This window comes from Nicotiana tomentosiformis, chromosome 4 (genome assembly GCF_000390325.3).
Source record: "Nicotiana tomentosiformis chromosome 4, ASM39032v3, whole genome shotgun sequence".
In the NCBI taxonomy this organism is placed as follows: Eukaryota; Viridiplantae; Streptophyta; class Magnoliopsida; order Solanales; family Solanaceae; genus Nicotiana; species Nicotiana tomentosiformis.
In genome coordinates, this window is record NC_090815.1 from 131,211,837 (window position 1) to 131,346,524 (window position 134,688).

The 134,688-nt window shown below is 39.4% G+C and overlaps 1 protein-coding gene and 2 long non-coding RNA genes across 6 annotated transcripts; 1 reads left to right on the plus strand and 2 right to left on the minus strand.

Annotated features, from left to right (window-relative positions):
* Positions 1–20,032: 20,032 nt before the first annotated feature.
* LOC138909124 (uncharacterized) lies at positions 20,033–36,446 on the plus strand. 3 transcript variants are annotated; one of them, XR_011415663.1, is made up of 4 exons: positions 20,033–20,152; positions 20,347–20,607; positions 34,850–34,962; positions 35,599–36,446. It is a non-coding gene; the product is annotated as an uncharacterized lncRNA (long non-coding RNA). The 3 variants fall into 3 exon arrangements; XR_011415665.1 differs by having other exon boundaries at positions 20,347–20,588; XR_011415664.1 differs by lacking the exon at positions 34,850–34,962.
* A 19,102-nt stretch (positions 36,447–55,548) lies between these two features.
* Positions 55,549–61,797, minus strand: LOC138909125 (uncharacterized). Of its 2 annotated transcripts, none has more exons than XR_011415667.1 (2): positions 60,991–61,797; positions 55,549–55,922 (listed from the first exon to the last, which is right to left on the minus strand). It is a non-coding gene; the product is annotated as an uncharacterized lncRNA (long non-coding RNA). The 2 variants fall into 2 exon arrangements; XR_011415666.1 differs by having other exon boundaries at positions 55,549–58,911.
* A 5,018-nt stretch (positions 61,798–66,815) lies between these two features.
* LOC117278306 (uncharacterized) lies at positions 66,816–68,327 on the minus strand. The gene is made up of 2 exons (XM_033657744.2): positions 67,943–68,327; positions 66,816–67,234 (listed from the first exon to the last, which is right to left on the minus strand). The coding sequence occupies exons 1-2, from the start codon at positions 68,325–68,327 to the stop codon at positions 66,816–66,818; spliced, it is 804 nt and encodes a 267-aa protein (XP_033513635.2).
* Between the last annotated feature and the right edge of the window lie 66,361 nt (positions 68,328–134,688).

Below are 134,688 nucleotides of genomic sequence, written 5' to 3' on the forward strand. Positions count from 1 at the left end.
CGTAGTAAGTATCAATGTCGAACCCTCGTCACTACTTTTTCGAGGTTAGACTAGATACTTACTGAGTACATGTTGTTTATGTACTCACACTACACTTCTGCACTAATTGTGCAGGATCTGAGACAAGTGCATCTAGCATATCATTCCGGCGCCTACACTGTATTTATATTTCTGTCTATCTGGCAATACCCGCAGTCTCTCTCTGTATTTATATTTCTGTCTATCTTATTCCAGATAGTAGCTTAGGTGATTTTATATAATTTACTAGTTGCTCATAAACTTATGACACCGGGTTGTGGTAACATTCTAGTAGACACTTTATGGTTTTGAGTATTAAATTCACGGAATTTACTCTTTCGTTAGTTTGTGCGTTACTTTACTATAATTATCTACTAATTATTTTCTTAATAAATAAAAAAAACCAACTACTTTGAAACTATTAAAAAAATAAATACATGATTAGTTCACCGTTGACTTGCCTAGAGGCGATGTTGGATGCCATCACGGACTACAGGGGAGATTGGGTCGTGACATTTTCTATCACTATAACATTGATCAACTGTTTCTTTACGGATACCTGAGTATCAAATAGTGTTCATTTAGCTCATGCAAACTCAACAAATTCTACATATATCAAGGTAATTAAACAAATATTTTATCTCAAAATGCTGAAGTATCTTCCAATCGGGGGCATGTTCAATTGTAGTTTTTATGTACGCAGTTGAAAAATTCAGCCTTTGCCTTCCTACTTTCATAGCCAAAAGCATCCCTAAAAGAATTTGTATTATACTGTATTAAAATCCCAATAAATCTAGCTTTTTGCACTAAAATTCTTGTTCTTTTGAAGAAGCGAAAATTTCTTTAATTCAATTTGATGGAACAAGCTCAATAGCAATCACGAGTTACTTATGTAGTGTTTTGCATCTCTCCTTGAAGAACTGTGGAGTACTTCATCTGATCGCACGTGAAGCTTAGCGTTGCAACGCCACATAGATAACTCAAAGAATGTGCAAGTAAGAAATAAATATAAATAATGTTGAAATGGCACAACATCTCAAAATGGATAAAGACAAAGATCAGAAAAACTTGTTAGACACCTCAAACATTAGGTCCTCTATTTTAGAATAGCACAAATTGGTTGCTATCATTCTGGCCAATAAGCAAATATCTCTAGTTACCTTAGGAGTCACTCTTGGATTACCTGTAACTAGAAGCACACAGTTGACAGACATATGAGGAATAGTTACGAAATCCACGTTCCACATATTAAAAATTACATCTCATTTGCTTTCTTCCACCCCTTCAAAATAATGTAATCATTTCATTTTTTTCATCGGCTTTTAACTAAGGTAAGTGGAAGCATTTTTGACATGAGAGGAGTCATACCATCAGGGTCACTACCCATCAAAGAGGAGAATTGAATAAGGGGTGCATTATAAGGCACTCGTTTATCAATCCCTATGTTTTCAGCGCTGTATCAATACGACGCAGGAACTTTGGTATACCCTTCCGAATTGTTTCATGGAAATATCTCATTACAGCTCTCATGTCATCTCATGGAGGGAGTTCTTTGGATCTCATCAATGCGGAAAAACAGCTTGAATTTGCACAATAAGTAAGCAGCAGATAGTTATGAATAAAAAACATGGCTTCATCTCGTCAATAAATCACGATCCACAGAATGTGATACATTTTTTAGTTCGAATAATGCTATTATATATTTCAGTTGAGAAGAAAACAAGTATAGTACTACTCCGTCTTCCGATTTTAGGGTAGTCATGTAGCTAACTCCCATGTTTTCAGGATAAAATACAATTCGAATGAACGAAGAGGTAAAGATTAAATGGTTGTGTTGTTGCAAGAAGAAATTAAGCACGCCAGTTCATATTTATCAATCTATGTGGAGGCTGAAACACAGTTAGATTCTGCATAGAAGGATGTAATAGAAGAGCTGATCTTTACTCAACCACCAGAAAAGCAAGAAATACCTACATTACTGTAGTAACAATATATATATGTTACTATAAGTATATTTTTCTTCATGTAAAGTATTTTCTGCCATATCAAACACACATCTTAGATTGCTAGCTATTAATTGTGAAATGAAAGGTAAAAGACTAAAACGAATTGGACGAAGAGATGAATAGCCTATCAATCCCCCTATTATTGAGGGAAATGGTTCGAAGCCAATTTGTAGAGAGGAGAATTCTAATCGGAAACTTGAGCAACCGATGCTCATTTTCACCTTGCATTTTGTTTTAAATCATGAGTTATATTGTAACAAATAGGCAAACTCCTCACTTATATTAATAAGAAATTGGAACTCAATTACATATTCAGATAATAAAATCAACACTCAAACTGTTGAATTATAACGAGAAATACTGAAATACAAAAGTAACCAAGGATAGAACTAAGGTGGAAATGAGAAATCAAAATCACAATTTAACAAACTTCAGCCTAAAAATGCTCTACGCCCTCCCCGTATTTATAACTAATTTTCTGCCCCAAACAACATTATTTTGCATTTGCTCTGTGGCATGCCTCGTGGCATCATAATCATCTTAGTCCAATTGACCATGTCACAACATTTAGGGAATAGTTTATTGTAAGTCAGTAAGCTTGTTCAAGGCAGTTAATCCGGCTGTTAATCTTAATTCTAAAGAGATAATAACAAAGATAATGATTTCTTGTTGATTTGTGTCGTTGGTGGTCCAAGCAAATCCCTACCAGCACCAGCAGCCATTTGTCTTTTATCCAAACCAAAAACAATAATAATGTCACGACCCCATTTTTTCCTCTATAGGATGTCGTGATGGCACATAGTCTTTAACACTAGGTAAGTCTACAAATTTGCAGAATCAATGAATAATGAACTAAACTCCAATCTCAACTCATGATATATAAATATAAAACTGTCATTCAATAATTACAACTCCCAAAACCCTTTGGAAACAAGTCACAAGCTTCTAATAGGAATATTAAGTGTCTCTATACATCAAGTCTAAAGAGAATCAGGAAAATAACATAATAAGGATAGAGGGGGATTCCAAGGTCTGCGGACACTGGCAAAAATACCTTAAAATCTTCACGTGCGGTCCAACTCACTGGTATCTGGTCTGGTGGGAAGAACCTGAATCTGCACAAAAAGATGTGTAGAGTGTAGTATGAGTACGTCACAACGGTACCTAGTAAGTGTCAAGCCTAACCTCTATAGAGAAGTGACGAGGTCAGGTCAGGGCCCTACTGGTTTAAAAGAAAAGTAAGGCAGAAAATACAATAATAATTTGAAATGACTGAGAATTTAAACAATAAGAAGTTTCAGAAAATATCATCTCAATAAATAGAGGTACACAGCAGGGGCACTTCCGAGGTACCGCTTCGTAGTCCCAATGTAAAGATGTAGTACATGGGGATTTCTCGAGAAACCGCCTCGTAGTCCCAAAGTAAATATGCAGTACATGGGGATCTTCCGGGTAAACGCCTCGTAGTCCCAAAGGTAAATTTGCAGTACATTGGGATCTCCCGAGTACACGTCTCGTAGTCCCAAAGTAAATATGCAGTACATGGGGATCTCCAGAGTAAATATCTCGTAGTCCCAAAGTAAATATGTAGTACAGGTAATCGAAGAAAAACATAAATTTTGAGCAAGAATCTTACAGTTAAAGATTTAATTCAAATAAAAGAAAACAGGTAATTCAACTAAGCAAGTTGCACAAATTGCAAGTAAGAGTTAAGGTATATAGACATGTGATGCTAGACTAAACATGATCACTATATATGCTAAGGCAACTCAGTTAATGTATTTTAAAAGAAGACAACTTAGTTAATGTATTTTAAAAGAAGACAACTTAGTTAATGTATTTTTTAAACGATGACAAATCAGCAAGAACCGAATTTTCCATAATCAACCCATGTACGCGCTCGTCACCTCGCGTACACGACACTCACATATTATAAATTATTACAACAGTACCAAAACCTAAGCCGCATTCCCCCCTCCCCCCCTCCCCCCACAAAGTTAGACAAGTCACTTATTTCAAATCTCGCCCAATCAGTCAAGTAGTATGTCTTTCCCTCGACTTTCCAACTCTGATAAGCCCGAATCTATCCAAAACAATTTCATACTATAAATATAACTACAAGAAACTAATTTAAATAATGAAACTACGACTTTAGCAAAGAATAGAAAATTCGGCCCAAAAAGTTGACCCGGGCCCACGTCTCAGAATCGGGTAAACGTCACAAAATACGAACACGCATTCAATATCGAGTTCACCCATATCAAAAATACCAAAATCCGACACCAAGTCGCCTCTCAAATCCCCAAATTACACTTTTCAAATCTCTAGCCTCAACTCCCACATTCCACCTTAAACACACACAATCTAGGTAGGGAAACAAGATTATTTATAAAAATAAGCACAAGGGACTTACCTCAAGAAATCCCTCGAAAATGCTCTAAAAAATCGTCAAACCAGAGCTCAAAATGTCCAAAAATGAAGAATGAAATAAACCCTCAGAATAGCCACTTTTTTGCCTAGCAAAATTGCTTCTGCGAGCCCACAGCCGCATTTGCGGCTCCGCACCTACGTAATTTCCATCGCAGATGCGGTTCTAACTTAATCTAGGCACGTCCACATCTGCGAACCCAAACGTGCTTCTGCGCCCCCGCTCCTGCGGTCCAAGTCCGCTTTTGCGACTAACATGCCTCCCGGGCCTTTTCGCTTCTGCGCTCATTCCTCCGCAGAAGCGACTCCGCTCTTGCGGTCTTCACGTTGCGCGACCACTGGCCAAGCCCTCCAGCTCCGCATGTGCGCCCAATTGCTCGCTTCTGCGGGCTCGCACCTGCGATCAATCTTGCGTAGGTGCGATTACACAAGAACCAGTCGAGCACCAGAAAATCTTCTTAGTCCAAAAATGATCCGTTAACCATTCGAAACTCATCAGAGGCCTCCGGGACCTCAACCAAATATACCAACCAATCCTAAAATATCACAAGAACTTAGTCGAGCCTTTAAATTACATCAAACAACTCTAAAAACATGTCAATTCAAGCCTAATGACCTTCAAAGTTTCAAACTTCTACATCTGATGCCGAAAACCATCAAATCAAGTCCGATTGACCTCAGGTTTTGCACACAAGTCATAATTGACATTACAAACCTATTCCAACTTTCGAAATCGGAATCCGACCCCTATATCAAAAAGTCCACTCCCTGTCAAACTTCTCAAAAATCATCCCATTTTCTAACTTTCGCCAATTTACGCTAAAATGACCTACAGACCTCCAATTCAACATTCGAACACGCTCCTAAGACCAAAATCACAATATAGAGCTATTGAAACCGTAAAAACTCCATTCTGGAATCAACTTCACACACTTCGAACTACGGTCAATTCATATGACTTAAACCTCCATTTTAGGGATTATGTGTCCCATTTCACTCCGAAACCAAAGACAAATCCTCCCGGCAAGTCACAAAACATAAAAATGAAAATAGAGGAAGCAATATTAAATATAGATCGGGCCAAAAAAATAAATATTTGGGGATAAATCAATTTTTCAGAATTTTTTTTACTTTTTTCGGAATAAGTGTTAATTTTATATTTTATTAAAAAAATTCGAAATAAATATTTTTTCCGGAATTTTTTTCATTTTTTTTGAATAAGTGTTGATTTTTTATTTTAATAAAAATTTCCGAAATAAATAATTTTTCCGGAATTGTTTTACTTTTTTCGGAATAATTGTTGATTTGTATTTTAATAAAAAATTTCGAAAAATTATTTTTTCAGAAAAAATAATTTTTTCATGCTGGATTGCTTAGGTGGATGTCCATGTAAGCAAATCTAACTCAGTTGGACTACCATGTCACCTTTAATGGCAAGACTAACGGTTTAAGGGCATTTGTGGTCCAAAATATAGATGACAGAGATATTTTTGGTACCAAAAACAAACAGAGGGAATTTTTGAGCTACATTAAATAGTTCAAGGGCATTTTTGGCCATTTTTCGTATTTATAAATATAGTCGCGCGAATATATGAAATACAAAATTAAATAGCTGCAATCCCTATTTTTTAGGCGGATTACCTTAGTGTATATATAAATACAGACGCGTGAATACATGAAATACAGAATTAAACTGATGTAATCCCTATTTTATTACCTCACTATATTTATAAATACAGTCGCTTTAATACATGAAATACAATATAGTAGCAATAAAATTGTAGTTACGATAAGTAAATATAAATATTATAATTATATCACGTTAATATCTGCTTAACTATAGTGATTTCTGAAAAATTCTCTTATTGAAATAACGGTATCGGCTAAAATATTTGGAATAATTTTTAAGTGTACACTGTAAATGTCCCGACAATATATTTGGCAATTTTCATTCAATTTGGATCCCATATAGTGTATGTTTGGGCTGGCCTGTGCTTAGCATGGGGCGGCCCGTCTGGCAGTAGCTATAAATTGATTGCAGATTGGGAATGTCATATACGAAGAGGTGAGTCGAGCGTGGAGTCGGGTCTGGTAAAATTTCTGGCTTCTTTGCCTAACATCAGTGCTCTTCTTTGCCTATCTTTGTTTCGAGGAAGAGTGCCGTGCGTTATGGCTTTCCGTTTGGTAGGGTGAGTTGATTTCAGTCTAATTTTGTTGATAATCTTTGATTTATCATAGTGCTCGTTTGATTTTTGTATAATGTTTTACTATATTTTGGTTTGGATAGAAGACAAATGGTTGCTGGTGCTGGTAGGGATGTGCTTGGAGCACCAACGACACAAATCAGGTTTAAAAGTTTTTCTTTAGATGGCAGAATTTTACCCCTCTTTTTTTAATTTTGGTATTAAATTTGATTTTGATTTGTTAGGGGATACTGCCAGCAAACCTCCTCCGTTCCTGATTACATAGTTCGTCGTAGTGGTAAATTGATCATCCAACTTGTTTAATTCTCCCTTCAAATTTCTGTTATTTATTATTATCATTATTCAACTCAGTCATTTCTGGTCCTTGCAGCTAAACTTTTTGTCACCGGGGCAGTATTAGCTGTTACCGTCATTTATCTCGTGTATGTAACTCACTTTTTACTTTTATCCTAGAAAACTCCTCTTTTTGCTTGGTGATCAGTTCTGTTTGTTTTTTAATAATCAACAATGAATATTGTACTTTGAAATCAAATGGTACACCCCTATACTAATGGATTTCCACACAAATATTAGCTTGAATACATAATATTTTCTTTACTAGGGTGTTAAAATATGAGGTATATCCCTTCCCAAATACAAATTCAAATCAATATATATATATATATATATATATATATATATATATATATATATATATATAAGGGTTTTGCTAACCTACTATGTGGCTGTGGCAGGTTAGCATTGTGTACATAATCGGTTTCTCAAAAATACGCCTAATAAGTGTATTGCAATTTTCAATAGTGTAATAGAGAAGGTCTTTTGGTAATCTCAAAAAAATTAAATCCAAAGTCTGGTTCTCACCCTCATTCCCTTCCCCGCTGTACCTACTATTGGTTCCTGACACACTTATTTTTCTTGTTAATGTATTCTCATGGTCCTCTCTTTTGAGGTTAGTCCATTTGCAGGAATTTATTCACTCCTGTTACTTATGAAAAAAATTTATTCTTTCCTGTTACGCTAATTTCTGAATTTATTTTTGGCAGGTTAAACCCTAAGCTGAATGAAGCCAGGGAACGGTATGTTGTACCTTCTTGGCTGTTTATTTTTGCTTTTTTTTTTGGGGGCGTAAACTGTCTGTTTTGCGCTCTAATTGATGGTAGTACATTTTAATGCATTCTGCTGGTCAACAAGTAGTTCTTCGCTTGCTTACTGTGGTGGTATCTTGTAGATTCTTTTTTGTTTTTTACTTTATTACCTTAGATTATTAAATGTGATATAAGATATTAGGTTATCAATCTTAGTGCCTCGTAAGCATATGGCTTCGGGTCCAAAATCGATGGTGCTACACTAAGCTTGACATAAGCTGCCTCTACTGATATCTGCATTGCTTGAGTAACCTTCACGAGCATCTTCATGTCAAACTTATATTATTGAAATTCCTATCTTTCATCATCTAGATCTACCTTTCTCTTCTTAAAATTTCTAAATTGTCTTTTCTCACCTCTCATAGATTGTCAGTCTCCATATACCATTCTTGGCCTTGACCTGAGCTTGCTTATATCTTGGCTTGGCTCGACACCTTTATCGCCCTAACATGCTTACTCTTCTAATTATCTTCCTCTGCGCACATCGAGGATTCTTTTTTTTTTTTCCTTCCTTTTGGATTGGGTAAAAAGCCATTTTATTGCACCTAGTGTAAAGTGAATGCTATGGAGTCTGCATTTCAACAAAACAAAAGCCAGCTACATTGCTGCACATATAAGGACTTAAGGAAATCCAAGATGCTGTCTGTATCTCTTTCACCAAAATGCTAATGGAGAATACATTTTATATACAAATTCTATTTTGGTTATCGTCTATGATTTGTTTCCTTCCCTATAACCCACCAAATGCGAGCGGGAACAGATCTCCACAGCTCCCAATTCTCTTTCCTGTAGGTTCGTCTGAGTCAAACGGCACCTTTGTCAACAAACATGTAAAATATTTAACTTGTAAAGTTCCCTACTTCCCCATAAAGTTTTCCACGACTATTCTTGTTCCCATGAGGTCTTCCTGTCTGCATATAAATCTTTTTAACTGCTTTAACTGAAAACACATCACGTCTGCTCTGTTTCCACATTATTTTACCCTCTGCGTGTCTCCAAGTAGAACAAGAATCAATTAGCTGAAGTAGAGAGCAAAATTTTCATCCACCTCCCAATCAGTTATATCTCAACATCATTTCCAATCCGTCCATTGTCCAGTACTCAGCCACTGTAGCCCTTTTGTTTGTTGCATAATTAAGTTCTCTTTTCTCTATTTCCTCGCCATTGACAATTTCTACTTAGCTTATCAAGCCTCCTCTCCACCTGTAGCGCATCTGTCGCACCACTAACAAGCAGAAGCCTACCACCCAATGATAAGCTGAGAACTATTGGCCTTCCATTTTAACAACCTTTCCTTGCATTTTCCATGAATCCAGTCCTTATCATATCTGCTTTATGATTAGTCCCAACAGGCATTCCCTAAAACTGCAGCTCATGATGCCAACCAGCTCTTGGATGTTTTCCACCTCATTTACCGGGTATATTGAAGACCATAAACCAGCTCGAATAACACTACTCTTCCTTGGCACCACCAAGGAGGAGAGAGTCATCTGCTTACAAAACATTAGAGATAGGCACTTTGCCCTTTAGAATTAACAGAACGATCCCTTATCTAGGTTTCAATGGGTTCTAGATTTCCTTTGGGTATCCTTGGTGGGAGTTTTGTTGAAAGAACAAGAAAAAGCTGTATCTTTCAAGTGGAAGAGAGAGAGCCCTTGCTTTCTTGGAATTTAGAGTTTATGCTTAAAGGAACAGATCTTGTAGAGAATTTGCTGTGGTGCGAGGAGTTTTTGGTTTGGTATTGACTTGAGTTTGCGGCTTGTTATTGATCAAGAAACCCTGCAATTTGTTACTATTTGCTGTGCTTAAGATGTGCATTATGTTACATCTTAATGTCTTATGTTGTCTTAAAATTGGATATTATGTCTTGACATCTAGACATGTTTTCTAAGTCCCTTTTTTCAGGCAAAGTGTTTAATTATTATCGAACTACTCTAGTTTCATTAATTTAATTCACTTTGTTATTTGCCACATCAGGGACCGTGTTCTTCACTTGGAATGGGAAGCTGCAAAGAAAGAGATGAACAGTTAAAGTGTGTAGTTGTGCACTTATTTATGAGGATGTAGCGTTGATCCTTGTAAAAATACATTTCCTAGATGTAGAAAGATACTTAATTCTGTGATCTTGTATCAGATCCCTGGGACATGATGTATGTTTTCTCTCTCTTGGGAATTGGTTCTCTAAAGAAGCGTCTGCAGTAAATGCTAATCTCCGTATACAATTTTCTAGTAAGCCATAGTTTAGAGATACCACAAGCCATTAAAAACTTACCGGGCGTCTGGTGTTGATTAGTGTTTAGGGTGTGGTCGAAGATCAGGCTTGACTGAGACTTCATTGATGGCGCATTTCGTTTTGGGTGGTGTTTCAGTAAAATTATGACTGAATTTATCATCTCTTTCCTCAAACGAAGGTTTCCCCTTAGCTATTCTTTCCTAAGTTTAACCTTTCATCAGTACGTTTAGTCCTTATAAATTACCTAAATTGTATGTCAACTGCACCTGAAAGGGATACGCCCGAGTCAGGGCTAGTGACATGAGTGAAGTCCTAACATGGTAGCCAAACTAGAAGGTGTGGCTGGATCACCTCCTTTTCAAGGAGAGCTAATGCTTGTTGGAAGTTTACTCTTTCCCTATCTTTTGTTATCGATCGAACCCTCTCGTTTACACTAAACTATACTAACTTATCATGATTATGTAATTTTGTTAGGTGAAAATATGTGGTATTAATTAACCATGATTAAGTGTGATGCGTGTATTTCTAAGGTGAAAAAAAGGTCTATTTACTAACACAAGACGTGCAATCTTTACCTCATTCCGCAAATATATTAGAATCGCCATTTAGAACATTTCTAATTGTTCCATTTGAGCTCTTCCACATATATTCCAAGTTAAACTCCGTCACACATGCCTTATATGCAAACGTATTAAACTCCGTCACACATGCCTTATATGCAAAAGTAGCACTTACATAATAGATATCGGGTGTGTTTGGTACGAAGGAAAATATTTTTGGAAAATATTTTTTAATTTTCTCATGTTTGGTTGACTTAAATGTTTTGGAAAGTATTTTTCTTATGAACTCATTTTTCTCCAATTGGAGGAAAATATTTTCTTTATCAAGAGAAGGGAAAACATTTTACAAAACTCCTTCTCAACCTTCCCCACCCCACACGGCCACACCCACCCACCTAACCCCAACCCATGCTTACCCACCCCACCCCTCTCTCCAAAAAGGCTTTTTTTTTTGTCGAGTTTTTTTTTCCGTTACCACCCACCTACTACCCCAAAAAATTATTTTTTGTTACACTTTTTTTTTTTTTTTTTTTTGTAATTTCAAATTTATGTTTTTTGTTTTCCTGCACCACCCACCCCCACTGCCCCCACCCTACTTTTTTTTTTTGTAATTTTAAATTTCTGTTTTTTCGTTTTTCTGCACACATCCCCCTGCCCCGGAAAAAAAATATTTTTTTTTATATATTTTCAATTTTAGTTTTTTCATCTTTCGGTTTACGGGTTCAAAATTTTACAAATTCCAAAGTTATGAGTTCAAAGGTTTATGTGTTTGGAAGTTTACGGGTTTAGAAATTATAAAATTTACGGGTTCGAAATTTTGCGGTTTCGAAAGTTTACGAAATTTGTAAATTCGGAAGGTTGTTGGTTCGAAAGTTTATGGCTTCATGTTTATTGTATCTAATTTATTTATGAATACTCTTGAGAAGTTATTTTCCTTAATTTGCGTACCAAACACCGAAAAATGAATAAGATTACTACTTGTTTTCCAAGAAAATATTTTCTTGGAAAACATTTTCCTTTATACCAAACACACCCATCACCCATCATACTTACAGATTTTATGTATGTTATAAGTAACTGATTAACACAAATAATACGAGCAACGCTTGAAAGAATGATGCATCCAGTTGGATGCCAAAATAAGCAGATGCGGCATGTCAACAATAGAGAAAAGTAAGAAAATACCTAGAGAAAATTAAGAAAATATCATTACAGTACGTTTTTGTTGAACGCAAATCAAGTGATGAATCAAATGGGTACCAAACAATTCGTTTGGTTTCTGGTTAGAGTTATAGAAGGATTAGTAATGTAGGAATTAATTATGCAAGGTTTTATATGCATAGTTTAATTACGAAGAATTAGTCATGTAAGGATTAGTAATGCATGAATTAGCCATTGATGGATTGTAATGTAGAGATTATTTTTTGATTAATATTTACTTTATTTTTATTATAAATGTATAATTTAAATTAAATATAAGGGTTTTTTGGTCAAAATTTGTTTCTAAATGATGAAGAGATAAAAAAAAATAACTTTGATTGTTCAATCCATGTATTAATACATGTATTAGTTGTTCCACATTCTACCTTGCATTAATAATACATAAATTTGTTGTATAATTTATCCATGCATTACTTATACTCCAAATGAAAAAACCAACCAAGCATAACATTAATTATGCTTACTCTTGTACAAAGTAACTAAAAGCTACCAAACATGATATTAGTTATGTTGCTCTTTTAACACATGAATAACGTATCATGTAAACAACTACCAATTATAGACGAATAGATTGAACCTAAATTCCGCAACAAGTATATAGACAAATGAACCTAAATAGTCGTTCATCAACTGCTTAAATTTAAAATAGCCGACAAATATATAATTAGAATATAATTTATTTATACTGGCTAGAAAAATTAGTAAATATAGTGGCGTTCGGGTTGGTCTGTGCTCAGCATGGGCCGGCCCGTCGGAGGGTGAGTTGGTTTTAACCTAATTTGTTGATAACTTTATTGATTGATCGGACGACCTGTTGAATTTTGTCCATTTTTTTGTTTTTTCATGGTTTGGGAATTGGGTAGAAGATAACTGGCTGCTGGTCGGGATTTGCTCGGAGCACCAAGAACACAAATTAGGTATGAGGGTAGAGTCGATAGAATCAGGGGCATAGGATTTATAAATAATATTCCGTCGATTTTTTTTTTAAATACTCCGGATGTATAAATAATAATTAATATTAAAATATTAGGTATAAATATAAAAAATGACGCCGTTTTCTATTACATTAATTTATTCACCTGCGTACACCACTGGATAAATTTTTTATTATTATTACTCTATTACATTAATTTATTCATCTGCGTACACCACTGGATAAATTTTTTATTATTATTACTCCCTCTGTTTCAATTTATATGCGGAAAGAATGCCGTATAATGTTTTTACAATATCTCGTGTCTTAACAGGAGATACTGCCAGCAAGTTTCTTCCACCCGAGGAGGCTATTTTCATGTTGAAGGTAAATTTCTCAACGTACTGTCTTATTTTCGCTTCAAATTTCAACTCTCAAAATCTCTTTTCTCTGATCCTTACATGCAGTTCAAGCTTTCTATAACGGGATAGCCTTCGATGGGATTCCCTACTTGTTATGGTGAAAACCTCAACCTTAGATGGATTTTGTTTAAAAGATAAATAAACGTGAAAAGCAAAATACATGTGTCTATTAAAGTTGTTTTGTCACTGCTAGAAGTTGCTGAGAACCAAATGAGAACTTCTTGATAAAATGTTTTCGTCGCCACAACCATTCTCTTAAAAAGGTTCATTAATGTTATAAGCTTATGAAGAAAATATTTCTATGCATGTTTTATATCAATCACTTAAAGAGCTTCTCTCTTTAGTATAAAGTTTTTGAAACTGGTTCTATTGCTTCCTAAATGTGACACGGTTTCGTGCCATGGATTCTAGAATCTAGACGTATTTCTTGCCTGCTTTTCCATGTTTTGTGAGTAGGTCTTTTTTTAATATGAATTTAGTATTTATCCTACTCGTATTGAATTCAATTTGAAACTCCTTAATTATCATGTTTAATCATATTAAAGTATCAACTTTATAGCAAAAAATACCATACCATATAAGCTGGTGAAGCAGGTATTTATACATGATGCAAACGAATGAATTAGCATGAAAGATATAGTTAGGCGTTGTTAAAAATAACTTATACCATATACATAAAATTAATATGCTACATTATGGATTAAACAATACGTAGCATGATATCAAAAACAATAATTTCACAAAAACGGGAAGTAGCAAACTTCGCCTTTAAAGTTACAACTTTTGTCTGAAGTTGGGAAGTCACAACATATGACTAAAGTGCATCCATTTTTGCTTGCACTTCAGACGCACATCTTAAGTGTATGTGCAAAGAATTAGCTGCATTTTAATTATATGCATTGAAATGATTGAAATATTTTTGACATATAAACACTTTTGATGTTTATCAAATACATAAATAAATAAATGCTTATAAGTTTATCCAAATATCCTGGTACCAAAATGAGTTTTATCCTAAGAACAAATAAGTTTACAAGTTGACTAATTTTTAATCAAAGATTTAGTGGGACTTGATTATACTTGAACACTTTGACTCATCAACCGTCACTTACTTTTGAGTTTGGACCCCCTTTTTACACTAGTTGCTACTCCTATTTTTATGTATTTGTGATTTGATCACTTAAGGTATTAATGGAGACGTATTTTGACCCCAGAAGAATATTCCTAAAGCACACAAATTTGTGCTTTGTTATAAGAAAAAAATTAAATTATGGTGTTCTTCCTCTATGATCTTCTCAAATGCTTAATGACATATTCAATGACATATTTCTATGCTTAATGACATGTTCAATGACATATTTTTCTTCACTTTTCATGCATATATAAAGGCCTTATAATAGATAGGAAAATACACACAATTGAAGAAGAAGAAAATCTCTTCCTTCTCTCTATCTCCATTTCTTGTTCATGTTTTACTAAATTATTTTTATTTCATAACAACATTTCTTATTCATGTTTTACTAAACTATTTTTATTTCATAACATGTTATCAGTACGATGCTATAATTTTTCATTTGTATCATTATCTCCAAAGGCATAAGATAACATATTTTATGGTAGACTAGGAAAAGCCAACAACTTAGAATTAATTTGGTTGAGGCAATAAAAACCTCTACATTTCGTATGCCACGTTAATCAGTATGCTTCTATGTTGTCCAGGGAGTATTATTTTTAATTATACCATGTATTTTAAATTTAAATTATCTATCATAAATTTAGAAAGAGGAAACTGATAATAGTAGTTACAATTATTTCTGCCAGCATGAGTCACGACTGCCAAGAAGCAAAGATGAATCTATTGCTTTCCATTGAGCAGCGCCACTAAGAGAATCGAGCTTTAACACTCGAGTTTCATTGTTCTCCGTAATAATGTCTACTAAGAAAACGTCTGGGAGTATCAGAAAAATAAGCCATGAAAAGAAAAAACTGATTGGTGGTATAATTTTGGTAAGACCCTTGATCTATTTTGAGTAGTTCTTTAATATTACTTTTTCAATGATGAAATGAGTTGCACCAAATCTAACTAAAGGTAAGTCCGTTTTATATGTTCACGGTATATCAAAATAGAGGAGTAATATTTTTACAGAAGAGTCTAATATACTTTGGCATATTATATTATTAATTGAGGGTAAGACAATAAATTAAGTCGATCTCACAGCACCACGAGGGTAAGACATTGGGTTCAAATCCTCGTGCACCATGATAATAAGATTTTGGGTTAAAGTCCCAATGCCTTATGGATTAACATGTTTTTAGAAGGGTAAGACATTGTGTTCGAGTCCTAATGCACCATATTGATGATATAATGACGACTAATGCAAAAAATAATGTGCTTTAGATAAAAATCTCGTCCCACTAAATATGCTCCATTCCCTAAAGTGAATATGATAGCACGGCATAATAAATCTAAATGAAGACAAGTGGTTGACCAGTGAACGTGGACGTTCTAAAGATCAAAATAATAATAGTTATCACTATGGTAATTATAAAAAAGGAGAACAAGACAATGTTTACCATCAAATTGGTATGAAAAAAAAATAAAGCACATTGTATGATTATACTCCATTCTTTGAAGAGAATGTGACTTGTGATAAACATTAAGAATGCATACTCATTCCTGAAAGTGAATGTGAAAATATATATGTGATAAAGATTACGCATAATAATGTACTTGTGCATAGTTGGATAAATACTACAACTCACCTCTAAGGGAGGTTTGAGACAAAAAAAAGATAATAAATATATCATTGGTCGCATACATATGGCATGACAATATATATATATATATATATATATATATATATATATATATATATATATATATATATATATATATTGTCATGCCTTATAAAAGTTATTAAAAGTAAAATTAAAGCAAGAAATTATTTTGCTTATGATGATTTTGAACATGACAGTTATTATGATATGATTCTCTTTGTGAAGGAGACATTAATTATATGGATGGTGTGACAAAAGATCTTGTAGTACAAAAGCAGTTAAGAGCTCTGAAAGAACTAATTTGTTACTACCCGGATGAATAAAATTATTCATGACATTGATATTGTAGTAAGTCTCAAAAGAAATATTTTGATTTACAAATATATTAGCCAAAGTGGTTGGCATATTGAGACTATAAATGAAAAGAAGATTGAATATCTTTATATTACTATAATCATACCGGGTAAATATGAAAGGTTACCTGACTTTTCTTCTATTTGTACTACACAAGTATAAGCATGATGATACAATCACAAGCCACGAGTAACTAGAGGTTTACAGAAAATAAATATTAGTTGGCATGACCGGTTGACCATCTCGGTTCAATTATGATGCGAAAAATTAATTGAGAATTACATTGGCATATATTGAAGAAATATAAGATTCTTCAAGAATTCTCTTGTGCTGCTTATTCTCATGATATACCAGTTAAGGTTGGGATTGAATCCCTTGATTTTTGGAACGAATAAAATGTGATAAATATATGGGCCCAGTCACCTTCCATGTGGACCGTTTACTATTATATGATTTTAATAGATGCATTTATTCTATGGTCACATGTGTATTTGTTATCAACTTGCAGTTTGGCTTTTGCAAGATTGATTGCTCAAATTATTAGAGCGCAATTCCAAAATATAAATTATGATGATTTATCTTGAGAATATTGGTTTAAATCCAAGTTAGTTTAGCAGAAATTGTATGCCTCCAATTATATCTAAACCATTGGTTATGAGAACAAAACTGCCAAAATAAAATTTGGTATGTGATGTATTATTTAATATACAACAGCACTTGTACGCATCTAGCCAAGTTATGATAAGTTCTCCCTATCACAATCGGTTCAGGGTCAGGAACCAAATAATTTTCATCTAGAAATATGAATGTGCTATATGATTTAATTGTTCCACCACAATGCACAAAGATGGATCCCCAAATAAGGCTAGGGATATGTGTTGGTGATCCCAATAATAGGGAGAGAAAATGGTCTGCTGAAAAAGTAATGCATGTAATGAATTATTATGAGTACATCTAGATCCTCATATGAGAAAATGTGAACTTGAAGTTCAAGTGATAATTCATTTACAAAATATTACCAGGCGTATTTGCTGATCCAAAGCTAAATGTCATATTCAATTGCTAATGCTCCAAATAAAATAAAGTTCATAATGAATAGATTCTATGGCATGCATGAAGCATAATAGACTAATCGGTTCCAAAAATAAAACTCCTTGAAAAAGGAGAGGAGAAAATGTTCAAGATGGCCATAATAAGGAGGCAAGTGCTCTATAAGAGCACCACGACATAACACTTCATAATACCTCATGAGAGAGGCTCAAGTACCTAAAAATAATAAGATAAAGAGATCTCAATAAGTTATATCTTTATTGGGTAATAGTAGAACTGATATAAAATGATCGTCGACGATATTGTTAATATAATGTAGCGCTCAATATTATTAATATTGACGAGGATCTTGAGCTCAAATCTGTCATGAAATTTGGACAGATAAATGATTGGCAAAATGAAAAATACGCAATGAAAATTAATTTCACCTGAAAAATATGAAGTTGGAGGGATAGTCCTAACACCTAGAAGTATAAAGCTAGCAGAGGTATAAATGTGTTCTTGTGCGAAAAAAATAAAAGGTCAAGTCGATAGATATAAAGACGACTTGTGTCACAAGAAGATTTGTAAATATCCTGGCATTGATTATATAGAGACATGTTCTCCTATGGTGGATGTCGTCATTTCAGGTTTTAATCTGGCAATACAAAAAAAAAATGTGATATGCGTATAATGAAAATTATTGAAGGTATTAAATTGTTTTGAAGCATATTAAGGTTTCCAAGAAATTTATTAAATAAAGATTCAAAAATTCTTATACGAATTGAAACAATCAAGGCGCATGTGGTATAATCGCCTGAGTGAGTACATGTTGAAAGAATGGTACAAAATGATTCAATTTGTCCTTGTGTCCTTATAAAAATATATGAATCTAAATTTGTTATAATCGCCATATATGTTGATGTTATTTAAATATCATTGGAACTCCTAGGAAGCTTCATAAAACAGTAGACTATTTAAAGAAAAATTTTGAAATGAAAGATCTTGGAAAGACAAAATTTTGTCTTGGTCTACAAATTGAGTATATGAAAGATGGAATTTTTGTCCATCAATCAGCATACACTAAAAAGATTTTAAAGCGATTCTATATGAATAAAGAACATCCATTGAGTACCCCCGATGGTTGTGAGATCACTCGATATAAATAAATATCCATTCGACTTCATGAAAATAATGAAGAGTTTCTTGGTCCCGAAGTACCATATCTTAGTGCAATTGGTGCACTAATGTATCTTTCTAACATTACAAGGTCTGCCATAACTTTTTCAGTTAATGTCTTAACAAGTTATAACTCTGCTCCTACAAGGAGACATTGGAATGGAATCAAACACATATTACGGTATTTAAAAGGGACTACCGATATAAGATTATTTTATGACAATGATTGCAGTCCCGATCTTGTTGATTATGCCGATGCTGGGTATTTATCTGACCCACACAAGACTCGATCTCAAACAGGATATGTGTTTACATATAGAGACACTGTCATATCTTGGCGATCGACTAAGAAATCAATCGTGACTACTTCATCTAATCATGTTGAGATAATTGCTATTCATGAAGCAAGTCGAGAATGTGTATGGTTGAGGTCTATAATACACCTTATTTGAGACAAATGTGGTTTGAAGTGTGACAAACCACACACAATTTTGTATGAAGACAATGCAGCATGCATAGCACACTTGAATGGAGGATTCATAAAAGGGGATAGGACAAAGCACATTTCACCAAAGTTATTTTTCACACATGATCTTCAAAAGAATGGTGATATCAACGTACAACAAATTCGTTCAAGTGATAATATGGCTGATTTGTTCACCAAATCTCTACCGACGTCAACCTTCAAGAATCTAGTGTACAAGATTGGGATGCGAAGGCTCAAGGATGTGAATTGATCCTCTCATCAGGGAGAGTTAATACGTGTTGTACTCTTTTTTCCTTACAAGGTTTTGTCCCACTGGTTTTCCTTACAAGATTTTTAATAAGGCAACCAAAAGGCGTATTTCTAAACACGTGTACTCTTTTTCTTTCACTAGGATTTCTTTCCCATAGGCTTTTTTTCTAATAAGGTTTTAACGAGGCACATTATCTATGGACATCCAAGGGGGAGTGTTATAAGAAAAATCAAATTATGGTGGATGTCTACTCTTCCTCCATGATCTTCTCAAATATTTAATGACATATTCAATGATATATTTCTATGCTTAATGACATATTCAATGACATATTTTTCTTCACTTTTCATGCCTATATAAAGGTCTTGTAATAGATAGGAAAATACACACAATTGAAGAATAAGAAAATTTCTTCCTTCTCTCTATCTCCATTTCTTGTTCATGTTTTACTAAATTGCTTTTATTTCATAACAACATTTCTTGTTCATGTTTTACTAAATTGCTTTTATTTCATAACAACATTTCTTGTTCATGTTTTATTAAACTGCTTTTATTTCATAACATGCTTGATGTTTTCCTAACTTATTTATCTGCGTAATTTTCTTTATCTCCTAATATTAATGTTTTACTACTACCAGTAGTGAAGATGGGGGTGAATTTTATAGTTAGTTCACTGCCTACGGTCAAAGTAATAGTATCGGAATGTAGAAATCCCGGAGTGAAACCCTTTGTTACGACCAAGGGCAATTCGGAAATAGTTTTGTTTCTCAAGGGTTTTTTCATATTTCGTTTATCAGACCTTTCACGTCTCTTTTTGTTAAAATTCACTTTTCCTTTTACACTCCACTCTCAAGGATCTCTCTTCTCACTCTCCATATATAGATTCCATCGCCATGTCATAGAGGTTTCTCTTGAAAATTGCTAATGTTGGTTTGATCTTTAGCTGTTATTTTGTTCCAATATTAATCTTTTTTCGTTGATCTTTGGTATTAATTTGAACTTTGTTTTATCGTTTCTATCGGGGGAATTTTTCTTGCGAGGTTGATGGTTATATCTGATTTAATTTTTTTTTCTATTACATGTTTCTTTACCTAATTTTGTACCTGCATGTCGACTACAGGAGATGAGGAGAAGAAATATAAGGAAGAGGCCAAATGAAGTGAAACACAACCATCCATTTGCAGGATTACATCAAAGAATGTCATTTTCCAGTGCATACCTTCAAATATTTTTCTGTGGGGTAGGTGATCGTGGGCGTGGCCAAACCTACACCACTATATAGTAGCAAGGAGTGGTCGATGCAGTTTTATCCGATGAAGTCGGGATCAATTTTCACAGGGAGTTAATTTGGTTTGGAGTCGGGTATTTAACTAATCTAGATGTGCGTGTTGTTTTTAATTGCACTTCCAAATATTATTGTGATTGATTCTATTCTAATTTTTATACTATTGTATGCCAAGTGTAAGCTAAGTACAATATTTTTGGTGAAAGTTTTCAAGTGTTAAAAGGCACTAAGGTAGTGACTTCCGCCTAGGTGAGTATCTAATGGGTGTCAAGAATTTAGGACAAGCTTGTTACGATTTGGGTCGTGATATAACAATCACACATAAGTGCTCACTCTATATCTCTCGGTAGTTTGAGTGACTTTGCCTGATTTGTCTTTCTCAAGCCCAAATGAGTGTTCGTACAATCCAAATTAAATTGGCTCAAGTCGGGTATTACTATCTCTAGGTTTAACCCTTTAATCGGGGCTATCAATCTCTTGAGTTCACCCCAATTCCTTGTAAGCCTATTTTTTCTAGACTTAGTCTCTCTTTCTCAAGAAGAGCCTAAGTCATAAAGGCATGAATCAGTGTTTGCAATCACTAATTCTACAATTTTAGCATGAATTAGGCTAAATATCACTAACCCATAAATAATTAAGCCCTAAAATTCAAGACCCATTAAATACCCACACTAAGATTGGGTCACCACCCTAGCTATGGGGTCTAGCTACTCATGAATACAACAGAAATCAAAGGTAAAGGTGAAATATAAGCCATAATATTAAAGTACAAGATGAAAATCTAAAGTTTGAAGGTAAATCTATTATAAAATTGCCCAAAGGGGGAAAATCAGCCATTCACGTGCTCTGCTCTATAAACTCGACCTAAAATTGTCAAAAAGATCTATTTAAACACAGCTGAAATTTTCGGACAAAAATGCCCATGCGGAGGATTCGCGGACGCGTAATTCTGACTGCATCCGCGCTAGAGCTTTCACGGCCGCATAATAATAAGCGCGGTCTGCGTTTCTTCAATACTGGGCTTGGGTTGGACTAGGTTTCGCGGACAGCATAAATACATTCGCGTCCGCGTTAGCTTCAATCGCGGCCGCGTATTATGTTCGCGATCGCGTTCTTCAGTTAGGTTTCACTTGCCAAGTTTCTGAACCTTTTATCACGCTCCCGGCGGAATTTCCACCGCGTCCGCATCTGGTAACTCCGCGACCGCGTAATGTAGACGCGGACCGCATTCTTTGTTTGAGCCAAGATTTCAAGGCCTCTGAACCTCGATTCTTGCTATCAGCGTAATTTCCCTCGCGGCCGCACTTTTGTAGCGCGGTCAGCGGTGGTGTTTTCTTTGGATTACAGCTTCTCTAAACCTGTATCTCGCCTACCGTGGAATATTATCTGCCTCAGCGGTGAACCCTACGCGGCCGTGCTTTTCCATCGCTGTCCGCGGTTCAGTTTCAACCTTTGGCTTGTGCAAGTTTGACTCCTTCATGAGCTTATTTTGGCTTTTTTGCCTCATTTTGACCAAACCCTGCAAGTAAGCACATTATGTTAGTTTTCGGGACTACCTTTTAGCATTTTTTACCCAAAACCTAAGCAAAAGAGAGCAAATAATAGGCTAAAATCCCTAGTTGTCAACTCCCCCAAACTTAAGCTTTTGCTTGTCCTCAAGCAAATAAGGTAATTCCCACTTCCGTAAGAAAAAGAAAGGAAAATCTCAGCTGTCCTAAGGTGACTTCATCAAACATCAATTGGAACTAACTATTACCCTCAACACAAATGCATTATCAACAACATTATGCTACGAAGTTTTGAGTTTCATAGGTCAAATGTGACACAAGAGCATCAAGAGTTGACTCAATTCATCAAGGAACCTCACTCTCACGTAGGTCATTGTGGATCCCAGGCTCCTTCTCCTCTACTCTCCATGAGCTCATCTCACCTTATAGAATGTGACACTCAAAACCGGGATTGTAAAGAAGTGTGCTCATCACTCTCAAAAGAATGCCACAAGTCCGGCTCTAAGTACCATAGGCTTGCCTCTCATGTAAATCACCACTAATGTAAGCTCACTCAACTTGAAATCCTATAGGGCTTTAGCGGGATGTAATGAAGGCTTTTTGGATCCAGGTCGGACCTAATGAACTACGATGATATCATCTTTCCTTAAGCACTCCATTTTCTCAATTCGGCTCATGCTTTCTTGACTCTTTGAGTCATTTTCTTCTTCCTTGGGGGAACTAGAGAGACACTTTGTCACTCTTTCTTCTCTATGACGATCATTTTTCTCCTTTTCTCATCATTCTAAGCCTTTCAACATTGTTTTCTTGAATCCTTTCAACCTTTGCTTTTCTTTTGACATATTTTTTTTAACATCATTTTTATATCCTTTTTCTTTGCCTTTCTTTTTCATCAATTCCTTTTGTTCTTTGCATCATTCATCACTTTGAAATTCCTCGTCTCTCCCCCAAACTTATGTTTTTGACAATTGTTCATCATGAATGCTAAGGAAAGATTGGGTGCCAAGAGAGAGTCATTATAGAACGGATGAAGACTTGTAATGTGGTTATTGAATGAAAAAGGCTTAGGCTCAAAGTGGTTGACTAAGGACATCATAGTGGTAGGCTATGGAAGTTTTCAAATTCACATGGAACCAAGGAGATCCTATAATCACTTCTCAAGTTGAGCTACACTTAGAATTTTGCCTAGAAAAATATTACGGGCAAGTTCTAGACTTGTTGGCACGGGACTTGGACTTGCAATGCAATACCTCACCTCTCAAACTACTGGATTGTTAAAGAGAATAGAGTCGAGGGCCCACAACAACCTTAGCTAAGATTGAATATCACAGATGGCTAACAAAAACCACTTGATGATAGTTTTAGTCAACTCAAGAGTTTAAAGGTCATAACTAGAGCTAATCTCTTCAACCAACCTGTCTTTAACCATGAGGTCGAAGGTAGATGTGTTGGTACCAAGTGAAGCCTGCTTGAGACACTTTTATTCATTACTACTATATATCAAAACATAAAGAAAAACAGACTCAATCCCTTAAGAAGGTTGTCACGCCATCCATCGTTGGGAAGAGCCACCCGGTTCACATAAATTCCACCTTTGGAAAGAACCGTGGCATTAAGAAAACCAAAGGCTTATTGATCACGAAAAATTGTAAAAACAAAGCTACAAATTCAAAAAGAAACTACTAAATGAAATAAGAAGCTAAGCTATTAAGGATAATTACAAAAAGAAGTTATAAAGTAAAATACGGAAAGTAAACTGAATGGGGATGAATATACACATGGAATGGTAATTTTATATACATACCAAAAATGAAAAGTACGAAAATGAAAGTACGATAAGTAGAGAATAAAGAAAAATAGTATCAAAGTTATTACAGACCAATCATCAAAATCATCATATCAAAATAAGGCCACCCCCTCCCCCCCCCAAAATAAAAATCCTCAATGCTAAAAGCAAAAATAGAATAGGGGAGGGATAGAGAGTAAAGAGGCCTCTGTCCGCATGTGGTCACTAGTGCGGTCCTGTGGCTGGCCAGACTCATCACCTCCCTTGGGGTCATCCAGATCAATCTCCAAGTCCTCTGTCTGGGGTATCACCACTCTCCTCACCGGCTCTCTGTTAGCCTCCTGCTCTGGTACCTGTGCTGGCTGAGCTGTCTGTGCTGCAGGGGCAGTCTCTCCCATAAGGAGATCTAGAGGAATATCGTCGGCGGAAGTGAGCTTCACCACCTCCTTATTCAACTCTTCTTGACACTTCTTTACTTTCCTCACCTATTTACCCAGCTCTTTGATTACCTTTTCATGCGCACCTAGAGACTCCAGAATCTTATTTTGGTTTTCAAGAATACTCTTCAATGATTCCTCCATTGATGGAGGCATCTGGAGCTGTGCTGGAACTGCCTGAGCTGCTACTGCACTGGATAAGGCAGATAGCTTTGATGTAGCTATCTGCATCCAGTTGTTGATGCCGGCCAAAGTCTAATTTACCCTCAGTGCAGTCTGAGGGTAAGCTGATGAAGAAGGCACTGATGGTGGGATAAAAGTGGATGGCCCGGAGGATGGATGTGGCATGGCAGCAGATGACCCCTCGGTTGTGGAAGGCATGGACCCAGTGGCCACTACCCCTGGCTCTTCAGACTGGCCAGTGGAGGTGGTGGCTTTGCCCTTGGACTTGGGGTTGTCTGGACCCTGAAGGTTGTACCAGGAGAAGGGCCTTTTTGGCTTCACCTTTGTATCAAAGTGTCTCCCCTCAACCCACTAGTCCTCTAGGTACATAGTGATGAAATTGGGGTAAGGGTAAGACCATTCTTCCTTCCCGGTTTCCTTGGATATGTTCTGGGCCATGAGGTTCCCCACATTTATTGGGTACCCTGCCATGATGGACGCTATGAGGATCGCTCGGGAAAGTGGAATGTCGTTGTCATGCTGGCATGGATCAAGGCGGCTGCAGACGAAGGTGCACCACCCTTTTGCTTCAAAGCTAAAGAGTGTTTTTGGCAATTGAGACTCCCGGTGTAAGCCAGGGCGGTGTTGTCCCTGGTATGGCTATCACCTCTGCTAACCATGGACGGGTTGCTTCATGTAATTCCAACTTCTGTATGTATAGAGCAACGTCTACATCATCAAACTCGGCATATGTATTCAAAGTTTTGCCATCGAACCGGATCTTCTTGTTTCATACCTTAGTCACATGGGTTCCCTTTTTGATGTGGGCAACATTGGCATAAAGTTCCTTGACTAGGTACTCATTTGCTTCCGGCAACTTGCTAGTGAAGAATTTCCATCCCATTCTTTCATCAAATTGTCTCTTCACATTCGGGTTGTGAGGGAGAAGGTCTCTTTCTATGAAATGACGCTCAAGGGTGAACGTCCTTTGTGGCCACCATTCCCGAAATTTGTGGTAGGTCTTCTCACTCACAAACCGATCTTGCCACACTGCCGGCTTCCTTGATCTACTCAACCCCCCCTTATGTGTATCACCTCCTCTCCCGTCATCCAGAACCTCTTTTTCATCATCAATATCAATAGGAGTAGCTTTTGAGGCTGGAGTTGCAGCAGGTGGGGGAGGAGGTGCTGAAGTCTCACTATCTTCTTCTAAGCTATAATCTGGCTCAGATGCGGAGGTGGGTTGATCGATGAGACGGAAAGGTTGAGATTGCACCTCGGGTTGTTGTTCAGATTCTCCCTCGGAAATCTCCCAAGAAGGGAGGTATTCACTAATGTCCGAGGAGTCAGCCTGAGGTCTCACTAGGGGTGCCTTTTTGCCAATAGTTTTCTGAGGTGCTAAGGATGCAATCTACTTCCATTTGCCTCGGTCGCGGGAGGATTCTCCCCTCCCTTTGGATTTGTCGGGACCACCACGAGATCGCACCATTATCTGCACATACATTTAGTGAAAGATCATTAGTATTGTGGTTTAATGAATTGGCAGATGATAGGATATGAAATGATCAAAGTGTTTCTCAAAACAGGGTTCCGCTGACAACGTAAAAAAGGCGCGGCCGCGGAAGGGTCAGCGCGGTCCACGAAAGAGTTGGGATCAGACTACCAACTCTCTGAACATTGGATTCCGCTGACAGCGAAAAAAAGGGCGCGATCGCGGAAAGGTCAGCGACGTCCGTGTAAAAATGAGCGCGGCCGCGAATGAGTTGGGATCAGACTACTAGCTCTTTGAACATTGGTTTTCGCTGACAGCATAATGTGGGCCGCGGCCGCGAAAGATCAAACGCGGACAACATAAAACTGGACGCGACCGCGGAAGCAATTTCCAAACTCTCTGCAACTCATGAGCGCGAACCGCGAATTTTTGGACGCGGCCGCGTAAGTTCAAAGGCGGACCGCAAAAAAATCACCGCGTCCGCAAACATGCAACCGTACTCAGCTTCTCACAAATTAGAGAACGCGGACCGCGTAAAAATGGACCGCGGTCCGCGAAGTTCAAACAACACTGGCTCTGGCACATTTGAAACCTAGGGCTTTCACTAAGTGCAAAAATTAATGCAATGAACATGCATAGTTATAACCCTATCCCCTATTAGGCATGGAAAACAATTACCCACATGGATATATAAGCATCAATTAAGCATGATTTTGAGATTGTGGCATGTATTAAACCCTAACCAAAAAGAAAAATTAAAAGTAGAAGAAAAGAAAATCAAAAGATGAAATTAATGTAAAGATTTGAGCATACCAGATGTGGATTTGTAGTAGGAAACAACATAAAACTGGACGCGGCCGTGGAAGCAAGCGGTCCGCATAATTCCACCGCATCCGCGCTTTTTACCTTTCGAAGAACCTTTTCAGAAATAGGTCCGCTGAGAGCGGAATAACTGGCGCGGCAGCGTAATATCAACGCGGACCGCGAAATTATGAACGCGGACGCGAATACAACTTCAGAGAGTTGATATTCTGGACTTTTCAAATCTGCGTCCGCTGACAATATACGCCCCTGCGAAAAGCTCTCGCTGACCTCAAAATTTTGAGCGGGGTCCGCGTAATTCCCCACTTTTAGGCAAAATTTTCCAGCAACAATCCTGTAATGCATAAACAATTCCTACACAAAGCTCATAACCAGTTAGTTCAAAATAAAGCCTGATATAAGAAGGAAATCAAAGAAGAAAGAAAAACACATGGGTTGCCTCCCAAGAAGCGCCTGATTTAACGTCGCGACACGACGCATGTTACCAACATCATTGGAAATTGATCAAGGCTACCACATGGTTGTCATCAAACTTGTCGAGGTAATGCTTCACTCGGTGCCCATTAACTCTGAAGATTTCAACATTTTTGTTTTTCAAGTGAAGAGCACCAAACGGAGTCACGTGCACCACCTCAAAGGAGCCACTCCATTTTGACTTGAGTTTTCCCGGAAACAGTCGTAGCCGAGAGTTGAATAAAAGAACCAACTCATCCTCCTTGAATTCTTTGTTCCGGGCATATTTGTCTTGTAAGTACTTCATCTTGTCCTTATACAAGGATGAGCTGGAATAAGCATGAAATCGGAATTCATCAAGTTCATTGAGTTGCTCTACCCGGAAGTTGGCTGCTATATCCCATTCAAGGTTTAACTTCTTGAGCGTCCACATGGCCTTGTGCTCTAACTCAACCGGAAGATGGCATACTTTCCCAAATACCAACCAGTATGGAGACATACCAATTGGAGTCTTGTACGCAGTTCTATAAGCCCACAAAGCATCGTCAAGTTTCTTTGACAAATCCGTCTGGTTTGCATTGACAATTTTTGATAATATGCTCTTTATCTCCCTGTTGGAGACCTCAACTTGTCCACTAGCCTGGGAATGATAAGGGGTTGACACCTTATGATTGACACCATACTTGGAAAGCAAAGTGTCGAAAGCCTTATTACATAAATGAGAACCCCCATCACTGATGATTGTCCGAGGGGTGCCAAACCGTGTGAAGATATTTTTCTTTAGGAACGCCACCACACTCCGTGCCTCATTGTTGGGCAAAGCTACAGCTTCAACCCACCTGGAAACATAATCAACAACAACCAGAATATAAGTGTTACCATAGGAACTCACAAATGGACCCATGAAGTCTATCCCCCACACGTCAAAAAATTCGATCTCAAGAATAGCGGTGAGAGACATTTCATCACACCTCTTAACAAGCTCACTTGCATCTTTATATATGGTAGGCCAATAAAATCCACAGCTAAGAACCTTTGAAGCAGTTCTCGCCCTACCATGATGACCACCGTAGGGCGAGGAATGACAAGCATCAAGAATATTCATTTGCTTCTCTTCCGGGACACATCTCCGGATCACACCATCATTGCAAATCTTGAAAAGATAGGGCTCGTCCCAATAATAATCCAAGTTGTCCTGTTTGAGTTTCTTCCTTTGGTTAGAAGAGAGCTCACTCTGGACAATGCTGGTCACAAGAAAGTTAGCCACATCGGCGAACCAAGGCATACAATTCAAAGACACGGAGAAGAGTTGTTCATCCGGGAACGAATCATTGATTTCGAGGCCATTGTGGTGCCCTTCCTCCTCTTCTAAGCGGGACAGGTGGTCCGCCACTTGATTATCACTTCCTTTTTTATCAATGATTTCAAGGTCAAACTCTTGAAGTAGAAGAACCCATCTCATCAACCTAGCCTCCGAGTCCTTCTTGGTCATCAAGTAACGGAGTGCCGCATGATCGGTGTGCACAATCACTTTGGCACCCATGAGATATGGCCTGAACTTTTTCATGGAGAAGACAATGGCTAATAACTCTTTCTCGGTCACCGTATAATTGACTTAGGCGTCATTCATCATTTTGCTTGCATAATAGACCGGATGAAATATCTTGTTGACTTTTGCCCCAAAACTGCTCCTACCGCAACGTCACTAGCATCACACATGAGTTCAAATGGTAAGTTCCAATTGGGTGCAAGCAGCTTGCACAAGGGGTTCACCATTTTTGAGAAATCCTTAATGAACCTTCGGTAGAACCCTGCATGCCCAAGAAAGCTCCTAACTCCCTTGATGGAAGTAGGAGGAGGGAGAATTGAAATAACTTCAAACTTTGCTTTGTCCACTTCAATACCGTCCTTTGAGATCTTATGGCCGAGGACAATGCCCTCCTCAACCATAAAGTGGCATTTTCCCCAATTAAGCACTAGGTTGGTCTCTTCACATCGGGCCAACACTTTGTCAAGATTATCCAAGTATTGTTCAAATGAGTCCCCCACAACACTAAAATCATCCATGAACACTTCGAGGATGTCCTCCACCATATCCGTAAATATTGCTATCATACACCGTTGAAAGGTAGCTGGTGCATTACACAAACCAAACGACATCTGTGAGAATGCAAATGTGCCATACAGACATGTGAAGGTGGTTTTCTCTTGGTCCTCTGGTGCAATGAGAATCTTGTTGTATCCTGAGTACCCATCCAAAAAGCAATAGTAGGCACGCCCTGCAAGTCTGTCCAACATTTGATCAAGAAAGGGTAATGGAAAGTGGTCGTTGTGGGTCACTTTGTTCAGCTTTCTGTAGTCCATACATACCCTTCATCCGGTGACAGTACGAGTGGGGATCAACTCATTTTTCTTATTTGTGATCACAGTCATACCCACCTTCTTCGACACATATTGTACCGGTGAAATCCATGAGCTATCCGAAATAGGGTACACAACCCCTGCATCAAGCCACTTGACAATTTCCTTCTTGACGACCTCTTGCATAGCCTCATTCAACCTCCTTTGATGTTCCACGGGGGGTTTGGCATCATCCTCTAGTATAATTTTGTGCATGTAAAAGGCGGGGCTTATACCTCGAATGTCAGCCAAAGTCCATCCAATTGCCTTTTTCCTTCTTTGAAGCACTGCAAGGGTGAAGTCTACATGCATGTTAGTTAGGCAAGCATAAAGAATAACAGGTAATGTGGAAGAAGGGCCTAAGAATTCATACCTGAGGTGTGAAGGCAAAGGTTTCAACTCCAATGTTGGTGGCTCCTCAATTGAGGGCTTTGTTGGTGGAGTCTTTCAGTTTTCCAAGTCCAATGAAAGTTTACGGGGCCCATATGAATAGGATCCCATTCCTTGCAACGCATTTTCACATTCAACCAAGCCTTCCTTTTCATCATCCTTATGGTTTAGCAACACAGCTTCCAAAGGGTCTTCCACATTGATCATGGCACTCGTGTCATCAACTATCACCTCCGCCACAAGAACCACACAAGAGCAAACTTCATTCCTATTTGATTTTCTCATTGATTTGCACACGTGGAATACAACTTTTTCATCGCCCACTCAGAAGGTGAGCTCCCCTGCTTCCACATCCACCAATGCCTTCCCTGTTGCTAGGAAAGGTCTCCCTAATATTATAAGCACCTCAGAGTTGACTTCGCAGTTGAGAATCACAAAATCAACAGGCAAAATAAACTTGTCGACCCGGACTAGAACATCATCAATAATACCAAGCGGCTTTTTCATTGTTCGATCCACCATTTTTTGTCGTCGGTTATTTCATATAATACTATATTGTGCCGCGTGAGTTGTGAAATGGCTTGATAAATTTCTTATGTGTTGAGGTTCCGCGTAGCGATGGTGTTATGTGAGCAGGATGGCTCTCGAGATTCAGATCATATATCGCACCTTAGTTGTGCTTGAGTTTTGTAGCGTATGGCATTGTCGGTCCTTCCAGGGATGGTGTTATGCACTTAGCGTGCTTGTGTCTGATATTCAGATGTTTTGTAGTAATGAGCATTTTAGCTCGGTAAGTATTTCCTTATAGATTCTTTTTGTGCGGATCGGGTGGCACGCCGCCACGGGTATGTTGTTTGGATCGGGTTGCATGCCGCAACAGTGTGATGTTGAGTATAGTCCCCTATATTCTATTTGGTTTGTTTTGTGTCCCATTTTCTGAGGAAGGTTCATGACACCTTTTCAGTTGTCTAATTAGTTACGCGGGTTGAGTAGTTCTTTCCAGAGTTCATTTTTCCTTATGTATCACATTCGAGTTTGGAGCATGTTGGCGCATTGTTGGCGTCATACGAGACCTTGGTCAGGGTTTGAGGCGGCATATTTCCTGCGTAGTTTATACTGGGTGAGACGAGACTATTGGACCTGAAATCAGTGAATCAGAATTATATAAAGTATATTAAAGAATAAACATCGCTATTCAGCTTAAAATGAGATAATGGTCCTTGTCAGAAGGAGAAACTCAGTAAACTATTGACTCGGCAGTTGGTTATGAATTTCTACACATTTATTCCATTGTGGAACCATTGCGAGAGTTGGAACATGACTTATATCTATCATGAGATGTGTTGCGGACACCAGATTCGTGGAATCTCGATTATTGTTATCGAGTATGTTATTATGGGCATGTGAATGGTGCGGTGCATGGTTTAAATTCAACCAAGGTATGCAATCATGTATTGGTGCATCGTGTAGTGATTGATACAGTGTTCATAAGTTGGAAACGAGCATGGCGGAAAATTCTGGATGTTAGAATTTGGCTCTAAGGCTTATTTTCCAAAATAAAGGGGAGAATCTTCAGATTGGCTCAAGCTAATGTGCTCGACTGGGTGTGGTAACACGGGTAGGTGCACGAGGTGTTAAACAATGATTTTGTGCAACTCAGGAACAATCCTTAGCACGTTCGAGGACGAACATATATTTAAGTGGGAGAGAATGTAATTACTCAACCGGTCATTTTAACTTTTAGAACTACGTTCCCTAAAATAAAACTCCCAGAATGTGCTTTTATTGATTTATGACTTGCGGGGATGATTGGTTCGAAATTTGGAAGTGTTCGCGTTGAAATCGGAACACTTGGTTCCTTAAGTTAGCCTTAAAAGGCCAAGTTTGACTTCGGTCAACATTATGTGCAAATGATACCGGAATAGAATTTTGATGATTCCAACAACTCCGTATGGTAATTTTGGACTTAGGATCGTGATCGGAATTTTATTTGGAAGTCTGTAGTGAAATTAGGCTTGAAATGGCTAAAATAGGAATTTTAAGCTTGGAAGTTTGACCGGGGAGTTGACTTTTGATATCGGGGTCGGAATCCAGTTCTGAAAATTTTCATAGCTCCGTTATGTCATTTATGACTTGTGTGCAAAATTTGAGATCAATCGGACTTGATTTGATAGGTTTCGACACTGAATGTAGAAGTTGGAAATTCTAAGTTTCATTAAGCTTGAATTGGAGCATGATTCGTGATTTTAGCGTCGTTTTAGATGATTTGAGGTTTCCAATAAGTTCGTATGATGTTTTAGGACTTGTTGGTTTATTTGGTTGAGGTCCCGAGCGCCTCGGGTGAGTTTCAGATGGTTAATAGATCAAAAGTTGGACTTAAAAGGGTGCTGCAATTTTTCCCTCTTCTGTTGAACATTCTGGGCTGTGATCGAGCCCAGATATCGAGCTCAAATATCGAGCCCAAATATCGAGCCGAGGTATCGAGCCCAGGGTTGACGAGGCTCAGGCTCGAACTGTGTATCGAAGGTCAAGCTCGAGGGCCATGATCGAAGGTCCAGTTCGAGGGCCATGATCGAAGGCAAGGCTCGAGACCCAAGATCGAGGGTCACAATTGAAGGCTCAGGCTTGATGCCATGATTGAGGCCATGATCGAAGGACCAGGCTCGATGCCATAATCGAAGCCATGACCGAGATCCAGGTTCGAGCCTGTGATCGAAGCCATGATCGAGTCCTAGGCTCGATGGCCATGATCGAAGCCACGATCGAGGCCTAGTTCGAGGCCCAATTCTGAAGGCTGCCTGGGCAATTTTATAAAAAGAAGGTATTCGTCCCATTCGCCATTTTTTAACAAATTGGAGCTTGAACAGAGGCGATTTTGGATAGATTTTCAAGTAAAGACATTGGGATTCGAGCCAATCAAAGTTGGATAATCAAGAAAAAGGCCTACTAGTGGATTAAATTGGAGCAAGACGAGGTAAGTCTCTTGTCTAATCTTGTGAGGGGGGAAATTACCTCATAGGTGATTAAATTGAATAATTATTGCTAATTGTGGGGGCTACGTACGCACAAGGTCACGAGAGTCCGTGCGTAGCTACTATTAATGCTAAAGTCCGGGTAGTTTAGGACTCAAAAGCATGAATTACTTGTGTAAATGGTAGTCTTTACTTAATTAAATTATTTGATATATTTATATATATGTTGTGAATTGTTAGATAAAAATATTAAAAGATGGAAAACTCATATGCTTAAATTTCTGTTTAAATTGATTAATTGTTAAGAGAAATTGTTCTTCCTCCTGAATTTATCTTATAATAAATATACTCTCATTTCGGAGGTACATAAGAAAATGTCCTCCTTTCTTGTGGAGCGGGCCGAACGCCTCGGCAGGATAGATGCATCTATGGATCGTGTCGCACGTCCCTCGGCAGTGTACACAATACTCTGGATCGGGCCGAACAACCTCGGCAGAAATCGTGCTTAATAATAACAATTACACGATACTTGAATAGTTTATTGCAGCTTGCGAAGCTAATTGATAAATTGGAAATCTTTGGAATTTAAAGAATTATTATTCCTGCTTTTCAAGGAATTATTGTTATTCCTGTAAATGAGACTAATTGATAAATTGGAAATTTATTGGAATTGAAGAAATTTAATTAATATATGGAGAATTATTCCATTTGAAGGAATTTAATTATTTCTGCTGGTTAAATAAATTATTGTAAATTCTGTGAATCATGCTGATTTAGATATTCTAGTTTTATTTTAATTTTTATTATTGACCCATAGTGAGTGTCAAAGTCGGCCATCTCGTCTCTACCACTTCGAGATTAGGCTTGATACTTACTGGGTACACGTTGTTTACGTACTCATACTACACTTGCTGCACATTTTATTGTGCAAGCACATATATCTCTAGTATCCTTGTGGGCGGAGAGGTGTGGCTAAAATGCGGGGACTTAGGTGAGTTACATTTTATATTACGATCCGCAGCCAACAGAGTCTCCTTCAGAGTTATTTATATTTTTCTGTCTAATTTATATTCTTGACAGATGCTGTATTTTATTTTTAATTCTTTAGTAAATGTTCATGCACTTGTGACAACAGGTTTTGGGAACGGTTACGAATTGTTTGGAAATTTAGTTGCTAAAATTATTTATCATTTACTCTATGAGTTATATCCTTACTGTTTCATTAAAGAAAGTTTGATTTCAAAAATACTAAATGTGTAATTAAGTGAAGTTTGTACTGTTGGCTTGCCTGACAGTGGTGTCCGGCGCCATCACGACCTTTAGATGAGATTAGGTCGTGACACAATCAATGTTGTATTTTTACTTGGTGCCAATGCTTTGAGCTATTTAACTTTTTCATTAATTATAAAAATGATGTTCAAAGGTTTTATAATTTATAAACAGTTTCTCATGCTACTTGCGTTTCCTTAGATTTAGACCAGATACTTTTATCCGTGAGTAACAGTTATTTCCAGGTGCATCATTTATACCTGCACTCCATTTGCTAAAATATCATGTTGTTTTCACGTAACCATTAAGTGATGTAATTTAAACGCAAGGTTGGTAAGTGTATTCTTCCAGAAAGACAATGTGTTGCATTTGCTTGCCCTTTTGGGAATGGAGTAAGGGGGGAGAGCAAAACTGAAAATGAAGATGACGAAAAGGTGAGGGTTATATCCACCATTTCATTGTGTCCATACTTGGCCATTCCTTTACATTAAAAGTTGGGACATGCAAGGAATAGCTTTCAGCCTTGTGGAAATCTTGTTTTTCCTTAGAGTTAAGTGTTAGGCTATCTGCTGTCATGAACTTTTGTTGGTGAGTTGCCTTTTTTTTTGGTTGGTATTTTCTCATTCTTTAGATATGACCCATTGTAGATGCTTTTGGTATGTGCAAGATCAAATATTTTAAGGGAAGTTGTGAAGCTCTTCGCAAATGCTGGATTAATTTGCATTACAAAGTCTGCGTGCAATATAATAATACTATCGAGGCGAGTATTGTGTATTTTCGCTCAAAGAGTATTTAACTGCTGCTTTGCTTAAAGGAATTACTTTATAATGTAAAATATAACAATTTTTTTTTTCTAGATGGATATAAATTACAACTTAGTACAAATCTAGCACTACTGTGAGGTAAATGGAAAAAAGCAACTTAATAGGAAGCCAATCTCATCTGCTAACAATGAGATGAGAAGGAAAAATAAAGGAGAAATGTGCTAAAAGGGCATAATTCCATCCAGTGAAAAACGATTCCAGTTGTAGATAAATGCAAAGAGAGAGGAGAGTCTTGTTCACACACTAATTAAAAATAGAAGGAGATGGTTATGGGGTTGATGATGGATATAATATTTATTTTTGAAAGAAAATGTGGATGCCTAGATGCAAGACCTCATGTGTATATATATTGCTTGACATGATATTGAACTGGCATTATGGGTATAATAGTTTCTTTGATATTTGGATAGTTTCCTGTTGGATTTCACATGCATATGGGTAATGATATCCAATTTGCGAACTGATGCATCGAGGGTGTTTGACAATATGCTTAGATTAACTGTTTTTAATAACTTTTTATCTTTTTACGTCTGTTCTACAGCATACTGATCTGTTATTCAGCAACTTGACAGGTGCTTTGGTGTTGTAAATTGAGTCATGAAATATTGAATTGTGCTCTGTTTATAGTATACAATGTCAAAAATCAAGACGGGAACAAGATCATCGGCGAACCAATCTTGGACTATATCACGAAGGCCAGCTGTAGTCTGTGCAATTTGGAAACTTTTCTATTTGCATCTCTAAGGACCGATCTACTTTTTCTGGCTGTTTCATTTTCACTCTCTTGGTTGTGTTGCCTATTCTATTGGAAGATTAGTTGGGATTACTACAAGGATGAGCCACAACTTAATTGAGTTAACTGAAAGTGATAGACTATGTCTACTATCTGAAGTAAGTGATACCCTCACCAATCTTAGATGCAATACAGTGACTGTTGAAGTGTGGAACTACAACACCCGAGTCGAAACTATATATATCGCAAGTTACTGGCGAGGAAAATGGAGTTACAATTGCTGACCTAGAAAGTTTTCTGTGATCAACAACTTTTATGCAATGCTCTTAGAGGTAAGTATAAAATCAAGAGATGCTATGATATTGGTATATCATGTGACCACTCTGTTTACCCGAAAAATGGGATAACGTTAAATTTGTGTATGGTTGTAAGGATATGTGTTACAATTTGATATAAATCGTATTGAGAAATAGAAATATGTGTATTCTTGACTATGAGAATGAGAATAGTGAGCAAAAAGAATGAATAAGATAAAGTAAAACAAGTACAAGGGGATATCTTTCAATATGAGAAGTGATCTTTTAGTTACAGTGTATGAGTTGTTGTATGCTTACAAGGATTCCTCATTTTATAGTAGAGGGATCCTACTTTATTTATAATAAAACAAAACATATAGTGGAGGTCCCATGATGAATTGTCTCTTTCTCGATTCCCGTCAAAATTCTCTCCCTTAGTGTGGTTGTAACGACTCTTGTCTGCAAGCTCGATACTGGCTCGAACTCGTTATTGGGTCGAGCCCTCGACTTTGGCTTGAGTTCGACCTTCGGGGTGGGTGTAGCGCATTTCTGACCATCTTCGTGTTACCCTGTGGGTCGATTTGGTTATGGGCTCGATAATAGTATCGAGCCGAATCCTCGATCAGCCTTCGGACTCGAGGCTCGTTTGTACTGTCTTCGGAACTCATCCCAAAATCTCACTCCGGTTGCTTACCATTCGAACTCGATCGAACGTAGGAAGGCCGAAATCTATATCTACCGTATACAGATAGTTCCCTCGTTTTTCAGGAAGGATGTGGTGAGAATCTATATGATTTTCGACGGTTCGATCTGGTTATAAGCTTTTTTCACAGGGCTCGATTATGACGTATGTGATAGCTGTCCCATCGATTTAGTCCTTCAAGGTATTTAATGCCTGTCAGACGGTGGTCGGCCACATCTGATATTGAACCGCCACGATGCGAGCCTATAAATAACCCTTCCATCTAACATTTACCACTTTTACGTCTTCACTCTTCCACATTTTCTTACCCTCTCTCTCTATTTTTTCGCTTGCAGAGCCATCTACACCAGCGTTTGGTGTCATCAACTTTTCATCATCCTTTGCCTTTCTTTCTCTCATATCAATGGTCAAAACTTCGAAAACTGTACCTTAGAAGGAGAAAGCTTCTTCTTCACGGCCGTCCGGCGACAAGGCGTTGGTAGAGCCGCCTACCTATGAGTATGTTCCCGGCCCGTATACTCTGAAGATCGATTTTAAGGTTGAGAATCCTTCATCTGTTCTGGGTCGATGTGAGAATGTGTCGATGTACATGTGCTCGATAACGGAGGGTCATCTCGAGGTTGTGAGGAAAGACTGCAAGGGGTTTTTTTTAAGTGTTTGCACTTACCCCTTCACGTTGGGTCCCGTCGACCCGATGATCATTGATTTTTGCAAAAGATATCAGGTCACCCTTGGTCAAATTCATCCCTCTCTATGGCGTATAGTAACCTTACTTCGCTTCTTCTCCAACAAGGCCGGGGGCCTGGATTTTTCCCTGAATCACCTCATACGATTGTATCGACCTCAAATATTTCGAGGAATAATCAGGCTTCATCGTTGGGCATCGAAGGCTTTGATGTCGAGCATCGACGAAGACAAGGATCGGGGTTGGATGGGCCGTTATATCCGGGTGAGGACCCGTGACCTCATTCCGGAAGAGAAAATGTCGTTCCCCGAGGAATGGAATTTCGACCGTAAGTGGTTTTCATAAGACGTTGCTTTTCGTATCTTTTTTCGATTTTATCTGTTGTCTTTCTCCGATATACAACTGCCTTTTAGATCCCACAAGCGGTACCCGACCTCGAGGATTGGGTTCGGAAGTTAGCCTCGACTTCCTCTTATGCCGAACGCGCTTGGCGTGATTTGGCAAAAGGTAGATGGGAGGCCAAGAATCATGGTAATGGTTACTTCTCGTATTCTTCGAAATATTTTTTATGCTCCATTCGTTACCGATTTCCTTTCATGCAGGTGTAATCAAGGATGCCGTTTTGAGGCCTTCGAGTGGTGAAGAAGGAACCAAGTCCCCGGTCCCGGAACCGAGGAAAGATAAGCAGCAAAAAGTTATCTCTTGGTCAGAGGACCCCAAGCCCAAAACTCGAAGGGTGAGGAGGAAGGCAATCTCTCTTTCGTTGGACTCGGTCCAACGACTGAGAGAAGAAAAAGAAGAAGAAGAAAAAGATGATGCCTCGGCTTTGGTGATCCGATCTACGAAAGCTATCGCCAGATCTTCTGAGCCGATGGCGGCTGTACCGGTCGGGGTCGGTTCCGATACCCCAAGTCTCGATCAGAGCATCCCGAGCGATTCGCTTGGGACTATGACAGTGGGTCATTTGCCTTCTCTTCCAGCCTTTTCTGAAGAGGCGTTAATGAAGACCCCCGATATGGGCGAAGGCTCTAGTGTAGGGGACCCTTTTTGGGATTGCTTTACTGGAGTCGATGATGCCTCCGACATTGGTGACACTTCTCTTCTCCTAGAAGAGGCCCAACGTTTCATTTCTCGGGTAATGATTTTACTATACTTGGTTTCTTCGTTCTTTTCCAAACTTGACTTGTGTTTTTTCCCTACTGTGTAGGCCATTAGTAGGTTTTGAGTCGACCTCAGCCAGTGTGAGGTCGAGCTTCAGAAGGTCTGGGGGGAGAGAGATGCCCTGCGGCTTCTTTGCAGCCAAAAGGACGAGGCTATAAAGGACCTCCAAGCAGGTTTGGCTAAGGCTCGTGAAGAAGAGGGCGAACTAGATAAGCAGGTGAGCCTCGTTCTATTAGAGTATGGGTTTGACTCAACTGTGGAAGTTAACCCTTCATTATCTCAGCTGCAGCAAAAGGTTGAAACGATCGGGTTATTTCGGGAAGAATTCGATCAAATCAAGGCTGAATGTAATCGGTGGAAGGAGACTATCGACCGCCTGGCTTCGGAAAAAGAAACCATCTTGGCCAAATTATTATCGGCCGATGTTCAGCTTCGAAGCGTCAAGAAAAAGGGTTCGGCTCAGGATAAGAGGATCGAGGATCTTGAAACACGGCTTGCTGAGGCCAAGGCGGAGGTTGAGTATCGGGCTGATGCCGAGGCTGCTCAGATAGAGGCACGAGAGGTGGCGGATACTGCCAACACTCGAGCACATTGGGTTGCCGAACGTGCTAAGTGTCGTTCTCAGAGGGAGACCCTCGAGGAGATACACGCTCGAGGATTCGACCTTGCTGAAGAGATAAAAAAGGCTAAAGAGCTCAAAGCTGAAGCTGAAGCCTTGGCTTCTGATGGCGATGATGATGATGATGATGGTAGCAAGAGCGGATCCGAGAACGAGCCCGATAGAGAAGAGACCGCTCCTTAGGATGACCAGGAAGCTTAGTCCTTAACTTTTACGTTTGTAATCAACCATGTAGACAATTTTGTACATAGACAACTTTGCTGACTTGCTTCTGTTTTGTGAAGACTTTATACATGCCTTATGAATGTTTTCACAAAGATTTAAACAACTTAATCAAATTTTGGACTTCGTAGCCTCTATAATCGAGCGAGTGTTTATTCAAATTTGAAGTGATGTAGCCCTTAGGCTTATTAGTCGAGTCAATGATTCGAACTCGAAGTAATGTAGTCCGTTGGCATAATGGCCGAGTGAGTGCTTGCTCGAACTCGAAATAAAGTAGCCCGTGGGCTTAGTAGTCTAGTGAATGATTCGAACTCTAAGTAATGTAGCCCGTAGGCATAATGGTCGAGTGAGTGCTTGCTCGAACTAGAAATAAAGTAGCCTGTGGGCTTAGTAATCGAGTTAATGATTCGAACTCGAAGTAATGTAGCCCGTAGGCATAATGGTCGAGTGAGTGCTTGCTCGGACTCGAAATAAAGTAGCATGTGGGTTTAATAATCGAGTGAATGATTCGAACTCGGGATAAAGTGGCCCGTAGGCGTAATGGTCGAGTGAGTGCTTGCTCGAACTCGAAATAAAGTAACCCGTAGGCTTAGTAGTCGAGTGAATGATTTGAACTCGAAGTAATGTAGCCTATAGGCGTAATGGTCGAGTGAGTGCTTGCTCGAACTCGAAATAAAGTAGCCTGTAGGCTTAGTAGTCGAGTGAATGATTCGAACTCAAGATAAAGTGGCCCGTGGGCGTAATTGTCGAGTGAGTGCTTGCTCGAACTCGAAATAAAGTAGCCCGTAGGCTTAGTAGTCGATTGAATGATTCGAACTCGAGATAAAGTGGCACGTAGGCGTAATGGTCGAGTGAGTGCTTGCTCGAACTCGAAATGAAAGTAGCCTGTAGGCTTAGTAGTCGAGTGAATGATTCGAACTCGAAATAATGTAGCTTGTAGGCGTAATGGTCGAGTGAGTTCTTGCTCAAACTCGGAAGAAAGTAGCCTGTAGGCTTAGTAGTCGAGTGAATGATTCGAACTCGAAGTAATGTAGCTTGTAGGCGTAATGGTCGAGTGAGTGCTTGCTCGAACTCGAAATAAAGTAGCCTGTAGGCTTAGTGGTCGAATTTATCTTAACTCTGTATGTGTAATAAATCTCCAAATAGAGGAATGTTTCTTGGATATAAGATGTCGGTAAGAAGTCACTATACATGTGTTCATGTTTCACCCCTGGGTTCGGGCCAGCTACATGAGCATGGTTCATTTTGACCATTTGGCTCTTACAACCTTTTCTATTGGAACCCCGTTGTTGCGAAATAACTTTCTTGCATCAGAACTTGATATATTTGAGGGCTAATGCCTCCCCCCCAGTATTCGAGGTCGATTGTAAAGAGGCCTCGGATACTGTTGTAAGTACAGCACGATCTTTGGTTGCCTCGTTAAAAACCTCGCCGAAAAACCCATTTGGGATAAAACCAGTCTAAGGGAAAAAGAGTGCAACGCATGCTTTCAGATCTATGGCGAAGGATCCATCTTAGCTCCTGCTCGGACTTCTGCAGGGGTCAGTTTTGAAATGTAAATGAATATGGAAGGGTCGTACCTTAGAAGTAGTATCGTTTTAGATGTGAAACATTCCAATTGCTTGATAGTTGTTTGCCGTTTATAATGCCGAGCTTGTATGATCCCTTTCCGACGTTCTCGAGAACCTGATATGGTCCTTCCCAGTTCGGTCCTAGTTTTCCTTCGTTCGGATTTCAGGTATTCAGGGTGACTTTCCTTAGCACTAAGTCCCCGGGCTTAAAATGGCAGAGCTTGGTTCTTCGATTATAGTATCTTTCGATTCGTTGCTTCTGGGCGGCCAATTGAACGAGAGCAGCTTCTCGTTTTTCGTCCGATAATTCGAGGCTAGTATTCATAGCCTCGTTATTTGATTCTTCTATCGTGTATCAAAATCTGGCACTGGGTTCGCCGACTTCGACTGGTATAAATGCTTCTGAACCATATACTAAGGAGAACGGGGTTGCCCCTGTACTAGATTTTGACGTTGTTCGATATGCCTAAAGGACTTCGGGTAGGATTTCTTTCCACTTTCCTTTAGAGTCGTTCAGCCTCTTCTTTAGGTTTTGAATGATAGTTTTGTTCGTTGATTTGGCATGTCCGTTCCCACTGGAGTGGTACGGTGTTGATAATATCCTTCTTATTTTGTGATCTTCGAAGAATTTCGTCACTTTGCTGCCAACGAATTGTTTTCCATTGTCACATACTATTTCGGCGGGTATCCCGAATCGGCATACGATATGATCCCAGATAAAGTCTATATTTTCTCTCTCTCTTATTTTCTCGAATGCCTGCGCTTCAACCCATTTAGAGAAATAGTTAGTCATAAATAAAATGAATTTGGCTTTACCTGGGGTCGATGGCAGAGGGCCGACGATAGCCATTCCACATTTCATGAACGGCCATGAGGATAGGACTGAGTGAAGTTGCTCCCCGGGTTGATGGATCATTGGCGCAAACCTTTAACATTTGTCACATTTTCGAACAAATTCCTTCGCATCTTTTCCTATATCAATCCAATAATACCCTGCTCTGATTATTTTTTGGACTAATGGATCGGCGCCGAAGTGATTCCCACAAGTGCCCTCGTGCACTTCGCATAGGATGTAATCGGTATCTCCCGGACCCAAGCATACTGCCAATGGTCCATCGAATGTCCTTCGGTATAGCGTTCCATCTGAAGCCAACGTGAATCGAGCAGCTTTAGTCCGTAGGACCCTTGAATCTTTAGGGTCCGATGGGAGCTTTCCGCTCTTTAAGTATTCAATATACTTATTTATCCAATCCCAGGTTAAGCTTGTAGAATTTATCTCGGCGTGACCTTCTTCGATCATGGATCTTGAGAGTTGAACGATAGTCCCCGAGCTCAAGTCACCTTCCTCGACCGACGATCCCAAATTCGCAAGTGCATCAGTCTCACTGTTTTGCTCTCGTGGAACATGCTGTAAAGTCTATTGTTTGAAATGGTGCAAAGTGACATATAGTTTGTCCAAATACCGTTGCATTCTATCTTCTCGAACTTCGAAGGTTTTGTTTACTTGGCTTACCACCAGCAAGGAGTCACAATTGGCTTCAATGACTTCTGCTCCCAAGTTTTTAGCTAGCTCGAGACCTGCAATCATGGCCTCATACTCGGCCTCGTTGTTAGTCAACCTGGTAGTTTTAATAGATTGCCTAATAGTGTTACCCGTGGGTGGCTTTAAAACTATGCCTAGCCCGGACCCCTTCACGTTCGAAGCTCCGTCCGTAAAAATGGTCCATACCCCCGATGACGTACCCGATTTCAACAGGAGTTCTTTTTCGACTTCGGGTACGAGGGTTGGCGTGAAATCGGCCACGAAGTCTGCTAAAATTTAAGACTTGATGGTTGTACGGGGTTGATACTAGATATCATATCCACTAAGTTCGACGGCCTATTTAGCTAATCGGCCTCATAGTTCGGGCTTGTGCAAAATATTACGAAGCGGGTAAGTGGTTAATACGCATACGGGGTGACATTGAAAGTACGATCTTAACTTTCTAGAGGCGCTTATCAGTGCAAGTGCCAGTTTTTCTAGGTGCAGATATCTAGTTTCAGCTTCTCCTAAGGTCCGACTCATATAATAAATGGGAAATTGCGTACCTTGTTCTTCCCGAACTAGGACACCGCTTACTGCAATTTTCGATACTGCCAAGTACAAGCAGAGTTTTTCATCTGTTTTTGCAGTGTGAAGTAGCGGTGGGCTCGATAGATATTGTTTCAGTTCCTCTAATGCATGTTGTCATTCCGGGGTCCAAGCGAAATCGTTCTTTTTTTAAGTAGAGAGAAAAATTTATGACTTCGATCTGATGATCTCGAAATGAATCGGCCTAAGGCTGCAATCCGCAATGTTAGCCTTTGTACAGCTTTCACGCTGTCCACGATGGTGATGTCTTCGATGGCCTTGATTTTATCAGGGTTAATCTTGATTCCCCAATTTGACACCATGAAGCCGAGGAACTTGCCCGAACCGACCCCGAAAGCACATTTTTCGGGATTGAGCTTCATGTTGTATTTCCTCAAAATCTCGAACGTTTCCTGCAAATGGGTCAAATGTTCCTCTACGCGCAGGGACTTAACTAGCATGTCATCAATATAAACTTCCATTGATTTACCTATTTGTTCTTCGAACATTTTATTCACTAGGCGTTGGTAAGTAGCCCCTGCATTTTTTAGCCCGAAGGGCATTACATTATAACAATATGTTCCATATTTGGTGACAAATAAAGTTTTTTCCTGGTCTTCTGGGATCATCTGGATTTGATTATACCCGGAGTAGGCATCGAGAAAAGTGAGGATCTCGTGGCCAACCGTGGCATCGATCATGCGATCGATGTTGGGCAGTGGAAACGAATCTTTGGGGCATGCTTTGTTCAAATCCTTATAGTCCATACACATTCTAAGTTTGTTCCCTTTTTTAGGCACTACAACTACATTGGCTAGCCATTCGGGATATTTCACCTCCCGAATGGATCCTATCTTGAGGATTTTGGTTACCTCGTCCTTTATGAATGCGTGCTTTACCTCAGACTAGGGTCTTCTCTTTTGCTTTACCGATCTGAACCTAGGGTCCAAGCTTAGCCGATGCGTCGTTATGTCCGATGGGATCCCTTTTATATCTAAATGGGACCAGGCAAAGCAATTAATGTTATCGATAAGAAATTGAATAAGTTTCTTCCTGAGTTCGGGGTTCAACCCCGTTCCCAGGTATACCTTCCGTTCGGACCAGTGTTCGATTAGTATGACTTGCTCCAGTTCCTCAATCATTGATTTGGTGGCGTCGGAGTCATCAGGAATCACGAAGGATCGAGGGATCCTTTGGTCATCATCTTCTTCGATCTTCCGGTTATCTGGTTGGGTCAAAGCCGATGTCTGTGATTGCTATTTGGTATCTCGTCCCCCTTCTGACCCCGATCCCTATACTCGCGAAGGCGAGGATATTGGTTTCGCTTCCTCGACAGCGAACATTTCTCTTGCGGCTGGTTGTTCTCCGTATACTGTTTTGATTCCACTCGATGTTGGGAATTTGAGGACCTGGTGTAGGGTCGAAGGTACAACTCTTATGTTGTGGATCCATGGCCTTCCGAAAAGGGCGTTGTATCTCATGTCGCCTTCGATTACGTGAAACTTCATTTCCCGGATGGTTCCGGCCATGTTTATTGGTAGAATTATCTCGCCTTTGGTGGTTTCATATTCCATATTGAATCCGTTTAGAACCAAGGTTGTGGGTACGATCTGATCCTGCAGGCTGAGCTGTTCTACGACCCTCAATCTGATGATGTTGGTCGAGCTACCTAGATCAATCAACACACGCTTAATTTTAGTTTTATTCATGAGTACGGATATTACCAGTGCGTCGTTATGAGGTTGTATGACTCCTTCTTCATCTTCATCACTGAAGGACAATGTTTCCGTGGGTGTGTAATCTTGAGTTCGAGATCGCTTTTCTCTCACAATCGACGTCTTAGTGCGCTTAAGCACTGGTACCTGAGGGGTATCGGCGCCACCGATGATCATGTGAATGATGTGTTGTGGTTCTTCTTGTTCGATGTGCTTGCTTAAATCCCTGTTTTTAAAATGGTTTTTCGCCCTACCGCTCAAAAATTCTCGAAGGTGCCCTTTGTTGAATAATCGGGCTACTTCCTCTCTTAGTTGCCTGCAATCTTCCGTTCTGTGGTCATGGGTGCCATGATATTTGCACATTTGATTGGGATTCCTCTGGGCAGGATCGGTCTGCATGGGTCGAGGCCATTTGGTGTCTTTGATGCGTCCGATAGCCGATACGATAGTGGATGCATCAATGCTGAAGTTATACTCCGATAATCGAGGTGCTTCCTTAGATCCGGCAGGCATATCGTACCTACTTCTTTTCATCAGCCCCCGGGACCCTTGACCTTGATCATTTCTTTGGTCATTTTGCATAAGGTTATGTCTTGATCCGCTGATTCTGTGGCTTCTGTTGTACGGTTGGTATCGATCCCCGATCGGGCCTTATTCTCGATTAGTATCCCTTCGAACAGCAAGTTCAGACCCCAATTGATCATCTTAGACCCTAATTTTTGATTGATACCGATTGTGCACGTCGGCCCACGTGATGGTTGGGTATTCGATCAGGTTATGCTTTAATCGCCGTGAAGCCGTCGAACTTCGTTCGTTCAAAACTTGAATGAAAGCCTGAATAATCCAATCATCTGTGACTGGTGGTAAGTCCATTCGTTCCATTTGAAAACGAGATACGAACTCCCTCAGCATCTCGTTATCCTTTTGCCTTACCTTAAAGAGGTCTGATTTCCTTGTTACGACTTTTATGGCGCCGGCATGTGCTTTCACAAAAGAATCTGCTAACATGGCGATGGAATTTGGTGGTAGGTTGTGATACCAAATCATTGCCCCTTTCGAGAGGGTCTCTCCGAATTTTTTTAATAACACAGATTCGATTTCATCGTCTTCTAAATCATTGACCTTGATGGCGCATGTGTAAGAAGTGATGTGCTCTTTGGGATCGGTCGTTCTATTATATTTGGGAATTTCGGGCATACGAAATATTTTGGGGATTGGTTTTGGGGCTGCGCTCGAGGGAAAAGGTTTTTGCATGAATTTTTTCGAATCCAACCCCTTTATCATTGGTGGAACTCCTGAGATATGATCAACCCTAGAGTTATAGGTTTCTACTTTCTTATCGTTGGCTTCGACTCGCTTTGTGAGTTCCTCGAGCAATTTAGCAATTTCGAGAGTAGTCCCCGATTCTTGCTCATTTGACTTCACTATGGCTAGCTCCGTTCTGTGGGTGATTTCTTGAGGCGGATTGGGCTCCGGCCTGCTTTGTAACTGGGTTTGGCTCTGCAACTGAGCTATTGCTGCATGTTGGGCTTGCAATATTTCGAAAATTCCACACAAGCTAACGTCGTTTTCCTCGACGTTGTGGGTATCTCGAGCCGCAGACCGAGTTCCATCATGGATGCTATTCTCAGGTTCAACATGTAGGTTCGCCTCAATGGCTATATGCGAATTGATGTCTATTGGCGCTCCGATTCGAGCTCCAATGGCGTTTACAAGTGGTCTTTCAATACCGGGTGTCAAGTAGTTATTTTCATCTTGAAGACCGACCTCGTTGTCGATTGGTGAAGCCATTGATTGATGGTTAGTCGCAGCTAATCCGAAATTTAAGTTATTTTTATAGACAAGCGCAAAACACAATGTCATGTTTTTTTTAAGATTCGTATCAAATAACCATTGTTATCCTTAGCCCCACGGTGGGCGCCAAACTGTTTACCCGAAAAATGGGATAACGTTAAATTTGTGTATGGTTCTAAGGATATACGTTACAATTTGATATAAATCGTATTGAGAAATAGAAATATGTGTATTCTTGACTATGAAAATGAGGATAGTGAGTAAATAAAATGAATAAGATAAAGTAAAACAAGCACAGGGGGATATCTTTCAATATGAGAAGTGATCTTTTAGTTACAGTGTATGAGATGCATGTATGCTTACAAGGATTCCTTCTTTTATAGTAGAGGGGTCCTACTTTATTTATAATAAAACAAAACATATAGTGGAGGTCCCATGATGAATTGTCTCTTCCTCGATTCCCGTCAAGATTCTCTCCCTTAGTGTGGTTGTAACGGCTCTTGTCTGCGAGCTCGATACTGGCTCGAACTCGTTATTGGGTCGAGCCCTCGGCTTTGGCTTGAGTTCGACCTTCGGGGTAGGTGTAGCGCATTTCCGACTATCCTCATGTTACCCTGCGGGTCGATTTGGTTATGGGCTCGATAATAGTATCGAGTCGAATCCTCGATCAGCCTTCGGACTCGAGGCTCGTTTGTACTGTCTTCGGAACTCATCCTGAAATCTCACTCTGGTTGCTTGCCATTCGAACTCGATCGAACGTAGGAAGGCCGAAATCTATTTCAACCGTATACATACTCACACCGAGAGAAGGCTTAGTAACAGCTGAATATCCTAATTGATTCCAAAACATGTAAAATAATATTATATTTTTTATATATCAATAGCTGTTTTGCAGGTAAAGGTAGTCCCTATTGCAGCTTGATTTTGATATTTTATCATGTGTATACATGTTTTGTTGACTTCTATACTCATGGGTGTCACATACCTGGGTGGAATACTCAGGCCGTTATTGTTGACTTCTCAATCCAAAAAGATACTTGTGATTCCATTTTGAAGGAACTCCATTCCAATTGCAGGAAGTTGGAGTCAAACTGCATAAAAGTACGTGAAAATTGCATAATATTCCAGAATTGATGTCACAAGTACACGAGCTTCTAGAATAATATAAATAAAGGTCTGAATAAAATAAAGCTGTCTGAAAATAAACACACAACTAAAGTAAAGTAGACGGAGACTTCAGAACTGCGAACGCCGTGCAGTTATACCTCAAGTCTCCTCTGGTAGCTGAAATTCGAGCAAGTCTATGGTACGCCGCTGGGACCAACTCTGAAATCTGCACAAGAAGTGCATAATGTAGTATCAGTACAACCGACCCCATGTACTGGTAAGTGTTGAGCCTAACCTCGACGAAGTAGTGACGAGGCTAAGGCAGGTAACTTACATTAACTTGTACGCAACAATAATAATAACAACAATAATAGAAATAATTCATGTGATTCATTTTAACAGTTGAAACCAACTCAACAGTCATAACCAATTATTATTTCCACCAATTTCTGTTACAGTGTGCAAACCATTCCCATAATATATTCACATTACATCCTCCAATATATTTATTTTAGTCAAGTATATATAAATTTTTAAATAAGTCTGTTGCAGCGTGCAACTCGATCCCCCAATATGGACTTTTAAACAAGTCTGTTGTGGCGTGTAACCCGATCCCCCAATATGGACTTTTAATAAGTCTGTTGCGGCGTGCAACCCGATCCCCCAATATATTCATTTCAATTAATTCTGTTGCGGCGTGTAACCCGCTCCTCCAATATATTCATTTCAATCAATTTTGTTGCGGCGTGCAAACCGCTCTCCAATATATTCATTTACCAATTCTTATAGAAGACATTGCCCAATAAATACAATAATTAATATAAAATTATAAGACAACAAGCATACAATAATTATGATTTAATCATGAAACAAACAATGATAAATAATAATTTATTATGAAAATCAAGAAGAAAATAGGCAGTTTAATATTTAATATGCTAAATGTCAAGTAGCAAATAATGCACATAAATCAAATAAGCATGTAGCAATTATTACAGGAATTCAAGAATTAATATTTGGCAAAGAATAGGAGAGAAATAATTATTATAACAATTCATTCGTGTATTAAAATAAATTTAGAATTTTCAAATAATTATGCAAACAATTAATTTGACGACGTATAGACACTCGTCACCTCGCCTATACGTCGTTTACATGCATTTCACATAATAAATAATTTAAGGGTTCTACTCTCTCAAGTCAAGGTTAACCACGACACTTACCTCACTTTGCAATTTCAATAAATTACTCGACCCCATCTTCTCCTTTTAAATTTGTCTCCAAAAGTTTCAAATCTATTCACAAACAATTCGATATACTCAATATAAATTGTAGGAATTAATTCCATATGAATTTACTAATTTTTCAGATAAAATTCGAAATTCACTTTAAAAATTGATAGTGGGGCCCACGTCACAAATCTTAGAGAAATTTACGAAATCCGAACACTCATTCCGAGACGAGTCCAACCATACAAAAATTATCAAATTCTGATGTCAAATGGACCTTAATCTTAAATTTTTGTTTTTGGAAGATTTTATAAAAATCTGATTTTTCTCCCAAAATTTCACGAATTCATGATATAAATGAGTATGGAATCATGAAATATAATCAATATAGACACTTACCCCAATGTTTTCCCGTGAAAATCGCCCAAGAATCGCCTTACCCAAATTCAAAAATGGAAAAGGGTTGAAAATGGGATGAATCCAATTTTCCAGAACTTAAGTTCTGTTTCTGGAATTTTTACCCTTCGCGAACGCGGTCAGAGCCTCGTGTTCGCGAAGCACAAATTTGGGCTGTCTAATTTTACTCTTCGCGAACGCGAAGGCTATCTCGCGAACGCGAAGCTTGCCTGGCTTGGCCTTCGTGAACGCGAGATGCCCTTCGCGAACGCGAAGGCAAATTACCTGGCCAGCCTCTATCCCTTCGCGAAATCGAGGCTTCGATCGCGAACGCGAAGCTTTGCACCTCAACCCTTCGCGAACGCGTTCTATTTGTCGCGAACGCGAAGCACAAAACGTGCCCGTCCAATTTACTCTTCGCGTTCACGAGAGTACCTTCGCGAACACGAAGAAGAACATACCAGAAGCCTAAAGTCTGTAGAAAACCAGATTTTCTAAGTCTGAAATCAACCCGTAGCCTATCCGAAGATCACCCGAGCCCTCAGGGCTCCAAACCAAACATGCACCCAAGTCCTAAAATATCATACGAACTTGCTCGCGCGATCAAATCGCCAAAATAACACCTAGAACCACGAATCGGACACCAAGTCAAAGGAAAATTTCAAGAAAACTTCAAAACTTATATTTTCACAACCGGACGTCCGAATCACGTCAAATCAACTCTGTTTCTCACCAAATTCGACAGACAAGTCATAAATATTATATTGGACCTATATCGGGCTCTGAAACTAAAATACGGACCCGGTGTCAATAAATCCAATATCAGTAAATTCTTAAAAATCATTAAGCTTTCAAACTTTTAATTTTTTATCAAAATTCCATATCTCGGGCAGGGACCTCTGAATTCGATTACGGGCACAGCCCAAGTCCCAAATCACGATACGGACCTACCGGAACTATCAAAATACTGATCCGAGTCCGTTTGCTCAAAATGTTAACCAAAGTCAACTCAATTGAGTTCTAAAGCTCTATTTCATATTTTAATCCATTTTTCATACAAAAACTTTTTGAAACATTTTACGGACTTCGCACGTAAGTAGAGGAATGATAAATAGTGCTTTTAGAGGTATTAGAACACAGAATTAATTATTAAATTTAAATATGAGACTTTGGGTCATTACATTCTCCACCTCTAAAACAAACGTCCGTCCTCGAACGGAGTTAGAAAAAGCACCTGAGCTGGAGAAAAGGTGTGGATATTTACTTTGTATGTCCGACTCGGACTCCCAGGTAGATGCCTCTACCGGCTGACCTCTCCATTGCACCCGAACTGAAGGATAACTCTTAGACCTCAACTGCCGGACCTACCGGGCTAGAATAGCCACCGGCTCCTCCTTGTAAATCAAATCTTTGTCCAATTGGACTGAGCTGAAATCTAACACATGGGATAGATCACCATGATATTTCTGGAGCATAGACATATGGAACACCAGATGAACCACTGATAAACTAGGTGGTAATGCAAGCCTGTAGGCTACTTCACCCACCCTTTCAAGAATTTCAAAGGGTCTGATATGCCTAGGGCTCAACTTGCCCTTCTTCCCGAACCTCATTACACCTTTCATAGGTGAAACCCAGAGCAATATTCTTTCTCCAACCATGAATGCAATATCACAAACTTCACGGTCGGCATAACACTTTTGCCTATACTGAGCTGTGCGAAGTCGATCCTGAATAATCTTGACCTTATCCAAGGCATCCTGTACCAAATCGGAACCCAACAACCGAGCCTCTCCCGGTTCAAACCAGCCAACTGGCGAACGGCATCGCCTTCCGTATAATGCCTCATATGGAGCCATCTGAATGCTCGACTGATAGCTATTATTATAAGCAAACTCCGCAAGTGGCAAGAACTGATCCCAAGAACCTCCAAAGTCTATAACACAAGCGCGAAACATATCTTCCAATATCTGAATGGTGCGCTCTGACTGTCCGTCTGTCTGTGGATGAAATGATGTACTCAACTCAACCCGCGTGCCTAACTCACGCTTTATAGCCCTCCAGAAGTGTGAGGTAAACGGCGTGCCTCGATCTGAAATAATAGACATGGGCACACCGTGAAGGCGGACAATCTCACGAATGTAAATTTCAGCTAACCTCTCTGAAGAATAGGTAACTGTTATATGGATGAAATGTGCTGACTTGGTCAACCTGTCCACAATGACCCAAACTGCGTCAAATTTTTTCTGAGTCCGTGGAAGTCCAACAACAAAATCCATAGTGATACGCTCTTATTTCCACTCAGAAATTTCTAAATTCTGAAGCAAACCACTAGGTCTCTGATGCTCGTACTTAACTTGCTGACAATTCAGACACCGTGCTACATATGCAACTATATCCTTTTTTATTCTCCTCCACCAATAATTTTGCCACAAATCTTGATACATTTTGGCGGTACCTTGATGAATAGAATACCTAGAACTGTGTGCCTCTTCAAGAATTAATTCACGAAGCCCGTCAACATTAGGCACACAAATACGACCCTGCATTCTCAGAACTCCATCTTTCCCTACAATAACATGTTTGGCATCACTGTGCCGCACTGTTTCCTTAAGGACAAGTAAATGAGGATCATCATATTGCCGCTCTCTGATGCGCTCATATAAAGAAGACCGAGCGACTGTGCAAGCTAGAACCCGACTGGGTTCTGAAATATCTAACCTCACGAACTGATTAGCCAAAGTCTGAACATCTGTAGCTAATGGCTTCTTACCAACCGAAATATGTGCAAGACTACCCATACTCACACCCTTTCTACTCAAAGCATCGTCCACTACATTGACCTTTTCGGGGTGATACAAAATGATGATATCGTAGTCTTTCAACAATTCCAACCATCTTCTCTGCCTCAAATTAAGATCTTTTTGTTTGAACAGATACTAAAGGCTATGATGATCAGTAAATACCTCACACGAGACACCGTAGAGATAATGCCTCCAAATCTTCAGCGCATGAACAATAGCTGCCAATTCTAAGTCATGAACAGGATAATTCTTCTCGTGAACTTTCAATTGCCGCGACGTATATGCAATCACCCTGCCATCTTGCATTAATACTACACCAAGCCCAATGTGAGATGTGTCACAATATACTGTATACGATCCTGAACCTGTGGGTAATACCAACACTGGCGCCGTAGTCAAAGCGGTCTTGAGCTTTTGAAAGCTAGACTCACACTCGTCTGACCATCTGAATGGAACACCTTTCTGGGTCAATCTAGTCAATGGGCTTGCTATAGATGAAAACTCTTCCACGAACCGACGATAATAAACTGCTAAACCCAGAAAATTCTGGATCTAAGTAACTGAAGTAGGTCTAGGCCAATTTTGAACAGCCTCAATCTTCTTAGGATCCACCTTTATGCCTTTTGTCAATATAATATGCCCCAAAAAGGCAATCAAGATATCATCAATGAATACAACCACAAAAGAATCCAAATAGGGCTTGAACACCCGATTCATCATATCCATAAATGCTGCTGGGTAGAGAAGCTATTTCCAATAAACTCTCAGCTCCTTCCCTCCAAGAACTTCCCACCTTGCTCTTGGGGTGACTCGAACTCACAACCTCTTGGTTGAAAGTGAAGGATGCTTACCACTAGAGCAACTCACTCTTGTAAGGTGCTTAGCCAATAGTTCCTTATACCAAAAGCAGAGACAATATGTGGTTAGCCAGTATGATTTAAGGTGTGTGAATTTTTTTCCAAATTATATTGGCATTGATCATAGTTCTCTAATTTCATCAATTGCAGGTTACAAACAAGCATTGTTGGAAAGCAAATGTAAAATCATATCATTTATTTTATTAAGAAGATCATTTTTCATAGTTCAAATAGTACTGCAACTTATAGAAGATGAACAAGAAAGGAATGCATAAATGTCACAATTAGTTATTTTAAATATAAAGATTAAAAGATTCTGTTTCATTAGTAAAAGGGTTGATAAAATTAGGCGACTTTCAATTTTGTTATTGTTAATAGTTCTTTCTCTCCATTCCAATTCTCATTAAACGCTACCCGGATCTTTTTTTTGCCAGCATGTATAAGAAATGTTTTCCCAGGTGATTCCAACTATCAAAGTATAAGACGAACTCCTTACTAAGAAAAATTGCACGATACCCTATGTATCATTTATTTTTTTAACTTTTTGGTTCTTGTAGTATCTCTCTTTTCTTTGAGATGCTGCAGCTTTTTCCTACTTTGGCCTTAACACTGTATTTTTCCTTTCTAATTTTCTACAAATACTTACTTGGTGGTAATATATTGTACAACACGCTACACTTCTCTATTTACAGTGAACTCATTTTAATGAAATATTTGCTTGGCTATATCATGTAATTGACAGGCTCTAATATATTCGTCAGAGTTTAAAAAATAAAAAAGGGGGGGGGGGGGGGAGCTCAAGAGAGCATAAGCAACTAAGATGATTAATCTTCAGAGTGGATGCATCGATATGCAATAAGTTTCTTTCATGGAAGATAAAAAATGCACCTTTTTGCAATCACTTAATGTTTCAAATGTGGATATTTAGTAATCTTTTTATATCTTGTGAATCTTTGTTCCTCAATAAACGTATTGACTTGACAATGTTGCTCATTTTTCCTCTAATCCCGTTAAATGCTTGATATCCTCATGTAGAAGGGATTAGAGCTTTTTGGCCTTGAACCTTTCTTTCAGTCTTATAGCAGTAAGTATGTAATTTAAAACCAGGTGAAAAAAAAGGAGGATGTCTATTAGTTAAAAACTTAGAAAGAGTAGTGGGTATATAAAGAACAAACAGTTCTCCACAAGGCAATCTCTTAGTTAATACTTATATGTTTTACTTAGAAGTAGGGCAAATGTATGTGTGAGTCAAAACAGAGTTTTACACGTATTCAACAAAAAAAATATAACTATGAAGCTTAAAGCATAGTGTTTACATAGCTTATTTTATTATGTGCATTTGGCATAAAAATTATGTTGCAGAGCTATAAAAGTGCAAAGAGCTAAATTCAAATCTCACACTTGCACACAAATAAACATCTAGATTGAGGAGGGATTCTTATTTAAAGCTCTGTCATCATTGATAAGTTTTCGGTTGTGGTCCTCATAGACATTAAAAGATGTCAAAAACTGAGGGACAATGTTTTATCTTGGTTATTTTCTGTGTTTCCCCTATGTTCTCTTTCTCCCTCCTCTTTATGTGGTACCCTTCTTAATTAACACTCAACCTTCATTGCTTAAAATGTGCCGTCATTTTCTGATGTTTTCTCTTCTACATGTTAGAGTTTCAATTCCGCTAGCAAAGGAAGGAAGAAGAGAAAATTGCTAATGGTATCGGGTTCTATTCATGTCTACTTTACCATGCCCTTTTTGCGGATCAGATCTCGTTGTTCACACAAGTACTAAAAGCATAATATTTGTTATTTTAATAAACTGGTTTCTAGGGAGTGAGTGGTGAGGAAAGAGGACTGCGAACAAGAGTTAGCAGTTTGATTTGCTAATTATGGGAGTTGGGGTCTTGAAAAACTTTTGGAGAACTGGGAGCTATCTGATTATTATTATTTTATTTTTTTTGGTATTGTTGGAATGGAAGAATAAGTTGTCCCAAGTTGAAAAACTTAGTTAATCAGTTGAAGAAAATATTCACCTGCCAAACATACATTATTACATGTGTGTTAACTTCTTTTTCCAGCCTCAATGGAATCTCAAAAGTCCTTTTTGTGCTTCTACTTTGTCTCTCGAGTTTTTCAAACAAGCATTTACATCTTTTGGTGTTTGAAGCCTGCTTTGAAATTTTGCAAGTTGCTCCATCAGAGTTTTGGTGTTTGAATCCTGCTTTGAAATTTTACAGGTTGCTCCATCAGAGAAAAAATTCAATTGTTATCTCCATCACATATATTACAGAGTTCAATTAGAAGATAAAAACAGCTTGCATAACTTTAGGAGATATATTTAGATTCCAAACTCTCAATTTTGTAATTAATACTGAAGTGAGGGTACATAAAGTACCTTTAATTTGTATATGTTGTTACTATTCGATCTGTCACGACCTCAATTTTCCTCCGTAGGATGTCATGACGGCACCTAGTCTCAAAGATTAGGTAAGCCTAACAAACATGTGGAAATAATTGAAATATCAAATAAGCTCTTAAATACTCTGCAACTATATAAAATAAACTCCGCTGCTCAACATATACAATTTTTCCAAAACTTGGTGATATCGAGTCACAAGATATACAACGGTATCATAGTCATCCCTATACAACCGTATCTAATAAAAAGAGGAAAAACATAGAAATAGATAGAAAGTGACTCTGCGGCATGCGGACACCGACAGGTGTACCTTGAAGACTCCAAGTACGAACATAGCTTACTGATGCCTCGATTGGTAGGAGGTACCTGGATCTATACAAAAGATGTGCAGAAGCGTAGCATGAGTATACCACAACGGTACCCAATAAGTGTCAAGCCTAACATCGGTAGAGTAGTAATGAGGTCATGAGGCCAAAGCCTTACTGGAATAAATAAGAATCAGGACTAATAATTTAACGGTGCAATAATAATAATAATAATAATAATAATAATAATGGAAACGAAACGAGTAAGGAATATGCCAAATTAACTACACAGAATCAAGGTAAATAATGCATCACGGAAGAAAATAAGAAATGTAAGTCAAGGAAACAAAACAACCAAACACAAGTGAAGTAATTGAGAAGTACCAACAATAGTCATTATCGAGGTATCACCTCGTAGTCTCAAATCACAAGAATAATTCTTAACCTTTCGTTATATCACCGCGGGAGCTTTGCATTTAATTTTGAAAATTATTTTTCCCGAAATAGCATCCCACGTTTTAGCCCACTTTATCACACCGCATGACTTCTAGTAATTTCCCTACTGGCCACGCATATCAATCCCACCTTATCTCACCACATGAATTTCAACCCCAAAATCTTATATCACTACATGCGTATCAATATTACAACGTAACACAAATCGCACCTCAAGTGCCTAATATCACAACTTGCCAAAAAAATCAACAATAATAGTGTTTTCACAATAGAGAGTCCATGGCTCAACCACAATGTACACAAGAGTCTCAACAATAACAACCGAAAGTGAATGACTCAACATAATAGTATTTCACCACTTAACACTTTGCCTCAATGTGAATCACGACCCTTATAACTCAATACCAATTTCAACAATAAGATATTCCAAGAATGACAAGTTCAAGTAAAGAGTTCAACGGTTAAATAATGAATACAAAATAAAGGAAACAAGAACTTCAATTAAACATGTAGAGCAATTTGCAAGTAAGAGATAAGACAAGTAGAACATGTGAAAATAAGATAACTCAATTAAGGCATGAAAGGAATCGACATAGCTAAAATCGGTAATTTTCACGTTTATCCTATGTACACACTCATCACCTTGCGTACACGGCTTTCACACATCAGAGTTATCACAAACAACATCAATCCTAGGGGTAATTCTGCCCCCACCCTAAAATACTAAGCTGTCAAATCCCTCTTCAAGAAAGCGAGGCCCCTCCACACTAATGCGACTAACATTGAGCCCAGGCCTATGCGAACGCGATACGCGAATGCGGTGAATAACACCTTATACCTTTGTGAACGCGTGGCCATCTTTGCGAACGTGAAGAACAAACCTCACATGCCTCCCAGATATCCTTCGTGAACGCGAGACCTCTCTCGCGAACACGAAGAAGGAAACCAGACATCAGAAAATTCAGCAGCTTCAACAATTCTTCAAGGTTCCAAAATGCGTCAAACATGGTCTGAATTACACCTGAGGCCCCCGGGACCTCAATCAAACATACCAACATGTACTAAAACCTCATACGAACACGCTGTAAGCGTCAAATCACATCAAACAATATTAGAACAACGAATCACGCATTGATTTAAGCGTAAGGAATTTATGAACTTCCGAATTGCAAAACTAATGTCGATTCATTCAAAACAACTCCGATTGGCTTCAAATTATGCACACAAGTCATAAATGACATGATGGACCTATTCCAACTTCCGGAATCGGAATACGACCCCGATATCAATAAAGTCAACTCCCGATCAAACTTTCCAACCTTCCAAATATTAAATTTTCTAACTTTCGTCAATTCACGCTGAAACGACCTACGAATCTCCAAATCAACATCCAAATACGCTCCTAAGTGTAAAATCACTATACGGAGCTATTGGAACCGTCAAAACTCCATTTCAGAGTCATCTACACAAAAGTCAAATTATGATCAACTCTTTCAACTTAAAGTCCCACCTTTGGGACTATATGTCACATTTCACTCCGAAACTTGCCTGAAACTATAAGCAAACACCACCGGCAAATCACATAATCATAAAGTAACATAGAGGAGGCAATAATTAATTGGGGACAAAAATACTCAAAACGAATGGTCAGATCATTACACAATCAATGATTGTTATAACATTGTCACACTTCTTTTTTTCCGAGGGGATAGAGAGTTTTTCCAATTAAAGTGACATTATTTGAAATAGGATTATTCATTTAATTAGAGTCGCCACTTGGAATAATTATTATGGTGTCCCAAGTCACCGGTTTATTTTAAAATCCCAAATCGAGGAAATTGACTCTATTTTTGGTCCGCGAACAAAGAAGACCTGGTAAGAAATTCTGTCTACTCGGGAGAAAGTGTGAGGCACTCCCGAGTTTCGTAATTTTAGCACGGTCGCTCAACTATTAATAATTGGCCTAATTATCTGATTTATTAGATGTTTAAAATCTATTGTGCATTTTTACTTTCTAACCGCTTTTAATTAATTATTTGGCCGTTTTTAGTATTTATGGGATTTATTTGAACAAGTCGCGATGTCGCGCACTCATTTGTTTTTGTACATATTGCGAATCGCGCCACATGAAATGCACCCGCGATTTGCAACATGTTTATTTTTATTATTATTTGAAGTTGTGGTCGAGTTGCATAAAATGCACACCCGAAATGAGAATTATGTATCGCGACCAAGCCACGGGAAATGTACTCATGGCCACGATAATTTATTAGTCATGCCTAAAGCAAACTATGATATTTAATTATTTTCCTAAACTACTATTGAGATTTGTTGTAAGGCCATGGATTATGGAAAGAATTGTTGAATCAGAGAGTTAATCATTTTACACTGCCCAAAGAAATTAACGCATCAAAATGGTTTCACGTGCTTGGATTGATGATGGAAAATCGTGATGAAGCATATACTAAGTAATTACTTGTTCAAACCAACATTTTAACAAATTGAAAAGAGGCAGATTGATTAAGGTATTACTATCATAAGAATGGAAATAAACATAATAGTTAACTATCATTCTAGTGGATCCGGGCCAAATCATTGGGTTCAACATCCCAGGCCCAACGACCTGAGGTCCAAACTTGCTCAAACAACTCCCAACTGGGCCAATTTACAACTCTGGCCCATTTCATGTAAGCCCGTGTTGGAACAAATTCTGGAAAAAAGAACATCATGCACTCAAATTTTAAAACCAGGTACAATGAGCTTAAATCAAGATGTGTAACCGTTTTGCACCAATAGCCAAATCCTAAACCATACTTTTCATTCCATTTCTTCACATTCCTTCAATGAGACCCTGATTTTATCACCTTTTCAAGTATACCTTTACTTCTCAAGCTGATTCTTAATTCACAATCACAAGGCATAAAGCTGTTATCTAGGGGCGGCCGGCGTATTTTGGGGCCTAGGGGCCTAAAGTCAAATTTTAATGAGGGGCCTTAATATTTTAATTTTTTTATTATTATTTGAAGTCAACTTTTCTAGCTTTTTTAGATGCAAAGTTACTAATAATTTTCTTATAATCAATTTCTCCTAATAAGTCTTTCTCAATTGACAATATAACTAACCCATTTAATCTTTTTTGAGACATTATTGATCTTAGGTAAGATTTTATCAATTTTAATTTTGAAAGGTTTCTTTCCGCTAAAGCAATGGTAACTAGAATTGTTAACATTATTCTATAAGCAATATATGCATTTCGAAAAGAATCAAGTCTCTTTATTTGATTGAGTATATCGATTAAACTATTATCTTCTACTTGTACTATTTTCCTTAATACTTTCAACTCAGATAATAAATCTAAACCATCAATATCGGATTGATTATTATGCTTTAAGAAAAATTCAAGATTAAGGCAATGTGTTTTTAAATTTCCATAGTGATCTTAGTTTTTTACCACTAAATAGAAATCCAAAAATATTTTCATATGCTTCAAATTGTTCAAATCTATTTTGAAGTGAAAAAATAACATTGTCTACTATGTATAAAAAGTAATCAACTCTAAAGGACTCTTCAAGATACTTTGAGATTTCATTATCAACATTCTCATCAAATTTTTTCTTCCTAGAGATCACATGTTTCTTACGAAATTCGGGTTCGATATTCATTTCAAATGCAATTTCCTTGGCAGAAATCATAGCAGTTGCAAATTCTTCTTCTCTATATTTGTTAAAAAAAAAATCAAACCTTTTAATTGATCTATGGCAACATCAATATGCATGTCTTTTGACTGCATACTTTTGTTAACTGAATTTACAACAAATAATATATCATACCAAATAGTCATACCCAATAAAAATTTAAAATTTTCGAGTTCATATGTTACTAAGGAATTAGCTTCACTTTTAGTTTTTAGATCACCACTAATTTCTACTAATTTCAATAAGCATCTCTTATTTGTGGAGTTTGAAATCTTATTGCTTTAATACTTTCAATACGACTTTCCCAACGAGTTTGTGACAATGATTTAAGAGTTAGACTAGGTACACTATCCTTTAATACTTTCCATCGCTTAGTAGAAGATGAAAATAGTGAATATATACGTTGTACCACTCCAAAAAATGATATAACTTTTGTACAAGAATTAGCCATATCACAAAGTAACAAATTTAGATTATGACAATCATGTGGTGTATAAAATGATCTAGGATTTACATCAAGAAGTCTTTTTTGCACTCCTTGATGTTTTCCGTTCATATTGGACCCATTATCATATCCTTGCCCTCTTAAATTATCAATATCAAGTCCAATATTTTTTTATTTCATCTATAATAACTTCAAAAAGACCTTTTCCGCTTGTATCGTCTACTTTTAAAACTTCTAAAAAATATTCATTAATTTTTATTGGAATTGCCGAAATATCCACACTCCGTAGTATAAAAGAAATTTGTTCTTGATGACTTGTATCTGGAGTGCGATCATACTAAAATATTTTGCTTCTATAAACTCAAGTATTATCATTGAATCACACATAACATCTTTAAACTCAATTGATTTTAATGTCATGCTTTAAACTCAGCCAACTCTTAACATCAGGAATTGCATAAAACGAGCTAAAAATCAGATTCATTATGAAACTAGATTTGTCATTCGAATAGCATGCTATAACAGTTCGATCAAAGATAGACTAACCTAATAGTTGAACACAAACATACGGAATAAGATGTGAACACATCAAGTCATTCAATTCTTCATTAACACATTCAAGAGAGTTACAGAGAGAGTTTCAACATACCTAGAAGCAGAATCAAGAGATGAAACTTGACAAATCTGAATCAAAGATGGAAAGTGAAGATCCAACTAACAAAAATAGCAGCAAGCTCACAATCGAACACACAGTTCCAACAGCTTGAAAGCTATTCGAAATCACAGACAAAAGATGAAGCAAACCAGTAAAGATAGAAGAACAAAATAACTTTGTCCCTTCCTTTTTTTTCCTTTTTCGTTTTCTATATCTATTTTTGAACTTTAGATTTTGTTTTTAAAAGGAATCAGTGTGGACAGAAGAATGTCAAGTTTTCTGCCAAGAATTCAAGGTAAAAATGAAGAAAAGATTCTGAAATTTGGAGAGTTAGTGATGTTTTCTGAAAAATACAGAATTCCTATATGAGAGAATCGGTGAATGCAGACGTGAATCCATGAATTCAATTCTATGCCAATGAGTGTATATATACTATGCTCAAAATAAAATGAGAGAGGGTCCAATGGAGGGAATATTTCAGCGTGAATTTAGGGAATGTCAGAGAGGGGAGGAAATATCTATAACTGAAAAGGGCCAGCTGGCCATCTACTATTAATTCCTTATCCTTATCCCCCTTTTCTTTTAATTTTTGGCTCCTAAATCCTCTAAGTCCGATCCCTTTCAGAAAACCCCTCTTCTATTCCCTTCTAGAAGTAAAATATCTGCTTAGGTTTGGGCCGAATGACCTGGCCAAACGACCCAAAGTAGAGCAAATCTGGCTTCAAAGAAAAGCACACTCGAAAAGAAAAAAAGAAGAACTACATGCCATATTTTGAAACTTTAATTACAATCAAGGATTTAAAATAAATGCAAATAAGATTTGACTAAAACTACTCTCAATTAAACTAAATTAATCCATTAATTAATCTATCAACCATGCAATCCAAAAACTGAAACTCACTAGGCAATCGGCGATAAAGAATCAGAAAAAGACGAAAACAGAATGGATACCATATGAGCTCTGGATCGAATCCAGCGAACAAGATAGACCAGCGAGAAATGGAGGATATGAGCTCTGGCCGTCGAAGCGGGGTTGACCGGAATCCGGTATATTTCGAAATGGATTAAAACTAACCTAAAACGATTGCTCTTGTTAAGAGCAAGAGCAATCGATTCATGTGAGTTTGAAACCAAAACGACCAAAAAAATACCAAAGAAATCAAACCAGTTAGGACTAGGATTTTTTTTCTGGAAATTTTGGATCTAAAAATCCATAATTTTGGTGTGACTTCTGACGAAATTGAACGGAGATTAGGGATTAGCAATTACGAGCAATTTTTGCCCGTTTTAAACTCCATTCGGAAGCATTTAGAAAAAGTTTGACCGAACCTTGCTTCGGAGGTTGCCTACATATCATTGGCTATAAAGGAATCAGGTGAGTGTAGTTCTGGGAATTTTGGTAGATGGGATTACCGAAAATTTGTGATCTCACTGATGTTGCTATTGTTACTGCTTGTTGAACTCTTTATTACACCAAAATCAAAATAAAAAAAAAACTAAACAAGCCTATCAACTATGAGTTACAAGGTTCCTATCTCTAAATCTTCTTAAACTTGATCTCGAGTCTTGGTTGGTTCTTCATGCACACTCTGATATAAACCTTGATGCTTGCTAGTTGGAGGTGCTAGTTCATTCTTCTAAAGGTTCTTCTAATCAAAACGAAAAATGTAATGCTTGTGACATCAGTCATGTCATGAGCAGTCCACATACTTTCATCCACTTATGCATTTTTCATTCATTTTTTATTCCTTGAATTGAGACTTCTTCTTTTAGTCATCTCAAACCCCCGTGCCTCGAGGTAAAACCTGCTCAGATACCCAAAACAAACAAACAAAAAATATTTCTACCCCAGTTTTCAATAGGAAAATTTCATGAGTTATTTATAACAAAACTCTTATACTATTTTATTATTTAAAGCAAATAAAAGGCCGGGATTGGTGTACCCTAAGGGTGGCAAGTGGGCAGGTCCAGGTCCGGGACCGCGGGCCAAACGGGCTAAGCGGGCCAGGACTGTTTGGCCCGATTTTAGTGGGCCTGGGCCGGTCCTATGATTTGGGCCCGTCAGACCCGTGACCGTTTAGCCCGTTAGGGCCCGAGACCGTTTAGCCCGGTTCCTTAGCGGGCCAAACGGTCCCAACAGCTATTTTTTTTTAAATTTTTTTATTTTATTTTAAATATAGTCGTTGGGCTGTCAAAAATAGCCGTTGGCTATTTATAAAATAGCCATTTAACCCCCCAATTTTGTTTTAATCCCAAACTTTTTATAATTGTACTTTTTCCCTATTTTCAACTATAAATACCCCATCATTCTTTCATTTTTTTCTTACAAAATTATCAATCTATCACAATCTCTCTCTAATTTTCTTCTATAATTGCTACTATTGCTTACTTTATTGTTACAATTTGTGAAACAATTGTGAAGTTGGTGAATTGAACTCTTCAACGATAATCCATTTTCAATAAGTTGTTCGTCAATTCGGTAAACTCGTTCCAACTCTTAAGTTTTAATATTATAATTTTGTTTGTTTTATTTATTTTCTATTACTTTATTAATTAAGATGGCTTCCTTAAAAAAACTGTTTGGTAAAAATAAGGGAAAATCCAAGATTGACGAATCTAGTGCTCAATCTGTTCCTCCTCCACTGCCCCGGGCTCCCCGAACCAAACTCCATATACGTCCTACACCTACTATTCTTGATAGCTATAATAGTTTATTACAATTTACTGAAAGTCAATTTTGCCATAATATTAGAGCTGGTGGACAATTAGACCGTATATATATATATATATATCTTATATACTATATATATTCGAATATCTATACATCTTAGATATTTATTTTAACATCCTTTTGTCTCTAATATCTATTTATTTATTTATTTTTAAAAAACTATTGGGCCCACTTAGCCCGTTTAGCCCGCGGCCCGGGACCGTTTAGCCCGGGACCAAACGGTCCCGGTCCCGGGCCGGTCATTTGAAAAAGCCCGTTTAGGCCCGGACCCGTTTAATTTGGGCCCGGTCCGGGACCGTTTGGACCGACCCACTTGCCAGCCCTAGTGTACCCTGAGAAAACAGAGAATAGGGAGTGGAGACCTTATGTCTAAAATGAAATCAACAAGGGAGTAGAGACCATATGTTAGAAAAACGACTAGAGAGTGGAGACCTTATGTCTAAAATGAAATCAACTAGGAAGTGGAGACCCTATGTTGGAAAAGCAGACTAGGGAGTGGAGACCCTATGTCTAAAATAAAATCAACTAGGGAGTGGAGGCCCTATGTTGGAAAAACAGACTAGGGAGTGGAGACCTTACGTCTAAAATAACTTCAACTAGAGAGTGGAGACCCTATGTTGGAAAAGCACACTAGGTAGTGGAGACCCTATGTCTAAAATAACTCCAACTAGGGAGTGGAGACCCTATGTTGGAAAGGCAAACTAGGGATTGGAGACCTTATATGTAAAATAACTTCAACTAGAGAGTGGAGACCCTATGTTGGAAAAACGACTAGGGAGTGGAGACCCTATGTCTAAAATAAAATCAACTAAGGAGTGGAGAACCTATGTTGGAAAAGCATACCAGAGAGTGGAAACCCTATGTCTAAAATAAAATCAACTATGGAGTGGAGACCTTATGTCTAAAAATAAAACCAACTAGGGAGTGTTGACCTTACGTTGGAAAAACGACCAGGGAGTGGAGACCCTATGTCTAAAATAACGTCAACTAGGGAGTGGAGACCCTATGTTAGAAAAGCAGACTAGGGAGTGGAGACCCTATGTCTAAAATAAAATCAACCAGGGAGTAGAGACTCTATGTCTAAAATAACGTTAACTAGGGGGTGGAGACCCTATGTTGAAAAAAAGACTAGGGAGTGGAGACCTTCATGTCTAAAATAAAATCAACTAGGGAATGGAGACCCTATGTTGGAAAATACAGCTAGGGATTGGAGACCCTATACTACCATGATTTGGAACTTTCTTTCTTTCTTTTTTTCTTTTATTTAAGAGAAAGAGTAAAACCCGGGAAAGAATTTGGAGAAAACTTCCCCTTTTGGGGTTGTTGGTGATACAGAGCTATTTTAGTCTCTGCGCGGTTTATTTTGGGTTGCACCTGCTTCTTGCAAGGTTGATTTGGATTGCACATGTTTCCTGTGGTTCAAGCAAAGAATAATTTGTTAGTTTGAAACACTTGCTGGTTTTGTGGGCTTGAGTATTTCAGTCACTTGATCTTGACCGGCTTCTTTGACGATAATTTCACTTGCAACTAGTTGTTTCCTGGATACCAATTGCATTTCTGGCCTCGGAGAACCTTTGGCTTTTCCAAAACTTTACCATGATGATTGGTCGCGTGAGACTTAACCTTTTTCAGCTTTATTTCGCCTTTGTGGGCACTTGACTTCTTTCTTCCAAATTTTAACTTCAGAGCATTGGGGTATCCTTGGCTTTGCAAGCTTTGCCAATGCGGTTAGTCGCGTCGGACTCAACCTTTCAACTTCATTTCGGACTCATAGGCACTTCAATTTGATTTTTTTCTTTTGAGAGCTTTTGATTTCGAAGCATAGGCTACTATGGCAAGTCGGGGTCAGCTTGATGCCCCTGCTGAGGCTGGGTGCCTTTTTTCACATATTAGCTTGTATGAGACGAAAGCCCTGTAAATCAGTCTTGCTATCTCTTATTTGCCTTAGTCTTTGGAACAAAGTTAGACCGAAAAAGGATTCAAAGAAAACAAATAGTGTAATGGAGAATGAGTTTAAACAAAAAGTGTCCCTTTCGGGGAAAGGAAAGAAGGACTTATCTGGAGTACATGCGGACTTCAGTGAACTTGACATGCCTTTTGGATTGGATGCATGATCTGTGAAAACCGTCCGACTCTCAGAAATTCATCACAACTTCTTGCCTCGAAACCGAGAAACCTTGCCCAGGGCTGTGTTGATGCCAATGGCTGTGAAGATCCTCTTTTCGATTAGTAGTGCCCTTTGCGGGTTTTTACCAGCTGACCTCTCTCATTTCTCTTCTCACCATCACCTTATAGTGCCATTTGCGGGTTTTCACTAACAAAACTCTCTCATTTTTATTTTCTCTGCTCGTCATCGCCCTATGGTGCCCGTGAGGGTTTTCACCAATAAGACTCTCTCATTTTATTTCTCTCATTTTGGTGGCATCAGATCCAAGTGATTGTATCCTCCAATTCTTGAATATTCTCGTTAATTGATCGGAAGGACTTGAAAAGGATTTGGATTGAATTACAACTTTGGAACCTTTTGGGCGAAACCATCGCCGAAGCATCATAACATCTGCCCAGTTTCAACTTTTGGGGGGAATGTGGATTTTTGTTTTGGTATGACTGAACTCCAGAGAGAGGTTGCCTACGTATCCTTTCGGAATCAAGTCGAACGCAGTTCAAGGAACTTTGTTTTCTGATTTTTTTTTTCATTTTCATTTTTTAGTAACACGTTCAGGTTCCAAAGAGGGTAATCAAAGAAAGGGAATCGACTCAAAGGGTTTACAAAGGATTGGTAATGTTCATATAGTGAAAAAAAAGCCTTCGTCATCCCAATCGAAGTATGTTAAAGCTGTGAAAGTAGTCAAATGTAATACATTTTGACTGCATTTTCATTGACAGCTGTCTCGGGGTCATTTCCTTCTATGTCTCCCAAATACAACGCTCTCTTTGGCAACACTTTTCTTATAATGTAAGGACCTTTCCAATTTTGAGCAAATTCCCCTTTGGCTTCTTCATGATGCGGGAGGATACGCCTCAGAACGAGTTGCCCTACTTTAAATTTTCTAGGCCGCACTTTCTTGTTGTAGGCACGGGCTATTCTTTATTGATACAACTGCCCGTGGCAAACTGCGGCCATCCGCTTTTCATCAATCATAGTCAACTGTTCCAACCTGATTTTGACCCATTCATAATCCTCAATCTCAGCTTCAACAATGAACCAAAGAGATGGAATCTCAACTTCAACAAGTATTACGGCCTCAGTACCATAAACCAATAAGTAGGGTGTGGCCCCAACTGATGTTCGCACGGTTGTGCGATATCCCAAAAATGCAAAAGACAACTTTTCATGCCATTGTTTAGAACTTTGAATCATTTTCATGAGGATATTCTTGATGTTCTTGTTTGCAGCTTCAACAACACCATTAGCTTTGGGCCGATAAGGGGTAGAATTACGATGCGTAATTTTAAATTGTTCGCATACCTCCCTTATCAAGTGGTTGTTCAGATTTGCAGCATTGTCTGTAATGATGGTTTAGGAATATCAAAATGACAAATAATATTGGAATACACAAAGTCCACCACCGCTTTCTTGGTGACGACTTTGAAAGTGACTGCTTCGACCCACTTTGTGAAATAATCAATGGCAACCAAGATGAATCTGTGCCCATTTGAAGCTTTCGGCTTGATTGGCCCAATAACATCTTTGCCCCAAGCAATGAATGACCAAGGCGCTGACATAGAATGTAACTCTAAAGGCAGTGCATGAATCAGGTCACCGTGTATCTGGCACTGATGGCACTTCCGTACGAAACTGAAGTAATCCTTTTCCATGGTCATTTAGTAATAACCTATCAGGAGGATTTTCTTTACAAGGACATATCTATTCATGTGGGGCCCACATACTCCCGATTGCACTTCATTTATGATCTTTTCAGATTCTCGAGCATCTACGCACCTCAAAAGATTTAGATTTGGAGTTCTTTTGTACAAGACTTCTCCGCTAAAAAAGAAACTGCTGGCAAGCCTTCTGATAGTTCTCTTTTTATCTCCACTGGCCTACTCGGGATATTCCTTTATTTTCAAAAACCTTTTGATATCATGGTATCATGGCTGAACATCTGGCTCCATTTCAATTGCGTTACAATAATCATGCTCGATTTCAATTACGTTACAATAATCATGCCTTTCTCGAATTTGGATTTCTAGCGGGGTCAATATGAACATTACCCGGGTACGGCAGCATTGAGGCCAAAGTAGCTAATGCATCTGCTAGATCATTGTGGAATCGAGAAATGTACTTGAACTCGACAGACTTGAATCGTTTGCTAAGATCTTCTACATGTTGCCTATATGGGATGAGTTTGATGTCTCGAGTTTCCCATTCACCTTGGGCTTGCCGAATGATCAAATTAGAATCCCACATGATTAACAATTCCTCTACATCTAGATCAACTGCCATATTCATGCCCATGATGTAGGCTTCATACTCAGCGGTGTTGTTTGTATAGAAGAACCGAAGTTGGGTTGTGGCCGGATAGTGCTTACCTGTAGGAGAAATCAGAATTGCTCCGATCCCGACACCTTTTGCATTTACAGCTCCATCAAAGAACATTTTCCAAGCATTGGTGTTCTATGGAATTACTTCGACTGAGTTCACTTCCTCGTCTGGAAAATAAGTTCTTAGGGGTTGATATTCATCATCGACCGGGTTTTTCGCTAGATGATCCGCTAAGGCTTGGAGTTTCATCATCGTATGAGTGGTATAGACAATGTCGAACTCTTGGTGAGTAGGATTTTCCATTTTGCTATCCTTCCCGTGGGCATCGATTTTTGGAATATGTACTCTAGAGGATCCATTCTGGTTATGATATATGTTGTGTAGGCCAACAGATAATGTATGAGCTTCTGGGTGACTCAAGTTAGGGCGCAACAAGTTCTTTGTGGCTTCATAACTGGCGAACTTCTTGCTCAGATAATATATGGCTTGCTCTCTCTTCCCGGTCACGTTGTGTTACCGAGGACACAACCGAAAGAATTTTCCAAGATTGTAAGGTACAAGAACAAAGGTCTTCCTGGCTTAGGTGGAACCAACACTGGCGGATTTGACATATATTCTTTGATTTTATCAAAAGCTTCTTGACACTCATATGTCCATTTGATCGCCGCGTCTTTCTTCAGTACCTTAAATATGGGCTCACACATGGTAGTAAGCTGAGCAATGAACCTGCTGATATAATTCAATCTTCCTAGTAGACTCATGATCTCTTTCTTGGTTTTCGAAGGTGAAAAATCCCGAATAGACTTTATCTTTGTTGGATCTAATTCAATACCTCTCCGACTGACTATAAACCCCATAAGATTCCCAGATGGAACTCCAAATGCATATTTAGCTGGGTTCAATTTCAAATCATACATGCACAGACGCTCAAAGAATTTCCTCAGATCTCGCACGTGGCCTTCTTACGTTCTGTATTTAATGATCACATCATCCACACACACCTCAATTTCCTGGTGCATCATGTCGTGGAAGATGGCAGTCATAGCTCTCATGTAGGTTGCCCCGGTATTTTTCAGACCGAATGGCATGACCCTATAACAGTAAGTGCCCTACGGTGTGATGAAAGCCATCTTTTCTGCGTCTTTTTCATCCATCAGAACTTGGTGATACCCAACATAACAATCCACGAAAGACTGTATCTCATGTTTGGCACAATTGTCAACAAGAATGTGGTTGGCAATGAAAAGTTGTCCTTGAAGCTTGCTTTGTTCAAATACCGATAATCAACACACGCTCGGGTTTTTCCATCGTTCTTAGGTACTGGAACCACATTAGCCAACCACATGGTGTATCGGACCACTCGGATCACACAAGCTTTCAGTTGTTTGGTGACTTCTTCTTTGATCTTATCACTGATGTCTGTTTTGAACTTTCTCTGCTTCTATTGGAAAGGAGGATAACCGGGATAGGTCGGCAATTTATGTACCACCAAATCGACGCTCAGTCCTGGCATATTATCATAGGACCATGAAAACACGTCTTTGAATTCAAACAAAAGTTAGATCAATGTATCTCTAGTTCTTTCATCGGCATGAATGCTTATCGTAGTTTCTCAGACCTCTTCTGGACTGCTCAAGTTAACTGGCTCGGTTTCATTTAAGTTTGGCTTAGGCTTATTCTCAAATTGTTCCAATTCTCGATTTATTTCCCTAAAAGCCTCATCTTTATCATATTTTGGTTCTTGATTCATTATTTCACAGTTAGACATCGTTTTAGGATCTGGGCGTGAAGTCTGCAAGCATGTCATGTTATTTAAGTCCGCATTATTAGAACTAAAAAGGAAAAGATAAAAAATAGCAAAACCAGAATAAAAGAAAAGAGACATATATAGACGATGAAATATTGATTTCATTTCATTGAAGATATGAATGTTTACATCGAAATCAAAAGATAATAAAGTAAAAACATTCGAGTTACACCCTGAAATAACTCGTAATGTATAAGATATGGCAAGACTGGACTATCGGGACTCCCGTGTGACAGGGATTGGGGTAGCTTTCCAATTTTGAAGCTTGGCATCTGGTCCCATATACTGCACCTCATCAGTGCTTGTGCTTTCCCCTGACTGAACCATGTGAGACTCATATAGCATTTGCTTCATAGCTTCATAAATATCATCAATCTCTTCGGCCGTGAAGGCCTCTTTTTCTTCGTCCACATACTTGGGTTTGACAAATGATTGGGCGAGATGTGGAATGGGCTGGGGAAGGACCCACCCTTTTTCTTTGCCCTCATTCGCCCATTTTTTGTCGACTTCTGTAGCTCAGAAACCCACGCCGAAAAACTTCTCATTGGCGATCGAAGTGATAGGCTCTGTAATGCCTTGTAGAGATACCCTGAGCCCTTTTCCGGGCTTGTAACCATGTCTAATCATTTCAGTGGCAACCATGACCGAGGCATTAGATAAGCAAGGTTGAGGTAATGGGGCCCCTTCTTCACATTGGTCGGCAACCACAATCTTGAAGGCCTGGTATACAATATGCTCGTTGCCTTCCCTGGATTCATGGCACGGGACTGAAATGTCCCTGTAGATGGACTACTCGTCCTCCCCATGGACAACAATTTCTTGATTTTCGTATTCAAATTTGACAATTTGGTGGAGAGTGGAATGAACAACTCCGGTAGCGTGAATCCATGGTCTTCCCAAAAGGAAATTGTATGAGGTGTCCATGTCCAGAACCTGGAAAGTCACTTCAAAGTCCACAGGGCCAATGGTTAAAATCAGATCGATTTCCCCTATTGTGTGTCTCTTGACACCATCAAAAGCCCGTACACAGACGTTGTTAGGTCAGATTCTTTCCATTCCAATCTCCATTCTCTGAAGTGTTGAAAAAGGGCAAATATGGACCCCAGAACCACCATCTAGCATGACTCTCTTCACATAATAGCCCTCACATATGACAGTCATGTGAATGGCTTTGTTGGGGGCGACTCTCTCTAGGGGCAAATCGTCGCGACTGAAAGAAATCATGTTGACCTCAAAGAATCATTCAGTCAGTCTCTCCAATTGTTCAACAGAAGTTTCAATTGGGACATACGCCTCATTCGGGGTTTTAAGGAGAACTTTTTGGTGTTCGTTCGAGTTCAGCCACAGAGATAAGAGTGAAACATGGGAAGGAGCCTTCCAGAGCTGGTCAACTATTGCATATTCTGAAGTTTTCATTTTTCTGAAGAACTCTTCTGCTTCTCTGCTGCTCATAGGATTCTTTGATGGCAACCGTCTATCCCTGTTCAGCTTGGATTTTTGTAACTCTTCTGGGTTGTGGTACTTCCCAGACTGGTTCATTTCATTCACTTCTCCCATGACCTCTTTCCCTTTGTAGCTAGCTATTATTTTGTTGTAATTCCAGGGGACTGCGGTGGGGTCTCTTATAGGGATCCGTGGTGTACGGCTGTCAACCACGACCTCAGTCACCATTGGTGGAAATATCGGCCCTCTCACCACATAGGTTTCTTTCAGCACGTACAGTCTCGGCACGTTCAGCATAGCCTTCCTTTGCTCGAATTTCTTGGGAGTGTTCAAAATGAGCTGTTCTTTTCTTGGGGCTTTAGAAACATAGAGAATCACATTCTTAACAGGTGCTTCCCCAGCCTTTGTTTCTACAACTTATGGAACCAGAGTGATTTTCTTCTCAGTTTTGGCTTGATTCACCGCCGCTTTGGGTCTTGCCTTTGAATCGGCAATGGCAATGATGGCTTTCCACACAACTCTTTTTTGTTCTATCAGGCTTTCAACCGCCTTTTTGAGGGCCCAACAGTCCTATGTGTCATGGCCCTCTACTCCCGAATGGTAAGCACACCTAGTACCAACCCGGTATGATGGGGATTAGGGGTTTTGCCGATTGGGGGGTACCGGTTGAAACAGACCCAATTTGATCAACTTCTAGAGCGGGCTAGAGTAAGATTCACCAATATGGGTGAAATTGTTTCTTCTGGGAGGCTCATGAGGGCGTGGATTATGTTGATGTGTGTTTTGTGGTGGACGGGGGTTTTATGGAGCATGGTAGGGATGGTTATTTCTAGGAGGTGGAGCTCGGGATGGTAACGTGTTTAAGCCTAATGTGCTAAATGTCGCTTTTTACCGCTTTGATATTGTTTGGATTGTATATAAAACTAGTACGCCACCCTTATTCTCCATGAGTCGTCGAAATCTTCTAGGAAGCGTGCGCTTTGTATGGCTTCTTTTCTGTTAGAGTCATATTCTAATTTTAGAACAAGGATCAGACAAGTTGCAAAACCGATAAAGCTTCTATATTCCCGGTACGATGCCCTCTCCCCCCGACTCGAGTTGTGTGATCGGGTAAGCCAGGTCTAGAACAATACACCCAGGATTTAAACTTATAATGACATAGCCCCATGTCGTATCTCTAGTAGGTACGTTTGTTTGCATCACGTGTATTTGACTTTGGGGACTCAATACATGGGTTGGGTATGTCTAGGACAAGTGCACCCCAAATCAAAAGACCATCCTGATGCATCTTACGTGCTACTTGTGCATTTATTTATTTCGGCTTGCATGTTGATCGATGTCTAGAATAGGGGAAAAAAATCAAAAAAACCAAGAGTGAGAGGTAGGTATTTGAAACATTTTGAAACTCTGTCGAAATTTTTTTTTTTAAAAAGAGAAAGAAAATAAGCCAATGTTTTCAAAAAGTCATTGTTTCCTCTGTTCCGTCAAAACTGACTGAACTACGCGGGTCTAATTCTCACCGGATGTGAGATACGTAGGCAAACCTCATCCGTTCCGGCCCCCAATTTTCAAAAATCCAAAAATATCTTCCTTTAGTTCCTTCTTTAAAAGTCTTTCGTTAGAAAATCCCAAATAAGAAAAAATAAATTTTGAACCCAAAAATATTTTCTTTGTAGAAGTCTTTCATTCGGAAAAAGAAAACAAATCAAATCAAAATCCAAAAAAAAATCTACCTTTTTAGAAGTCTTTTTCCAAAAAATTACAACAACAACAATAACAACCCAGCATAATCCCACTAGTGGGGTCTGGGGAGGGTAGTGTGTACGCAGACCTTACCCCTACCCTGGGGTAGAGAGGCTGTTTCCAAATGACCCTTGGCATCCTTCCCTCCAAGAACTCCCCACCTTGCTCTTGGGGTGACTTGAACTCACAACCTCTTGGTTGGAAGTGGAGGGTGCTTACCATCAGAGCAACCCACCTTGTCTTCCAAAAAATTCAAAATAAATAAAATAAAAAATACAAAAAATATTTTCTTTCCTCTTTAGAAGTCTTTCTTTTGAAAATTTCAAAAAGAAATGAAAACCACAAATTCAAAAATATCTTCTTTCTTCTTTAAAAGCCTTTGTGTCAAAAATTCCAAAAACAAAAACGAACAAAATTCAAAAAAAAAAAAATATTCTTCTTCTAAAAGCATTCATGGTGTGAGTTTTGTAAAAAAGTAAAAAACAAATAGCTCATTTACCTTGTTCCTGGTATCCCTGAACTACGTAATGATCTGATTCATGTGGCGTCATGATACGTAGACAATCCCTATCGGATTTGATCGATGCCATTAAATAAACTGAGTGAAAGAAAGAAAAATTGAGTGAAAAAAGAAAGAAAAGAGTGACAAAAAATAATAGTGAAAAGCAAAGAGCGAAAAACAACCAAAAAAAAAAGAAAAGAAAGAAATCAAGATATGAAAAAAAAAAAAAAGAGATAAAAAAGAAAAAAAGAGCGAGAAATGGAAGTGATAGAGGTATAGGATGGAAAGGGACATTTAAAGGCCGGAATGAAAAACACAACCGTTCAAACTCATGGTAGAAACGTTTAACGGTTTAGGTGCATTGTATCCCAACGTGCGATTTTCTATCTGTTAAATGCCTCAAAACTAACAAGGTTGTTGGATGTGCAAATTAGCCAGGTTCTGTTCAGGTAGTTGGTTTTTGTTGGTAATCTGGCTTCCCATCCTTACTTCACAATATCCAAAGACAGGGTTCCTATGGCCTCCGAAAATAATCTACCAATTATCGGTCCTGAGGATAGCCCGACATCGGCTATTCTACAGCCAGAATCAGCAGCTGCTGAAGAAAATAGAATGTTGTGTCTTCGCATGTTGGAAATGTGGGACGCCTGGTCTAAATGTAGGGAACTACCGAGTGCAATACCTGGGTTCCCTTAGTTGATCCCCAAGTTATGTGGGGCTACCAACGTCCCTATGCCCAACTTGTTCATCCCATGCGGATACCCTCCAATGTCGTCTAATGGTCCTGGCATGCCTTATGTGGTTCATCCCAGACACTAGATTCAAGGGCACCGCTAGTAATGTTCTTTGCAGCATGAGTCTGCGCCACAACCCAACCAACTGTACCACAGCCATATGTTGAGCTTCCAACATTCACCTTTCAGGGTCCACAGTTTCAACCAGAAATAACATATGTGACCCCATATTCATTTACTCAACCTCCGCAATGTGACTTCTCGGTTGGGCAAGGAAATGTTGTCAATAATCCCGAGCAAGAGGAATTGGCTCGGAATATGAAGAGCCTGGAACAAAGTCTAAAAGCATGCAAGGTTTGAGTGGCCAAAAGAGTGTCACATACTCTAACCTCTATATGTTTCCCTATGTTCACTTGCCGGCTGGCTTCAAGATGCCAAAATTTGAAAAGTGCAACGGGCACGGAGACTCGATCACCCACCTAAAATGATATTGTAACCATGAGGGGCGCTGGTGGAAAAGAGGAACTATTAATGGCCTATTTTGGAGAAAGTCTCAACGGAATTTCTTTCGAGTGGTATATAGATCAAGAAATTACTCATTGGCATGCGTGGGACGATTTGGCTCGAGATTTTGTCCGCCAGTTCCGGTATAATGTGGACATCGCTCCCGATAAAAACTCTTTGTCCAATTTGAAAAAGAAAACAGCAGAAAGCTTCCGTGAATATGCTGTTAAATGGCGCGAGCGAGCTGCCAGGGTAAATCCTCCAATAGACAAAGCTGAAATGGTTACGGTCTTCCTACAGGCACAAGAAGCGGACTACTTCCAGAACATGATGTTTGTTATGGGTAGACCATTCGCTGCGGCTACCAAAATTGGGGAGGTGGTCGGAAATGGTTTGAAAATGGGTCGAATGAGTCAAGTTGCTTTTAAGGCCACACCTCATGCCATTCAAAATGGTTCGGGGAATTCAGTGAACAAAAATTGGAGAGAAGAGGGAGCCATGATGGCTTCGAGCTCGAATGGGGCCCTCAGGGCATTCAACCAATCATATATGCTTCCTAAGGTCCCACAACACTATTATCCCCCATCAAGATGCTGCTTATGTCATGGCACCGCCTCCCTATGCGGTGATGAACACACAACCTTACATGCATCCATAACATTATACACAAAACCGAGCTTCACCTCCCAGAAATGCACGTCCCTACCAAGCTCCATATAATCCCCAACCAAATGTTCCCCAATATAATCCTCGCATAAGAGAGCCACTCAGAAGGTATCAGTTCACCCTTATTGGTGAATCGTATTCAAGCTTGTTTCAAAAGCTAATCAGGCTATGTCTGCTACAACCAGTGGCCCCGAACCCCGAGTCCCCCTTGCACTAAGTTGATGCTAGATGTGACTACCACTATGGAGCAGTGGGACATGATACTGAAGACTATTGGACTCTTAAAAGAGCAGTGGAAGACCTCATCGAGGTCCAGACAATAGTGCTTAGGGATGAAGAGGACCCTAATATGATGAACAATCCTCTGCCTACTCACACCAATGGGCCAGTTGTTAGAATGATCTGTGAAGATGAGGAATTTGATCCGGTACTGAAGGCCATTGCAGTCATTGCCGAGATAGAAGAAAAGGCAAAAAACGGTCGCCAAACTTGAAAGATCCCTATCAGACGGGAGTCTTGGTAGCCGGTCTTGCTATTCTTTCTACATCCGGATTACCTCAGGGTGTGATCCAAATGTTTTACTTTATTGTCTTACTTTCCGATGTAAACTCTTCTATTTTTAAAATTTTAAAAAAAATCAAAAAAAAATCAAATGAAACTAATATTTCATTTTCCATGAATGTCTTTTTTTCTTAGTCTTGTCACTTTTTTTATTCTATTTTTAGTTCAGTTAAATGTAGATTTTAGTGACATGACATGCTTGCGGACTTCACGCCAAGATTCTAAAACGCTGTCACACTTCTAAATAATGAATCAAGAATCAGAATGCAATAAAGATAAGCTTAAGAATAAAACAAAGACTCGAAACATCTAAAGGAAAATTGGCTCCAGATTGGAAATGTTCATACATTGTAACAAGAGTACTGCAAAAAAAGAGAGCGTTATACCTAGGAAACTGTAATGACTCGGCCGGTCGTTTTGAGAGTAATAGCCATGATCCCCTATTTACTGCTTCTCCCATATCTATTTCTGCTATTATGACTTGACGGGAGGTTTCGTTTTGGTTTTTGGAGTGTTTTGGGACACCTAGTCCATAAATGGAGGTTTAAGCCTTAGGATTTGGACCGTAGTTGGAACTGTATGAAGATGGCTCCGAAATGGAATTTCGTCGGTTCTATTAGCTCCGTTCGTGGACTTTTTGATATTGGGGTCGGATTCCGATTACTGAAGTTGGAGTAGGTCCGTAATGTTAATTATGACTTGTGTGCAAAATTTCAGGTCAATCGGACGTGATTTGATAGGTTTCGGCATCGGTTGTAGAAGTTTATAGTTTCAAGTTCATTAATTTTGAATCGGAGGATGATTTGTGATTTTAGCGTTGCTTGATGTGGTTTGAGAGCTTGACCAAGTGTGTATGGTATTTTAGGACTTGTTGGTATGTTTGGTTGTAGTCCCGGGGGCCTCGGGTATATTTCGGATGCTTAACGGATTGAATTTGGACTTAGGGTAGTTGCTGAAGATTTTCTGGTTTCAGGTGTTTTTGCACCTGTGGAGGGGAGACCGCAGGTGCGGGATTGCATGTGCGAAGGAGGAGTCGCAGATGCGGCCAAGAAGGAGTTGGGCAGGAACCGCATATGCGAAGATTTTCCCGCACCTGTGAGAGTCGCATGATTGTGAAGGGCATCGCAATTGCGATTGTTCCTTCGCATTTGCGATCTTTGTATATGCAAAGCTCAGGTCGCAATTGCGACACTTGCAGCTGAGTAAAAGGGGCTTAGACGGGATTTTTCATTCATTCTTCATAGTTTCAAAACCCTAAACCTTAAGAGGCGATTTTCCAAAGACCAAATCTTCCCCAAATCATAGGTAAGTGATTCCTAACTGTTTTCTTTCAATCTTTTACATCTTATAACAAGATTCCAACCTAGAATCTTGAAATTTTATGGTGAAATTAGGATTTTTGGGTAGAACTTAGGAATTTCAAAATTTGAGGATTTAGACCCCAATTTGACGTCGGATTCCAAAACTACTTACATATTCGGGCTCTTAGGTGAATGGGTAAAAGGATTTTGGTCCGAACCTTGATTTTTGACCAAGCGGGCCCGTGGTCGATTTTTCAACTTTTTGGTGGAAAATTTGGGAAAATTTAACCTACGCAATATAATTGATTCCTTTAGCAATATTTAATATTATTGAGTCATTTTTGAATAGATACGAGTGGTTTGGAGGTGAATTCCAAAGAAAAAGCTCTGATTGAGAATTAAGTGGCCTTCGGAGCAAGGTAAGTGTTGTATCTAACCCTGACTTGAGAGAATTAGGAGCCTTAGATTACTTGCTAAGTGAAATCCATGTGAGCGGTGTATATGTGAGGTGACGAGTACTTATGCACAGCCAATTTACCTGTTTTCCATGTTTCTTTATTTTTCTTATATTGTCTCATTCCTATGCCTAATTGCTACGTGTTATACTAGTGTTGTTCAATTTATCATTCTTATCATGTTTATGGATTTTCTGGTGATAATTGAGTTTTTATCTCAAAGTTGAGATTGATATTATGGAACCAAATATTGAAGTAAGGTTTGTACTTGTTATTCTATCTCCCTGTTGTTATTTATGCATTGCATTATGGTAAGGGAGAGTGTTAATGCACGAAGGGTGATGCCGTGCCATATTGTGCGTGTTAATGCACGAAGGGTGATGTCGTGCCATATTGTGAGTGTTAATGCACGAAGGGTGATGCCGTGCCATATTGTGAGTGTTAATGCACGAAGGGTAATGCTGTGCCATCTTGTGAGTGTTAATGCACGAAGGGTGATGCCTTGACATATTGTGAGTGTTAATGCACGAAAGGTGATGTCGTGCCATATTGTGAGTATTAATGCACGAAGGGTGATGTCGTGCCATGATATGACAGTTAATGCACGAAGGGTGATGCCGTGCTGTTTCTATTAATTTTATGGTGATATTGAGAGTAAAAGCACGAAGGGTGATGCCGTATAATTTTTCTTACTATATTCACTATTCCTATTGATTCATGGTATATTTACTGCTCCGGTGATCATTCTGTTGTAGTTCTTTATCTTGTATTCCCCTCAGTATGTTCCCCTCACAACATTTCCTGTTTAGTTCTTCATTTCGGTTATTTGTATATACACTGTTAAATTGTACAGGTTGATTTGTAGGTGCCTTGCCTTAGCCTCGTCACTACTTCGTCGAGGTTAGGCTCGACACTTACCAGTACATGGGGTCGGTTGTACTGATACTGCACTCTGCACTTTCTGTGCAGATTTTGATACCGGCTCGGGTTGATCGAGATTTTGCTATTGGTCCACTGTCCGGAGACTCAAGGTAGATTTGTTGGCATTCACGGACCTTGAAGTCCCCATCTATCTTTTCTGTTATACTGTTTCTTTCTTTCAGACAATTGCATTTCTTTCATACTATTACTTGTAGTAAATTCTAGAATGCTCGTGAATTGTGACAGCAGATCCGGATGGTAGTAATTAATACAATTTTATGATATTCCGCACTTATTATATTTCATCTTAGTTAATTATTGTTAATTAATGAATGCAAATAAGGAATTGGTTTAATGATTCTCTAACGTGGGCTTGCCTAGCAAGTGAAATGTTAGGCGTCATAACGGTCCCGTCGGTGGAAAATTTCAGGTCGTGATAGTTGGTATCAGAGCACTAGGTTTCCTAGGTCACACGATTCACGAGCAAGCTTAGTATTGTCCGGAGGATCGGTACGGAGACGTCTGTGCTTATCTTCCAGAGGCTATGAAGTTTAGGAACAAGTTTCACTTCTATTCTTCTCTGTCGTGCGATTTTGCTTTCTCAATAGTTATTGAACTCTTCTACTCTTATTCTCTCGCATATGGCGAGAACACGTACCGCTTCCTCAGCTGAGCAGCATCCAGAGCCTCCAGTGGCAGCTCCTTCGTGGGGCAGAGGTCGAGGCCGAGGCCATTCCAGAGGCAGAGGTAGGGGCAGGGCTCAGCCTAGGGCTTGAGCAGCAGCCCCAGCAGTGGAGCCTCAGATTGAGCTCGACGAGGAGGTTCCAGCGCAGACTGTTACTGCCGGACCACCTAAGGTTTCGGAGAGGTTCATTGCTACCCTAGTACTTCAGGACGCTTTGGTCCGTTTGGTGGGCCTTATGGAGAGTGTGGCCCAGACTGACGCATTTCCCATGGCACCAACAGTCACTCAGGTTGGAGGATGAGCCCAGACTCCCACCACTCCCGCTCCGGAGCAAAATAGCTCCCCAGTATCAGGCTCCAGCAGCTCAGCCAGTCGGATTAGTTCAGCCGGTTATTGCGGCACAGGTCGGAGATGGGCCAACTATGTCTTCTCAGGCTTTATGGAGATTGGACAGGTTTACCAAGCTCTTTCCTGTTCACTTCAGTGGTGCTCCTTCAGAGGATCCCCAGGAGTATCTTGATAGCTATCACGAGTTTCTACGGAACATTGGTATAGTGGAGATTAATGGGGTCGATTTTGCTGTATTTCAGATGACTGGTTCCGTCAAGAAATGGTGGAGAGATTACTTGTTGACCAGACCAGCTGGGTCGCCTGCTCTTACTTGGGACCAATTCTCTCAGCTCTTCATGGAGAAGTTTCTGCCTATCACATTGAGAGAGGAGCGTCACCGTCAGTTTGAGCGTCTTCAGCAGGGCAGTATGACTGTTACTCAGTATGAGACCAGTTTTGTGGATTTTGCCCGTCATGCTATTCTTCTACTTCCCACCGAGAGAGAGAGGGTGAGGAGGTTTATTGATGGACTTGCTCAGCCTATCATATTACAGATGGCTAAGGAGACTAGGAGTGAGATTTCTTTTTAGGCGGCTGTTAATGTCGCCAGATGAGTCGAAATGGTTCTTACTCAAGGAGGTCAGGGGTCTGACAAGAGACCTCGTCATTCTGATGAGTTTAGCAGTGCCTCATCTAAAGGCAGGAGTACTTTTGGTAGAGTCCATCCTCCCAGGCCATTTCATTTAGCGCTCCAGGCATCCCACGGCGCCTCAAGTGGTTGTGGCCCTCAGATGCATTATTCCGACCAGCTAGCCTACAGTGAACCACCAGCTTCTATTAGTGCACCTCCACTCCAGAGTTATCAGGGTAGTTATTCAGGTCGACAGGGTCAGTTTCAGGGTCAGCAGTCATAGCAGCCGAGGTTATGTTATACTTGTGGTGATCTGAGGCACTTTGCTAGATTTTGTCCTCGGGCAACGGGCAGCTCACAACATCATAGTTCTCGTGCCATGGTCCCGGCACCAGTTGCTGCACCACCTGCTCAGCCAGCCAGAGGCAGGGGTCATGCAGCCAGAGGTAGAGGCCAGACTATTAGAGGTGAAGGTCAGGCCGTTAGAGGTGGAGACTAGCCAGTTAGAGGCCGTCCCAGGGACGTAGTTCAGGGTGGTGGGGCCCAGCCCCGATGTTATGATTTCCCAGCCAGGCCTAAGGTTGAGTCATCTGACACTATTATCACAGGTACTGTTTCAGTTTGCAGTAGAGATGCTTCACTTCTATTTGATCCGGGGTCTACTTACTCCTATATGTCATCCTATTTTGCTTCATATTTGGTTGTGCCCTGTGATTCCTTGAGTACTCCTGTGTATGTGTCCACAACAGTGGGAGATTCTATTACGGTAGATCGTGTTTATCGTTCGTGTGTGGTCAACATTGGGAGTCTTGAGACTCATATAGATCTTTTACTTCTCGACATGGTTGATTTTGAGGTCATACTGGGTATGGATTGGCTGTTACCTTATCGTGCTATATTAGATTGTCACGCCAAGATGGTGACCTTAGCCTTGTAGGGGTTGCCTCGATTAGAGTTGAGAGGGAATCTTGGCCATTCTGCCAGCATGGTTATCTCTTATGTGAAAGCTCGACATATGGTCGAGAAGGGGTGTCTAGCTTATTTGGCTTATGTCCATGATTCTAGTGTGGAGGTTCCTTTCATAGATTCGGTGCCGGTTGTTCGTGAGTTTCCAGAGGTATTTCTTGCAGACCTACCGGGGATGCCACCCGGCAGGGATATTGATTTCTGCATTGATTTGGCTCCGAGCACTCAGCCTATATCCATTCCTCCATACCACATGGCCCCGCCAGAGGTGAAAGAATTGAAGGAGTAGTTGCAATATTTGCTTGATAAGGGCTTCATTAGACCTAGTGTCTCGCCCTAGGGTGCCCCTGTGTTGTTTGTGAAGAAGAAAGATAGATCGACGAGGATGTGTATAGATTATCGGCAGTTCAACAAACTCACCATCAAGAACAAGTATCCATTGCCGAGGATTGATGATTTATTTGATCAGCTTCAGAGTGCCATGGTATTTTCAAAGATTAATTTGAGATCTGGCTACCATCAGTTGAGGATTAGGGCATCCGATGTTCCTAAGACAGCTTTTCGGACTCGGTATGGGAATTATGATTTTCTAGTGATGTCATTTGGGCTGACAAATGCCCCAGCAGCATTCATGGAATTGATAAACCGGGTGTTCAAACCCTACTTGGATTCCTTTGTGGTTGTGTTTATTGATGATATATTGATCTACTCCCACATTCGAAAAGAGCATGAGCAGCACCTTCGGATCGTTCTTCAGACTCTGAAAGACAGCCAATTATATGCTAAGTTCTCAAAATGTGAGTTTTGGTTGAGTTCAGTTGCTTTCTTGGGTCACGTTGTATCAGTAGAGGGTGTTCAGGTGGATCCTAAGAAGATTGAGGCAGTTTAGAACTGGCCTAGACCCACATCAGCTACAGAGATTCATAGTTTCCTAGGTTTGGAGAGCTATTACCGTCGATATATGGAGGGGTTTTCATCCATAGCAGCCCCGTTGACCAGATTGACCCAGATGGGTGCCTCGTTCAGTTGGTCAGACGAGTGTGAAGCGAGCTTTAAGAAGCTCAAGACTGCTTTGACTACGACATCGATATTGGTCTTACCCACAGGTTCAGGATCTTATATAGTATATTGTGATGCATCCCTTATTGGTCTGGGTGCGGTATTGATGCAGGGTGGCAAGGTTATTGCATATGCTTTGCGTCAGCTGAACGTTCACGAGAAGAATTACCTTGTTCATGATCTAGAGCTAGCAGCCATTGTTCACGCGCTGAAGATTTGAAGGCACTATCTTTACGGCGTGCCATGTGAGGTATTCACTGATCATCAGAGCTTGTAGTATTTGTTCAAGCAGAAAGAACTCAATTTGAGGCAGAGAAGGTGGTTGAAGCTATTGAAAGACTATGATATCACTATATTGTATCATCCCGGGAAGGCCAATGTGGTGGCCGATGCTTTGAGTAGAAAATAAGCTAGTATTGGTAGCCTTACATATATTCCAGTAGGTGAGAGATCGCTTGCATTGGATGTTCAGGCCTTGGCCAACCAGTTCGTGAGGTTAGATATTTCTGAGCCCAGTCGTGTTCTAGCTTGTACAATTGCTCGGTCTTCTTTTTTTGATCGCATCAGAGATCGGCAGGATGACGATCCTCATTTACTTGTCCTTAGAGACACAGTGCGGCACGGTGGTGCCAAGCAGGTTACTGTGGGAGATGACGGAGTTTTTAGGATGCAGGGTCGTATTTGCGTGCCTAATATGGATGGACTTCGTGAGTTGATCCTTGAGGAATCCCACAGTTCCCGGTATTCTATTCATTCGGGCGCCGCCAAGATGTATCAGGATTTGAGGTAGCATTATTGGTGGAGGCGAATGAAGAAGGACATAGTTGCCTATGTAGCTCGGTGCCTAAATTGCCAGCAGGTAAAGTGTGGGCATCAGAGACCTGGTGGTTTACTTCAGAGGTTAGATATTCCTGAGTGGAAGTGGGAGCGTATCACTATGGATTTTGTTGTTGGACTCCCACAGACTCAGAGGAAGTTCGATGCAGTTTGGGTTATTGTGGACAGGCTGACTAAGTTAGCGCACTTCATTCCTGTGGCAGTTACCTATTCCTCGGAACGGTTAGCAAAGATTTATATTCGTGAGATCGTCCGTCTTCACGGTGTGTCCGGGTCTATCATTTTTGATCGAGGTACGTAGTTTACCTCGCAATTTTGGTGGGAAGTTTAGCATGAGTTGGGTACGCGGGTTGACTTGAGGACAACATTTCATCCTCAGACGGACGGGCAGTCCGAGCGTACTATTCAAATCTTGGAGGATATGCTCCGCGCTTGTGTTATAGATGTCGGAGGATTGTGGGATCAGTTCTTGCCCCTTGCAGAGTTCGCCTACAACAATAGATACCAGTCGAGCATTCAGATGGCTCCCTATGAGGCATTATATGGCAGGTGATATCGGTCGCCAGTTGGGTAGTTCGAGCCGGGAGAGGCTCGGTTGTTGGGCACAGACTTAGTACATGATGCCTTGGATAAGGTCAAGATTATTCAGGATCGACTTCGTACAGCTCAGTCCAGGCAGGAGAGTTATGCCGATCGTAGAGTTCGTGATGTTTCATTCATGGTCGGGGAGAGAGTATTACTTCGGGTATCACCCATGAAGGGTGTAATGAGGTTCGAAAAGAAGGGCAAGTTGAGCCCTAGGTATATCGGACCTTTTGAGATTCTGGAGAGAGTGGGAGATGTGGCTTACAGGCTTGCGTTGTCACCTAGTTTAGCAGCTATTCATCCGGTATTCCATGTGTCCATGCTTCAAAAGTATTACGGAGATCCGTCCCATGTGTTAGATTTTAGTTCTATCCAGTTGGACAAGGATTTGACTTATGAGGAGTAGCCGGTGGCAATTCTAGCCCGGCAAGTTCGCCAGTTGAGATGAAAGAGTTACCCTTCAGTTCGAGTGCAATGGAGAGGTCAGCCTATTGAGGCAGCTACTTGGGAGTCCGAGTCCGATATGCGGAGTAGATATCCCCACCTTTTCACCAGCCCAGGTACTTTTCTATGTCCGTTCGAGGAAAAACGGTTGTTTTAGAGGTGGAGAATGTGATGACCCAAAAGGTCATCTTATGTCTTAGAACTCAAATATGAGCTCTTAAGCCTTACAAATCTCATTTTACCCTCCTCGATTTGCGTGCACAGTCCGTACACATTTTCGAAAAGCTTTTATGTTGAAAACTAATGAAAATAAGAATTTTTGCCTTAAAAAGTTAATTTTAGTTGACTTCGGTCAACATTTTTGGTAAACGGGCTCGGATCCGTGCTTTGACGGCCCTGGTGGGTCCGTATCGAATTATGGGACCTAGGTGTATGCCCAAAATCGAATTCGGAGATCCCTAGATCAAGTTATGAATTTTTGATGAAAATTAAAAGTCTAAAAATTAACTGTTTTTAAGAATTGATTGATGTTTGGCATTGTTAGTGCCGGGTCTGTATTCTAGTTCCGGAGCCCGGTACAAGTTCATTATGATATTTAAGACTTGTCTGTAAAATTTGGTGAGAAAAGGAGTTGATTTGACGTGATTCGGACGTCCAGTTGAGAAGATATGAATATTAAAATGTTCTTGAGAATTTTATTTGATTTGGTACTAAATTTGTAGTTCTAGGTGTTATTTTGGCGATTTTATCGCGCGAGCAAGTTCGTATGATGTTTTTAGACTTGTGTGCATGTTTGGTTTGGAGCCCCGAGGGCTCGGGTGAGTTTCGGATAGGCCACAGGATATTTTGAACTTAGAAAATTTTGCTGGTATAATTGAACCTGTTGCATGCGAGATCAGGCATCGCAAATGGGAGCATAACAGGGTTCGCAATTGCGAGGCTTTTATCGCAATTGTGATCAGAAGCCTGGGCCAGCAGTTCTCGCATTTGCGAGGTTACTTTCGCAATTGCGAAGGGAGTCTGGGAAGGACATGTTCGTAAATGCGAACATCTACTCGGATTTGCGAGGTTCAGTGGTCGCAAATGGTACACTTTCCTCGCATTTGCGAAGGGAGCGGGATTGTGAAGGGCATCGCAATTGCGATTGTTCCTTCGCATTTACGAAGCTCAGGTCGCAATTGCGACACCTGCAACTGAGTAAAAGGGGCTTAGACGGGATTTTTCATTCATTCTTCATATTTTCAAAACCCTAAACCTTAAGAGGCAATTTTCCAAAGACCAAATCTTCCCCAAATCACAGGTAAGTGATTCCTAACTCTTTTCTTTCAATCTTTTACATCTTATAACAAGATTTCAACCTAGAATCTAGAATTTTATGTGTAGAAGCGTAGCATGAGTACACGACAGCGGTACCCAGTAAGTGCCAAGCCTAACCTCGGTAGAGTAGTGACGAGGTCAGTTCAAGCCCTACTGGATTAATAAAAGACAAGGTGAAATGTTTAACAAAATAATAAAAATGAAATGACAATGGAAATGTATCAAGTAAGTAGTATGTCACCAATTAACTATGCAAAATAATGGCAAATAATACCTCATGGAAACAAAACAAAATTCTTTTCAACTTTAAGAAAATCACAACAATAATCAAAGGCAACTGCGGCCATAAATCAATATCAACAAGGGCACTCCCGAGGTACCGCCTCGTAGTCCCAAATCATAAATAAATTCACAATATCTCATTTTCTTATATCACCGCGGGAGCCTTCACATTTAATTTTAAAGAAAAATATTTTTCCCGAAATAGCATCCCGTGTTTTAGCCACCCTTATCACACCGCATGACTTCTAGTAGTTCCCCTACTAGCCACGCGTATCAAGCCACCCATATCTCACCGCATGCGTTTCGACACCCAGACTTTATACCACCGCATGCGTATCAATATCACAATATATCACAAATTTGCACCTCAAGTGCTCAAATGATTCAATTTGCCAAATTAAACAACATCAACAATAATTTCTACAACAGGGAGCTCACGGCTCAATCACAATGAGTATAAAATCTCACAAAATATTCGAAAATAAATAACTCAGCAAAAATAATATTTCAAAATTTTTAATACGTTGCCTCCGTACCAAATTTAGAATATCAAATACATCATATTAATAATATTTACATTTAAGAAATCAACCTTCAAATAATGCACAGAATAAAAGAAACCAAGTTTCAACTAAACAGGTAAAACAATTAGCAGGAAAACGTCAAACAAGCTTAAAGTATAAAAATTAGATCAATGACGAAGAATATAACAAGATAAAATAATTTAATTAATTTGAAATAGTGATCTACACAATTTAAAGACATAGTATTCCATATTTAGCCCGTGTACACACTCTTCACCTCGTGTACACGACTTTCATCACATTACAGTTATCACATTAATACCAATCCCAAGGGAAATTTCCCCCACACAAGGTTAGACAAGTCACTTACCTCTACTTGCTCCAATTTAATCTACTAGTAGGCCTTTTTCTCGATTATCCAACTCTGAATGGCTCGAATCTAGCCAAAATAATTCGATACAGTCAACAAAAATTATTGGAATCAAGTTCATCAGAAAATACTACATTTTTCAATTAAAATCCGAAATTAACTCAAACATCATCCGCGGGGCCCACATCTCGGAATCCGGTCAAAGTTACAAAATCTGACAACCCATTCAATTACGAGTCTAACCATATAAATTTCACCAAATTCCGACATCAACTCAACCCTCAAAGCTTAAGTTAAAGTCCTTGAAGATTTCTACCATTTTCAACTCAATCTTTACCCATTTGAACTCAATAATCTTTCCACAAACCTTATTGGTATGTGTATGTATAACTAATACTCTCACACCCAAGAATCATACTCTTAATCACCTATCTTTTACTCCAAACCCAAAATTTAAGAATTGGGAAAATAAATTCTTACCTCTTTGAAGCCCTGGCAAGATCCTAGTGAAATCTTCAAACCTTGAACAAGAATTGATGGATAAATGATTAAGTCTTCACTTTCTCTCTCTAAAATGGTCTCACCTCTCTCTAAAATATCAGATGAAACCCTTCAAAATGACCCCCAATAGTGTTTTATAAGAATGGGGTTGAGTTTATAAAACCATAAAATATTAAGCCCCGAAACACACTCTACGGTCGCATATGCGACCACATAATGCTTTTGTGGCTCGCGAAATGGCCGCGCAATGTGGCCTCCAAAACTGGGCAAGGCTGCCTCAGTATGCGGTCATTATGCGGTCCACAGACCTGTTCTGCAGTCGCATAATGTATCGCATAACTGATCTGCGGCCGCATAATGCGCCACAAATTTTCCTCCACACTTGCCCCTCTCCTGATCCACTCTGCGACCATTATGCAGTCCGTAGAGTGATTATGCGACCGCATAGTGGTCGCAGAAATGACCCTTTTTTCGGCAAAAAATTTCATTTACACATCGGTGCATTGTTCAACCCAAAAAGTACGAGCACCATAAAACCTTTGTACTAATTAATCTACCTCAGCACCACAAAACCTTTTCAACTTAAGTTTTAAACCTTCGAACTAAATGTTCCAAATCATTCCAAACCTCACCGGACCTAAACCAATTACTCCGGCAAGTCATATATCAGTTATAAAGTACAGAATGAGCAGTAAATAGGGAAACGAGGCTACAACTTTTAAAACGACTGGCCGGGTCGTTACAATTACAAAGAGCGAGAGTGAGAAAAATAATACTTAATATATATATATATATATATATATATATTAAAAGCACGAAGTCCCTTAGCAAAATGTCGTTCGCCTTTTTTACCCTTTGAAAATAGATTTTATATTGGAAAAAATTGTTTTTTAATTATTTTTATAATATTTATGTAACACCCCGGAAAATTTCAAAGTGTTTTAAGACCATTAAGAGATTAGCGGGTGCTAATTATATTAATTTGGGTATGAACAAGACTGATAATTTGAATGATATCAATTGATCATGATAATATATGTATGAGGTACATTAAGAATGGTTTATGGTCTAAGAAGAGCCCTGAGGCTAAGTCAAGTTGAAAATTATATGATGGGATAAAGTTTCAAGTGAGTTCGCAAAAGACCTAATTTCAAACGAGTATAACTATCAAGATATGAAGAGTTATGTGGTGCGCAACCTATCAAATTAAATCTATTTCGGTCTAGTTTCCAACTCAGCAAACCGTTCATCATTTGGATATGTATATAGACAGTTATGGCCATTTTACTGGACCTGTGTCATATGCGCGTCCAGATGTGCGACAACGCATATTTTAGACTTTCTAACTCAGGTGCGCGACCGAATGTGCAACCACTTGCCCAGGTGTGCGGCCGCGCACATAGGAGCTCATTTAATACCCCCAAGGCCGGGTAGGGAGAGGGGTTAAGTCATTTTTGAGCTAAAACCTGATATTTTAGAGAGATGTAAGAGCTTTTAGAGCGAGAAGGATTAAACTTAACATTCTAATCATCCAATCTTGCACCAATCTCTAAGAATCAAGGAAGCTAATCATAAGATCTTCGTCAAAGAGGTAAGGTTCCATACCCTAATTTTCAATTTCAGAATTTGGATTAAAAGTAGGTCATAAGAAGTATGATTCTTGGGTGTGAGAATATTATGTATACATGTATGGATTTATTATGGAAATATGAGTATGAATCAAGTATTGGAACTCATGGTATAGTGATTGGAAGGCATAAATTCTCAATTTAAATGAATACCCATTGTAGAAATTGAAAGGTAATTATTTGATGGAATTTTGTTGGTTGGGTGAGAATGGTTGGTCACACATATGATGTTAGGATTATAAGTTGTTAAAGAATGAAGGTGGGATGAATTGTTGGTAAATGATGGTAGTTGGAAGAACGAATTCTATGGTTAAGAAATGTATAAATGGATGCCTACTAGGTGTTTGATAAAATGCCTAATTGACCAAATCTGGAAATTTGTTTACTAATATTGGTCCAATTAAATGATGTTGATATAGATTGAAGTTGTAAGAGTAGTGGGAGTTTTTAATATCACTAAAGAGTTGAATGAAGAAAGCTTGATTTGTGGCGATCTTATTATCGAGGGATTTTCAAGGAAATCATCAGGATTTGAGCCGTTCGGAGGTTGATACGCGCGGAATGAAATTTTCGGAGTATTGATTAGTTTGTTGAGGTAAATAACTCTTCTAATCTTGGAGCTGAGGGTATGAACCCTGAATTATATGTGTAATGTGTTTGGTGTTGAGGTGACGCACATGCTTGGTGACGGGAGTGTGGGCGTGCACCGTGTGAACTGTAACTCCGTTATTCCTGTGGTACTGTGTAGTTACCTGAACTTATTTGAAATCATGAAAATCTCTACGTACTAGTGCTATTGAGTTGAAAATGATGTTAAAATTATGCCGAGGCTAGATGCTAGTATTATTGAGACCCACAGAGATCATATTGTTGTTGAATTTGTTTAAAATAAAATTTGAAACTCAGCCATATTCATTCATTTCATATCATCTCTCAGTCTCTATTGCTATTTATTGATTCATCATATCATCATTTTGGGCTGATTGTTCATGACATTGTGAGCCCGAGAGACTGGAGATATTGATGACTGAGTGAGGCCGAAAGCCTGATGGTGAGGATATTTATGGGATCGGGCTGCGCGTCGTAGCATGTTTTATTGATTTATGCCATGATTGACTTTTTATAGCGCTTGGGCTGAAGGAGCCCCTTCAGAGTCTGTACACACCCCCAGCGAGCGCAGGTACCTACTGAGTGCGAGTGCCGAGCGATTTGGGAGGATTGAGTGACTGTGAGGCATGAGTGACTGTGAGGATTGAGTGATTGGGAGGACTGAGTTATTAAGAGGATTGAGTGACTGGGAGGACTGAGTGAATTGATACTCTGAGAGTATGCATATGGTTTTATCACTATGTTGTATTGCATTGGCATACACATTGACATGTAGGCATAGAGATGTATTTTTCTCATGCCATTTGAAAATAAAATATCCTATTGTGGAAGAAAGTTTTTGGAAAAAATCACAGTTTTCAAACTTACTCATATTTTGGTGATTTCAGTGAAAAGAATTGAGTTTTACTATTATACTTGAAAAGAAAATATTTATTTTCCGGAAACTTTGAACGAGCTGAGCTTTTTATTATTGAGTTATTCTTTGTGTTGCCTTAATTTTATTTTTATGAGATGTTACTAGATATTGGTGTGGATCCTGAACTTTGTTCTTGCTCGTCACTACTTTCAATCTAAGGTTAGGTTTGTTACTTATTGAGTACACGGGGTAGGTTGTACTCATACTACACTTCTGCACCTTGCGTGCATATTTTGGAAGTTGATGCTGCTACACATGGCGGAAGCTGGATCTGAAGACGTACCGGTATTCCAGTCATTGCTGCCTCTTGTTCATGGTAGCCTTAGATTTATAAAAATCTGTTTATGTACATTTCGAACAGATGCTGTATTTATTTCATACCAGTTTTGTAATTTTCAATCATAGAAGCTCATGATTTGTACTACCAGTCCTTGGAAAATGTATAGGATTCAGATAATTTCTTTTACTTAATTGTCTTGTTAAATATTATTGGAAATGGTTAGTTGCTAATTGGCTTACCTAGCGAGTTGGGTTAGGTGCCATCACGACTAGTCGGATTTTGGGTCTTGACAATTTAGGACTCTTAAATCAATTAAAGTTTTGCTTACTAAATCTTTCCTTATTTGAACTATTATTTTGGAAATCTATTATTTAGAACTTTAAAATTGATTAAATCTTAACCTTATATAAATCCTTTCCGTACATCAATCCTTCCGTTCTAACTTTTTAAATTTTTCGGCAGTTTCATTCATCCTTTGAGATTTAAATGATATCAAATCATTGTGTTCTCAATTAGATAACTAAAATAGATATATTATAATATTATATTTTATTATAAGATTATAACTTCGAACAAATAGAAACTTTCGTACCCTTAAATTTGTATTCTTTTTTTGTAATTAAAAATTTTATTACCACTTGAAAATATTTACATGTATAAACAAAACTCCTAAGTTTGGACAGAAGGCCCCAAACTCAGTACAAAGATAACTCATTCTATTTATATCTTCATTCATGCAATGGGTAAAAATTTAAGTATTGCATTTCCTTTCTCATTCGTATATGCATATAGCCTCTATAATGTACTTCTTGAATTACTTGTCTTGTGATATCTCCACTACTTCTCCTCTCTTGTTGAAAGATTCTGCGATTCCTTTCTATACACAAATGATACACTGCTCCTGCCACACTAATTCTATAAACCTTAGCTTTTGATCCCTTACCAGTTACATATTTTGTGGCCCACTCAACTTCTTCCTCCCAACCATATACCTGCCTTGCGATCCCCTGCCATGCTAGTAATTTCCCCCATATGTATGTTGAGTATTTACAAGTAAAGAAGAGATGTTGATGATCCTCCATCCCCTGATCACACAAGGGACATGTTTGGTTTACTTGTATCCCCCATTTACTTAATCTGTCTTTGGTATATAATCTTTCCTGAATTGCTAGGTGGAATTTGAATATTTATTTCGGGCAGCCTTTGTTATTACAGATCAATTTTCTCCGGCTTGCTTTTGGGAACTCCCCTCATAATTGGTTATAGATGGTTCTGATGGTGTATGTTCCTGCTGTTAGAACCTTTTCCTTCTCCAAACCAGCCTCATCCAGATATTTTGCAGCATGTAATATCTTTTGTACTATCCATGAGGCTTGCTTCGCTTCCACTGTCCAAGGAACCCTCCCTTTTATATAGTATACATGCACCTATTGTATCCACAATTTATCCTTCTTTTTGCATACATTCCATAAGTGTTTCAGCAAGGCAGCTTTGTTCCACACACTCATATCAGTGATGTTGAGTCCCCCTGTTGATTTTGGTCTGCACAATTTGTCCCACGCCACAAGAGCTTTCTTACTTGCATTTGTATCCCCTGTCCAAAGAAACTTTCTACATATGGATTCAATAGATTGAATGACTTTCTTTGGTAAAGGAAAGATCTGCGACCAAAAGGATTGTATTGAAATCAATACACTCTTTATCAATTGTAATCTCCCTGCATAGCTCAAAAACTTCACAATCCATTATTTCACTCTCCCCAGCATTTTATCCAATAGAGGCTGACATTGACTAACTGATAGTCTTTTTGAACTCAAAGGCACTCCAAGGTATCAAAAGGGTAGTTCACTTATTGTAAAACTAATTTTCTAGAGGATCTCTTGTTGTGCATCTACTGATACTCCACCAAAGTACACACAACTTTTGTTTTGGTTTGCAACAAGTCCTGAAGCTTTTGAGAAATTCTGTAAGCATTTATACAACAGCTGTATAGATATCACATCTCCTCAACATAACAAGAGCAGATCATCTGCAAAACTGAGCTGAATGATACTCAATTTTTCACACCTAGGGTGATAGTTAAAATCTGGCTGCTCTTTCAGTTTTTTCAGTATCCTTGTCAAGTATTCTATTGCTAAAACAAAAAGTAGTGGAGACATTGGGTCACCTTGTCTCACTCCTCTCTTAGCTGCAAATGGTTCATTTGTCTTCCATTAATAGTTATGGAATATGACACTGTTCTAATGCACTCCATGATCCACCCTATAAACTCTTTAGGGAAGTATAAGCCTATAAGTACTTGTTCCAGGAATACCCATTCAAGGGAGTCATACGCTTTCTGCATGTCGATCTTGATCATACATCTAGGCGAGATCCTTTTCCTACCATAACCCTTTACCAACTCATGGCTGAGTAGGATGTTATCTGTCAAAACTCTACCGGGGACAAAATCTGCTTGGCTATCATCTACCAAAGTATCCGTCACTTGCATCAATCTACTTGTTAACATCTTGAAAATAATCTTGTATAGTATGGTACAACAAGAGATTGGCTTGTATTCCCTGATCGAAGCTGGATTCTTAACTTTGGGGATTAAAGTAACTGTTGTAGTGTTTATTGGCTTATACATCTTTCCTGTACTAAAGAAGTCCAGTACTGCTTTTACAATCTCTTCACCAGTGATATGCCATGCTTTTTTTAAAGAAATATGCATTGAAACCATCCCCTCTAGGTGCTTTTATGTCATCAATCCCTTTCAGGGCTTTAATTACATCCTCTTTTGTAAAAGGAGTAACAAGTTGTAGCTGATGGCTTTGAGTAAGAACTGTTCCATTCTTTATCCATCCAGGGTGAATAGCAGGTACATTTTGACTTGCATTTCCTAGTAGCTGTTTGTAAAACCCAATTACTTCATCTTAAATACTTTTTGGATTTGTAAGCACATTTTCATTACTATCTATGAGCTTAGTTATCTGATTATGCACCTTTCTCCTCTTCATGCTAGCAATGAAATATGCACTATTTGTATCCCCCAATTGCAGCCATTGTACTTTGGATTTATGTTTATAAATTGATTCTTCAATCTTATCTCATTTCTCAAATTCTAATAGGAGGTTGTTTTCCTCTTTAAACATACTATTTGGGGTATTGTAATTCCTCATTCTCCCTTGTGTATCTTTCAGTTTCTCTCTGATGAAGCTAATCTTCTCAGTTATATTCATAAATTCCGTCCTATTCAAATTCTTCAAAGCTGATTTTACAGTTTTCAAATTCTGCCATATAGCTACCATATTTCCTTCATGTAAAGACCAATTAGCCTCTACTATATTCCAAAAATCAGGATGATCTGCCATACAATTGTACAATTTACAAGGCCGCTTCTTTTTATCACAGTTTCCCTCAACCTCTATACCCATTGGAGAATGATCAGAGAACAATAAGTCCATCACATGAACTTGTAGAGGATGCATAGTAATCATCCGGTGGTCATTCACAATTGCCCTGTCTATTCTACTAAAAATATGACTATTTGTCCATGTATATGATTTACCAACAGTTGGTAATTCTGTCAAACTACAATCTTCCATCTAAGCTCTAAAGTCCTTAGTTTCATGATCCTGCACTTCTCTGCCATGAACTCTATCTTCAGCCCCCAAAACTGCATTGAAATCCCCATTATCAACCAAGGTCCCATAATTTGGCCCTCCATGTCCCTAAGCATATCCCATAAAGGTTTCCTGTCTTGAACAATATGCAGTCCATAGACTGCTGAGAAGTGAAACTCCTTGGTGATGTGATGAACTTCAACATGTCCATGGATAATCTGAGCAGACCTCTCCATGACTGTAAAACTTATAACATTTGGATTGCAAAATACCCATATCCTACCCTTGCACGAAGTTGACACATTATGACACCAATTCCACCCCGGCATAATTTTCCCTAGAGTTTGAGGAACTTTTGTATCATGAACTCGGTGCTTACTTATTGATATCATAGTCACCTTATTTTCCTTCAAAAACACCCATAACTCCTTGTGCTTAAACACCTTATTAAAACCCCTTACATTCCATGTCACTATCATTCTGATACTTTAGAATGATTTTGTGGTAACACTTCTGTCTCAACCACTCTACTTGAACTACATTCTACCATTTCAATTCCTTTGAAGCTTTGTTCTTGACCTGCTTCAACTAAAGTATTAAAACCATTAAGAACTTTTATATGCTGTCCAGATGTTGGTATTTTTTTTCCCTTTTACTGCTGATTTACTCTTCACTTGTTGCCATACATCCCCAGCTTCCATAATTTGATTTTGTATACTGTGGTTCTCAGCATTCTTATCTGGCATCTCCCTTTGAGCTAGGTTCTGTAATTTACCTTCAACATTAATAGGCTTCCATTTTGTCCTCTGTTTTGGGGCTTTCATGTGCTGTTGCTGGCCTATCTTGTTCTCCACCATTGCTGCTTGGGGCTGTTGTTTTTGGCAATTATGATCAATTTGCATACACCTTGCACAATATGTGGGTTTCCAGTCATACCATATTTCCTGCTCAATCATTCTTCCTTTTGGATCTTTTATTTTGATGACATTTGGAAGCTCTCTGGTTACATCAATCTCTACAAGAATTCGTGCATATGAAATCCTATTTGCATTTGACGTACAAGCATCAACATATATGGGTTGACCCAAACCACTCCCAATTTTACTTAATGCATTTGCACTCCAACAACTCAATGAGAGATTAGGCAGTTTTACCCATATTGGAATTGTCTTTAGGTCTTCAGCATCAAAATTGAAATCTGCAGTCCAAGCCTTGATAATTACTGGTCGATTTCTCAACATATGAGGTCCTGAGTACATCATCAAATTCCTCTCTTCCAAACATGAAAAATTAATCACAAAATACCCAACATTGTGATAATATACTTTTGGTTTTGCTGTGAACTCCCCTTGTGCCGCTACGAACCTCTCCATAGCCCCAATTGTAGCTGAGCCACCAACAACATATGCTATTGCAGCATATTTTCATTTTTCAATCTCACTGTCAATATTCTCTTGTACCAATTCCACAATCGTCTCTCCCTCAACAATCGCAGGAGGTATAAAAGTCAGATCCATACCTCTTGCTGCCATTTTGTTCTCCTCAAATAGCGTCGACCATGCCTTTCCTCCTGGTTGTCCTGGTTCCAGTTGTAGCATACATTGTGCTCCCCCAATGTGAGTTACTGTTTCATTGGCTTTGTCACTTTGAGCTGGCTTCAATTGTGGATCTATCCCTTTAATCTGCATCTGCCCTATTTTTTTTGAGCTCAAATCAGTCTGCATGTGTACCGGAGTTATCCATGTAGGTGCTGGGGTTCTGGTACCTTCACTTCGCGAAGGAAGGGTTGGCCAAATCTCCGAATTATTTGTTGTATGTTCCTTTCTCTGGGTGCTTGTTGGTTCCTCAGTCATTTTCCTTGGGTTAGTGATGGAATTGCTCCCACTTACCCTCGTCTTTGTCGATAAACTAGCAATATTGCCTCCAGTCGCTAGGGTTTTTGGTGTTACCTCCGAATTACGTAGTGTTTCTAAGTTTCTTCCCTCCATGAAATTGTTGTCTTCCTCTATCAATTGTTTTGTAGCTTTTGACGGTTGACCTCGTGCGCTCCCCATTTACGGTGAGCGCAAGTTAGCACTTCACGCTAAACATGCACCGAGAGAGAAAGGAAGGACCAAGGAGGTAATATTTTCTTTTAATTTGTATTCTTAAATCTTAACTCAACAATTTTCTTTAGTTTCTATTTCTTAACTCAATAATTCTTTAGGATGTGTATTGGTTAAAATTTTAATATTGTTGGGTACAAATTTTGTAGTGATTGATGCAAGATTTACGAGAATATTTTACTCGTTAAAAATGTATTACACATTAGATAAATTTTTTATTTAATTATAATCTTGATATAGAGCACTTTGAAGTTAACTAAAATTTTGGATATTAAGTATTTTCGGTAGTAACTCCTAACATTTAATTAAGAATTTAAAATCGAATAAGCTTTACTTATATAACTTTTCTTACTTGAATTGAAAAAGTAACTATAACCCTTAATCTAATTCATACGCAAAGAAGAAAACTGAAAATTCAAATTCAATCCACTATTATCAAGATCTAATGATCTGAATTGATATCATTATGAAAAGTGCCTCGTGAATAAAATTGACCTCAACTTACTGATACCTCCAAAAATTGGTTGGTGAAATTGTTGATTGAAATAAATATACAAAGACTGACATTGTTAAAGCAAGGATCTGGTCTTCGTTATGATGCTATTACAGGATATCATCCAGTAACTATCAGTTTGGTTTAGGCATTTCAAGTTTATTAAGGATACATCCAAGTTTTGTAAGAGTATTGAAGAATAAGAATCTATATCTATTTTAATAGCACAATTTACCGCAACTCACTGATGTCGTTAATTATTGAACTATATGCATGGCGGTGGGAGAGTATAACTACTAGCTCATGACGTTTTTGACACGAATATAGATATATGTTAAAATTTACTAGAATTTTAATAAATATTAAACTTGAACTCAAAATTTTAAAAGTATAATAAATTCAATAATAACAACCTTAAGGTTGCACCCGTCAAATTATAGTTCAGTATAATTTTATATGGATCGACTTTTGGCAATATGCTTTGACACGGTTCATGTACTCCAGGTTTACTGGTCATGTCTAATAATAAGGTATCAAAAGACTTTCGTGGGGCAAGAATTCTTTTTTTTATAAAATTAGCTAAATATGATAGGTCAATATTAATAACTCTTGCACTTTTTTCTTTAATTTATTATTCTTATAGAGCATTTTTACTAATGTTTATGTTATTTCTTAGAGTTTTATATTCAATTATATGGGGTACACGCACATCGCGCGTACTCTAAGACTAGCTATATTAAAAGCACGAAGGTCTTTAGAGAAATGTCGTCCGCCTTTTTTACCCTTGAAAAATAAATTTCACACTAGACAAAATAGTAATTTTATTATTTTCCTAATATTTAGACAAAATTATTAACTGAGTTTTATGTATTAAAATTTTCCTTATTTAGACTATGTAATACTCCAAATTTGTAAAAGTCATTCATATGTAATTGGAACAAAATCACTCCTATTTCTAATCATGGAAACAAACAAGATCCTACTTATATTAGAAAAGCACATATACAAAAGAATGACCGAGAATGAGTTTTGCTACAACTCTATTGCCTTCTCAATCGTTTTGCTTTATTGACATTATATTGGTTTGATTCATGGTTTGATATCATGTGATATTTGAAGCTTTGGTTAATGGGTTATGTAGTCTTTGATTCATTGCGTTTCTTATGTGATATCTAGAATTATGCTATATGTTGTTATACCTTATATTTATGGCTCTGATCGATGTAGCATTGTGATGACCCGATAGGTCATCTTTAAATTTAATAATTATTTATATATTCTAAAACCTCAAATAGCACTATTCATTATCCCTCAACTTGTGTGTGCAGTCCGTATAATTTTTCGAAAAGTTTTTACGTTAAAAATTGATTAAAATGTTAAATAGAGCTTTAAAACTCAATTGGGTTGAGTTTGGTCAACATTTTGAGTAAACGGACCCGGATTAGTATTTTAATAATCCCGGTAGGTCCGTATCGTGATTTGGGACTTGGGCATATGCCCGAAATTGAATTCGAAGGTCCCTAGCTCGAGTTATCCCATGTTATCGAAATTTTTAAGTTTAAAGGTTTAATGACTTAAGAGATTTGACTAATGTTTGACTTTGTTGATACCTGGTCCGTATTTTGGTTTCGCAATCCGGTATAGCTAATTTATGACTTGTCTGCCAAATTTGGTGAGAAAAGGAGCTAGTTTGGCCTGATTCGAACGTCCGGTTGTTAAAATAGAAATTCTAAAATCTTCTTACAAATTTCATTTGATTTGGAGTCCGATTTGTAGTTCTAGGCATTATTTTGGTGTTTTGATCATGCAATCAAGTTCGTATGATATTTTTGGACATGTGTACATGTACGGTTTAGAGCCCCGAGGGCTCGGGTGAGTTTCAGATAGCCTACGATCGTTTTGAACTTTCGAAAAATCTGGTTTTTGAGCTTCAACTGTCATCTGGTGCATGGTGCTTCGCGATCGCGAAACCATTCCCGCGATCTCGAAGAGGAAATTGTGAGCCATGATTTTTACCCTTCGCGTTCGCGAAGATAGGCACGCGATCGCGGAAGGTTAGCTCTCAGTTCACCGCGAACGCGTAGAGTTGATTGCGTCCGCGAAGAGGAAATGAGGCACAAGATGGGGCACTCAAATTTGTTCTTCGCGTTCGCATGAAGCGGTCCGTGATCGCGAAGTCTGCGGGGTTATGCTTCGCGTTCGCGTATGGGATGTCGCGTTCGCGTAATGGAAATTGGCAGCCTGTGCAATTTGTGCTTCGCGATCGCGAAGCCATTCCCGCGATCGCGAAGAGTAAAATGGACTTGGGCAGAAATTGTTCTACGCGATCGCGAATAGATTCCCGCGATCGCGATGAGTAAAAACCTGGACAACAAAACTTAAGTTTTGAAAATGGGATCTCGCCCCATTTTTTATTATTCACGAATTTGAGCTCGGGTAAGGCAAGTTTTGGGCAATTTTCACAGGGATACATTGGGGTAAGTGTTTCTTATCCTATATTGATTATATTTCATAATTCCATACTCATTTATATCATGAATCCGTAAATTTATTGAAGAAAAATCAGATTTTTATAAAATCTTCCAAAAATGTAAAATGAAGATTTGAAGGTCAATCCTATGTCGGAATTCAATAATATTTGTATGGTTGAACTCGTATCGTAACGGGTGTTCAGATTTTGTCAGTTTTTTTTGGATTCAAGATGTGGGTCCCACTATCGATTTTTAAAATGAATTTCGGATTTTATTCCGAAAAATTAGTAAATTCATATAGAATTATTTCCAATAGTTTGTATTGAGCATATTAAATTGTTTATGACTAGATTTGAGGATTTCGCACACAAATTCGCAAGGAAAAGATTTATTGAAATCTTGAATTAGGTTGCAAAGCGAGGTAAGTGTCGTGGTTAACCTTGAGTTGAGGGAATAGAACCCTTGAATGATTTGTTATATGAAATTCATGTGAACGACGTATAGGCAAGGTGTCGAGTGTCTATACGTCGTCAAATTAATTGTTTGCATAATTATTTGAAATCATAAATTGTTTTAAGACATGAATTAATTATTATATTAATTATTTCTCTCATATTCCTTGCTCAATATTATGCCTTGAATCCATGCTATAATTGTTACATGTTTATTTGACTTATGTGACTTAATTGCTACTTGTCATTACTTGTTCCTAAATAATTTATAAATATTGTGTGCATTGTTGCCTAATAAGTTCTTATTGAATGTGGTATTTATTGGAGTATTTTTATTAAATGTAAGAGTTGTTAAATTATATGGTTGGAGCGGGTTGCACGCCGCAACGGAAATGAAAAGCAATATATTAGGGGATCGGGTTGCACACCGTAACAGATTATATTTTAAGTTTATATTGTTGGATTGGGTTGCACGCCGCAACGGAAATTTATTGAAGAATTATATTATTGGAGTGGGTTGCACGCCGCAACGGAAATTTATTGAAGAATTATATTGTTGGAGCGGGTTACACGCCGCAACAAAAATTGATTGAAATAATAGTTGGTTATGACTGCCGAGTTGGCTTCAACTGTTGAAATGAGTTAATTGTTTTATTTCTATTATTGTTGTTATTACTATTATTGCGTACATATTAATGTAAGTGACCTGCCTTAGCCTCGTCACTACTTCATCGAGGTTAGGCTCAACACTTACAGAGTACATGGAGTCGGTTGTACTCATACTACACTCTGCACTTCTTGTGCAGATTTCGGAGTTTGTCTCAGTGGCGTACCGTAGATTTGCTCAGATTCAGCTACCACTGGGGACTTGAGGTATAGTTGCACGATGTTCGCAGCTCTGAAGTTGTGATGACCCAAAATGTCATCTTTAAATTTAATAATTAATTCTATGTTCTAAGACATCGAAAAGCACTATTTATCATTCCTCAACTAGCGTGCGCAGTCCGTAAACTTTTCTGAAAAGTTTTTTATGTGAAAAATGAATTAAAATATGAATTAGAGCTTTAAAACTCAACTGAGTTGACTTTGATCAACATTTTGAGCAAACAGACTCGGATCAGTGTTTTGACAGTTCCGATAGGTCCGTATAGTGAATTGGGACTTGGGCGTATGCTCGTAATCAAATTCCGAGGTCCCTAGCCCGAGATATGAAATTTTGATGAAAAAATTAAAAGTTTAAGTTTAAATAGTGACCGGATATAGAATTATATGCAAACGACCCCGGAATAGAATTTTGATGATTCCAACAGTTCCATATGGTGATTTTGAACTTAGGAGCGTGATCGAAATTTTATTTGGAAGTCCGTAGTGAAATTAGGCTTGAAACGGCTAAAATAGGAATTTAAAGTTTGGAAGTTTGACCGGGGAGTTGACTTCTTTGATATCGAGGTAGGAATCTAATTTTGAAAATTTTAACAGCTCTGTTATGTCATCTATGACTTGTATACAAAATTTGAGGTCAATCGGACTTGATTTGGTAGGTTTCGACATCGTATGTAGAAGTTGAAAATTCTTAATATTTATTAGGCTTGAATCTATGTGTGATTCATGTTTTTAGTCTTGTAGGATGTGATTTGAAGACTTGACTAAGTCCGTATGATGATTTAGGATTTGTTGGTATTTTCAGATGGGGTCCCGAGTACCGCAAGTGAGATCCGGATCGAAATCGGATCAATTTTTGGACTTAGGCAAATTCTGAAATTTGCAGCTTCTGGTGTCATCGCACATGCGGAGGGACTGACCGCAGGTGCGGACTCGCACAAGTGAGCTGTGGCTCGCAAAAGCGGATGAAGGGCTGCCCAATTGGAGCCGCAGATGCGGCTCATGTTGCGCAGAAGCGAGAGGAAGGGCGCACGTGTGGGCAGGTCCGCAGGTGCGATAGAATTTTCCTCACTTGCGAAGGCGCAAATGCGGTCCAAAGCTCGCAGAAGCAAATGCAGCTGGGCTGAGCAATTTTTGCAGATGTGGGACTGCAGGTGCGAGAATTTTGTCCGCAGGTGCGAAAGCACTGACCAGCTTACAAAAACAGAGGGGTTCCGATATTTTTGTCATTTGGACATTTTCAACACCGTTTTGGGCAATATTTCAGAGAGAATTCACGGGGAAACTTGAGGTAAGTCAGATGTGATCATTGCTAGTCAATTATATTGGATTATCATTGAATATTTTGAATAGATTATATGTTTTTGAGGTGAAATTAGGGGATTTGGGCTTAGGGATTTCAAAATGAGAATTTAAGGTTTGGAGGTCAAGTTGATGTCGTATTTTTGTAAAGATGGTATGGTTGGACTCGTAGTTGAAAGTGCGTTCATATTTCGTAACTTTTGGTGGATTCAGCCATTTTTGAGTTAATTTCAGATTTTGTTGAAAAATATAGTATTTTCTTATGGAATTGATTCTATAATTTTTGTTGACTGCATCGAATTAATTATGACTAGATATGAGTCGATCGGAATCGAAAAATCGAGGAAAAAGCATACTACATGGTTAAATTGGAGCAAGTCGAGGTAAGTGACTTGTCTAACCTTGTGTGGGGGAAATTTTCCCTAGAATTGATATTAATGTGATTATTAAAATATGTTGAAAGTCGTGTACACGAGGTGACGAGTGTGTACACGGGCTAAATGTGAAAGATTATATTTTTAAATTGTGTAGATCATTGTTGCGCATTTATTAAATTATTTTATCTTGTTATATTCTTCATCATTGATCTGAGATATATACCTTAAATTTGTTTGACCTTTTCCTGCTAATTGTTATACCTGTTTAGTTGAAACTTAATTTTTTTTATTCTGTGCATTATTTGAAGGGTGATTTTCTTTAAATTAAACATTATTAATATGAAGTAATTGACATTTTAAATTTGATATATAAGCAACGTATTAAAGATTTTGAAATATTATGTTCCTGAATTATTTATTCTTGAATATTTTGTAAGATTTTTGTACTCATTGTGATGGAGCCGTGAGCTCTTTATTGTAGAAAAATATTATTGATGATTTATTTTGGCATGAGCCGTGAGCTCTTTATTGTGGAAAAATATTGTTGAATTATTTTGGCAAGTTACATTGAGCACTTGAGGTGCAAATTGTGATATATTGTGATATTGATACGCATGCGGTGGTATAAGGTCTGCGTATTGAAACGCATGCGGTGAGATAAGGGTGGCTTGATACGCGTGGCTAGTAGGGGGAACTACTAGAAGCCATGTGGTGTGATAAGGATGGCTAAAACGCGGGATGTTATTTCGGAAAAAATATTTTCTTTCAAATAAATTGTGAAGGCTCCCGCGGTGAGATAAGGAAATGAGATATTGTGAATTTATTTATCACTTGAGATTACGAGGCGGTACCTCGGTAGTGCCTTTGTTGATATTGATTTATGGCCATAGTTGCCTTCGATTAATTGTTGTGATTTTCATAAAGTTGAAAGGAATTCTGTTTTGATTACACGAGATATTATTTGCAACTATTTGGTGTCATTAAATGTGACATACTATTTTATTCATTTCTATAGTCATTTTATCTTATTAAATTGTTTAAACATTTTTCCATGTCATTATCTATTCTCCAGTAGGGCCTGACCTAACCTCGTCACTACTCTACCGAGATTAGGCTTCGCACTTACTGGGTACCGCTGTGGTGTACTCATACTATGCTTCTGCACATCTTTTTGTGCAGATTCAGGTACATCTTACCAGTTTAGATGTTAGTGAGTTACCTGCGCACGAAGACTTTGAGGTATATCTGCCAGCGTCCGCAGACTCCGGAGTCCCCTTCAATCATTTTTATATTGCTTCCTTATTTTTCTTTAGACCTTGATTCATAGAGACATTGAGAATAAATTTTTAGAAGCTTGTGACTTATTTCTACTGGGTTTTGGGAGTTGTAATTATTTGAATTGTAGTTTATTTATTTCATATATTTATGATTATTCCGCATTGATAGGCTTACCTAGTCTTAGAGACTAGGTGCCATCACGACCGCCTACAGAGGGAATTCGGGGTCGTAACAAGTTGGTACCAGATCTCTAGGTTCATAGGTGTCATGAGTCACAAGCAGGTTTAGTAGAGTCTTGCGGATCGGTACAGAGATGTCTGTACTTATCTTCGAGAGGCTATGGAACTATTAGGAAATATTCACTTCTTTGATTACTTATCGTGCGTCTTTGATTTAACTTGAAACTCATATCTTATATTCCTTTGTATCCACTCATGTATGACATTGCGCACTCGGTATCAGTCGTACGTCAACGGTTCGTGATGCCGCAGATGGACTACAAGGGAGCCAGAGATGCTCAAATATTGCCTCAACATGTGGTTCAGACTGAAGATGCTGGCGTATTGAGAGATCACCTAGTGAATCATCTGAGGGTGTAACGGACGTTGGCGTCTGGTTGATGTATATGAGCTGTGAAGGTTATTATTATAGATCATCGAACGTTCTGACCTATGACTTCGCGCCGAGTGGGGGGAGTCCACTCCCAATGGGTGGATTGCGTGGTCATGTGTTATATCAGTTTTGGCCTGAAATGTATATATGTGGTACTGAAAGGTTCCCTAAAATTTACACATGTTTAAGGCCTGGGATTTTGTAGAGGATAAGGTTGAACTTGCGGTATGTCCGCCTCCTTAATAATCCTATACTTCAGTACCAAAGGAGTTATAGAAACAACTCTAAATTTACATAAGGTCTACTCAGCGTGGACGTCATAGTTGCGGATTTTGGGGTGCTTTGGAGGAAGTACAGTTGTTGACGAGATTCTGGACTATGTGGTTCGTGTCAAGATTTGTTTGTATCGAGCTCTACTTTTGTGATCGTTGTGTATAAATAGAGGTAAGGGTTACCCCAAAGAAGAATCGAAGAGTATGTTAAGAAATGGGTCAGCTCAACAGTGTTGAGTCAGCATAACAAAAGAAGAAATTTTCCTTGGGAGAGATAATTCTCCCCCGGTGTTCGTGGCAAGCCTATGAAGAGGGCAGACCAGCCAATGCAGCACCGCCCGCTTGGCTCAATTCTCAGAAACGCTTTTGAAAGAGTTTGTTTCCCGGATTCTCTGTAATTCGTGGCGCATAGGGTTTGAATGGTTGCGTCAGGTCACCATTGTCGGTGTTAGAATATGCCATTAAGTTCAATAAGTTAGCCTGTCATACTCCTACTTTGCTTCCTACAGCCAAAGGGCGAGTCCACAGACTCATTAAAAGATTCAATTATGATCGTAAAATTTTGTACGATTCGGGAGCTACAAGTTGATACTTTATTTCTGCTAGTTGTACAAATTTCCAAGATATTAGAATGTGTTCGAGGTGAGGAAAAAGGGAACTAAGGAGACCAAGACGTCTGGAGGTTCTGGGGGATTCAGTGGATTCTACTCTACAAGTATAAATCATTATGGCGGGCGCTCAGGCAGTCGGCCAGCCCAGTCCGCACATCGGATTACTCAGAGTGCTCCAGTAAGTTCTTTTAATGCACCACCGACATGAGTTCCTACAATGGTTATTCCAGTTATCTGGCACAGACTTAATTTGAGCAGCCTAACCCGCAAAAGGGTTGTTATGAATATGGTGATACTAGGCACATCATGAAAACATTGTCCCAAACTTGGGAGAGACTTATTTCATAAAATCACTCAGGCTACGTGCCCCATTGCAGTTACTACACCACCCACATGACTAGTTAGGGATGGAGGACAGACGGGTAGAAGGCGTCCTAGAGGTGGAGACCCAGCCGTAGATATATTTATTTTATGGTATGGCGGAGGTCGCTACATCAGTTGGTGTAGTTACATGTACGACCTTGATATAATATAAAGGAATAATTTCCTTAACTTGATTCGGTTCTGAGTATCGAGACGAGTCCTCCTATTGTTCTCCACTTATGAGTGAGCTTCATAATTCTATAATCTACTTATGTGTTTACCCCTGTTGGGAGATTTATGAAGATAACTACGCCTATCATTTCGTGTTGGTCACTAATAAGAGCTGTGAGGCTATATACGGCTTTCTGTTACTCATTTCGATAATTATTTATGTAAATTCCGAATGATTAATTGCAAATTGTGAATTATATGCCCTACCGGTGTGGGGTTCATTATGTGTTGTGATTTGGTGTAACCGAAATAATTTAAAATGAGAAAATGGAAATTTTCGATTGGCACGATGTGCATATTACTTGTGATTTAGAACTAAGGACGAGATCCTCACATCTGTATATAAATTGATATGTTTAAACCGGGCTACGTGCTGCGGTGGAAGTTATATAAGGACGAGATCCTTGTGAGGAAAGTTCTTGTGTTTAATTTCTACCTTGTGAAATTAAATTTGTACTATAGTACTAATAGGGAGTCATGCCTGTTAGGCTTACTTGAAAATTCTTATATGAAATTCTCTGTACATAGTTGTCAAATTCATGTTGTAATTATTAATTTTTAACCTATGAGGTAGGTGCCCTCCCATGTGGCGTTAAATGTGACTTGTTAATTCGGGTAAATAATTATGAGGTCTTCATGGCTCGCATCTAGTTATTAGTATTGTGAAGGTTTGCAACGAGAGTTTTGTTAACATGAGGTTAAATGATGATTCTATAATTGATTATGAACAACTATTAAGACCAAATTGACCCAAGAGGGTGCCCCATTTATAGGGTCAGACGAGTGTGAGTTGAGCTTTCAGAAGCTCAAGATCACTTTGACTCCGACACAAGATTTGGTATTACTTACATGTTCAAGGTCTTATACTGTGTATTGTGACGCGTCGTGTATTGGTCTCGGTGCAGTGTTGATGCAAGACGGTAGGGTGATTGCCTATGCGTCCAAACAGTTAAAGGTACATGAGAAGAATTTTCCGGTCCACGACCTTGAGTTAGTAGCTATTGTTCGTGCCTTGAAGATTTTGGCGGCATTATTTGTACGGTGTCCATTGTGAGGTCTACACCGATCACCAGAGTTTACAACATCTGTTTAAATAGAAGGATCTTAATTGCGGCTGTGGAGATGGTTGGAGTTGCTTACGGATTATGATGTCACCATTCTCTATCATCCTAGGAAGGCCAATGTAGTGGCCGATGCCTTGAGTCATAAGGCAGAGAGTTTGGGTAGCTTAGCATATTTACCGGTAGCAGAGAGGCCTTTGGCCTTGGATGTTCAGGCCTTGGCCAACCAGTTTGTCAGATTGGATGTTTCCGAGCCGAGTCAAGTTTTGGCTAGTGTGGTTTCTCAGTCTTCTCTTTATGATCGTATCAGGGAGCATCAGTATTATGACCCCCATTTGCTTGTCCTTAAGGATACAGTTCAGCACAGTGATGCCAAGGAAGTCGCAATTGGAGATGACAGTGTATTACGGATGCAGGGCAGGCTTTGTGCGCCTAATGTAGATGGTTTGCGTGAATTGATTCTCTAGGAGGCTCACAGTTCGCAGTAATCCATACATCCAGGTGTTGCGAAGATGTAGCAGGACTTGAGGCAACATTACTGGTGGAGGAGGATGAAGAAAGACATAGTGGACTATGTAGCTCGGAGCCTAAATTGTCAGCAGGTGAAATAGGAGTATCAACATCCGGGTGGATTGCTTCATAAGTTGGAAATTCCAGAATGGAAATGGGAGTGGATTACTATGGATTTTATTGTTGGGCTCCCACGAACTCGGAGGAAGTTCGATACAGTTTGGGTGATTGTGGATAGATTGACCAAGTCAGCTAATTTCATTCCTGTGATTACTACTTACTCTTCAGAGCAACTGGCTCAGGTATATATTCGCGAGATTGTAAGACTTCACGGTGTACCGGTATATATCATCTCTAATCGGGGTACATAGTTTACCTCATAGTTTTGGAGGGATGTACATCGAGAGTTGGGTACTCGTGTGGAGTTGAGTACAACATTTCACCCTCAGATGGATGGGCAGTCCGAACGCACTATTCAGATACTGGAGGATATGCTTCGTGCGTGTGTGATAGATTTTGGGGGTGCTTGGGATCAGTTTTTACCACTTGTGGATTTTGGGGGTGCTTGGGATCAGTTCTTACAACAATTGCCAGTCAAGCATTCAGATGGCTCCGTATGAGGCCTTGTATGGTAGGCGGTGCCGGTCCCCAGTGGGTTGGTTCGAACCGGGCGAGGCTAGGCTATTGGGTACAGACTTGGTTCAGGATGCCTTGGAAAAGGTTAAGTTGATCCAGGATTGACTTCGTATAGCCCAATCTAGATAGAAGAGTTATGCAAATCGGAAGGTTCGTGATGTTGCATTCATGGTTGGTGAGCGGGTATTTCTTCGGGTTTCGCCTATGAAGGGTGTGATGAGGTTCGGGAAGAAGGGCAAGTTGAGCCCTAGGTATATTGGGCCTTTTGAGATTCTTGAGAGAGTTGGAGAGGTGGCTTACAAACTTGCACTACCACATAGTCTCTCTGCGGTTCATCCGGTATTCTATGTTTCCATGCTTCGGAAATATCACGACGATCCGTCTCATATGTTAGACTCCAGTTCGGTTCAGTTGGACAAGGATCTATCTTATGTTGAGGAACCCATGGCTATTTTGGATAGGCAGGTTCGAAAGCTGAGGTCAAAGAACATTACTTCCGTGATGGTTCAGTGGAGGGGTCATCCGGTCGAGGAGGTGACTTGGGAGACCGAGCATGATATACACCACTCTTATCCACACTTATTCACCAGCTCAGGTACTTTTTCTAACTCCGTTCGAGGACGAACGTTTATTTTAGAGATGGAGAATGTGATGACCCAAAATGTCATCTTTAAATTCAATAATTAATTTTGTGTTCTAAGAACTCGAAAAGTACTATTTATTATTCCTCGACTTACGTGCGCAGTTCGTTAATTTTTCTGGAAAGTTTTTATGTGAAAATGGATTAAAATATGAATTAGAGCTTTAAAACTCAACCGAGTTGACTTTGGTCAACATTTTGAGAAAACAGACTCGGATCAGTGTTTTGATAGTTCCGGTAGGTCCGTATCGTGAATTGGGACTTGGGCGTATGCCCGGAATCAAATTCCGAGGTCCCTAGCCTAAGACATGAAATTTTGACGAAAGAATTAAAAGTTTAAGTTCAAATAGTGACCGGATGTAGAATTATGTGCAAACGACCCTGGAATAGAATTTTGATGATTCCAACAGCTTCGTATGGTGATTTTGAACTTAGGAGCGAGATTGGAATTTTATTTGGAAGTCCGTAGTGAAATTAGGCTTGAAACGGCTAAAATAGGAATTTAAAGTTTGGAAGTTTGACCGGGGAGTTGACTTTTTGATATCGGGGTCGGAATCCACTTATGAAAATTTAACAGCTCCATTATATTCTTTATGAGTTGCGTACAAAATTTGAGGTCAATCGAACTTGATTTGATAGGTTTCGACATCGAATGTAGAAGTTGGAAATTCTTAAGATTTATTAGGCTTGAATCTATGTGGGGTTCGTGATTTTAGTATTGTGGGATGTGATTTGAAGACTCGACTAAGTTCGTATGATGATTTAGGACTTGTTGGTATTTTTAGACGGGGTCTCGAGTACCCCGAGTGAGATCCAGATCGAAATCGGATCAATTTTTGGACTTAGGCAAATTCTGCAATTTGCAGCTTCTGGTGTCGTCGTACCTGTGGAGGGACTAACCGCAGGTGCAGACTCGCACAAGCAAGCTCGCAGAAGCGGACGAAGGGCTGCCCAGTTGGAGCTGCAGATGCGGCTCATGTTGCACAGAAGCGAGAGGAAGGGCGCAGGTGTGGGCAGCTCCGTAGGTGCGATGGGATTTTACGCACCTGCGAAGGCGCATATGCGGTCCAAAGCTCACAGAAGCGAAGGCAGCTGGGCTGAGCAATTTTTGCAGATGCGGTATTTCACCGCAGATGTGGGACCACAGGTGCGAGAATTTTGTCCGTAGGTGCAAAATCACTGACCAGCTTACAAAAACAGAGGGGTTCCAATATTTTGGACATTTTCAACACGGGTTTGGGAGTTTTAGCCATCTCAGATCAATGATGAAAACATAGGTCTGGGTATTGAAACGCATGCAGTGAGATAAGGGTGGCTTGATACGCTTGGCTAGTAGGGGGAACTACTAGAATTCATGCGGTGTGATAAGGATGGCTAAAACGCGGGATGCTATTTCGGGAAAAATATTTTCTTTCAAATAAATTGTGAAGGCTCCCGCGGTGAGATAAGGAAATGAGATATTGTGAATTTATTTATTATTTGGGACTACGAGGCGGTACCTCGGTAGTGCCCTTGTTGATATTGATTTATGGCCATAGTTGCCTACGATTAATTGTTGTGATTTTCATAAAGTTGAAAGGAATTCTGTTTTGATTCCACGAGATACTATTTGCAATTATTTGGTGTCATTAAATGTGACATACTATTTGATTCATTTTCATAGTCATTTTATATTATTAAATTGTTTAAGTATTTTTTCATGTCATTATCTATTCTCCAGTAGGGCCTGACCCGTCACTACTCTACCGAGATTAGGCTTGGCACTTACTGGGTACCGCTATGGTGTACTCATACTACGCTTCTGCACATCGTTTTGTTCAGATCCAGGTACATCTTACTAGTCTAGACGTCAGTGAGTTATCTGCGCATGAAGACTTTGCGGTATATCTGCCAGTGTCCGCAGACTCCGCAGTCCCCTTCTATCATTTTATGTTACTTCCTTATTTTTATTTTGAACTTGATACATAGAGACATTGAGAATAAATTTTTAGAAACTTGTGACTTATTTCTACCGGGTTTTGGGAGTTGTAATTATTTGAATTGTAGTTTATTTATTTCAGATATTTATGATTATTCCGCATCGATAGGCTTACCTAGTCTTAGAGACTAGGTTCCATCACGGCCTCCTACGGAGGGAATTTGGGGTCGTGACAAAAGTCCCTTTTTACATTATTTTAGATGTGTGCCTTCCTTCAGACAACTTTATTTTGTTCAGACCCTTGTTGTATTATTCTAGAAGCTCGTGCACTTGTGACACCAGTTCTGGGATGGTATTCATACATTGCTAGTATTATGGAGTATTCACTTTATTTATGACTTTATTTTCGCATTTGTTTCTTTGTTATTAATTAATTTAAAAATTATGTTAAAATGGCTAATATTATTCTAACGTTGGCTTGCCTAGCAAGTGAAATGTTAGGCGCCATCACGGTCCCGACGGTGGGAATTTTGGGTTGTGACAAGTTGGTATCAGAGCATTAGGTTACATAGGTCTCACGAGACACAAGCAGGCTTAGTAGAGTCTGAAGGATCGATACGGAGACGTCTGTACTTATGTTTCAGAGGCTACAAAGTTTAGGAATAATTTCAATTCTTTCATTTCTTTATCGTTCGGCATTGATTTAGCTTGAAACATATATCTCATATTCCTTTGTATCCACTCGTGCATGACATTGCGCACTCAGTATCAGTTGTGCGTCGACGGTTCGTGATGCCGTAGATGGACTACGAGGGAGCCAGAGATTCTCAAACATTGCCTCAATGTGTGGTTTCGACTGAAGATAAGGACGTATTGAGAGATGTCACGACCCGAAATTCCCACATTCAGAACCGTGATGGCGCCTAACATTTCACTTGCTAGGCAAGCCAACATTAGAATAATCTAATCCATTTTAAAATAATTTGTAAATTTGTGAATAACAAAGAAAGAAATGCGGAAGTAAAATCTGAAATGTAGTGAATAATCCATAGAAATAACTGAGTTTAGATACCATCCCAGAATTGGTGTCACAAGTGCACGAGCTTCTAGAATATTACAAATAAAGGTCTGAATAAAATAAGGTTGTCTAGAAACAAACACACCGATAAAGTAACATAGACGGGGACTTCAGAACTGCGGACGTCGTGCAGTTATATCTCAAGTCTCCTTTGGTAACTAAAATCCGAGCAAGTCTATGCTACACCGCTGGGACCAACTCTGAAATCTGCACAAGAAGTGTAGAGTGTAGTATCAGTACAACTGACCCCATGTATTGGTAAGTTCTGAGCCTAACCTCGACGAAGTAGTGACGAGGTTAAGGTAGGTCACTTACATTAACTTGTACACAATATTAGTAACAATAACAATGATAGATATAAATTAGGTAATTCATTTTTAATAGTTGAAGCCAACTCAGCAGTCATAACTAATTATTATTTCAACCAATTTTCGTTGCAGCGTGCAACCCGTTACCACAATATATTCATTTTCAACCCTCCAATCCGACCCCCCAATATAGAATTGTAAATAAGTTTGTTGTGGCGTGCAATCCGATCCCCCAATATAGACTTAAAACAACAAATAAATGTAATAAATATTACTTCAATAAATACCACATCCAATGAGACACTATTAAGCATTAAGGCACACAATAATTATAATTTATTTATGAACAAACAATGGCAATTAGCAAATAAATTGTGAAAATCGTGGAGAAAATAGGCAATTTAATATTTAGTATGCTAAATGTCAAATAACAATTAAGACACATAAATCAAATAGCATGTAACAATTATTGCAGGAATTCAAGAATTAATATTTGACAAAGAATATGAGAGAAACAATTATTATAACAATTAATTTGTGTTTTAGAATAATTTATGATTTTCAAATAATTATGCAAACAATTAATTTGGACGACGTATAGACACTCGTCACCTTGCCTATACGTCGTTCACATGCATTTAACATAACAAATAATTTAAGGGTTTTATTCCCTCAAGTCAAAGTTAACCACGACACTTACCTCGCTTTGCAATTTCAATCAATTACTCGACCACAACCTTTCCTTTAAATTTGACTCTAAAAGCTTTAAATCTATTCACAAACAATTCGATATACTCAATACAAATCGTAGGAATTAATTCCATATGAATTTACTAATTTTTCGGATAAAATCCGAAATTTACTATAAAAATTGACAGTGGGGCCCACGTCTCAGTGAAACCCAGAGTAATATTATTTCTCCAACCATGGATACAATATCACGAACTTTATGGTCGGCATAACTCTTTTGCCTAGATTGAGCTGTGTGAAGTCGATCCTAAATAACCTTGACCTTATCCAAGGCATACTGTACGAAATCGGTACCCAACAACCGAGCCTCTCCTAGTCCAAACCATCCAACTGGCGAACGACATCGCCTTCCGTATAATGCCTCATACGGTGCCATCTGAATACTCGACTGGTAGCTATTATATTAAAGAAACTCCGCAATTTGCAGGAATTGATCCCAAGAACCTCCAAAGTCTATAACACAAGCGCGACGCATATCTTCCAATATCTGAATGGTGTGCTCTGACTGTCCGTCTGTCTGTGGATGAAATATTGTACTCAACTTGACTCGCATGCCTAACTCACGTTGTACAACCCTCCAGAAGTGTGAGGAAAACTGCGTACCTCGATCTGAAATAATAGACACGAGCACACCGTGAAGGCGGATAATCTCACGAATGTAAATTTCACCTAACCTCTCTGAAGAATAGGTAACTGCCACTGGAATGAAATATGCTGACTTGGTCAACCTGTCTACAATGAGGAAACCTGTGTCAAATTTTCTCTAAGCCCGTGGGAGTCCAACAACAAAATCCATAGTGATACGCTCCCATTTCCACTCAGGAATTTCTAACTTCTGAAGCAAACCACCAGGTCTCTGATGCTCGTACTTAACTTCCTGACAATTCAGACACCGAGCTACATATGCAACTATATCCTTTTTCATTGTCCTCCACCAATAATGTTGCCGCAAATCTTGATACATTTTGGCGGTACCTGGATGAATAACTGGAACTGTGTGCCTCTTCAAGAATTAATTCACGAAGCCCGTCAACATTAGGCACACAAATACGACCCTGCATTCGCAAAATTCCATCTTCCCCCACAACAACGTGCTTGGCATCACCGTTCTGCACCGTGTCCTTAAGGACAAGTAAATGAGGCTTACAATACTGTATCTCCCTGATGCGCTCATATAAAGAAGACTAGGTGACTGTGCAAGCTAGACCCCGACTGAGTTCTGAAATATCTAACCTTAAGAATTGATTAGCCAAAGTCTGAACATCTGCAGCTAATGGCCTCTCACCAACCGAAATATATGCAAGATTGCCCATACTCACAACCTTTCTACTCAAAGTATCAACCACCACATTGGCCTTTCCGGGGTGATACAAAATGGTGATATCATGCTCTTTCAAGAACTCCAACCATCTTCTATGCCTCAAATTAAGATCTTTTTGTTTGAACGGATATTGAAGGCTACGATGATCAGTAAATACCTCACACGAGACACTGTAGAGGTAATGCCTCCAAATCTTTAGCGCATGAACAATGGCTACCAGTTCTAAGTCATGAACATGATAATTCTTTTCGTGAACTTTCAACTTCCGCGACGCATATGCAATCAAGTTGCCATCTTGCATTAATACTTCACCAAGCCCAATGTGAGATGCGTCACAATATACCGTATACGATACTGGACTTGTGGGTAATACAAATACTAGCGCCGTAGTTAAAGCAGTCTTGAACTTCTGAATGCTCAACTCATACCCATCTGACCATCTAAATTGGACACCTTTCTGGGTCAGTCTGGTCAATGGGCTTGCTATAGATGAAAAGCCTTCCACGAACCGACGATAATAACTTGCCAAACCCAGGAAACTCCGAATCTCTGTAACTGAAGTAGGTCTAGGCCAATTCTAAACATCCTCAATCTTCTTAGGATCCACCTTTATGCCTTCTGCCGATACAACATGCCCCAAAAGGCCAACTAAGTCTAACCAAAACTCACATTTTGAAAATTTGGCATATAACTAATTATTCTTCAAAGTATGAAGCACACTCCAAAGATGCTGCTCATGCTCCTCTCGACTGCTGGAGTAAATCAAGATATCATCAATGAATACAACCACAAAAGAATTCAAATAGGGCTTGAATACCTGATTCATCAAATCAATAAATGTTGTTGGGGCATTTGTCAACCCAAATGTCATCACTAGGAATTCGTAATGCCTATACCGAGTCCAAAAAGCTATTTTAGGGACATCAGATGCCCTAATATTCAATTGATGGTAACCAGAACTCAAATCGATCTTCGAAAATATCTTGTCACCCTGAAGCTGATCAAATAAGTCATCAATTCTTGGTAGCGGATATTTGTTTTTGATAGTGGCCTTATTCAAATACCGATAATATATACACATCCACATAAAACCATCTTTCTTCTTTATAAATAATACTGGTGCACCCCAGGGTGAGACACTAGGTCTAATGAATCCATGATCAAGAAAGTCTTGTAACTTCTCCTTCAATTCTTTCAACTCCGACGTGGCCATACGGTAGGGTGGAATAGAAATGGGCTGAGTGCCCGGAGCCAAATCAATACAGAATTCAATATCCCTGTTGGGTGGCATCCCCGACAAATCTGCATGAAATACTTCTGGAAATTCACGAACAACTGGTACTGAATTCACAGAAGGAACATCCGCACTGGGATCGCGAATATAAGCCAAATAGGCTAGACACCCTTTCTCTACCATGCGCCGAGCTTTCATATAAGGAATAACCCTGCTGGAAGAATGACCAGGAGCTCCTTTCCACTCTAACCGAGGTAACCCCAACATGGCTAGGGTCACTGTCTTGGCATGAAAATTCAATATAGCATGATAAGGTGACAGCCAATCCATACCCAAGATGACATCAAAATCTATCATATCAAGAAGTATAAGATCCACACTAGTCTCAAGACTACCAATAGTAACCATACACGAATAATAGACATGATCTACTACAACAGAGTCTCCCACTAGTGTAGATACACACACATAAGAACTCAAAGAATCACAAGGCACAACCAAATATGAAGCAAAATAGGAGGACACATAGGAATAAGTAGATCCTGGATCAAATAGAAATGAAGCATCTCTTTGGAAAACTAGAATACTACCTGTGATCACAACATCATATGACTTGGCCTCACCCCTAGATGGAAAAGCATAAAATCGGAGCTGAGCCCCACCACTCTGAACTGCGTCCCTGGGATGGCCTCTAACTGGATGGCCTCCACCTCTAACGGTCTGACCTCCACCTCTAATGGCCTGACCTCCACCTCTAATGGCCCGATTTCCACCTCTAGCTGCCTGACCCCTACCTCTAGCTGACTGAGCAGGCGGTGAAGCAACTAGTACCGGTATGATGGCACGAGAATCCTATCCGAAGTAAGAGTGGCAGATTAGCATATGAATTCACTAGTAGGGTAGTCGTGTGCCTTGAGAAAGTGTAGAATGGTTTAGAATCGTGTTAGTATGTGAATCGGCCTGCAAACTCTATTTGGAGTGATGGTTATTGTACAAAGGAAAAATTTAATATGGCATAAAGGAGTGTGTTTGAAATGAATAGAGGCGTGGAGATCCGATTATCGTGCCAGGTGCAATATGACTTAAGTTCGGAAGGTATTGTTGACGTATAGTTGATGTCAATAGGGAAAGTGTAGACTTATACAAATGGTAGGCGAACATGAACTTAGGAGAATTTACGGATTTAGTGGTCGTTGCACTCAGTGCAGTATCATTGGGAAATGTCGGTAAGGAATTCCACATGTGGGTTATCTCCTGTGTGCAGCTAGCGGTGGCGTGATGTTGATGAAGCTTTGCGAGGAATATTACTTGCTACCCGGTAGGAGGTCGTGTGTGTGATTTTGGTTGGAGATTCAGAATGTTCATGAAAGGCTTAATAAAAGACTTCGAGAAGTCTGGCAGGTTAACGGTGTGAGACCTTGGTAATTGAGAAGGAGAAATCCTTACGGGTTCTAATTTTATATAATTGCAGCTGAAGGCTAAGGGGGGGAGTCTGCTATCGACGAGTTGATTGCACGGTTATGGGTCATATTAGTTTCGGTTCGGGGTATGATCGGTTATTTGTGTACTTATGACGTGGCTAGTATCTACAAGTGCTTCGTGGCAATGCTCCCGGATTTGGCAACTTGTGTGGCTTGGTGAAGTTAGAGGAATTCGGTTCAGATAGCTTGATTATGTGCAAATGGATTTTAAAATATTCATGATGGGTTCTACCGTGGTTTAAACCGGATAATTTCTACCGATGTACGGAACGGGCTGTGTGTTATGATTTTCTCCTAGAAAGAAGCAAGAAAGAGGTTTCTGACTAATAAGGTATGTAATTGCTAGTGACTCAGAGTTGATAATGGAATTCTTATGCTTATCACATGATGGCATAATAGATGTGGTGTGTTGTGCGGGAATAGGATTTACATGTACCAGGTCACAGTTCAGTTTTGAAGGGAAGGACATAAATTCTTAGGCAGCATGAACGGTTTCCGATGACTAGGTAAATGATATTACTATCTGGTATAGCTTGATGAGAGTGTACATTTCAGAAAGGGCAGTGTGTTTTGATTTATGGGTACTTCGCTGGTATTGCGACACTCTCCTGGTTGATCGACTGTTGATATTCAAATTTTTGTCAGGTGGCACGGAAGAAGTTTCAAAGTATTTCTCGTGGGAGGATTGTGTATGAGAGAGGTGTTAGGCATTCGGGCAGTGGAGGTGGAATCAAATAGGGTGATTCATGTGTTCTATGGAATTGAAGATTGGGAGTTCTCATGAGCAGATTGTTTCATGGTGGTGGACTGTGAAGTTGTGGCCGGAGCTAGCCAGATGATAGAAGGTGTTATGATTCCGTCATTGTGGACTTTCGGAGGTTGTTTATCTATTGGTGGCTAACTATAGTTGATTTGGGGCCCATTGGTAGGCCCAATTAGGATGTGTATTCTACACCGAACCGGATTAATTGGCTCCATACTGCTATTATTGAAGGATGTGCCATTCGGTTGATGTGAGGCTTATTCGTGCTATGAAATGATCGGTGAGTTACTCTTCTAGGCTACGAGGAGTTGGGATTCGTGGTTATATGCACATATGGTGCGGTTCTATTGTGGCCTTATAGCGGAATTTGAGCGAGAATAGCATTGGATATTGCTTGGGCTGAAGGAGCTCCTCCGGAGTCTGTACACACCCCCAGTGAGCGCAGGTACCTACTGAGTACGAGTGCCGAGTGCCGAGTGTCGAGTGCCGAGTGCTGAGTGACTTGGAGGCATGAGTGATTATGAGGTATGCCCGAGTGGCAAGAGTGATTGTGAGGTATGCCCGAGTGGCACGAGTGACTGTGAGGTTGGCCCGAGTGGCTGTTTATGATTTCATCATTTTGCTCACCTTTGCATTGAGCCTTTGTTTGAGAAACTGTTGGAAAAATGTCTTTAAAAATGATTTTTACTGGAACTTGGTTTAAACGAGATGTTTGATTCAAATCCTGATTTGATTTTTTAAAGAGCATGTGGTATTTTACTGAGATTTCCTGATATGAACGTTATATGTTTTATTGCTCGTCACTACTGCTCAGTCTTTATTTATTGTTGTTACTTACTAAGTTGGCGTACTCACGTTACTCTCTGCACCTTGTGTGCAGATCCAGGTGTAGCTGGACACGGTAGTGGTTATTGAGTGTTCTGGTTGCAGATTTTCTTGGAGATAGCAAGGTAGTTGTTTGGCGATCGCAGCCCCTGCTCTTCTCCCTCTTATCTTCCTCTAGTTGTATTTAGCTATTTTCCAGGCTAAGTTAGCCTTGATATTGTTAGACAGATTATAGTAGATGCTCATGACTAGAGACACCCCGATGTCGGGCTTTTCTTTTCCGCACTTCTGTTTTTCTTTGATTTGAACTCTTTAAATGGAGGTTTTTACCTTGAAATTATCTTTGAAATGAAAATATCGTTTTGTTTTGGAAATGAGTCGGCTTGCCTAGTTCCACGATAGGCGCCATCACGATAGGGGGTTAGTTTTGGGCCGTGACACTTATCTACCTCCGGAAGGAGAGTATATTTATTATGAGACAAATTTGGGAGGAAGAATAATTTCTTTTAATAATTAATTAATTTAAACAGAAAATCAAACATATAAATTTTCCATCCTTTAATATTTTGATCTAACAATTCACAATATATATATATATATATATATATATATATATATATATATATATATATATATATATATATATATATATATCAAATAATATTAATTAAACAAGAAATATAATTTACACAAGTAATTCATGCTTTGAGTCCTAAACTACCCGGACTTTAGCATTAATAGCAGCTACGCACGGACTCTCGTCACCTCATGCGTACGTAGCCCCCACAATTATCCAAAAATTATTCAATTTAATCCCTATGGGGTAATTTCCCCCTCACAACATTAGACAAGAGACTTACCTCGTCTCAAATTCTACTTTTCGATTACCGCATCGCGTAAAAATTCTCGATTCAATGCCGAAAATTCCGAAACTATCCAAAAATTATATAAAATGATTAATATATGTTCAATAATTCGAAATTCGTCTATTAAATAAATTACCCTATCCAAAATGATAAAATTCCTAAAATTTACCTCGGGCCCACGTGCCCGGATTCTGGAAATGTTTGGATGGAAACGTTACCCATAATCTCAAGAACTCAAATATATAATTTCTACCCAATTCCATAACCATTTTTGTGGTAAAAATCTCATTTCTATAAAAATCTAGGTTTTTCACCTAACCCCTTGATTTCTAAAATTTACTAGTTATAATCTACCCATAATCTATGTATTTAACTCAAGGGGTGTAGAATTAACTTACCTCCAAATTGCTAGTTGAAATCTCCTCTTAAAAAGCTCTGAAATCACCCAAACATGGAAGAAAAACAAATAAAAATGGACTGAGCTTCGTCCGTTTTAAGGTTCTGCCCAGACAGATTTTTCGCACCTGCGGAAAAGCCTCGCAGGTGCGAGATTTCTCCTCCTGGATTGGCTCTGCATCTGCGCCCAAAGGACCGCACCTGCACGTCCGCTTCTGTGCCCATTTCATTGCATCTGCGATGGCCGAGCAAATCCTCCCCTTCGCACCTGCGGCTGACCATGCGCAGGTGCGATCATACCAGAAGCTGGAAGCTTCAGCTCTTCTTCAAAATTCCAAAATTGATCTGAGCCTCATTCGGTTAACACTCGGGGCCCTCGGAGCCCCGCCCGAACATACCACCAGGTTTGAAATCATAAAACGGACTCGCTCGAACTCACGAAACGCGTAAAACAACATCAAATCTATGAATCACACCTCAAACCAAATTGATTCAAACTTAAGAATTTCAAGTTCTTCAATTTACTTCCAATGCGCCGAAATATACTTAAACTACTTGGAATGACACAAAATTTTGCGTGCAAGTCTTAAATCACTATACGGAATTATTCCCAAACTCAAAATTCCAAACGGACTTCAATTACTCAAAAACCTACCCCAAACCAAATTTAAAGAATTTTAAATCTTCAAATAGTTGATTTTTACTATTAAGCGTCAAAATGCTCCCGGGTTATCCAAAACCCGATTCGGATATACGCCCAAGTCCAAAATCATCATACTAACATATTGGAACCGTCAAATCCCGATTCCGGGGTCGTTTTCTCAAAATGTTGACCGAAGTCAAACTTGTCCATTTAAAGCTAACTTAAGGAACCAAGTATTCCGGTTTCAACCCAAACACTTCTAAATCCCGAAACAACCATCCCCGCAAGTCATAAATTAATAAAAGCATGTTCGGGGAGTTTTATTTTAGGGAACGGGTTTCTAAAAGTTAAAATGACCGGTTGGGTCATTACACCCCAAGCCTTCACGTTCGCGACCCAGTGGACGCGTTCGCGTAGAAGAACATGACCCCCTCCCCCAGGTCCCTTAAACTATCGCGTTCGCGACCAGTCCTTCGCGTTCGCAAAGAAAACAATTCCCCTGCCCCCATTTTACCTTTCACGTTCGCGACACTACCTACATGAACGCGAAGAAGGGCACACCAGAGCATATCTGAAACTCACCTGAGCCCTCGGGGCACCAAACCAAATATGCACATAAGTCTAAAAACATCACACAGACCTGCTCGCGCGATCAAATCGCCAAAATAACACCTAGAACTACGAATTTAGCACCAAATCAAATGAAATTCTCAAGAACACTTTAAAATTTCTATTTTCTCAACTGGACGTCCGAATCACGTCAAATCAACTCCGTTTCTCACCAAATTTCACCGACAAGTCTTAAATATCATAATGAACCTGTACCGAACTGCGGAACCAAAATACAGACCCGATACTAACAATACAAAATATCAATCAATTCTTAAAAATAAATAATTTTCAAATATTTAATTTTCATCAAAAATTCATAACTCAAGCTAGGGACCTCAAAATTCGATTCCGGGCATACGCCCAGGTCCCATAATTCGATACGGACCTACCGGGACCGTCAATGCACGAATCCTGGCCAGTTTACAAAAAATATTGACCGAAGTCAACTAAAATCAACTTTTAAGACAAAAATTCTTATTTTCATTAGTTTGCAACATAAAAGCTTTTCGAAAACCTGCCCGGACTGCACACGCAAATCGAGGTGGGTCATCACATTCTCCACCTCTAAAACAATCGTTCGTCCTCGAACGAACATAGAAAAGTACCTGGGCTGGTGAAAAGTTGGGGATATCTACTCCGCATATCGGACTCGGACTCTCAAGTAGCTGCCTTAATAGACTGACCTCTCCACTGCACTCGAACTGAAGGGTAACTCTTTGATCTCAACTGGCGAACTTGCCGGGCTAGAATTTCCACCAGCTCCTCCTCGTAAGTCAAATCCTTGTCCAACAGGACAGAGCTGAAAGCTAACACATGGGACAGATCGTCGTGATACTTTTGAAGCATAGACACATGGAATACCGGATGAACAACTGCTAAACTAGGTGGAAACGCAAGCCTATAAGCTACCCCTCCCACTCTTTCCAGAATCTCAAAAGGTCTGATATACCTAGGGCTCAACTTGCCCTTCTTTCCGAACCTCATTACACCCTTCATGGGTGATACCCGAAGTAACACTCTCTCTCCGACCATGAATGCAACATCACAAACTCTACGGTCGGCATAACTCTTCTGCCGGGACTGAGCTGTGCGAAGTCGATCCTGAATAATCTTGACCTTATCCAAGGCATCCTGTACTAAGTCTGTGCCCAACAATCGAGCCTCTCCCGGCTCGAACCACCCAATTGGCGACCGATATCGCTTACCATATAATGAATCATATGGAGCCATTTGGATGCTCGACTGGTAGCTGTTGTTGTAGGCGAACTCTACAAGGGACAAGAACTGATCCCAAGAACCTCCAAGGTCTATGACACAAGCGCGAAGCATATCCTCCAAGATCTCAATAGTACGCTCGGACTGCCCGTCCGTCTGAGGATGGAATGCTATGCTCAACTCAACCTGCGTACCCAACTCACGTTGTACTGCCCTCAAAAAGTGCGAGGTAAACTGCGTACCTCGATCAGAAATGATAGACACTGGCAAACCGTGAAGACAGACAATCTCCCGAATATAAATCTTTGCTAACCGCTACGAGGAATAGGTAACTGCCATAGGAATGAAATGCACTGACTTAGTCAGCCCGTCCACAATAACCCAAACTGCATCGAACTTCCTCTGAGTCCATGGGAGTCCAACAACAAAATCCATAGTGATACGCTCCCACTTCCACTCAGGAATTTCTAACCTCTGAAGTAAACCACCAGGTCTCTGATGCTCACACTTTACCTGCTGGCAATTTAGACAACGAGCTACATAGGAAACTATGTCCTTCTTCATTCATCTCCACCAATAATGCTGCCTCAATCCTGATACATCTTGGCGGCGCCCAGATGAATAGAATACCGAGAACTGTGGGACTCCTCAAGGATCAACTCACGAAGTCCATCCACATTAGGCACACAGATACGACCCTGCATCCTCAAAACTCCGTCATCTCTAACAGTAACCTTCTTGGAACCACCATGCCGCACTGTATCTCTAAGGACAAGTAAATGAGGATCGTCATCCTGCTGATATCTGATGTGCTCAAACAAAGAAGACCGAGCAATTGTACAAGCTAGAACACGGCTGGACTCAGAAATATCCAACCTCACGAACTGGTTGGCCAAGGCATGAACATCCAATGCAAGCGGTCTCTCACCCATTGGAATATATGCAAGGCTACCCATACTAGCTGATTTTCTACTCAAAGCATCGCCCACCACATTGGCCATACCGGGATGATACAATATGGTGATATCATAGTCTTTCAATAGCTCCAACCACCTTCTCAGCCTCAAATTGAGTTCCTTCTGCTTGAACAAATATTGCAAGCTCCGATGATCAGTGAATACCTCACATGGCATGCCGTAAAGATAGTGTCTCTAAATTTTCAGATCATGAACAATGGCTGTCAGCTCTAGATCATGAACATGGTAATTCTTCTCGTGAACCTTCAACTGTCGTGAAGCATATGCAATAATCTTTCCACCCTGCATCAATACCGCTCCTAGACCAATACGAGATGCGTCACAATATACTGTATAAGATCCTGAACCTGTGGGTAATACCAATACCAGTGTTGTAGTCAAAGCAGTCTTGAGCTTCTGAAAGCTCGCTTCACACTCGTCTGACCACTTGAACGAGGCACCCTTCTGGGTCAATCTGGTCAACGGGGCTGCTATGGATGAAAACCCCTCCACAAATCGATGGTAATAGCCCGTCAAACCCAGGAAACTATGGATCTCTATAGCTGAAATGGGTCTAGGCCAGTTCTGAACTGCCTCAATCTTCTTAGGATCTACCTGAACACCCTCTTCTGATACAACGTGACCCAAGAAAGTAACTGAACTCAACCAAAACTTGCATTTTGAGAACTTGGCATATAATTGGCTGTCTTTCAGAGTCTGAAGAACGATCCGAAGGTGATGCTCATGCTCCTCTCGACTGTGGGAGTAGATCAAGATATCATCAATAAACACAACCACAAAATAATCCAAGTAGGGTTTGAACACCTGGTTCATCAATTCCACGAATGCTGCTGGGGAATTTGTCAGCCCAAATGACATCACTAGAAACTCTTAATGCCCATACCGAGTCCGAAAAACTGTCTTAGGAACGTCGGATGCCCTAATCCTCAACTGATGGTAGCCATATCTCAAATCAATCTTTGAAAACACCATGGCACCCTGAAGTTGATCAAATAAATCATCAATCATCGGCAATGGATACTTGTTCTTGATGATGACTTTGTTCAACTACCGATAATCTATACACATCCTCATCGATCCATCTTTTTTCTTCACAAATAACACAGGTGCACCCCAGGGCAAGACACTAGGTCTAATTAAGCCTTTATCAAGAAAATCTTGCAACTACTCCTTCAATTCTTTCAACTCGGGCGGGGCCATGCGATATGGCGGAATGGAAATAGGCTGAGTGCCCGGAGCCAAATCAATGCAGAAATCAATATCCCTATCGGATGGCATCCCCGGCAGGTCTGCAGGAAACACATCTGGAAACTCACGAACAACCGGCACCGAATCTATGGAAGAAACCTCCGCACTAGAATCACAGACATAACCCAAATAAGCTAGACACCCATTCTCGACCATATGCCGAGCCTTCACATAAGAGATAACCCTGCTGGCAAAATGGCCAAGATTCCATCTCTACTATAATCGAGGCAACCCCCGCAAGGCTAAGGTCACTGTCTTGGCATGACAATCTAGTATAGCATGATAAGGTGACAACCAATCCATACCTAGTATGACATCAAAATCAAGCATGTCGAGAAGTAGAAGATCTACATGAGTCTCAAGACTCCCAAAGGTGACCACACATGAACGATAAACACGATCTACAATAATAGCATCTCCCATTGGTGTGGACACACACAGGAGCACTCAAATAATCACAGGGCATAACCAAATAGGAAGCAAAATAGGATGACACATAGGAGTAAGTAGATCCTGGATCAAATAGAACTGAAGCATCTCTACTGCAAACTGAAACAGTACCAGTGATAACAACGTTAGAAGACTCAGACTCAAGCCTGGCTGGGAAAGCATAACACTGGGGCTGAGCCCCACCACCCTAAACTACGTCCCTGGGACGACCTCTAGTTGGCTGGTCTCCACCTCTAACTGTCTAGCCTCTACCTCTGGCTTCCTGACCCCTGCCTCTAGCTGGCTGAGCAGGTGGTGCAGCAACTGGTGTCGGGACCATGGCACGCGAACTCTGATGTTGTGAGCTGCCCGTTGCTCGAGGGCAAAATCTAGCAATGTGCCTCAGATTACCACAAGTATAACATAACTTTGGCTGCTGTGACTGCTGACCCTGAAGCTGCCCCTGTCGCCCTGAATAACCACCCTGATAACTCTGGAGTGGAGGTGCACTAATAGGAGCTGGTGGTGCACTGTAGGCTAGCTGGTCGGAATAATGCATCTGAGGGCCACGACCACCTGAGGCACCATGGGATAACTGGAGCGCTGAATGAAATGTCCTGGGAGGATGACCTCTACACAAAGTACTCCTGCCTCTAGGTGAGGCACCGCTGAACTCACCGGAATGACGAGGTCTCTTGTCAGACCCCTGACCTCCCTGAATAAGAACCAGTTTGACTCGTTTGGCGACATTAGCAGCTGTGTGAAAAGAAATCTCACTCCCAGTCTCCTTAGCCATCTACAATCTGATAGGCTAAGCAAGTCCATCAATAAACTTCCTCACCCTCTATCTCTCGGTGGGAAGCAGAAGAATAGCATGATGGGCCACATCCACAAAACGGATCTCATACTGAGTAACAGTCATACTACCCTGCTGGAGACGCTCGAACTGACGGCGACGCTCCTCTCTCAATGTGATAGGTAGAAACTTCTCTATGAAGAGCTGAGAGAACTGGTCCCAAGTAAGAGAAGGCGACCCAGCTGGTCTGGTCAACAAGTAATCTCTCCCCCATTTCTTGGCGGAACCAATCATCTGAAATGCAGCAAAATCGACCCTATTGGTCTCCACTATACCCATGTTCCGTAAAACCTCGTGACAGCTGTCAAGATACTCTTGGGGATCCTCTGAAGGAGCACCACTGAAGTGAACAGGAAAGAGCTTGATAAACCTATTTAATCTCCATAAGGCTTCAGAAGACATAGCTGGCCCATCTCCAACCTGTGCCGCATAACCGGCTGAACTAATGCGACTGGCTGAGCTGCTGGAGCCTGATACTGGGGAGCTATCTGCTCTGGAGCGGGAGTGGTAGCAGTCTGGGATCCTCTTCCAGCCTGAGAGACTGTTGGTGCCATGGGAAATGTGCCAATCTGGGCCACACTCTCCATAAGGCCCACCAAACGGACCAAAGCGTCCTGAAGTACTGGGGTGGCAATGAACTCCTCTGGAACCTGAGCTAGTCCGACAGGAACAGTCTAGGCTGGAACCTCCTCGTCAAGCTCTATCTAAGGCTCCACTGCTGGGGCTGTTGCTCGGGCCCTAGGCTGAGCCCTGCCCCTGCCTCGACCTTTGCCCCGCATAAGAGTTGTCACTGGGGGCTCTAGCTACTGCTCAGCGGAGGAAGCGGTACGTGTTCTCGCCATCTGCGAGAGAATAAGAGTAGAAGAGTTCAATCAGTATTGAGAAAGCAAAATCACACGACAGAGAAGAATAGAAGTGAAACTTGATCCTAAACTTCATAGCCTCTGAAGGATAAGCACAAGCGTCTCTGTGCCGATCCTCCAAACTCTACTAAACTTGCTCGTGAATCGTGAGACCTAAGCAACCTAGTGCTCTGATACCAACGGTCACGACCCAAAATTTTCCACCGACGGGACCGTGATAGCGCCTAACATTTCACTTGCTAGGTAAACCAACGTTAGAGAATCACTAACCAATTCCTTATTTTCATTCAGTAATTAACAATAATGAACTAAGATCATGTCTTCCCGCATACTTTTCTACCCAACCGCTGCATCAAATCGAAATGTATCTCTGTCGCACCTAAACCAAAAAAATGTTATCGACTCTAAGTCTCTTCAAAGATTATCTTTCCCGAGCCATCAACATCAAAATACCCATTCGCAACCACCATTACTACACAACCATTTACTCTTCTTGAGTTCAAACTCATTGACATACATGAGAATTTAATTTGCCCCAAAATTTAACAACGTGAAAGATCCTTCAAAACATTCACACTCGAGACGGTACGTCACATCAAAATGAAAATTCAAGCACCCAATGTCCTTCCTTTACATTTAAAGAAAACACTTCTCATCACATTCACATAGTCTTAACACTTCCAGCAGTTACGTCATACTCACCACAAAGCCATTTCACTGCTCATCGAGCCACAATTCAACTCGTAGTGACATTATCGGACATATGAGTCCAAATGTATAAGTTACAACTGAAGCTACCGAGCCTACGCTGCGGTCTAACCATGGCCTCAAGTCCTCCAGACTGTCCCACCATCATAACACAGAATACATATCTCAACCTTGTTCATAGAATCACAAGCCGGCGATGCACAACTGATACCGAGCGCTCATGTGCGCATACGAGATGCGTGGAAGGAATTCAAAGAGTTATGTCTCAAGCTGAATCATTTTCGCACGATAGAATACAAGAATGTGAAGTTTCCTAAAAGTTCTGCAGCCTCTCGAAGATAAGTACAGACGTCTCCGTACCGATTCGCAAGACTCTACTAAACCCGCTCATGACTCGTGAGACCTATGTAACCTAGGCTCTGATACCAATCTGTCACGACCCAAAACTAACCCCCTGTCGTGATGGCGCCTATCGTGGAACTAGGAAAGCCGACTCATTTCCAAAACAAAATGATATTTTCATTTCAAAGATAATTTCAAGGTAAAAACCTTCATTTAAAGAGTTCAAATCAAAGAAAAACAGAAGTGAGGAAAAGAAAAGCCCGACATCGGGGTGTCACTAGTCATGAGCATCTACTATAATATGTCTAACAATATCAAGGCTAACTTAGCCTGGAAAATAGCTAAATACAACTAGAGGAAGATAAGAGGGAGAAGAGCAGGGGGCTGCGATCGCCAAACAGCTACCTTGCTATCTCCAAGAAAATCTGTAACTAGAACACTCAATAACTGCTACCGTGTCCAGCTACACCTGGATCTGCACACAAGGTGCAGGGAGTAACGTGAGTACGCCAACTCAGTAAGTAACAACAATAAATAAAGACTGAGCAGTAGTGACGAGCAATAAAACATATAACATTCATATCAGGAAATCTCAGTAAAATACCACATGCTCTTAAAAATTAGGATTTGAATCAAACATCTCGTTTAAACCCAGTTCCAGTAAAAATCATTTTTAAAGACATTTTTCCAACAGTTTCTCAAACAAAGGCTCAATGCAAAGGTGAGCAAAATGATGAAATCATAAACAGCCACTCGGGCCAACCTCACAGTCACTCATGCCACTCGGGCATACCTCACAATCACTCTTGCCACTCCGGTATACCTCACAATCACTCTTGCCACTGGGTCATACCTCACAATCACTCATGCCTCCCAGCCACTCAGCACTCGGCACTCGGCACTCAATAGGTACCTGCGCTCACTGGGGGTGTGTACAGACTCCGGAGGGGATCCTTCAGCCCAAGCGCTATAATCTGCACGGACAACTCACGTGCGATAATAATAAAGTATGCTGCAGGCGGGCAACCCCGATCCACACTCATCCTCACAAATCAGGCCCTCGGCCTCACTCAGTCATAAGTATGCTGCAGGCGGGCAACCCCGATCCACACTCATCCTCACAAATCAAGCCACTCGGGCATCTCAGTAAACTAGGGCATTCGGCCCAAAGCATATATATGCATCAAAATAGAGTCATAAAACTGAGTTATGCAGTAAACAAGTATAAACATGACTGAGTATAGATTTTTCAATCGAAAACAGTGAGAGGATTATACGAAACAGCCCCTAAGGGTCCAAACAGCATTGGCACAAGGCCCAAACATGGCATTCATCCCAATTTACATAAAATCTTTCTAAATCATATAAGTATCAATGGTTTTAACAAAGTATGCAACCTTACAGTTGCTACGGGGCGGACCAAGTCACAAATCCCCAATAGTGCACGCCCACACGCCCGTCACCTAGCATATGCGTAACCTCAAAATAATAGAATGATACGAAATCCGGGGTTTCATACCCTCAGGACTAGATTTACAATCGATACTTACCTCAACAAGATGAACCCAATGTCAAGCAAGCTAATCAATACTCAGGAAATTTCCACTCCGTGCGTATCCACCTCTAAATGCCCTCTTGTCTCCTCAATTCAATGCCAACGATCCGAAACTGAAATTCACCCCTTAATGATAATACAACGATCTACTATACTAAGCAACTTCAATCTACAATATCAACATCCACTGGGACCAATATTAGTAACAAATCCCATAGGTTCATTGTATTCATAAATTTCATCGCCAAGATTACCATTCACCTTCTCTCTTATTTTCTCAAAAGTACTATTCATGCCATGAACTAGAGTTTTATAATCCAATCTTTCAACCATTAAAACTTGTAACAAATGCTTCAAATACTTCTAGCTACTCATAATAAACGAGTTTGAAGCATTGGAATTACCTCTAGTAGATCAATCTTGAAAAATCACAACTTTGGTGATTTTTGTGTTCTTGAGGATTTGATGATGAAATCTTGTATTTGGATGTAAAAATGATGTTAGAACTCATGTATATTGAGTGATAATCAACCCAAAACATCATTAACAACTTACCTTGGTTGATTGGACTTGACTTGAGCTCAAAATTCCCCCTTCACTTCAAGAACCCTAACCCCCAAATACACAAAATACCCTCTTTACCCGACCTTGTATTTATAGGCCCAGATTTCTGGGTTTCGGATGCGGCCCTAGATGCTTCGCATCCCCACTTCACTCCTCTTTGAAGGTCGGATGCGGACCTAGATGCTATGGCAGCACTTCACTGCCAGCCTCTCTTTCGGACGTGGCCTCGGATGCTTCGCATCCGCAGGATTCTTCGCCAGCCTTTGGTAATTTGGTATAACGTCTTGTAGGAATATCCAAATGACGAACGGTTTGAAGCGTTAGAAACTAGACTCAAAGATCTTTCATTTGATCGGTAATAAACCATATAACACTTAGTATAATGAGAGTGATTCTCAATGGAATTTAGGTCTTATGCGAACTCACTTGAAACTTTAGTCTTATGAAATTTCCAACTTCCAAACTTCTCATTAACCATACGAAATCGTCTCGAGCCCCTCGGGACCTTAACCAAATATACCAACAAGTCCTAAAATATCATACTAACTTAGTCGCATCCTCAAATCACCTCAAACAACGCTAAAACCATGAATTACACCCCAATTCAAGCCTAATTCCTCTACGGACTCCCAAATAATATTCCGGACATGCTCCTAAGCCCAAAATCATCATACGGAGCTATTGGAATCATAAAAATTCAAATCCGAGGTGATTTACATATAGGTCCATATCTGGTCCACTTTTCTAACTTAAAATTTTCAATTATGAGACTAAGTGTCTCGTTTCACTCCGAGTTCCTTCCGGACTCGAACCAACTAACCCGATATAACATAATATAGTTGAATAACACAAAAAGAAGTAGGAATGGGAAAAACAGGGTTACAACTCTCGAAACGACCGGCCGGGTCGTTACAATAAGAAAATACCATCCTTTCTTGTGGAGCGGGCCGAACGCCTTGGCAGGATAGATGCATCTATGGATCACGCCGCACGCCCTTCAGCAGTGTACACGACACTCTGGATCGGGCCGTACGTCCTCGGTAGAAATCGTGCTTAATAATAATAATAATTACACGATACTTTAATAGCTTATTTCAGCTTGCGAAGCTAATTGATAAATTAGAAAATCCTTGGAATTTAATGAATTATTGTTCTTGCTTGTTAAATAATTAATTGTTATTCCCGAAAATGATATTTAATTGATAAATTAGAAATTATTCGAATTTAAGGAATTTAATTAATATATTGGAAATTGTTGCATTTGAAGAATTTTGATTATTTTCGTTGATTAAATAAATTATTATAAATTCTTTAAATTATGTTGATTTATATATCTTAGTTGTTTTTTTCAATTATTATTATTGCCCATAGTGAGTGTCAAAGTCGGTCATCTCGTCTCTACCACTTCGAGATTAGGCTTGATACTTACTGGGTACACGTTGTTTACGTACTCATACTACACTTACTGCACTTTTTGTGCAGGAATTGAGGCAAGTACTAGTAGGGGACCTATCATCTTACACCCACGTTATCCAGGGACATAGTGGTGAGCTATTTCTCGGATTCGTTCTGTAGCTACTAGTGGCTCTCTTTGTATTTTAATTCTGTCTATTTTTATTTCGGACGACATTTGAAGTTTTGTATAATCTACTAGATGTTCATACACTTGTGACACTAGGTCTTGGCACACACATTGGTAGAGTTTTGGTTTTATTATATTTTTCTTGATTTTAAATTTTATCAATGTATACTTAATTTATTAGTTGACTTGCCTAGCTGTAGTGTTGGGCACCATCACGACTTATAGGTGAAATTGGGTCGTGACATGGGGGGAGCTGCCTTACGCGAACGGGTAGAAAGACTCGCGAACGCGAATGCCTTAGGCCGCTGTGCAACGCGATCGCGACAGGCCTCTCGCGAACGTGATAAAGGCATGTCTAGTGACTTAAAACAGACTCCAAACACGGGTTTAAGCCATTTCTTCAACATTTTTCAAGAACCAAACGGGTAGAGGCGATTTTCAAGAGTCATTTTCTTCCCCAAAGTGTTGGTTAGTGATTCTAAACCATTTTGTTTCAATTACCCATTACATTTTATGAATTATCAACCTAAAATTTAGAATTTTCATAGTAGAATTAGGGGTTTGGGTAGAAACTAGGGATTTCGGAAATTTGAGGATTTAGACCCCAATTTGAGGTCGGATTCCAAAACTAATTACATATTCGGGCTCGGGGATGAATGAGTATAAGGATTTTGGTCCGAACGTCGGGTTTTGACCAAGCGGGCCCGAGATCAATTTTTTGACTTTTGGAGGAAAATTTGGGAAATTTAATTTATAAAATATAATTGATTCCTTTAGCAATATTTGATATTATTGAGTCATTTTTGAATAGATACGAGTGGTTTGGAGGTGAATTCCAAAGGGAAAGCTGTGATTGAGAATTAAGTGGCCTTCGGAGAGAGGTAAGTGTACTTTGACTTGAGGGAATAAGTATTGTGTGAGTATTTGCTACGTGTTTTGTTGTTGACTACGATGTATAGTTGAGGTGACAAGCATCTATACATTGTGGTCGAGTCATAGCATGCGAGTGAAATTTTATTCTTGCAAATTTGTAGTCTTAAATCTTCTTATCCATGCTTATTGCTGTTGTTGAAATGTTGGGAGACTTGTATCCGGTTCCACCAAGGTTGATAAAATTGTGAATATTGATTCGAGGTTGATATGTTAAATTATGAAAGTAATCATTGACGAAATATTGATTTCTTTGTGAAACTTCTCTCTATCCGTTGTTATTGATTCTGTGAATTGTGAGGAAGAGTGTAAAGCACGAAGGGTGATGCCATGCATGATTTATTTATATTGTGAGGAAGAGTGTAAAGCAGGAAGGGTGATGTCATGCATGATTTATTTATATTGTGAGGAAGAGTGTAAAGCACGAAGGGTGATGCTATGCACGAATTATTTATATTGTGAGGAAGAGAGTAAAAGCATGAAGGGTGATGCCGTGCAATCTTATTTGTTATTTGGTGAGGTTGAGAGTAAAAGCATGAAGGGTGATGCCGTGCAGTTTTTCTTGCTGTCTTAATTGCTCAATTCTTTTAAGGATTTCCGGTTTAATTCTGCCCTTTCATTATTCTCACTCTTTATGTTGTATTCCCCCACTGTATGTTCCCCTCCCATCATTTCTGCACCATTTCTTTATTTACTGTTGTTGCCACTAGCATGATTATACTGTTTAGGTTATATGTGGGTGTCTTGTCCTAGCCTCGTCACTACTTTTTCGAGGTTAGGCTCGACGCTTATCAGTACATGGGGTCGGTTGTACTGATGCTGCACTCTGCACTTTCTGTGCAGATTTTGATACCGGCTTAGGTTGATCGAGATTTGCTATTGGTCTGCTGTCCAGAGACTGAAGGTATATCTGTCGGCGTTCACAGACCTTGAAGTCCCCGTCTATCTTTTATGTCCTAGTGTTTTCTTTCATTCAGAAAGTTGTATTTCTTTCAGGCTATTACTTGTAGTAAATTCTAGAATGCTCGTGAATTATGACTCCAGATCCGGATGGTAGTAGTTAATACAGTTTTATGATATTCCGCACTTATCATATTCCATCTTAGTTAACTATTATTAATTACTGAATGGAAATAAGGAATTGGTTAATGATTCTCTAACGTTGGCTTGCCTAGCAAGTGAAATGTTAGGCGTCATCACGGTCCTGTGGGTGAAAAATTTCGGATCGTGATAGGAAGTAGCAAAATTCGCATCTAAAGTTACAACTTTTGTGTGAAGTTGGGAAGTCACAAGTCACAACATATGATTGAAGTGCATCCATTTTTGCCTGTACTTCAAACACACGTCTTAAGTGCATGTGCAAAAATTAGCTACATTTATACTATATGCGTTAAAATAACTGAAATATTTATCAAATGCATAAATAAATAAATGCTTATAAGCTCATCCAAATAGCTTGGTACCAAAAAGAGTTTTATCCTAGAGACAAATAAGTTTACAAGTTGAGTAACTTTTAATCAAAGGTTTAGTAGGACTTGGACTATACATGAATACTTTTGACTCATCAACTATTACCTACTTTTGAGTTTCGACCCCCTTTCTACACAAGTTGCTACTTCAATTTTTATGTATTTGCGATTTGACCACATGAGATTTTAGTGAAGACATATTTTGACCCCAGAAGAATATTACTAAAGCACACAAATATGTGCTTGTTATAAGAAAATTAAATTATGGTGAATGTCTACTCTTCTCCATTATCTGCATAACTCTCAATACTCTAATAATTATGGAGTTATGATTGTAACCCCATGACCTCCTCCATGATCTTCCTCTCAAATGCTTAATGATATGTTCAATGACATATTTTGCAATAGTGATTATTCACTTTTCATGCCTATATAAAGGCCTTGTAATAGATAGGAAAATACACACAATTGAAGAAGAAATAAGAATCTCTTCCTTCTCTCTATCTCTATTTCTTGTTCATGTTTTACTAAATTACTTTTATTTCATAACAACATTTCTTGTTCATATTTTACTAAATTGCTTTAATTTCATAACACATTATTAGAACGATGTTCTAACCAACTTAGACTATCTGCTTTAATCGGGTTTTATCTTCTTCCTACCAGAGTTAGTCAATATTTCTGTCCGGTCCATCTGTTGAAGCAAAGTTGGTCTAGCAATTAGTTTATGGAATCAGCCACTGTGCAAAGTTAGCCTAACTAGAGAAGGTATCCAATTCTTAATATTTGAACTGGTACAAGTAAATGAGATGATGTGAAATTCATAAAACTACAGGTATACTTCACATCTTATTCTTTATATTTGAGTTTATTCTTTGTGTGATATTCAATATTGGACTTGTAAGAATTCTCCATGTGATCATGCGTTACATTATATTTATGTTGCCTTCTGTGAAAAAAAAAAAATACTTTGATGGCAATTCACTTTCCTAGCAAATAAACCATCAATCTTGCTCTAAGTGCTCAGAATTCATCTGTTG

Coding starts and splice junctions, on each gene's coding strand:
- LOC117278306 (XM_033657744.2), bottom strand. CDS start 68,327: ATGTTCTTTGATGGAGCTGTAAATGCAAAAGGTGTCGGGATCGGAGCA. Junction 67,235..67,942: donor CTCAATGCTGCCGTACCCGG/GTAATGTTCATA, acceptor CCATCATTACAG/ACAATGCTGCAAATCTGAAC.